Source organism: Grus americana, chromosome 15 (assembly GCF_028858705.1).
Source record: "Grus americana isolate bGruAme1 chromosome 15, bGruAme1.mat, whole genome shotgun sequence".
In the NCBI taxonomy this organism is placed as follows: Eukaryota; Metazoa; Chordata; class Aves; order Gruiformes; family Gruidae; genus Grus; species Grus americana.
In genome coordinates, this window is record NC_072866.1 from 13,417,649 (window position 1) to 13,554,180 (window position 136,532).

At 52.0% G+C, this 136,532-nt stretch overlaps 6 protein-coding genes and 1 long non-coding RNA gene across 24 annotated transcripts in view; 6 read left to right on the forward strand and 1 right to left on the reverse strand.

Annotated features, from left to right (window-relative positions):
* Nucleotides 1–4,017: 4,017 nt before the first annotated feature.
* PSMG3 (proteasome assembly chaperone 3) lies at nt 4,018–7,356 on the forward strand. 5 transcript variants are annotated; one of them, XM_054842360.1, is made up of 3 exons: nt 4,018–4,144; nt 4,761–4,978; nt 6,807–7,356. In XM_054842360.1, the coding sequence occupies exons 2-3, from the start codon at nt 4,763–4,765 to the stop codon at nt 6,957–6,959; spliced, it is 369 nt and encodes a 122-aa protein (XP_054698335.1). In that variant the 5' UTR covers nt 4,018–4,144; nt 4,761–4,762; the 3' UTR covers nt 6,960–7,356. The 5 variants fall into 5 exon arrangements, with proteins under 5 accessions (XP_054698335.1, XP_054698333.1, XP_054698331.1 ...); XM_054842358.1 differs by lacking the exon at nt 4,018–4,144 and adding an exon at nt 4,233–4,461; XM_054842356.1 differs by lacking the exon at nt 4,018–4,144 and adding an exon at nt 4,236–4,466.
* A 1,771-nt stretch (nt 7,357–9,127) lies between these two features.
* On the forward strand, nt 9,128–18,233 carry TMEM184A (transmembrane protein 184A). Of its 2 annotated transcripts, none has more exons than XM_054842349.1 (9): nt 9,128–9,316; nt 12,293–12,517; nt 13,205–13,370; nt 14,260–14,350; nt 14,442–14,517; nt 15,147–15,238; nt 15,645–15,814; nt 15,914–16,111; nt 16,545–18,226. In XM_054842349.1, the coding sequence occupies exons 2-9, from the start codon at nt 12,293–12,295 to the stop codon at nt 16,793–16,795; spliced, it is 1,269 nt and encodes a 422-aa protein (XP_054698324.1). In that variant the 5' UTR covers nt 9,128–9,316; the 3' UTR covers nt 16,796–18,226. The 2 variants fall into 2 exon arrangements, with proteins under 2 accessions (XP_054698324.1, XP_054698323.1); XM_054842348.1 differs by lacking the exon at nt 9,128–9,316 and adding an exon at nt 9,376–10,899 and having other exon boundaries at nt 16,545–18,233.
* A 3,059-nt stretch (nt 18,234–21,292) lies between these two features.
* MAFK (MAF bZIP transcription factor K) lies at nt 21,293–35,808 on the reverse strand. Of its 6 annotated transcripts, none has more exons than XR_008579344.1 (3): nt 27,351–27,430; nt 25,356–26,217; nt 21,293–24,908 (listed from the first exon to the last, which is right to left on the reverse strand). XR_008579344.1 is itself a non-coding variant. In XM_054842355.1 (3 exons), exons 2-3 carry the CDS (start codon nt 27,384–27,386, stop codon nt 25,783–25,785), a joined length of 471 nt encoding a protein of 156 aa, XP_054698330.1. In that variant the 5' UTR covers nt 27,387–27,430; nt 35,621–35,808; the 3' UTR covers nt 25,098–25,782. The 6 variants fall into 6 exon arrangements, 5 of the variants coding, with proteins under 5 accessions (XP_054698330.1, XP_054698328.1, XP_054698327.1 ...); XM_054842355.1 differs by lacking the exon at nt 21,293–24,908 and adding an exon at nt 35,621–35,808 and having other exon boundaries at nt 25,098–26,217; XM_054842353.1 differs by lacking the exon at nt 21,293–24,908 and adding an exon at nt 35,312–35,331 and having other exon boundaries at nt 25,098–26,217.
* On the forward strand, nt 33,141–49,102 carry LOC129213035 (lysosomal alpha-glucosidase-like). Of its 4 annotated transcripts, none has more exons than XM_054842344.1 (20): nt 33,141–33,877; nt 39,462–39,999; nt 40,183–40,328; nt 41,304–41,469; nt 41,981–42,077; nt 43,141–43,260; nt 43,525–43,643; nt 43,712–43,843; nt 44,596–44,706; nt 45,500–45,613; nt 45,780–45,864; nt 46,229–46,346; nt 46,699–46,832; nt 46,956–47,107; nt 47,334–47,482; nt 47,573–47,714; nt 47,914–48,012; nt 48,139–48,303; nt 48,376–48,522; nt 48,762–49,102. In XM_054842344.1, exons 2-20 carry the CDS (start codon nt 39,472–39,474, stop codon nt 48,822–48,824), a joined length of 2,787 nt encoding a protein of 928 aa, XP_054698319.1. In that variant the 5' UTR covers nt 33,141–33,877; nt 39,462–39,471; the 3' UTR covers nt 48,825–49,102. The 4 variants fall into 4 exon arrangements, with proteins under 4 accessions (XP_054698319.1, XP_054698318.1, XP_054698317.1 ...); XM_054842343.1 differs by lacking the exon at nt 33,141–33,877 and adding an exon at nt 38,144–38,261; XM_054842342.1 differs by lacking the exon at nt 33,141–33,877 and adding an exon at nt 38,153–38,265.
* Nucleotides 49,103–49,588: 486 nt separating this feature from the next.
* On the forward strand, nt 49,589–79,989 carry INTS1 (integrator complex subunit 1). 2 transcript variants are annotated; one of them, XM_054843094.1, is made up of 47 exons: nt 49,589–49,701; nt 49,809–50,099; nt 50,680–50,876; nt 51,116–51,253; nt 52,244–52,403; nt 52,752–52,857; nt 53,143–53,329; nt 53,458–53,603; nt 53,910–54,051; nt 54,407–54,583; nt 54,843–54,951; nt 55,517–55,637; nt 56,302–56,379; nt 56,911–57,068; nt 58,252–58,348; nt 58,773–58,864; nt 59,179–59,239; nt 59,613–59,810; nt 60,063–60,192; nt 60,375–60,554; nt 60,646–60,795; nt 61,378–61,557; nt 61,740–61,844; nt 62,779–62,946; nt 63,305–63,416; nt 63,872–64,033; nt 65,241–65,387; nt 65,797–65,895; nt 66,271–66,395; nt 67,041–67,295; nt 68,003–68,162; nt 68,743–68,883; nt 69,295–69,475; nt 69,559–69,682; nt 70,220–70,338; nt 71,406–71,493; nt 72,124–72,350; nt 73,235–73,358; nt 73,836–73,969; nt 74,370–74,562; nt 74,831–74,958; nt 75,455–75,567; nt 76,144–76,257; nt 77,142–77,212; nt 77,739–77,830; nt 77,947–78,056; nt 78,486–79,989. In XM_054843094.1, exons 1-47 carry the CDS (start codon nt 49,644–49,646, stop codon nt 78,599–78,601), a joined length of 6,564 nt encoding a protein of 2,187 aa, XP_054699069.1. In that variant the 5' UTR covers nt 49,589–49,643; the 3' UTR covers nt 78,602–79,989. The 2 variants fall into 2 exon arrangements, with proteins under 2 accessions (XP_054699069.1, XP_054699070.1); XM_054843095.1 differs by having other exon boundaries at nt 63,875–64,033.
* An 8,503-nt stretch (nt 79,990–88,492) lies between these two features.
* MICALL2 (MICAL like 2) lies at nt 88,493–124,687 on the forward strand. Of its 4 annotated transcripts, none has more exons than XR_008579384.1 (19): nt 88,493–88,763; nt 95,198–95,246; nt 98,804–98,945; nt 101,429–101,589; nt 102,237–102,358; nt 102,749–103,420; nt 103,632–103,807; nt 103,934–103,984; nt 104,645–104,720; nt 105,003–105,118; nt 105,641–105,790; nt 108,538–108,593; nt 109,101–109,224; nt 109,777–109,867; nt 110,246–110,319; nt 110,545–110,659; nt 111,655–111,701; nt 111,791–112,010; nt 124,270–124,687. XR_008579384.1 is itself a non-coding variant. In XM_054842774.1 (18 exons), the coding sequence occupies exons 1-18, from the start codon at nt 88,621–88,623 to the stop codon at nt 111,886–111,888; spliced, it is 2,463 nt and encodes an 820-aa protein (XP_054698749.1). In that variant the 5' UTR covers nt 88,493–88,620; the 3' UTR covers nt 111,889–113,307. The 4 variants fall into 4 exon arrangements, 2 of the variants coding, with proteins under 2 accessions (XP_054698749.1, XP_054698750.1); XR_008579383.1 differs by lacking the exon at nt 124,270–124,687 and adding an exon at nt 115,400–124,255; XM_054842774.1 differs by lacking the exon at nt 124,270–124,687 and having other exon boundaries at nt 111,791–113,307.
* A 9,686-nt stretch (nt 124,688–134,373) lies between these two features.
* Nucleotides 134,374–136,532, forward strand: part of LOC129213519 (uncharacterized) — a 9,703-nt gene continuing 7,544 nt past the window's right edge. The window contains exon 1 of the long non-coding RNA XR_008579459.1: nt 134,374–136,532. This exon is cut by the window's right edge and continues 906 nt beyond it. This is a non-coding gene — a long non-coding RNA (uncharacterized LOC129213519).

A 136,532-nucleotide genomic window follows, 5' to 3' on the forward strand; every position in this document is an offset into this window, starting at 1 on the left:
TCTGCAGGTGTGACTTGCCTCACTCCTGCCGGGCTCTGCAATCTCAGCAGCAGCCCGCTTCTGAAACCCTCCCCCAGCACCAGGGGACCTCCTTTCTCATCCCAGCCCCATGGATCCGCAGTCCTCCTTCCCCAGCCTGCACAGCAGCTCAGAAAACACAAATGACACAGCACAACAATGTCCTACAAGGGCTGGAGTACTCCTCTATTTATAGGTTGCTAAATCTGACTAAAAAAAAAAATTCCAAAGAGCTCCAGTCAAATTGCTACCTAGATGTTTCCAGGCCCAGCCAGAGTGTGCTGGCTTACTGCCATGTTTTTAAATCCTATCCTGCACGTTGAGCTTTCGCAGGAAAATATGCTAGTGCTCGTATGTGGGCAGTTACTATTTACACACACATTAATGAACATTCCCATATTGTTTCCTAAGTTGCAAATGCAAGAAAACAAACTAATAGCATGATCTGATAGTCTCAGGCATGCAAAAACATCCAGCATTTCCATTTCAGATGTGCAGTTGAGTGCAGCTCACACAGAAAGGGAACAATTTGGGTTTGAGCTTTATGTTTACTTTTTCCTTAAAAGCCTGTGTTTTTTTCCAGCTGAATTCTACACTGGGGGGGGGGGGGGGGGGGAAGAAGGTTTAATCAACAACTAAACAGCTTAGAGTGGTTCTGCAATGCCTGATTGATTGGCTTAGCCTTCCTCGTATTCATGCAACGAATGAAATAAGTGATGTCCCATATAATAAGAGCCGTGTGGACAGCTAAAGAACAAAGCAAACCTCTTAGACTTGTCTCTCAGAATAAGAAATGATACTGCTTGTTATCCTAGGAAGCACAGAAAAGGGAACAACGCACAGAAGAGCCATAATCCCCTTGCCTTCCTTCAAAATGTGAGCACCTAAAATGAGAGCGTTGGAGCTTTAACTCTGAGAACGCTGTTCAGCTATCACCTAACTCTGGACACGTCTGAACTCCTCAGCTGCTCACACTTTAACCTCAGGTTTCCCTGCAAACTCAATGTCCCATTTCTGTCTGTGTGCAGAAGCAGTGGGGTTTTGGTCATGTTTGGCAGGCCCATACCTATGTCAGGCTGAGATCTAGAAACCAGGAGATAAACCAGCCAACTTCAGCCACAGCAGGCCCAACTCCTGACTGTGGACAGCCAGGTTCAAAGCTGTGTTTCCACGTTGCACCAAGCAGTGACAAAACCTCTTGCCACCGACTGCAGAGTGAGCCAGCCAAGGGGACCCGACTTCTGGGGCCAGAGCATGTTTGAGAACAGCCCCAGATGTGCTCCTCTACCTGCTTCTACCAGGGACTCAACTCACAAGTATCTTCTGAACATCGCCTTGCCAGACTCGATTTAAATGCAGTGGGAACCGCTCCAGAGCACCAGGAGGTAGATTTCTGCCATCCCTCCTACCCCTTTGACACCACGGCCCCATGGAGAGAGTGCTCACCCAACCCCGCACCCCCACATCCCCCCGACCTTGCTGTGACAGTAGTGAGGGGAAGAGGCGCACTCTGGTATTGTCTGACCAGAGGAACGTACTTAAAGGCAGCTCTGCTTCACGTACCTGATTTATAACAAGGGTCAGAATAATTCCCAAGCAGCTCCCGCATCGGGGAGCAAACTAATTCCTTTCCTCTTTCCTTGGCTGCGCAGCCCAGAGCCCAGCTGCACCTGAGGTTCCAGCTCACAGTCTATATTCTGCATCATAAAAGATACAAGAGAGAAATCTAAACTAGGGAAGTAATAACCTGTAAACTAATAAACCAACCCAGCGCTTTGATAGCTAGGCGCTCCCAAGAGCAGGGATTATTAATGGATGTCCTGAAACATTGTGTGTCTAGTTTTTAAGTGGGAAACATTTCTGATGCTCTGTGGATCTTATGCATTTGCTCTATAAAATCAGTTCAGATAAATGCAAAGCTTATTATAAAAAGTAGTCTCCTTCCAGTCTACACACACACAGGCACTTAAGCAGTTTAAAAAGGAGAGTAGTAAGAAACTGCTCAAATAAATAATAATAAAGGTATAAAGCTGTGATATTATGGGTTGTTTTTCTTGTCAAATATGGGGCTGCACAGCCATTGATTTTCCCTGGTAATTGAGATAGTGGCATGCACGACTTATGTTTCTTCAGCAGCGAGCGCATGGGAGTGGAAGAAGGGATCCTGAAATCCTGCAGAATCTCCAGCTGAGGATTTGATGGCTCTGAACTGCTGTCTGTCTGTATTCTTTATTTCCCTCGGACCGTGAAATGGGGTATATTAATAATATCTTATGTCGAAAGAGAGTTTATGAAGCTAAATGTAATAATGTTTGCAATGTGATGAGGGATCTTTGGAGGCAAAGTGCTATAGATAACGGGAGTGTTAAGTACAGATACATGTCCTTCTCAGGCAGAAATGCTGGGAAGCAGGTGGCAGGCAGAGCCCTCAGGAAAGGTCCAATTATCTGCCACGGTGTGTATTCTCAAATCTCCATCCCCTGCCTCCGTCACACAGACGATACGAGCCTTCTCCTTACTTCCTTCTTTTAAAATTTATTTACTTTCAGTGATGAAGATTCAGTGCTCAGTTACCTCCTGCCATCTGCTTCTCAAGTTTGCTACATCCCACCTCAGCTCCATGCCAAAATGAGATATGCAATTGGTTGAAACTGTTAAAGGTAACTCTTTTGTCCCAAACTAACGGAAAACAGTAAAAAGTACAGTGTTTCCACGTAAATCTGAACTAGAGTGGACTCTCTTTGTCCTCCTGTCATGTAAAACATAAAATGGAGGCTGGCAAGGATGGCAGGAAGAATCCGGTCCTTTGTGTTTCCTGAAGTAAAATTATTCTCCGTAGAAGGCAGAGCAGGAATAAACTTTTTTATGAGTCAGGAGACTTTACTGACAAGAGCTGCTATTATCTCCGTCAAACAGGCAAAGCCTCGAGTGATTGTGGTAGGCAAAAAAGAGGAATGCTGTTTTTTCGCAGCGCTGGAAAACAGACTACTTGCCAGATTGCAAGGAGTGCCGAAAAGGTATCAAGCCTCACCATTTGAATTAACGACAAGAATAACCTGCTGAATTACAAGCTTTTTCGTGGACCTCTGCTGCTCTCTAACGGTGCCTTAAAGGATTCTCAGCATGGTTTTGCTGTAACTGTAGTCAACTTTTGTTAAAGTTTTTAATGCAAAACAAAACAAAATTGTGAAGTCCTTAAGAGATGTTACCTGAACAGATAAGCCACAACTCAGGTTGCTATTGCTGCATCCAGAGCTGGGACATTTTGTGTGCTGGAATGACAGGAAAGGAGAGCTGACACATAGAAATGAAGGTCTGGAGCTTATTTTAGACAGAACAATTGCAGAAGTTTGGAAAGTTGCAAACCTCTGGGAAATCCCCATTTTCAGAGCTTTGTATAACTTGGTATACAAATTTATTATTCATGAGTACTAGTATTTCAAAGAAAAAAATTATCACTGAATTAACTGTATGCAATTAACAGAAACTAACGTTTGCACGTATCACTCGCGGGACACAAACATTTCTTTTCGCACTCAAGCAGATGTCCATATCCCCCGTCACGTTACGGCAGCACGGCGCAGCTGCCATTGTTCCCGCGAGCCCCACACTGGGCTCGTGAGGCAGCTGGGCCACGCACGGAGGAGCGTGTCAGCTCCCAACACGCGGCCGCTCGTCCCATGGCAGCGAGGTGCGAGGCTGGGCGGCCTGCCTCTGGCAGGGGAGGGAGGGCAGAGGGCAAGGCCGCTGCGATGGCCCAAAACCAGACTTATTTTTATGGGAAAGCATGCGTGGGGGCTTAAAGTGTGGCTCAGCAACACACAGTGGGTGGCAGCGGTCGCGTCCCATGTGGAAACGGGGAAAACGACAAAAAGATCAGAATTAGCAGCCTCCCTACAGCCCCAGGTTCAGCGTGTCCCCTCACGGGCCCAAGGAGGGGCACACGCCACTCCCTCACGGCCACGGGTGGGCCTGCTGCCGTGACACACACACCCCCCGCCACGGTGACAGCCAGGACAACGGGCAGGAGGCCGGTCCGGAGCAAGGGGCCCAGCCCCGGGGTCGGCGAGGGGCAACGTCCCTGACGAGAGCGGGGCGTTTAGAGATGGCGCCTGCCCGGGCGCGGGTAATGGCAGCGCGGCGCGGAGGGAAGGGGAGGGCAGCGGCCGCCCTGCGCCATCTCCCCGCGCCGAGGGCCGGCGAAGGGAGGGGAAAGGAGCCGCTTCCGCCGCGGCGGGGCGGGCCTGGGCCGACAGCGGCGGCGCGGCGGGGGCTTTTCCTCAGCCTCGGCTCGGCTGTGGGGGCGGTCGCCTCCCTCAGGGAACGTCGGCGCCTGCGGGCGGACAGCGGTGCTCAGGGGTCGCCCCCTCGGTGCCAGCGACCGGAAGACTGCGAGGGAGGGGAGGGCACGGCACGGCGGGTCGGGCTCGGCCTGCTCCATCGGTGCGGTCAGTGTTAAACCGCGATTAACGAAGCGGTATAAACGGCAGCTGGTTCGTGCGGGGGGTGCAGGCCGTTGCTGCGGGCAGTCACATTTCCCCTGGCAGTCAGGGATGGGGGATGTTGGCCGTTGTTCCTGCACAAACACACAGCCCCCTCCGTGTGCTTCTGTGAGCTGAAATCTACTTAACCTGGGTATTTGAAGTGAAGGGAAGGATTCGGGCTTTTTATAGCCCGTGGTCCGTGTTTTTAATCTAATGTTATTTTATTGTTATTGTTGTTTTATTGTTCTTTTTCCGCAGCGATGGAAGCGAGTCCCATCGTGACGTCCAAGCAGCGAGAGGAGGTGGTACACGGGGTCCCGACGGAGGTGGTGTGCACGGCGTTCTCCAACTCCGTCCTCGTGGTAGTCACGCAGTACGGCAAGATGGGGACGATCGTCTACGTGGACCCCAACACAATCGGCGACAACGTGGGCAGGCCCTCGCTCACCACAAAGGTGCTACTGGGCAAGGATGAGGTGAGAATGGATACGCAGCGCACAGGCAGCGAGGATAAGGGGAAACGTGGTAGGTGGGACTGCGCGACTGGCCAGGGAGTTGATGAATCACAGCAGTTAAGCGGTGTTTGCACAGTGGTGAGATTAATTTAAAAGTCTGTTCTGAGGAAAGAGGGGTTCATCAGAAAAGTATGCATGCTCATCTGCTCTTTGACATAACGAAAGTTTAACTAACCATGAGCGGTGTGGGGATCTGTTGTTTTGTATCCTACAGGGTATGGATTGCTTAGCCATGTTTATGGAAGGTTTGATAAAGCTTCTGTTGATTTAAGGGTTGCAAGATCAAACATGCAGCCTTTGATAACCTTTTTTGGGTTTCTGTTTCAGTGAGTTTGTTTTCCTTTTCAAGTCCCTTTTCTCACCCCTTACCCTCCCCTCCAATCTATGCCAGCCCCATAATGGACTTTAGTTGCCCTCTCCCAAGTGTGCCTGCCAGCACCTTCCCTTGATAAAGTTTAATTTGTTTTGCTTCAACAAAATGAGTTTTTATCGACCATTTCACAAAGCTGGAGAGAAAGCAGAAGAAAATGTATTTTGCGAAGAGTCAACTAGTCAAGCATTAAAACAGAAAGTTACAGAGCTACAAGATTATGAGGCTTTCCATCAGGGTTGGAGCTATCAAATATTACTTGCTAACCTTAACTAGAAAAAACTCTAGCAACACAAGTTTCCCATTCTATCTGCAGCTTCCCCTCATGGAGTTCTCGTTCTTCTGCAATAGCCTTTCCTTTCTGGGTCGGAGATACTTTGCTTTCCCTGGTGTGATATCTGCTAATTCTGACCACCTCTACCCCCAAGTTGTTTTTGTGTTTTATTTGGAAATGGGAAGTGCCTTTGTTTACTTTGTTACATAGTATTTTTAAATAATTTTATCAACTTATTCGATCTAAGCTTTAGGAAAAGGCTTTCACTAGTTTGCTGCCTTCCTGCTTGTCGCCATTAATGTCCCCGTTTGGGATGGTGCACGCTTCCAAACCACACTGGTAGCTAAAATCAAGTAAACATCCTTCTGATAAATACGTAACTGTGGGTGTAAATAAAACCTAGGCAAGCTGGATGTTCTTCTTAAAGAAACCTCATTAAGAAGATTATATCCCTTTTCTTCTCTCCTTCAGCCTCACTACTTATTTCTGGTTTTCATTATTCTGTTAAAATCAAAACCAACGTGTCTTTTACGCATGGCATGCAAAGACTGTGTCTATAACACCGTTTTGGGGTCTCTAGGAATTGCAAAAATAACAGGGTTTTTTTCCAGAGCTTGTCAGCAGAACATACCCTCTTCAGCAACAAGTTTTTAGAGGAAAAAAAAGTATTTGGAGACTTCTTCAGAAATCTGGCTATGATGGAAATAGAGGCATTGATCCATGGCTTTTCATATAAATTGATATTTGGTGACGTAGTTTGGGTGGGAGGATTAGCAGAAGGAACGATTCTCCATACCGGCTTTCCAAACCGGTGCAAAACTTGATTCAAGTGCAGCTCCAGCTGAGGTGTTTCAGGGTGGTTTGGGTGGCTGTCACTCACAAGTCCAAACTCTTCCCTTTTAAGCTGTTTGAGAAAGTGCTTTCTAAAATTCCCCGTACCGGGGCTCGGCTTTGCCGACCAGCCAAACTGCGTGTCTGTTCCCAGTCATGTTGGAACTGCTCAGCAAACTGCATGCTCAGTCCGAGTGCAGTATCGACAGGTTCTCAACGTGCTCCATGTCATTGCAGGACTCTTTCCCTCCTAACTTGTGCGGGAGGGCCCTCCCAGCTGTAAGAGCGTACATCTGTATACCTTTGCTTTTCAGCCTCTTGTCCATGTTTGTGCCAAAAACCTGGTGGCGTTCGTGTCTCAGGAAGCTGGGAACAAACCTGTTGTTCTCGCCATGGCCTTAAAGGACAAGACCATGGAAGGAATACAAGCTCTACGGGAAGTGATCCGAAGTTGCCAAGTGTGGTGAAGTTGTGCCATCTGGATTCAAGGAAATGATCTTGAGTCCATGACTCATCACCACTTATTTAAAAGGACAAGAAATGAAAATGATGGAATGTCTTTGTGCTGGTTTTGGATGTACTGAGGAATTTCATGAATTTTTCTCTACTGTGTAGAACATTTGTGGGTTTTGTTACTGTGACAGGTTTGCAGTCCATATAGCCAGCGATGAGATGAGAACAATTGTCTCAACATGCGAGAGAAGTATTATTTTTATCACATTGGGTGGGATGTGTATTTGGGAAACGGTACAGCTCTGCGTTTGTGTCCTGAGGCGCGACAGATGCCAAGCTCTGTAGCTACACTGTACCGCAAAGGGGGAACACCCAGTGCAGAGTGAATAAAAGAAACATTGACGAATCTAATTTTACCTGTTTTCTTTTTTGCTCTGTGAAAATCACTTCAATTGAAATACAAGCCTCAGTTACAAATCAACAGCAATTGCATAATAGGAAAGATTTTCTTGCCTATTTTTAAGGAAATGAGTCCTATATGGCTCCTTTTGTCCTTATGTCAGTCCCTTTCCTGATGTATTTTCTGAATCCATTTTCCACTTTCACTCCGATTTTAAGGAGAGGCAGATAATTATGCTCTCCAAATTTCATGAAAGCTGACATCAGGGTAGAAGACGGGAACCCAAATTAGTGGTGAGAAAAAGACAAAACAACAGCTGTTTATGGATCGCATGGGACCAGCACATTGGAGAGGCAGTAGCATGTACACACTCAGACCACCTGCAGCAAGGTGTCCCTCTCCTAAAGCACCTGTCCTAGGAGACATGGGGACGGAAGGCTTTGGGGGGGTCACACAGGGCTGTTTCTCCCAAGTCTGTTGAAAAATAGCCTTAGATGAAGTCATATGAGTTGATGCAATGCTTAGTGGCCAAACTTTTGCCATTTGCTTGGAAAGCACATTTGTTTTTACCTCTGCTTGTAACAAATAACTCCAAGTAGTAAATTTTTAAGTAAGCTGTTAACACACTTTTGTCACTTATGAACTTGACAGAGCAGACAGAGGCCAGGTCTTGCATTTAGATTCTGGTCAGGGAAGACCTGTGCTGTGCAAAGACCTGTTGGTATCGGCAGAATCAGCACAGAGCCTGTGCCTGCCCCACGTAGATCCAGTTGCTGGGTCATTTCTGTTCCGCACAAAAAATCCCCTAAAAGTAGAAAAGCAGAAAATGCATTTGGAAAGGACTTTTTTCTCTGAAGTAAGGGTTATTTACAGTATGTAAGGCATTAAGAGAAATGAAACTTTTTTGAAAGTACATTTAAACACTGCAGGCTTGCAGCTGCCCTTGACAAGAAATTTCATCTAAAAATAATTTTCCAAACTGTGCTTCCAAGAATCAAAGATTTGCATCTGTTAGAACTCCAAATTTTCCCTCTTTTTTTTTTTGTCTAGGAGCGCTGAGAGAAGCATGCGGAATTTATTAATGTCAATCTTGGTTTGCTAGTAGGGATTTTTTTCCCCCAACATGAAATTCAATGTATTTCCCAAATCCTGGTGCTGTTGGAATCCATAACTCCAACAACTTGGGGACACCATACATTAATTAGCAAATTGAATGTAAATCACTTCTTCCACCATAGAGGGATGGTGGCATACCACTGCTATGCCCTGAAGACCTGAGTGTTAGTACCCAAAAGCTGACCACAACTTAACCACCTTAATTTCCCAGCTCTGTGTGCCACCAGGTCTGCACAGGGTGGTGGGTAAATAAAGGACATTGAGACCTCTCCCATTTGATGCTCAGAGCCCGGACAGACTTGTTGCCTTTCCACAGGCGATAAGTTAGACCACGAGCAATTGGTCCTTCGACTTTGCTTCTCTGTGCTCCGCAGTAAATGAGGGGAAAGCCTGCCCCAAAAAACATTCACAAGTCTGCTGGTACCACCAGCTGCCTGCCTTTTAGTCATCACCATCCTCCAGGTAAGCATTAATCCCCAATTACAAGAAAAGCTGCCTCTGCCACCCAGGCAGAGCTCTCACCCGCAGGACATGCGCCGGGCTGTGGGCAGCGACGTTGGGCTGTGCCGTGCCTTTCCATCCGTGTTTGCTTTCCGGGTGTGGGCGCAGAGCGCGGCAGACTGGAAAGGTAAGTTTGGCAGCTTTTCCGCAGGAGGCAAAGCCCGACCTGCTGCTCCAGCTGCCGCCGGGCCCGGGGTGCAGCAAGGGCGAGCGGGGCGCTGGCAGGGCCTGCTGCCAGCAGGCAGGGAGGGTGTCCGGAGGAGGAGTCTCCGGCGGGTGCGGGCAGAGGAGGGCACAGGGGATGCGGAGGCAGGTGCACGGCAGCCAGACCTGCTCCCGGAGGAGCCCCGCAGGGTGAGTGGGGCCCTGGGGGGGAGGGGGGGTACAGCAGCTGGGGTCACCCCTGCACAGAGCTGAGGTTGCCCCAGCCATCGGTCCTGAGCACCTGCAGGAGCTGCTGCAAGGGCAGAGTCTGCCCTAAGAGCCCTGTGCGGCACCCACTCCTCTGGATGGGCTTTGTGCTGCTCTGCATTAATTTATAGCTGTGTGCTATAGGTCCTTCCTCCTGGGTGGCGTGGGGGTGGTACGGAGAGGTTGATCAGGTGAGTAACCCCTGTGTCTCAGCTTTATCTGAAAGCAATCAGGAGGAAAGGCACATCTCCTGCGCCGGTGGGGCTGAGCTCCCCTCCCTGAGGTGGGGGTCAGGGATTTCTCCCCCTTTATGGGAGGGGGGCAGAGGCTCACCTTTCCTTTCTGAGCACCCCAGGGGGCTGCTGCCAAGGTGGGGATTTGGCTGGGTGCTTTGGGACACGGGGAGGGACGTGAGCTGGGAATCTAGGCTCTGGCAGCCTGTGGGTGAATGGGAATCCCCTGCAAAGTGAGCAGCCCGGTTTGCAGGTGTCCTGCCTGAACACAGGTGTCACTGCTCAGGTTATTTTCTGCTCAGTGCTCACTTAGCATCTCTAATATCCCAGGGACTGAATGTAACAGGTACACACCTGTGTGTGTCCAAAAACAGCCAGACTGGATGTGGCACTGATGCAGTCTTGTCGAGGAGCTGAGTTTTGCAGCTAAAATTATTCTCTGTGTCTTCTCGCCGCCTTTGTTTTGGAAGCAAATGGCTCTCTAGCTGCATTGAATTGCCTGGCTACCTTGCATAGCCGGGATCTAGTTACCTCTGGAGCTGGGAGTCCTGTCTCCAGGTGGCACGGAGGCTTTTGTTTTTAATGACTTGCTCCGCTGTGTTCAGAGTGTGACAATGTAGGGGAGCCTGCCAGGACCGGCTGCTGGTGCCACCGTGCTCGTACCGTGATGGCTGCGGCCGGGCTGGGAAAGCTAACAGGAGTCGGGATGTCTTGGGCCAAGCATCCGTGGCACAGCGCTGGGTCAAAAATGGAAGAAATGGGTCTAGTGAGGAACACAGCTCTGTGCTGTGTCCTGGGAAGCAAGCTGGATTGCATCCTTCCCTATCCTGATGCTTGGGTGGAAGGAAAGTGTGGCCAAATGCAGCTGTACGGCCCCAGCCTGCAGCAGGGCAGCCCCCAGAAAGACCAAGGAGCAGCAGGGAATGGTGCACAGCCGGGATCTCGCCTCCCTCCCCGTGCCACGAGCTATCTCTGGCCTCCTGTTAATGTTTACAAGGCAGGTCCGGTGTCGTTGCGGTCTGTCCAAAGACCAGATCTCTCCCAGCTCTCCCCGGGATCCTGCTTCCTGCTGGCCGGGGCAGGGCCGTGGGACGCTCGCAGGGAGGAAAAACCCGGCTCCCCGCTGCCTCCATAACACTATCGGCCCTGCTCTCCCTCCGGCCATCTCCAGCTCCGCTTCCCGGCTCGCGGGTGCAGGTACTCCAGGGTGAGCTCCTGGGACCTGGCCAGCACGCCATCGCCCTGGGCATCTCCGCTTACAGGCGGCTCCTGCCAGGCGGAGGCGGGAGAAAGGTATTTTTAGGGCTGTTGATCTGACACCAGCCGAGTTTCCCCTCCTGCGAGGTTGGGGTTCGGGGAGAGGGCAGGCGAGGAAGCCGACAGGCGAGCTCTTGCTTTGGTTTGTTTTCTGTGTTTAATTGGACTGAGGTCATTCCCTACCGCTCTTATCTGTGGCAGATATTTTCTTGCCTCTCACCAGTTCATGCTTACAGTTTTTCCCCCAGGCGATCCTTACCCGGCAGCTAAAATCTTTGTTTATTAACAATGCACCGAGAAGCATCTATATTGTTAGAGTTCTGCTCACAGGTTGTTGTTGGGTTTTTTTTAAAACCACTATTGTTATACTTGGCAAAAAGCAGCTTTCCATAGATTAGCAGAAAGAGAGGCCAAACATGGCAGTTTATGCTCTGTTGGCCTTGAGATATGAAGCTGCCCTATAAATAAGAGCGTATTATTAGGTTGGTCCTTGCTGTCTGGAGCCACAGGGTACACGGTGCCCGCGTGCCCCGGCCACCCCCTGCGCTGGGAATGCTCAGCACCATGGGGCAAACGGCTTCGAGGGGAACAGCCCTGCCAGGGAGGTGCTGGAGCCCTTCAGCATCCCCGAAGGGCAGCAGCTCTGCCCGCAGCACGGCCAGCTTGCTCCTTGTGCTTAAGTCGGGTGCGGGAGGGACCGCTGGTGGCCCTTCAGGTCTCGGGATTGGGGTTGCCGGCACGATGAGACCCCCGTGATCCCGAAATGGCTGAGGCTGGCCAAACGCCCTGGGTGATGCCAAGCCTCTGGATTCTCGGGCAGTCCCGGGGTTTGCCGCCAGCAGGTCACGCACAAGGAAAGGAACTAAATTTTGGAGGGAAGCACAGGGATCCCAGTGTTTTCTGGGCTCCCAGGGAGGACATCAGTGTCCTAACAGCTCGTTGGTAAGGTGCTTGTTATTGTCATGGGTGAGGGATGAGTTTAACCCTTAAGTCTCTGGTTCCTGATGGAAAAGGGCCCTGAGCCACAAGTGTGAACTCACAGGGGCACAAATGTAGGCAGGTCTTCCCCTTCGTAAGCAGGATAGTGACCCCTGAGAAAACAGAAGGAGCAAGGCTGCGAAGGAGAAGCGTGTGTTTTGGGGGACACAAGGACCGTTATCCAATGGATATTCAAACCTCCTCAGAGAAAAGAGGGTCTGCTCTTGAAGGCCATTTGCATTTTTCCCCTGGGAGAAGCAGACCCAGCCATGGTGAATGGGCTGGTTTGATTGAGGGACGTCCTGGAAAAACCCTGGGGAGGAGATAAACTTCACAGGAGGTTTGTCCACGCTGTGTGGGCTGGGAAATCTGCTGGGACCTTCCCCTTCACCAGCTTCTTACCCCGGTCCTGCCTTCCTGCACCACTCCCCTCGCCTCTCCCTCCCTGCAGATGAGTAATGCCACACGTGCCTTGCCCTCTCCCATGGCACCGGGCACCCCGGGGCCAAGCACAGCACCCAGGCTGGCCTCAGCTCCACCATCCCCGGCCGTCGCCCTGCTCCTGGCCACCCACAACGACTCCCAGGACAGCCAGCAGCTTTTCCTGACCACGACAGCAGCGCAGGTCATCTCCGGCATCTTCGTGTGGTCAGCGCTCATTGTCACCTTCCACCAGGTACAGGCTGGCGCGGAGACAGGGCTCAGTGCCAGGATTGATGCAAGGGCAAACTATTGATTTCCCCCAAGTTCACTGCAAATCACTCAGCTCCAGACGGATATTTCATCCTGTTGCTGCCTGGAGGGGATATCTCCACCATCGGGAACCTGGTGCTGGCAGCTTGGGAGGGTGGACTTTGCCCACACGCTCCCGGGGTGGCTGCCGGAGCCAGGAGAAGGCTGGAGGGCATTGACACTGCCCGGAGGCAACACCCAGCCGGGTTTCTCATCTGGCACTCTGGGGTCTGTGCCTCTGGGGTGTGCACCACCAGCTGCCTTGAAATGTACCGCCAGTGGGCATGTTTTTGGGTGCTGAAGGCAGCCCTGGGGCAAGCTGGTGCCTCCGAGCGCTGGGACGGGGCTGCACGGGGGCTGGCGTGGAGATGGCACACTCCTCACACAGCGCTGGGGAAAGGACCCAATTTCCACGTGTTTTTGTGGAAGGCGTTGCCCCGGGGGCCGGGATGGAGCCTGTGTCACGTGTCTGTTCACCAAGATGGGGCTGTGGTGGAAAGCCGGTGGTGCTCTCACCCCCGGAGGAGGGCTGACATGGCACGAGCCTCCTGCAGCCCTGCGGGCTGGGGGTACCTCTGGTTCCCCTCCTGACCTGTGGTAGCCACAGCTCTGCATGCTGGGCTCTTTGCAGATCTACACACACCTGAGGAATTACACCGTCCCCAAGGAGCAGCGCTACATCATCCGCATCCTCTTCATCGTGCCTATCTATGCCTTCGACTCCTGGCTCAGCCTCCTCCTCCTCGGCAGCCACCAGTACTATGTCTACTTCGACTCGGTGCGCGACTGCTATGAAGGTGAGCGAAGCCTGTCCTTGGCAGGGAGGCTGATGGCAAAGCAGGGCTCTCATCTCGCTGACCTTTGTCTCTGGAGTGTCCTGGATTGCACAAAGTGGCAAATCTCCATCTCTTTCACTTCCCGCTCTCCCTTCCTCCGTGTGGAGGTCTTCCCCTTCCTTCTCCATTGGCAGCAGGGAGGGGATGCCCCACAGGCAGACCTGGTGCCTTTCCACCACCTGCCTGCGGGCTCAGAGGGACCCCAGCGTCATGCTCCTGGCGAGCAGGTTTTCTGGCTGCCTTTGGGGTAGAAATGCTGCTTCTCTAAAGCAGAAGGTAGAAGAAATTGGGGAGTGGGGATGTTTTGAGGTGCAGGGTTGAGGTTGCTCTTCCCTGGAGAACAGAGGGGTGTGGGCATGAGTATTACTTCAATGGAGTATAAGGAAAATAAGTGATGGGAATGTCTAAGAAAACTGTTCAGGACCCGGTCCTTGTTGGCTACCAGCTGCTTGTGCTGCCCCTTGGCATTTTTTAGGTTCTTCCATGTAGATGGTCTCTGGCCATTGCACTCCTGCCTGGGCTTGTCTGTGTGTGCATGGAGGCTGGCTCCACGAGCACTGCTGGGACATCCGACCCCCGCCACACGCGCGCAGGGGCTGTGTGCGCACAGAGGAGCTGCTGCATCTGCAACACCCCCTGTGCACGTGGTGCGGTGTGTCTGACTCTGCTTGGAAGTCAGATGGATTTGACCTGGTGCTCCTCTTGCTCGGCTGTCACCCACCAGTGTCCCAAATCCTGATCCAGTGCCAGAGTGGATAACATACCTGAGCAGGAAGGAATGGGAACTGTAACAACCCCCGCCCCAGATCTCCATCAGCCCTGCTGATCGTATCTGCCCTTGCCTTGCCAGCTTTCGTGATTTACAGCTTCCTGAGCCTGTGCTTCGAGTACCTGGGAGGGGAGAGCACCATCATGACAGAGATCAGAGGGAAACCCATTACGTAAGTCCCAGCATCCCAGGAGTTCCTCAGCCCTCCACCCATTTTCCCCATCCAGCAGCCCCGATGGCATCTCCTTGGCTTCTGCTTCCAGGTCCAGCTGCTTTTACGGGACCTGCTGTCTTCAAGGCATGTCCTACTCCATCGGGTTCCTGCGCTTCTGCAAGCAGGTGGGTACCCACCGGGGCGCATCGGCTCCGCTCCCCTCTGATGAGGGCTCTCCTGGCGGCAGGTCCCTTCCCCACTGCCCTGCTGAGGGCTTTACTTCGCGGTTCTCCCGAGATGCTCTTTTTGGTTTTTTTTTCCCTCCGAGGGAGGCAGCTCACCCAGCTCGCCGGCACCTGGCCAGCAGCAGAGCGCCGCGCTCGCTGTCCTTGCCTCTGACTCACTGCTGAGTCAGGGTCTCCTCCCACTGCAGCGCTGAGGTTGCCATCTCCGGCCAGTCCCAGGTTAGCCAGGACGGCTCTCTAACTCTCCAGGGCTGTGCTGTGAGCCAAATCCCGGCCCCGGTTTGTCCCCAAGCCACCCGGTGTCGTCCCCCCCCAGAGTGGCTACGCTGCCTGTCAGGAGCTGCCTTTTGGGAGCCCTGCTCCCTCCCGTCTGCAGACCTTTAGCTGGTTCATACTTCAGCCCGCAGCGCTGGTCACTCCTGTGATGGAGAACTGCTCTCTCCTCTGTTTCTCTGTCCCAGGAGCAGAGGGGTTGGCTCGTGTGGAGGGGCCGGGGGGTGCAGGAGCTGCAGGGAAGGCGGTGGGATGTCCCTGCTGCCCAGGGTGCACCATGTCTCTCCCCTGTGCAGGCCACGCTGCAGTTCTGCATCGTGAAACCCCTCATGGCGATCGTCACCATCATCCTGCAGGCGTTCGGGAAGTACCATGACGGGGACTTCAAGTGAGGACGCTGGGTTGGGCCGGGGAGGTGAAGGGGACAGGATGGGTCCCTGCTCCATCACAAGGGACAAGGTGTCCTGCCAGCACCCCCCAGGGAGCTGCTCCACAGGTAGCGAGAGCAGAGGGAGCCCAAAGTGCCAGGGAACAGAGACTCACTGCCCCAAATAAGAAAGGGACAAAACTGTGAGCCGTAAGAGATCCCACCAACAGAGGAGAAGCTGAGAGTAGGCCCCTGCTCCCCCCTTTCTCCTGCCTCCCCCTCCCCTCCTGGGCTGTGCTCTCCCCGATGGCAAAGACACGCACTTCCCCCCCCCCCCCCATTTCTTCCCTCCTTGCCCCTGGCTGCTCTTCCTTTGCTTCCCACAGCCCAGGGCAGCAGCTCTCACTTTCTCTTGCTCTCCCCGCAGCGTCCGAAGCGGCTACCTCTACATCACCATCATCTACAACTTCTCCGTTAGCCTGGCACTTTATGCCCTCTTCCTCTTCTACTTTGCCACCATGGACCTGCTGCGCCCGTTTGAGCCAGTCCTCAAGTTCATCACCATCAAGGCAGTCATCTTCCTCTCCTTCTGGCAAGGTGGGTCCCACCACGGATGCCCAGCACTTCTCCTCCCATAGCCACACCTGACCCGGGGATGCAGGACCAGAGCTGATCCCTCTCCCTTCCCCCACACAGGGACGCTGCTTGCAATCCTGGAGAAATGTGGGGTGATCCCTGAAGTTCAGATCATCGATGGGAAGGAGGTGGGAGCTGGGACAGTGGCTGCCGGCTACCAGAACTTCATCATCTGCATCGAGATGTTCTTTGCTTCTATTGCCTTGCGCTACGCGTTCACCTGCCAGGTGTACAGAGAAAAGAAAGAAAACTCAACAGGTAACTCTTCCTCTCTTCTTCCTTCCTTCATTGGTGAATAAGGAAAGAGGAGACCTCCCCTTATAGCATTACCAAGGGGATGCTCAAAGCCACCAGAGGAGTTTCCTTCTCCTGTGCTCCATGAGTTTCTTCTCCCTCTTCCCTCACGATACCCACGAGCCACAGCGAGTGGATAGGAAAAGAGACCTTGGTGTGGATGGGCAGAGTTAGGGGATTACAGTATTATGGCACATGCTGCTGGAGAGGTTCCATCCTCTTTGAAAAATGGAGCTGGAGTTTGTTCTTCTCCTTGTCACTCGCCACTGCGAGCTGACGTGGCCCACGATGAGGTCCTGATCTTGAATTTGTAAGGAAAAGTACCACTCCAGTCCTGGAGCCCTTGGGTTCATTGACTGTCTGATGTCCCATCACCATCTCGCTCTCCGTTTTTCAGCAAACCTTGCCCCAATGCAGAGCATCTCGAGTGGGCTGAAGGAGACCATAAGCCCCCAGGACATCGTGCAGGATGCGATCCATAACTTCTCGCCCGCGTACCAGCAGTACACCCAGCAGTCGATGCAGGAGGCAGAGCACAAAGCACCGGGGGAGAACGGGCACGTGGCCTCCAAGGTGGAGGGACTGAGCAGCAGAAAGAGCAAAAACATTGAGAAGAGAGTGCTGATCCTGTCAGATGAGGAGCTGTAGGAGACATCCGAGGGGACAGCGACACTGGAGAGCTTTAAACCCATGCAAATGGGAGGTGTCTTGAGACTGAGACAACCTGATCTAATCGGAGTACTAAGAAGCCAGGAACTCTACCCAAAAAGCCAGTCTCTCGAAGGGAAGATGCAATAACCCAGGGAAAGGTTAAATCAAATAGTGCCAGCTTCTGCTGTCCCATCTCTACTGGTGTTAGGGACTGGGCTGACCTTGCTCCTGCGACTAAGCAGCGCTGCGTTGCTGCCTGGGCTTTGCAGCCCCACTGCCAGTGCTTTGACGCCAGCCCCGTGCCCGTGCCCGTGCTGGGGGATGCCAGGCGGGGCAGGGAGCCGGGCTGCAGGATGGACCGGCCGCCCTCGCCCTCCTCTTACCTCCAAGCAGCACAAAGGCCTGAGAGATGCTTTTCTCAGCACAGTTCTGCTCTAGTTTCTCCCAATTTGAGTAAAAAATGATCTCGAAGGGCCCCGTGGAGAAAACCAGCCCAGGAAGGTGACTTCACTTCACCTCAAAACCCCGTAACAGTTGAAAGACGTCATTCCTTATTTTTACATCCTTTCCCCTCTCCTTCTCCCGCAAAAGCCTACGGAGTTGTGCGTAAGACCTTTACCAGGGAGGAAGAGCAAGTCATCCTCTTCTCCCTCCAGATGGGGATGCAGCTGCCTGAGTAACTCCCCTGGGAGCGGCAGTGAGGTCCCACTCGGGGCTAATGCGTGGTCTGGCAGCTGCAGTTCTGAGAGCAGCCGGTGACAGAAGTGCTTGTTTATGTCTAAAGCGACTTATCGCTGAACGGATCAGAAGTTAAAAGGGATTCCAGCTTCCTTATCAGAGTCTTTATTAGGGAACCAGACTGTGACTGGTGGTGGTAGGAATGCGCTTATTGGGAACGGTCTGTTCCTCCTAACCCCTCGCTATTTACCATCCCTGGGCTCTGCCCAACCTGCGGGAAGGCAGGCGGGAGCTGAGCCCGGCTGGGTGACGGTGGTGGGGATGGAGAGGTGCTGGGGGCTGCCGCCGCTCGGGGCAGGACCGCGGGCGAGGGAAGATGCTGCTTGGAGGGACTTTACCCATATCAGTGATGGAGAGCGCGCATCCTTCTGTTAAACTTGCTCTGTTTTGGTTTGGTTTTTCTCCTAATTTTTAGTCCAATTTCTGTTCTCTTGTTAATCAGATGATCCCTTAGGTACTGGCCAGGCTGTTGTTTGGGGGTGGGAGCTGGGTGGTTGAAAGGACAAAGGCAAGCCTACAGCCTCAGATTTGCAGTCATGTGGCAAACAAACCGATGGGTAAGACTTAGAGCCATTTCACACAGTTCCTAGTGTCTGGGTTTTTTTTTTTTTCCCCTGCTCTTAAGCTGCAAAATGTAAATCACAACATGAAATTATTTTATTTATGAATTTTTTTCTAATAAACAGCAATTTCTGCCACAGAATGAGCAAGCGTTTTCACTTAGCTCAGCAGGCAAAGCTCACGATCTGCCTGGTTCCTGCTCTAATGCTGATGCTCTTAAGCTCAATGTCCTCCCTGCCCCTTGATGCTGGCCCAGCAGAAATACCTGCTCACGCAGCATCCTGCACATTTTGGCATTCCCGCAGGATTTGTACTCATCTTTTTTCCCTCCACAAAGAGCGTGTGTGTGTCCCTTGCTTCCTCTCCTTGCACTGCACCTCTTCCAACCCTCGCCTAAGCTGTGGATGCAGCACCTCAGAGCTGCTGGATCCGCTTTAGCCAAACTAAGCCCAGATTGCAGCACCAATGAGACAACCTCTATCTCTTATTATTGGAGAAATCTTAACGTGCTGGAAGCCTGGACTCCACACAAACAGCCTATGGCTAAGCCAGTCTTGCAAGTCCCTCTGCTCCAAAGCACCGTTGCTCGTACCTGCTCAGCCACAGACTGCTGCCACTTTTCCTGTGATGAGGTCCATAAGCAAAAGCCGTACGCTCTCACATCCAGGCACCCATCCAGGGTCCTGTGCATCTTGGGAGCAGGACCCTCCTGCCTGCAAAGCGCAGCCTCGGTGCTCAGGGATGAGGCCGCTCGGCTTTGTAACGCAGCCAGCACCGAGGCAGGGACATCTCTCTGCTGAGCATCTCGGTCTTCTCCACCCCTCTGAGAGAGAGCTGGACACAGCTGCGGGAACAGAGGCTGCTCCGGCTCCCGGGGCGAGGACAGACTGCAAAGGTGATGATGGTACATCTGTCGGCGTGCTCACGGCCGCTGAGATAAAGACTCGCACAAGAACACAGCAAGAAACGTAGTTGTACTTCATTGCACAAATGATTGACTCCGGTGCATAATGGGCTGCACTCATTGCTCTTGCCAGCAGGTGCAATTCCCACTGCAGACAATAACATTTGCCTATTTATGTCAAGCCCTGATTACTGTATTATATGTAAACCAGGTCTGTCTTGCAAGCAAAACAAGGTGGTGGTGGGGGAATCAGCTGTGAGTCATCCAAGTCAGCAGTGCGATACCAGCCTGAAGGAGCCGTGCTGGGCTGGACACCAGCTGGCTGCTGCGCTGTGCCACAGCAGGCAACGCTCCCCTCTCCAGCCGGCGCGAGCCTGGCCTCCCGGTTCTCCTTTTTCTTGGAGAAGGGAGAGAGACAAGAGCTCACAGCTCGGGCTGCGTGCTGTCACGGCCCTCAAACAGCTACGCTGTCAAAACGCATCCACGGGGAGCAGAAATACCAACGGCGGCGTAGGCTGAACACCTTCCCCAGCAGACATGGTCCTGTGCTCCTCTGCTAACGTGTCTCCTCTGCCCCTTCAACAAGGACGCAGGGAAAGCTGGCAGCTCGCACCGGGGTGACCTACACAGGAGCCCGGCTGTGCCTGGAGCCACGCCAGCAGGCAGCTTGGGAGGAACAGGCTCTTCTCGCTGCCAGCAGCAGGCTCCGGTGGTCGGCAGATTTGTTTTTCCAGTTGTTGCTCGTCCTCGGGCTCTCCCCAAGGATGAGGCTGGGCTGTGGGTACCGATTCTCCTGGTTCTTTTTGGGCTTGGGTCAGGCAGGTTTACAACCTGCTCGTGTCAGGGATACATCCTCGCAGGGGACGCCCAGCCATCGCACCCGCGAGAGCTGGGGCTGACCACGCTCCCTACGAGCGGAGGGGAAGGAAGGTGCCGCCAGCACCACGGCAGCGCTCTCATGCACAGCTCCTTGCTCGCAGCACCCAGCCAGAGGCAGAGACACTTCTTTTTTAGGGTGGTATCACCCACCAGCGAGTCCCGGGGCCAGCTGCTGCCAGACCTGTACCAGAGAGCAGGATTCGTGCTTTTGTAGCCCTGTTCAGAGACTCTTGTCCCTCCAGCTCTAGGGCTTTCTCCTCCCCTAAGCATGGTGAAGGTTGTTTCCTTTCAAACCTTCACGTGGTCCATTCCCGATGCCCTGTTCCTCCTGAACTAACGCTCCTCCACCCTTCTGACGGACACAACTGGCCCACCTCCCTCTCCTCTGCGTCATCACCGGCTCCTCGCTGCCATCTCCCCAGGCAGGAGCTGAAGCAGATGATGGTGATTTTCTTGCTCAGCACAACAGCAATCGCCCCCCAGGCTTCACCCGCGTCCCTGCTCAGCCAAGCCTGCCCAGCCCCACCTCTGGCACCTAATGACCATCCATTACCTGCTGACACACAAAGCCTTTTCAGCCCTGCTTCTATTTGTCCACACAGAACCCTACCTCTAATTCCAACTTTGGCCAACGCACCCATCTGCCTCCAACCTATTGCCTCAGCCCGGCACAGGCCAAGCCTTTTCCTCCTTCGGCTGTCCCCAAAAGAAAACCCACCACTTGGAATAGGGGATTAAATCTAACATGGCCCCAGGACCTCACTGGCACACGGTACCACCTCATTTAAGCTCAAACAGGGAAAAAGAGAAAGATGAAATATTGAGGCCATGGGTTAAAGCACTTTATTCACAAGCAGTCGCACAGGAAAGCGGTGAAGGGATATTTCACAACCCAAAGCAGAGGGGAGCATCTCTCCAGCACCATGACCCATCTGCAGCACAGCGTCTCCAAGCCAAGAGCTGCCTTGTGCAGCCAGCGCTCGGCATCATGACTGCAGGCAGCTGCCTGCTCAGCTACCGCAAACACCCACCGATTCACAGACAGAAGTGCAGCCTGGGGTGGGAGCACAGACAGAGGTGGGCTGAGCACGGGATCAACCGGACAAGCAGCTTGGACAAGAGCTATCCCTTGAGCATGGTCCAAACACACCAAGGAAGCACCAGAGCAAGGCTGGGAGAGGGGCAGGCTGGCTACGCCGGGCTGGGTCAGGTGTTTGCAAAAAAGCCCGAGCAGCCGTCACACATTCACTTTAGCCCAGCCTGCTCCCAAAAAAACATCGCTCACCAGCGGCGACACAGCCGACAGTCAGCTGTACGCTGCGCCGGGGATGGACAGGCAAAAAACCCACTCCACTGAAGATCAACTCAAGCTCCAAAACGCTGACCATAGACCAGGGCAAGTCTGAAACCAGAAAATGCTTTATTGGAAAGGTACAAAAAAAACCAGTCACTGCAGCTAAATTTACAGCAATAAATTACGTTGTGGCTGTCAAGAGAAAGTAATGGACACATACACAGGGCTATTCGCCTTACAAACAGGAATCCACATTGCTTGGTATATCAATAATTTATTTTATAATAAAAAAGCAGCACAAAAATAAATATTGAAATGAAATTACTGAGTAACCACAGAGGATAGAATGAGCTGGTGATAAAAAACAACTTAAAACAGAAGACTTCTATCATTAAAAAAATGAAAGCAAGTATCCACCATCTACGGAAACACCCCAGCAGACTGAAATACAGACGAAGGAAAACAAATCCACATTACAAAAGTTTTTCATTTTTGTTTTGTTTCTTTTTTTTTTTTTTAAATAAAAACAATCATGACAATGAAGTTTAAATGATTCGAGAGAGAAAAAAAAAAATGCCACCTTCTCCTCCTCCCCGGGTCTGAGCCGTCCCATGGCCTGACCGCTCCGTGCTCCCACGGCATCGCGCCCAGCCCTGCCACAGCTCTCCTCTGCACCAGCTCACCCGCCGGCGCCTCGTCCCCTCCCCGGAGCTGCGGTGTCACCCACGTCTCTAAACTGGCGCTTTTTGCGGTCTCCTCCGGCAGACGGTAGAGCTGGGCAAGAGCAGAGAACGCTGACTTGCTTCAAAGGGATCTGGAGCTGCCCTGGAGGGAAAGGTTCCCCACTCCCAGTAGAGAGCACAGCAAACACGTCTACAGAGATGTCCCTCCCGGTCCCTGCCCGACGCTTTCGTCTTCTCCTGCCTCCCGCCCAGCCCGCGGTTCCCACGTCACACTGCGGATGGGGAGCAACCAAAGAAAAGCCAGGTTCAGGGGACAGGATCCCAGCACTCAAATCCAGAGCCCCCTCGGCAGGGCGGGACACATGCACACACACATACAAATTAAGAGGGGCAGAGAAGGGAGCCCCGGCATCCAAACTACTGCAGCAGAGAGACAAGCGAGAGGTACGGCTGCGGGGGAGCGTTGCCGGAGCCGCCTGGGCGACTCTGCAGGCAGCAACCAGCTCCCCACGCGGTGCTCGCCCTGGGTGTCAGGCTTGCAAGTGCAGGATGGAGAGGGAAAAAAAAAAAAGAAAAAAGAAAAAACCAAACCAAAACAAACAAAAAAAAAACCACAACAGAAACAAACCAAACTCCAGAGGAATGCAATGCGACAACCCCAAGCTGGAGGGCCCTCCAGGGCGGAGGGTGGAGGAGTTGGGTCTCCAACGCGGTCAACAGCTTTCGGGTCATTCCTCCCTCCACGTTACCTTGCAATTCTGATCCCTCTGTGGAAGTTTAGCCAGGACATTTCATCCCCCTCCAGGTCACCACCCAAGGAGCCCTGGACTGGCAATTTCTTTTAATAAAGATTTACAGTATCAAACTTGGAAAAAAAATTATTTTTTTTTTTTTACGAAAAATCTGTACGATAAAATGTATATAATTATATATTTATATATATATTTCTCTCTCTTTAAATATTTCCACGTGGTCCTTATGGATATCCAATATGGATTACCTACCATGGCTATGGTATCAACAGCTTTAACAACACCCAGGCCTCTTGTTCTTTATCGAGTGACCAGAGATTTAAGTGCCTACCGGCACTAAACTAGCAATCACTTGGACAAGCCTTTGGCACCCTTCCAAGAACTGGAAAAAAAGAAATACTTGGCCGCGAAGGAACTGCCACGTAAAGACATGTTTCTCAACCCATTCCAACAGCAAGACGACCCCACAGAACAAAGTTCGACCTCCGTCCCCCTCAGTGCGACTGGTCTGATTTCCCTGCTGCGGGGGGGGGGTCAAGGGCAGCCAGAGGGTGTTCCTATCTAGCCAGGAATGTTATGGAGCTCTGGAGCTGTTTTAAAGACTGGAAGCATTTGGGCATTTTTCAAGTCAACTGGCCTTTTTCATTAAAGTTTTCATTTAAAGCCCCAACAGTGCCAGGAGTCTCCATTTTGCCTGTTTTCGGAGGCACCTGTAAGGTCTGGGAAAGTTTCCAATGTTTGCGAGCTGGAGAACATGAGAGGACCAGGAAATGACAGTAACATCTTTCTCTTCCTCAGCTTCTGCTGTGGGAGTCAATAACTGGTACTGATACACAGGACATCGATCTGCCTGTTCGGAGATAGGGAGGGAGTGGAGGAGAAATGAGGTAACGCTAAGTGTCATCCAAACTCTACGTGTTGGAAAATCACTTGAAGGAAACTCCCTGCTCCCCTCCATAACACGTGGATCTGGCAGGGGTAACGAGCCTTCAGGAAGCGTTTCACTTACACCCTTTCTGGCTCAGTAAGGTCACGGATGTTGATGTTGAGGACTGAACGAGAACCAAGTCTGAGGTTTCTCTTTTCATTAACCTATTTCACAAAGGACCCTCCTGGGAAATCCAGAGACTCCGATGACAAGGTGAAAAAAAAAAAAAAGAAAAAAAGCAAGCTAACAACTTCTTCCAAAGACAAGTAGGGCTTCAGTAAATTTCTATAAACTTACTGCCATTCAAGGCAAGACAAAGCCTCAAACAACAAATTATACCGGGTGTGGGATGCCAGTTCACTGTCCCCTTTGCAACAACGGTGGCACTTGATTATTCTCTTTCAGTCCAAAACACTCATGAATTCTCCGTGATCTTTGTTTTCTGTTCTGGAGCCCAAATCCTCTAAGCTCTTCTCCTCATCTTAAACTTCAGCCATCTCATTCTCTTCTCACCTGTGTGACAACAGGCATCGTCCATTCCACAAGTCTCTGACCTGCCCTGCAAAACTCACAATCCCTTTTCTTTCCTACTTCAAAAAGAAAAAAATAACAACAACAAAACACACAAACATCAACATAGCTATTTTTTTTTTTTTTTTTACAGTGACCTGGAAACATTTGTCTTTTCAGTGCTGCTGCGCAACAGCAGAATCTCTCCTTTCCACTTCCCGCCTCCTGCCCATTGCCGAGCCAGAAATCCTTCTCCCAAACCGCTGCTCAGAGCCATACAAACGACTTCTCAATCCCAATTTTTCCATCCCCTACACACACTGATTTTCATCCTGCCCTCCATGCACCTCTTGGAACAATTCACCTATTCCCAAGAGAAAGCGTCAAGTTTCAGGGTCACATTCACACAGGTTGTCTGAACACTGAGGGTTGTTCACTGTACTCCTTAGATCCCAACTTCAGCGCCTGACACGCTACGGAGAGGAAAAGACACTTCCAGCTCCCGTCCGACCTCCCCACAGCCCTTCTCTGGTCACCAAAGACAGGTGAGCCCAGCTCTCCAGCTGGGATGTTCACTGCTAACCTACCAATGCTTTTGTCAAAGAGGAGGCTCTATAGCTTCTCTCCTCCCGTCTGAACGCTATTGCCCTCTAGTTACACTTCAGTGCTTTAAAAACATCTTTCCAAAATACTCTGCACAAACTCCTCCTCATAGTGCTGATCCCAGCAGAACTGTCCCACCTTCTCGCAGCCAGTTCTGCCTCCACTCGGTAATACTTGCAGCGTTTTTCCTCCTCGTCTCCCCTTCTCCTCCCCATCACACAGCTCTTCACAGCATTCACTGTGCCTCCTTCCCTTAAGCTTCAGGGAATCCAAGAAAAAAAAAAAAAAGCCACTACTTCAAGACTGCGGATCATTTGGAAGAAATAAACTGCATAAATATACCCAATTCACTGGCATACCGTAGGGAAGGAGCTATTGGGAAACTTGGGCTTGGAATAAAGGAGGCTGCAATGTAGTTTTTATAGGCCACACAGGTAATGGGGCATATTAAAATATGTAAAATATATATTTTTCCATATTTTAACAGCATGGATTGAAAACAAAAGGTTATTCCTAACGGGTGTGGTCAGACCCAAGCATTAGTCTCCGTCGTCCTCCCGCTCCCATCCATTCATAGCAGGGTGAAATCTAATCCAAAAAGCCTACATCCCTGCCCTCGTAATACCAGATGGAAGTGGGGAAGGTAAGGGAGACCCCTCTTACAGGGAGTAGGATGCCACTAAAGGAAACTGTTTTTTTCCATACTTTCATCTCACATGATGATTTCTAGGGTCCATCTGTTTCCTGGCTCTTGAGCATCATTCACGAAGACTCCGGAGGCTCCTCAGGTATCTTCTCCCAGCTGGAAAGCTGCCCACGGCTGAGAGGGGTTTGGGGAGGCAGGGGGAAGGAGGAAGCAGATCTTGCAACTTGTACTGCATACAGAGCTCAAATCCTGGACACGAGAGGTTGATGGAGTCACCAAGTCCAGATAGAAGCAGCCAGTTAAGTTCCCTTTCTAGGTTTGGGTTTGTTTTTTTTTTTTTTTCTTTTTTTTTTTCTCTACTTTTTGCACTTTTGGAAGAGAATTGCTAAAATACCAATTCTTGACGTGACCAAGGACTCCGGAACAATGCATAAGAGCCTTTTCCCCTCCCCTCTGAAAGGCTGCTAGTTCCCCACACCGAGGGCACTAGGATGCTGCTGAAAACGGCACAGAACTGGATGAGATTTCGGCTGATTTCACAATGGTGATGACACTGGTGGTGGCAACTTTGGTCGGGGTAATAGGCCCTCGCGCCACAGTACGAGCAAAGGTCTGGAGTGCTTCGTACTTGGAACGCAAGGCGTCCAGCTCTAGCTTCATGCTGCTGTTTTCTCTGGCCAGCTTCTCCACCTCTTGCTGCAGCTCAACCCGCTGCCTCTCGAGCTCCTCTTTCTGAGTCACACGCTTGATGCGGCAGCTGGCAGCGTAGCCCCGGTTCTTCAGCGTGCGCCTCCGCTGCTTCAGACGGATGACCTCCTCTTTGGTGAGACCCCTCAGGTGCTGGTTCAGCTCCCGTACGGACATTGACACGAGTTCATCATCACTCAGCACTGGGGCATTCTCTCCCGACTCCTCCTTTACCTGCAAATACCAACAGCACAGGGGTAGCAGCAACCCTATGTGAACAGATGTTCTGGACAGCGAAGAGAGACAGGCCACCCCTCAGCAATGTGACACCCCTACCTGGAAAACACCCCTGAAGCACTGTAGAGAGCCTGTGCTCCACTAAAACACCTGGGTAAAACACGACAGGGATTTGAGCACTGCTGTCGTCCGGGTTTGGGTCCCCCTCTTAAGGCAGAGAAAGCAGTGAGCCTTACACACCCAGTGTGAACCAGACAGTAAGATTTTTTTAGGAGATAAATATAACGTAGAGTGAAGCCCTTTGTGTTCCTTTGTCAAGACCCGGAATTCATACTGAATGCTACAGATGACACCTTTGGCCAGCATTACGCTGGGACATCAGTGCAGCATCTCAAAAGGAGAACAGCCACTTGCATGCAGGGTTTAATTCAGCATTTTGTGGCTTTTCCTTGAAGAATGCTCATCCAAGTAGTGAACAAAACCAAGCCCGCCTGAATTCAAGGACCACAGCCTGATTTGGTTTTCCTGGTGCACAGGCCAGACTCTGAAGTTACACGAGAAAGACACCAATGACTTGTGCCTTTTTCTCAAGCAGGTTTGCTGCCACAGTTATTTTCAGAACCTTTAAGGCATCATCCTTTTGTCTCTTCAGAGACTGCAGGACATCTGGAACAGAGAGCTAAGATGCTGGAAAGAAACCCCGACAACACATGCACAACCCATGCGTAGATCGCCACCAAGCCGGTACATCCGAGGCATTTACTGTCTCACAGATCTGAGATACCAGCTGAACACATCCTTTCCCCAGTGCCTCCCAGTCCTGAGAGTAGAAGTACTTCATTGACAGGCCTGGGAGCACTGGTTTCAGGATGCTGCCGATACCTGCTATAGTCAAAAGTCTCTTGGATAGCAACTGGGATACTCTAGCCTACGTCTCAGAGACTTTAGACTTCTTTCTGGGTATCTACCCTATCCTTTCCTGTAGCTAGTGGGAAATCGTATTGGCACCCATTTGTAAGAGTCTCTCAGAATGAAAAAGAACAGTCATGTACAACCAACATCACACAGAGCACGGTCCTGCAACAGCCTCCCCTGCCACCCAGCAGTGCCCATGTGGACTCCTTCCCTACCTTTAATGCCTTGTTCGGTTTGGGATTAGTCGTCATAACCTGAGCACAGTCTTCTGGACAAAACCGCTCAGAAATTGCAACTGGAAAAACAAAACAAGATTTTCAGGTCAATCTCAGAGATGAAGGTAGGAAGAAGATACACAACACACGGTCCAAACCCCCAACTCAACCACCATTAAAAGAAATAACCACGCGGTTGTTTAACGCACTGGGATGGATTCAGAGATCAGTTTACCTCATTCAGACACAAGAAAGAGAAACTTGTGTTGACAAGTGCATTGCCTTTTAACACTAAACACCTCATGTTTTGCTATTCGTTATGCTAAGATTAAGCAATGAGGATGGGGTACCAGCTCCCGCCTGTAAACACCAGTTAGCTAACCACCTTACACCATGCCACCCCTTCTCAAGGGGAGCGCAGAGCGTGGCCTCCAAGGCCCAGCCACTGGCTCACCTCCCTCCAGAGGAATCCCAGACGCTCAGAATGGCCTATTAGAGACTGAATTAAGAGTTACCTCCGCTCATAAAAGGCACTGAAAAGCCACAAGACAACAACTCCCTTCATTCTTATTTTGATTATTATTAACCCAGCACAAAATTGAATCGGCAACCCAGTAAGAAGCTGCCTGGTTTGTAACCTGCTTTCAGTGCCGTCCCCACCCAAAGGAGACGCTACCAGAAAACCCAAACAACAGAAACAAAAGCCCACCGATAGCAAAGCAAGGCAGGAGTTCGCCTCTCCCAGTACACCGTTGCTTCCCCATCGTCTTGGCCTCGGGCTGCGAGAGCTGACCTGCCTGATATTTCTAGTGTCGTGGAGGCACGTCCACCGACAGAGAGACCATCCCCTGCCGAGACGCTGCCCTTCACTCTCACCTTAGCCGGCGACTACACCCCTTCGATCAGCGCCTTGCAGAAAATCCACCTGCCCGCACCTCCACCCAAAATCTTCACCCTGCGGTGACGGCAGCACGGCCAGCCATTGGGTACCTACCGCAAGAGAGGTGACCGCAGCCGTGCCACCATCACAGCCTCTGCCTATCGCTCCCCCAGCGGGGAGGGTGCGAGGTACCAGTACCCCCCCCGATGCACAGCGACGGGAGGCTTCGAGGGTTGCACACCCGGCGGCACCGCAGAGCACACAGCCTGTCTGGCGGGAGTCCTCCCTCTCTCTTTCCCCCCCTTCTCCAGCCCAGCCCAAACCCTCCCCATTTCCACGTCTGCATCGTGTCACACATCCTAATCATTCATGAAAAATCCAGCCAAAGCATCCCAAGCATGATTCCCTTCTGATAGTTGCCATGGTGACCTTGGGAAAGTAGCCAACCCGGAGACAGTCGCCATGGAAACAGAGAAGCCCAAAAGCAATAATGACTTCAGGTCATGTCTGTGCAAAGACATCACGAGGTCGTCGGAGAGTAAACAAACTCATTCATATCTGCAAACAGGGGGCGGTGGGATTGAGGGGGGCATAAAGGTGGGGTGCAGGGACCGGCGGGAGCCGTGTGGGTGAAGGTGCTGGCTCAGCCCACGCTGCTGTCACTTGAATTTTATCAGTCGAGACACCTCATCGTCACACGACTTACGTAAAAAAAAAAAATCAAGATGAAGAGCATGGGGGGGGGGGGGGAAATCCTGTAAATGCAAAGCCATGAGATACTATCCTCGATATTAGGGAGTGTATTTAGGCGCCTCCTCTATTTTTAAGCCCGAGACAGCACAGCTCTCCATGTCTGGAGGAGGGACAAGGACAGCCGCACAGCGCACAAGCCAAGATGCTCTGTGATGAATGGACCACTTACAGCAACTGGTGCGCGCTGCATTTTCTAGAGCATCACCGAGTCCTTCCCTGCTCTGCTCCGGCACTGAACCCCACCCTGAGCACACCTCCAGCAGCTCCTGCCTCCTCACTGGGGCTGCTGGAGCAGGCTGGGCACAGGACAGGGGAGCAGGTCCCAGTCCCTGGCAGTCACCTCCGAGGGACGGGGATGCACCTGACCTCTGGCTGCTGCCACGCTGCGTGTTTCGCACGAGGGCTGACTGCAGGCAGACAGACAGAATCTGTGCGCACAGGCACCTCTTCAGACCCCAGCGCTGCCCTTTCGCCATCCATCGCTTCCCCTCCACACCGGGCGTTCGCCGCCCGCCCCTACCTCCAGGCCAGAGGCGCGGACGCAGGCGCTAGCACGGAGGAGGAAGGAAAAAGCTCCTCGTCTCAGCCAAACGGTCCCGGCGAGTTCAGGAGAGCAGAGGCGCTGCCAGTGTGTAAAGGAAACGGCCGGCAGCCCCCTCCCTGCAGACGCAGAGCGCGGCGGCCGCGCAGGCAGTTGGTGCCATAGTTATGCAGTGAGTCACCAGCTGTTTACAGAGTTTGAGAGCTCACATTCCCACAGCATCAGAAACTCTTCCTTCCCTCGGCATCCCCCCTCCCTTGCCGCCCCCATCCCTACAAGGAAAGGGGCACGCTGCTGTCCCGCTGGCACACTCCGCGCTGCTAAAACCGGAAAAGGAAAGTCAAAAAGGAGGGGGAGGCCGACAACAGACCCGTCACACCCACCGATTACACAAAAAGCCTTTTGATCCTCACCCAGCTCGTCTTCAAAGCGCTTTCCACGCCAGCCGATGGAAAAACTGAACAGGGCCGCTTGGCTGCGCGGAGATGGAAAGAAACGTAAAATATCGTGGAAAACAAGAGGCGAGGGGTGAGGTTGCCTCCGGTGGGGGTCAGCACGTGGGCTCGCCTGCCACCCCGAGCAATGCTCCAGCTCCACGTGACGAAACCCCTTCTGGTCACCTGTTGCTCCGTGTCGCCAAAGCAACATCTCCTTACCCTGCACATTCCTCGGCAGATGGCGCAGACGCCCTCGTGCTCAGTACGGGGTCTTGTGCCACACGCTTGTCTCCCCCTGCACGCGGAAGCACCCTGGATGGACCGGCACCCCTCCGAGATGGGCTGGGATCCGTCCTGTTGCACCAGGGTGATGCGCCAGAGCTGCTGCTCGCACCAAGGTGAGCAAAGAGGCTGAGGGCATCGTCAGGAATCGCAACGCTGGGCCCTCTTCAAACAGGGGTGGGAGACGGGGATCTGCCCCAACCCTAAGGGCAGGATTTGGTAGGGCAAGTAGAAATATTCAAACTGGCTCAAGTCTCGCACTCAGACACAAGTGCCAGGGTGCGTCTTATCTCCGCACTGGGTGAACCCGCAGGTGTGGTCTGGGCTCTGCTTGAAACCCATACAACACCACTTGCAACCCTGACCAACAGTCCTCCAGGGCCTCGGGCTCTGTCTCCATCTCCCCACCTACAAAATCTTTCCCATCAGGACTATTTGGGACTAATTCAGCTACCAACAACAAGCAAACACAATTGACAAGGCATCTCCCACAGTTAGAAGGCAAAACCCCATGATAAAATCGTAAACCATCCTGCAAACGTGTCGTATCCAGCAGCATCCCCTAAACATGCCGCACAGGGGTCTTCTGGGACCCTGCCTGCGATTTGATTACTAGAACCCTTTTAGTCTTTACCCTATTCCTGCCCTTCTTTTCTTAATTGCATTTGCTGCATCATGTCTAAAATTAGGAGCTCAGCTTTTTGGAACAAGGACCGCATTACATCTCTATTCTGTAAGCTGTACGACACACTTTGAACGCTACATAAATAAAGAGGCGAGTAGTAATACACCAAGTGTAAGGGGCAAAGGCTTTTCCCGTGCAGCTCCACGCTTGTATTTAAAGCGAGTGTTTTGACTGTGGGTTACATAAAGAGCCCTTGTAATCCTGCAATAAAGTTACCCATTGACAGCCCTGCCAATGCCCTCTCCCTCTCTCAGACAACTCCTATGGCCCCTGCAACACCCTCCCAAAAACCTGGAGGTCTCTGGGTGACGTCCCAAGCCTGACCACCTCAGCTTGGACCATCTAGAGATCCCCAGCTCCTCTGCTCTGGAAGGGGAAGACAGCAGAAAGCCTGGCTCATGCGGAGGTAGGACAGAGCTTTCCACACAAGGCTTGCAATTAAGAAGGAAAACATGCCAGAATGAGATTTCAGACTTTCCACGCTACAGGGCTTTCAAAGCGCGTTACGCATTAAGGAATTACTATAAAGTCATTGCTGACACCCGACAACTGCGGATGAACTCGAATTTTAAAACTCTTTCTACACTGAAAGACAAACCCCGGCCAGAACACGAATGCCTGGCAGACAGCCCCGCGAGTGTTTAGCTTCCATCCTCAGACACATACAGCAAACTGAAAACATGCAACCCTCACCTTCAGCCAGGCCAGCGATGACTTCCAGAGGGCAGAAAAACAGCGTAAGGTTCAAGCAGCGATGGCGATCTCTGCCATCGCGTCTCAATTCAGCACCGACAGTTACGCAGGGTTACTCTACTCATTCCCAAATGCAGCGATTTAATTCCCAGGCGACCTTTTCAGTAAAGTTACCCAAATTTCTCGTTTATCCACAAGCTATTCCCAGCTACACAGCGCTGCCCAAATGGATGTGCCTACCAAGGATAACATCAGAGCTGACAGGTGAACGGAACTACAGATGCTTCAATCTTCATCGCCGTGCCTCTGCCGCTCGGAGGCACGACACGGATTTCCAGCACATTGCAGCATGGCAGGCAGAGCACCATCCCTCTCCCCATCATTCAAAAAGCCATTCTCCTGCTCTGACAATCTTCACACATCCTGTAAGGCAGACTGACGCTTGTCACTCATTTGTAACGAGAGCGGGGAGGGACGGGCTGATGGTGTGAATCAGAGAGTAGAAGCATATGCGAGGCAATATATTTGACGTGAAGAGAGAGAAGACACAAGGAGGGGGTGAGTCACTGTTTACTGTTCTAGAGGAGCTCCATGCAGCCCTCGCCCAGCTGGCCAGCTTTCCATTTCCCGTATGGATCGGAACCAGCATCCAGCAGCAAAGAGGAGATTCAGGAACCTTCAGAGCACATTTGAGAGCTGCCAGGACACGGCTCTCTGAGGCGCTCTCTGGGGAAGCCTGGACACGGATCAGACAGTCTTCAGTGGTTTGGTAAACAACCTAGTCAGATGCTGCAGAAAGCCCAAGGCTAGGGAGCAGAGGATATGGAGTACCAGGAGGGTACGCCCGTGTGTCACCTCAGAAACTTCATGGAGGAGGTGGCTGGAGGGGAAAGGTACGCGGCAGACAGCCGTGGTACCGACAAGCACACAGCACTTTTTCCATCACACGCTTGTAAAATGCAGTGACAGAGCTACACCAGAATTACGCCTCAGCATCACCAGCCCAGAGATGCATCTCCCTCAGACAGCCAAGCTGAGCCACCGAGCAACAAATAACTTGCTCGGACGCACAGACAGATCCTGGGGCAGAGCTGGGATTCCTAAACGTGCCTGCTCCTGACCCCACGTGCCAGCCACCGAGTTGGGCATCTTCACCAACCGCTAATAATGGAACATAACGGCATCACTACTCAGGGTCCCGCAACATTGCAAAGCAGCAGGATTTGCTACGCAACCTGTCCCTCCACTGGGGAGGCTAGCAGCAGGGTAATCGCTCTCATTCCTGCCTTTTGAACCCCAGTTCTTGTGTTGATGGTCACAGAGCGCTGCATCGCTTTGTGCTTGCTTCATGCCTGGAAGACTCTCTGCCCGAGTTTGAAGATAGCCTGAAACAATAGCTCAGACAGAAGAGGAAACTGCCTGTTCATCTCTACAGGGTGCTGAGCCTGAAACTTCCTGATAATTGAAAGTGCTAGCGCTGCTCAAGTATTTCACAGCTGGATGTTTACAAAAATGATCAGTGAGTGTGCTTATCCCACAAACCCCGACTGCCGCGGGGGCCAGCGCTCCCAGCTGTCCTTTCTTCACTTCCCAAACATCTCACACAGCTAGAGATTTTCAATACCAAGTTCTGCAGCACATTCCACGCCATTAATCATCTTCCAACGTTGATGGAAATAAAAGTGTATCAAGCTGATCTGTATTTTTCCCTTTCAGGAGGCACACAGCGGTACTGAACTCCTTGCCGCAACAGATTGCCGAGCCGGGCGACGGCGCAGAAATGAGATAAAACATGACAAAGCACACTGTCCTTGACAGGCAAGCAAAGGGAAAAAAAAAAGCTAACAAATTTCTGCCTCGGGTTCAGAAACACTTGTGAAGCAGGGCACGAGCCTGGTGTAGTACAGTAGTAGTATATAACATCTAACACGGCTCAGGTACAAAGCCCTGACAAGCTCGGAGCCCACAGAAGCAGGCAGGGTGTCCCGACGGTGGGAGTGACCGCGTGCCCCAATCTTGCGGCAATCGCCCCGCTGCTGCCGGATCGCAGTCCGGCTCCTCCGCCGGGTACGAGGAGAGTTAACTCCGGTGCCGCTCAGCCCTGCGCGCTGCCATTGGGCAACCACGGCGTCCATCAGCTCTAGGAAGTGACTGCACGAGGAAGGCTTCTCTGCAGGCAGCACCCCGTACACACGGAAGGAGAGAGGAAAAAGCGGAGGAGCGCGCACCCCTTTCATCAGTGAGAAAAATCACAAGGTAAATTTGCTGCTAAAACCCTGAGAGCACCATGGCGCAACGTGCAGGGCGAGGGCGTGGGGCTGCGCTTCTCCACGGACAGGGCTCATAAAGACCGAAAGTGCAAGAAAAAGGCATGCAGCTTTCCGGAGGAACACTTTCCTCTTACCGGCTCCCCCCACCTCCACAGTCCCAGCTCAGCTTCAGGACTATGCTGGTGAAGGAGGGGGTGGCCAGGTAAAAGTGAAAATGGAGGCCTTTCCCTTTTCTGTAACAACTTTGCCCAAAGGGGGCTCGTTCCTAATTTGAGACCTCATGGCCTGCTTTCAGCAGGATCTGTAAAATAAATCCTCCACGGAGCAGCCCACGAGGGAAGGGAGCGGGCTCTCAGCCCGAGGAAGAGGAGGAAGAAGGAGGTCTTTCTCAAACAGACCCTGACACGCTGTGTGAGTTCGGAGATCTCAGTTCCCCTCGCTCATGGCCTGGATGTTTCCCCAGCTCATGTCGCCGCCTTCACCGGGAGCTCAGAAGAGGGTTCCCCCCACCCACCCCATTTCTGACTAAAGCCCCAAACCGTCCCACACCCACCACACAGTCACACGGCAGCGCCCACTCCCAGAATGTCACCGTCCCCTTTCCTCCCACCGACATGTCCCCGGGCGGCTGCAGAACACCCCATTTCCAGGGCTTCCCCCCCATCCCGCCCCTGCACACGCATCCCTCCCGCGGGCTCTGGGACCGGCCCGAACACACCACGCTCCTCTCCCCCTCTCAACCTCAACAGAAGCCGTGCTCGGGGGAGATAACCCCCCCTCCTCCCCACCACAGCCCTGACTCCCCCCCCCCCAGCCCAATCTGACGGGGACCGAGGAGCCCGCCCGGCGTTTCCCACCGGCGGCTGCTCCCGCCCGATAACGCGGGACAGAGCGCGGCTCACCGGGGCCGCCACCACGCCCGGCCACGGCCGCTGCCACGCTGCCCGGCACCGGCTGCGCCCCGGTTCCCTCCGTAGTACAAAAGCAGCTATTTTTAGACGGCGGAGCGCGCGGCGTCACAACAGGTTTCCTCACATGTATTTTAAGAGCCATTCAAAGGCAGAGGCAGGCTGCGCGCTCACCCTTGGGGGGGGGGGGGGGGGAGAAATACAAACCACAAAAAGCGAGGGGAAAGCATCACCCAGGCGCGGACCCGCCGGCCCCTCCCGGGGAGTCCCCGAGCCCCACGACCCCAGAGGTGCGGGGGGAGCCGCCTGCCCCGTCCCACGGAAGACTGAGCGACGCCGGCCCCGCGCCGGGCTTGAGGCGGCGGGGAAGGGACGACCGCCGGTCCCCGCCGAGCCCCCGCCCCACCGCGGCTGCCCCGGGGTGGCCGAACCGAGGGGCCGCTCTGCGGGCAAGGGCAGCGCTCCCCCCGACACCACCCCCGCTCCCCTCACGCGGAACGGCCGCCCCTCACCGCCGCCGCCCCGCCGGGGCCCACGTGCGCGCCGCCCGGCTCGGCCCGACCCGGCCCGGTGCGAGGGGCGGCGGCACCACGTGCCCGGCGCGGTGGTGACTCAGCACTTTTACCTCAGCCGCCCCGCCCGCCCGCGCCCAACCGGACCCGACCGGACCGGACCGAGTCGCACCGCACCGAGCCGCGCTCCCCGCCCCCGCCCCCCCCCGCCTCAATCGGCGGCAGCGCGCGGCCGCCCCCCCCCTCCCCTCCTCAGCTCCAACCCCCCCCCCCCCGCCCCCGCCCCACCGCGCCCGGGCGGCTCCTCACCTGCGTGCCGGCGGGAGCGCGCGCGCGCGCCCGGGGCGGGGGCGGCGGCGGGGGGCGGCGGCGGCGGGCGGCGGCGGGGGCGGCGGCGGGGGCGCTGCGCGGCTCCCTCCCTCCCTGCCAGCGAGTCCCGCGGACAACAACAAGCGCGGGGCGGCCCCCTCCCCCCCGCCGCGCCGCCGACCAACCAGCGCCCCCGCCGCTTCCGGCATGGCGCGTCACGCCGCGCGTCACCCCTCCCGGCCCCGCCCCGACGGCGACGCGTCACCCCTCTTCGGCCACGCCCGCGCGGTTCATTCATGGGGAAGGGCGCGGGGAGAGGGGCGGGGCGTCACCGCCGCCGTCACGTAGCCGGCGCCCCCTCTGCTCCCCGCGGCGGGCAGCGCCGAGCGCCGCTCCCCGGGCCCCCCTCCCCACCGCCGGGCTGTCCCCGGCTCCGTGCGAGCCCCTCTCCGAAACCTCCCGCTGGCCCGGCCCGGCCTCGATGGAGGGGGGGGCGCGGCGTGGCCGTGGGGTTTTGCACCCCCGCGGGTGGGTTGGTTTGCAGCGGGTCGGGGCAGGTGGCAGCGGGGGAACGTGTCGTGCGCACCGTGAGGCTCTCGGCGGTCATCGGAGGCGGTTTCGGTCCCCGGGCTCCGTGAGGCGGCCACCGGCAGGGCTTGCCCTCCTCCACCGGGCACCGGACCGGCCTTCGCCCCGCCACTGCCGCATCCCGGAGCCCCCCGAGCGCTGCCGCAGGGCCGGACCCTGCCCCGGGGCCAGATCCCGCAGCCAACCCTTGCTCTTGGCTTGTGCGATTGCGAGAGCTGCTAACACAACACCCTGACCCCAATGGCGTGAGGCGGCGTTTTGGACCCTGGGAGCATCCAACAATGATGAAAATGACTCAAAAAAAATGTAATAACACGGGTGGTTGACCAAAACCAACTGCCTCCATCAAAACCAGTCTCCCTTTGATTTTTTTGTGTTCATAACTATATTAGAAAATCCACGTCAACTCCGTGCAATTTGTGCTTTCCAGCCTCGGGGCCAAATATCCTCACTGGAGCAGATCTAAGGGCCGTATTTGAGGCTCTGAGCGAGATCCCGTCTTTCGCTGCTCCCTTTGCACAACGTGAGCTGCAAAACATGGGGAGCCCCACGTCTGGCACAGCCCCACGGGTCTGTGCGGCCAGAGCGAGCCCTGACAGAAGCGGGGTTCGGGCAGACGCACCTCCCTGCTGTTAAGAAAGTCCAATTTTTTATTGGAATTGAGCTAATGAGATGGGTTAAAGCTGCCAGGCGATGGCACGAAGCTGCTGCCCGGTGTGACTGCAACAGCACTGGCCTTCACTTTTCCCAGATTTGCAGATTCTGGCTGAAAACCTGCCCCAGGTGCTGGGATGGGGTGAGCTCAGGGTTGGAGGGCAGATTTCAGCCATCCCTGTGGTCCTTGCTGATGCCTCTGAGGATTTTCTCCAGACCTCCTTTACATCCCGGGGGGGTCTGGTGGCTCAGAGAGCGAAGACAAGCAAGGAGAGGGGTGCTGGTGGTGGGAGCCTTGGGGCCACCGATGTCCCCAGCACGGCCACCTGCCCCTGTGCCCTCTCTGGGTGGTAATAACCAGGAGTGGCCTGAGTCATCCTGCATCATCCAAGGCAGACATGCATGAGATGGTGGTCCCCAAATGCAGGAGGGACGGGCTGGCTGTGTCCTGGGGGGGGGGTCTCACCCTCCATGGTGACAGCCCCATGCATGGGGCTCACCGGAATTAAGGTATTTTCCCTTGGTTTTGCAACAACATGGGTTTGACAGATCACATACGGCATGGGGGAAGTCGTATCTCCTGAAATTCTGTTTCTGAGGGAATTGCCCTGCTCACAACAGCTCTTACTTTTTGTTTTCATTCCCTGGGGAAAGCAACTGTGCTCCAAAGGTCTGTTGTCCTTTGCTGCTGATCTTTAGACTGCAGTGGCCTTCGATAGTAAACAACGAGCAACTCTCCGGTCCCCTGAGAATGGGAAAGCCTGGACAGGGAGCACACAATTATATACGCTCATTAACCAGATGAACAGGAGTGCATGGGAGACAGGACCTCTGGTGCAAACGTGGATGGAAAAGGGGCTTTGTTTTGGGAAGTGTGGGGTTTTTGTGGGTCTAGCCCACCCACTGTGTGCTCAAAACACGTCCGGCATCACGATTCCCTGAAGCCACGGTGCAGGATTCAGCACAGGCACCTCTTGCATGCTGCTCTGGGTACAGCACTCTCACCCTAAAAGCAGGGCAGATGCATTAAAACTCTGGGTTTTGAGACCCTGCATGCATCCAGGCTGGGGAAAATCTAAAAAATCGCTAATCTCCCATATTCTCCGCCTTGGGGCTTTTGAACAGCATTGAGTGTAGATACATATATTAAAAAACCCAACCAAACAAACAAAAAAAAAACCAGAAAAAACAAAGCACACAAACCAGAGGAGCGAGCTGCTGAGAAGTCGCCGGAGAGGCGGGTCTGGAGGCGCTGCTACTAGAGAGGGGCGGTAAGAACTGGGCGTCTTGTAGGGTTTTTACGGTGGAGCAGGCAGAGCTGCAGCGGCTGGGAGCCCTGCCTGCTGCCTGCCTGCTGCCTGCTGCCTGCCCGCAGCCACAATGTCAAGAGGAGACACGTGTATGTAAGCGCCTGGCATGACCGGAGCGGGGCCCAGGCAGGCCGGGCAGGGGGGGTCCCGGGGTGCGATGCCTCCCCGGGCCGGGCTGGGGACTCCCCCCGGCCGCAGGCGCTGGCTGTACCCCCCCCCCCCGACCCCCCACCCCCCCGGTGCCACCGCTGCGGGGTGTCATCGCGGGGCGGCCTGGCATGAGCATGGGTGCATGGGCTGATGGCATGCCGACGTCCCCGGGGTTCGCACGACGGGTGCGACGCTGCTTCGCCGGCCGCGGCGGGTGGGTGCTGCCGCCCCCGGTGCCACCCACGCGTGGGGAAGCGACCGGCGATTGCATAAGGCTGAGGCGCTGCGTGGGGCAGGCGCTGCCGCCCAGGGGTGGCTTTAGAGCCAGGCCCCGGCAGGTTGAGCCATTTTGGTGCCGGAGCTGTGGGGAGGGCTGACGGGGAATAAAATCTGTTTGTCGGGGAGAGCCGTTTTGCTGAGCTTTTGCAGATTGCAGGGTGGGGGAGAGCAGGGTCTGAGTGCGGGGACTTGGGCAGGAGATGGTGAGAAGAAAGTTGTATCTCTGATTTTAGGCGCTGGGATCTCCTAAGTGTGGTGGTCTCCTCCACTTTATGGTCTTGGAGATGTTTGCTTGAGAGGCTGTTAAAATCAGATTTTATCAGTGGGAGGCAAAAACTGACAGCATGTTCCGCGCCATCCTAAAACCTCTGACTCAGGGCTTGGGGTGCTGGCAGAGGATGCTCCTCAGAGCAGAGGATGCTCCGCACCTTGGAACCGCAGTTCCCAGCACCACGGCTCTGCTCTGACGGGCAGAGGGAGCTTGGTTTTGCTTGCAGCTTCCAGAAACGCTGCAGCCTATAAATTCAGTCCTGGAAAAAACTCCTTGAGGGGCTACTCTGCTACCCCGCGAGAGCAGGTGGGGTTCAGGCAGATGGCACTTTGTCCCTTGGGGCTGCAGGAGAGTCGCGAGGCATCGTCTCCCCACACCCCAGCAAGGTCAGGACCATCCTTTGCCGAGTTCACTGCATACATCTAAGCTGAGGGTGTAGACGTCACGGTGCAGGGTGCCAAGGCGGGCAGAGGTAGGCAGGCTCTGCCTGAACCACGGGCAGCAGGAGCGGGGAAACCTTCCCTGAGGCTTGGGCGAACTCTCCCCCTCCAACTCCTTCACACCTGCCTCCATCTCTCCCTTTCTCCAGCACCAGGACGATGAAGTCGTACCAGAAGCTGACGACAGCGGTGCCACAGCCGGCGGCATGCTGGGTGGAGGAGGAAGGGGCTGCCCCGACACCCGCCGGCCGTGGGAAGCTGGCCCCGTGGTGGGTGGGCAGTGGGCTGCTGGTGGCCGCCGTGCTGCTGAGTGCCATCACCGTCTGGGTGCTGCGGCAAGTATCGGGGGGCTGGCCCGGACCCATGCTGCCCCCCAAATGTCTCCTGGTACCCGAGAGCCACCGCTTTGACTGCTACCCGGAGCGGCGCGTGGTGGTGACCCAGGAGCTCTGTGAAAGCCGGGGGTGCTGCTTCATTGAGAGTCCCCCGCTGGCGGGGGGCAAGCGGGGGGTGCCCTGGTGCTTCTACCCCCCTGACTTCCCCAGCTACACCCTGGAGAGCCTCAACCAGACAGCGCTGGGCATGGTGGGGCTGCTGGTGCGGAGGGAGAAGGCCTATTACCCCCGGGACATCGAGATGCTGAGGCTGGATGTGGAGTTTGAGACCGACACACGACTGCACATCAAGGTGAGCGCCCCACTGACTGTCCTCCAGCGCTCCTCCTGCACCCCTGCACCCTCCATCCCACAGGTCCCCTGCTCAGACCGAGTCTGGAATCTACTTTCCTCCAGGCATGGCTTCAATGAGCATCTCCAACCCTTTGCCCTCTTGCTTTGCTGGTCTTTAAAGCACTTTTTCTCCCTTTTACAGATAACAGATGCGGCCAACCCGCGGTACGAGGTTCCCCTCGAGGTTCCCCGGGCGATGAAGAGAGCAGAAAACCCCATCTACAGCCTGGACCTCTCCCGGGACCCCTTTGGGGTGCTGCTGCGGCGCAGGGCGACAGGGACGGTGCTGTAAGAACCCACCTCCTCCGCATCCCGCAGCGGGTGGGGGAAAGCTCATCCCACCCTAGGCAGGCTCCAGCACATTTCCTGGAGGATTTTCCTTAGGGAAAACCACACTGCGGGATCTCCAGCCAATAATTACTCTTCGTCTTCATCTTTCCAGTGGTGCTCACGTGGGGATGTGGCAGCACGTGGCTTTCCAGCCCCACGGGCTGGCCATGTGCTTGCTGTGGCTGTGGCAGGGCTGGGTGGGATCAGCACCTCTCAAAAAAACCTCCCAATGCCCTAATTCCTCGCCAGGCCCTACAGCAGCCAAACATTGCGCGGGTCCCGAGCACGCCACCAATAAGGGACCTGGTGGCTCTGAAGGGAAAGGGCCACTGAAGGGTTGTGGCTTTGCCTGTTTCACCCTGCTTTTGGGTTTCCCTGGCTGTCTGAGCTGCAGGGACACCCCCAGCTCCAGGCTTTTTGTGGAAAAGGACTGCAGGTTGCTTTGCTGCGCTGCTCTCGGTCACCTCCATGGCTTTGCCCACACTAAGTCATTGGTGAGCACCAACGGCTGGTCGATGTATGGCCAGGGTGTTTTGAGATCCCATCCTTTCCTCCTCCTTCCCGTTTGCTGGCGCCTGTGGTCTGTACTTTACTTGGGAGCTGCTTATCAGTGACGCCAGGCTGAGAAACCTCACCGCCGCATCGCCTCGGTGGTTAATAATAACCTGGGTGGAAACTTCTGGTGTCAAAGGCAAGGCTGTGCTGCCCTGGCCGGGCTGGTTCACGCTCAGGCTGTGCCTCGCGTCCAGCCAGACCCAAATTTGCCGCCTGGGCCAAAGTGTTGGGGCTGGATGCAGGGTGGGCCATATGCTGCCGTGCTGGCCCTTGAGATGCTTCGAGAGGGAAGGGGTCAATTGTTGGTAGGCAAATGGATCCAGATGGACCCCAGCATCCCCTCTTGACTCTCTCTCTCCCTCGGTCTCACCCCGGCAGGCTCAACACCACCGTGGCCCCCTTGATCTTCGCTGACCAGTTTCTCCAGATAGCCACATCGCTCCCGTCCAAGTTCCTCTACGGGCTGGGGGAGCACCGTGGCACCCTTCTGCACAGCCTGGACTGGAACACCCTCACGCTGTGGGCACGCGACGTCCCCCCCACGGTACCATCTCCCCCATCCCCACAGGGGTGCAGGGGGCGAGGATGGGGGTACCGCTCCTCAATGCATTGGACAAACCCTGGGAAAACGTGGCGGGGGGTGGGCAGCAGCACTGGGACAGGCAGGGGGTGGTCGAAGCCGATGGGCAAATATGTGCTGGGGAGGATTTCAAAGCAATTGCAAAACGCTCTTGGCACTCCGAGGGCCCCGGGTGTTTTCCGCTCCACCCTGCCACTCGTGCAACAGGTTGCAGCGAGGCAGGATGTTCCCCCCTCGCCCAGCCCAGCTCAGTAGCAGCCCCCGAGCTGTGAGGGAGAAGCAGCCTCCCGTGGCCTTCAGCGCCAGCTCTGGAAACCATCCTCATCCCGCGCTTTGTCCTCCACGGAGGGTGACAGGTGCCTGGTTAGGTGGTGGCAGCAGATGCAACTCGGGGCCGTTTATTCGCCCCCAGTGATGCAGGGCTCTCCCGCTTTGCCTGGGAGCTGCTCTCTCACCCGGCACCTCCTCTTTGCAGGAATCGTTCAACCTCTACGGCGCTCACCCCTTCTACCTGCTGATGGAGGAGGGCGGAGATGCTCACGGGGTTTTCCTCCTCAACAGCAACGCGATGGGTAGGTGACCCAGGGGACCCTGGCTGGCTTGTGCCTGGAGGATGACCCGGCAGGTGGGGACAGATGGGAGCTGCTGGAGTGGCCGCTTTGGGAACTTGGGGCGAGAGGAAGCCGTAAAAGGGAAAGATGTGGTTTGATGGCTCCGTTATTGAGCGTAGCCATCTGTTTCCTGGCTACAGCGAGGCTCTTTAGCAACTGCCGAGCAGTTTAACCACACGCCCAGCTGCCGAGTTGCCGTCGGAAAAGCAAGTCCCTCGCGTGCAGGTCCATGCCCATTCCCATTCCCCCTCCGCCCAAAACGGCTTTGCCCCCAGGCCCAGCGGCATGGCACGGCTGGGGCGCAGCCGGGGATGCCATCTGCCGCCCACGCTCTTCCCAGCTGTGCTCTGCCAGCTGCGGCCGTGGGATCCACCCGCGTGTGCCAGCCGATAACGCAGCAGCTCCCGCGGGCTCCCGTCGTGGGGACGGCACCAGCGACCACCCGTCCCTCCCAGCAGCCGCCGCTTGCAGCCAGCTGGGACGATGCCGTGCACGCCAGGGCTCTCGTAGCTCCAGCTGCGCTGGGCTTTATTGCAGCGATGCTCCCGAGGAGGAGCTCACAGGAGAGCACGGGGGAGATGCAGCTACCCGAGCTGAGGTTCAAGGGCTCATTTGTGTGAAAAGCCCTTTCCAGGAAAGCCCTTGCTCCCTCATGCTCACTTGTACATGTAGCTCTTGGTTCACTTAGGAGGGGATTTTGGGGGAGGATGTGAAGGAAAGCCCTGCTTGTGCTTGGTCTTGAAGTGAAAGCTGGGAGAACGGCACGGCTTTGGGTTTAAAGACCAAATTTTTAACATAGCGAGCCCTCTCCCCACGTAAAGTAGTGATCTCCTTGGGCTGTGATGATTTAAGCCTCTAGACACCCATTTAGCATCCGCTGAGCGCAAGGGAAGGTTTTCTCCGTTCCCCTGCCAGAGCCTGAGTGTTGCCTGTGGCACTGCCTGGTTCCTGCCGTGGGGGTCGGGGTCTGGGGGTCGCTCCCCGGTTCTCACTGTCTCTTTCTCTTTCCCCCTCCCCTGCAAAGAGGTGGCCCTGCAGCCTGCTCCGGGCCTGACCTGGAGGACCATCGGGGGGGTGCTGGATTTTTACATCTTCCTGGGGCCCGATCCCAACATGGTTATCCAGCAGTACCAGCAGGTGATAGGTAAGAGTCTGACCCCCGACGTGGCCATCTGCGGGCACCTTCCCCACACCCCCATCCCTGTCTCACCCCAGCTTCACCACGGTCCCCAGTCCTCCCGGTTGGGGAGCAGTTAGCGGTCCCCAGCCATCCCATCCCCAGCCCTCCCAGCACATGGGGGGTCAGCAGTTACTTCCTTTCCTCCTTCTCCCCATCCCCTCCCATCCTTTTGAGATGCTGCTGTCATATTGGGACACTTCCATCTGTGCTGCCGCTCTCCCGCTGCAGGTTTCCCAGCCATGCCACCCCTCTGGGCGCTCGGCTTCCACCTCTGCCGTTGGGGCTACGGATCCAGCAACGAAACCTGGCAGACCGTGAGAGCCATGAGGAACTACCAGATCCCCCAGGTAATGCCCCAGACCTGTGGAGAGGGGGTCTGGACTCTGTCCCCCATCCCTGAGCCTCTGTCCCGCAGGATGCACAGTGGAATGACATCGATTACATGGATGGGTACCGGGACTTCACCTTTGATCCCCAGAAGTTTGTCTCCCTCCCCTCGCTGGTGGAAGACCTCCACAAACATGGGCAGCACTACGTTATGATCTTGGTACTCCCCTTCCTCTCCCCCGTCCTGTCTTTGCTGCAGAGCTGGGATGCAAGGCAGAGGTGTAAGGGATGCTCGTGGTCCCAGCTGATCACCCCCGGCCCTGGGGATTTTTAGCTGAGGTCGGTCTCGAGTGCTGGGCAGGCAGCTGTGAACTGCCACTGGAAATCCCCCCTAATGCAGGGACCGCGGAGCCACAGGCCGGGTTCTCGTGCTGTGCTGCTGTCTGTACAAGGATGCCCCTGTCCCCCATGGGCAAAAGAATGGAGGAACTGTGGGTCAGGCTGTTCAACTCGTGGGTGCTTGATTCGGGTGCCCCCACATCCCCACGAGTGCTGGGATCTCGTGACCCGGCTGTGATGTCCCTTCTCTCCGCGAGGAAAGGGGGTGCGGGTTCTGCTTGCTGGGGGCAGGGGGGACCAGGGGTCCTGGGGATGGAAAGGTCAGGTTCCCTCCCTGTTGTAGCGCGAGCCTGGCTGTGACCTGACGTTTCTTGCATAAGCGCAAGAATTCTTATATTTGTCCCCCCCTCCCCAAAACGCCCTAACGGGTCCTGGAGACTTGCAGAAGTGGCATTTTAGAAAATATGCCTGGAAGTGTTGAAGCAAGTTTCTGTTCCCCTTGGGGGAAACAGCCGCCGCATGTGGGCTCTGGTTGACCCCGTCCGGGTTGTGATCTCTGAATCACACCGACCTGGCAGGGGGAAGGGGCCACGGTCTGCCGGGAAAGGCGCTAACCCTCTGCTCCATCCCCAGGATCCCGGCATCAGCAGCACCAACCCTCACGGCTCCTACTGGCCTTTCGACGAAGGCTTGAAACGGGGCTTGTTCCTCAACACCACCCAAGGGCAGCCGCTCATCGGGCAGGTGAGGGGGGAAACCCCAGCCCTGCGGGGTTGTGCAATAGCAGGGTTGGGATTTCGTCCCTCATGCTGGAGGGAAAGCCAAGCGGCTAAGGAACCTCTCCGGGATGATTGCCAGAGCCTGGCTCAGCCCTCGGCCTCACGTGTCACCTCCCGGCGTCTCCACCGGCCCCGGGAGCCGGCCCCTGCGCCAGCAGAGGAGCCCGTGGAAGTCATATGAGCTTAACTGAGGCAGCGGTGCTACCCAAGGCTGGTCATCTGATTTCTCTCCCTTCCCGTTTTTGGGGTGAAGGAAGGTTGTCCGTGATGGACATGTGCCTCCGGATCCGCTCCGCAGTGGTTCCCCCCCGCCCCGGTTTGTCCCCTCCTTTCCCAGCCATTTGCTCCCACCGGCTCTCCCTCACCGTCTACAAGGAGAGGGCTTTTAATGCAGCCTGAAAACGGGGAAAAACAAATTGGCTAAAATTCCTGGAGTGAGGCAAAGTGCAGAGAAATCACAGCTCTTCCCTGGCGTGCCCCGGGTGCAAGCAGAGGCAGAGCAGCCGCCCCATCAGCTGCTGCTGCCCACCCGGCTGCGGGGGGGTCCGCAGCACCCTGAGGCTCCCGGGTACCACGGAGGCAGGAGGGATGCTGCGCATGCAGCATCCAGCACTCAAACCCCAATATTTTCTGGTTTATTGCCCATTTCTCCCCTGGGTCCTTCGGCATGCTCACAGCCCTGTGGCACCCTGTTCCCCACGGTGGCCCCCCACAAGCTGCCTGCCTGCTGAACCCGTGGTTTTGTGGTGTCCCCGCAGGTCTGGCCCGGCTTCACTGCCTTCGCAGACTTCTCCAACCCGGACACGCACCAGTGGTGGCTGGAGAACCTGCAGCGCTTCCATGCCCACGTGCCCTTCGATGGCCTCTGGATCGTGAGTCCCTCCTTGCCCCCCCGGGTCCCTCCCGGCCGTCAGCTTGGCTCGCACCCAGTGTGTGTCCTGGCAGGACCGTCTGTCCCTCAAATGCAGCTTTTCCAGGTTTCACTGCTAATCCCCAAAACCTCCCCCTTGAAAACGCTCTGCGATTTTCGTTGCTTAGGACATGAATGAGCCGTCCAACTTCATGGATGGGTCTGAAGACGGCTGCCCCCCGGGAGAGCTCGACAGCCCACCGTACACCCCGGGTAAGGAGCGAGATGAAATACAAGGCTGGGCTGGCAGGTACCGCGTGCTTGGAGATCGCTGGCAGCCGAGTCCTGTGGGAGGAAACCATTTTTAAGAGACATCATGTCTCTGTTTTACACCCTGAATGTCTCCATCCCTATTGTGTGTGCCAATATCTGTGCTCAAGCCTTGCACGCTTGTCAGGGCCATGTCAGGGTGCAGGATGGGACCATCTGCTTGAGCCATTGGCCCTGGGTTGGCCGCGATGGCTGGCTTCTGTGTGCGGGAGGGCTGGCCCAGAGGCAGCAAGCGTGGGGGGGCAGTGTCCGCGTCCCCTGCACCCCCCCACCGCCACGTCCCAATGGGGTCTCTCCCTCCTGGCAGCCGTGCTGGGCGATTCCCTCTCTGCAAAGACGGTGTGTGCCTCGGCGAAGCAGAAAGCCTCGGTGCACTACAACCTCCACAACCTCTACGGGCTGATGGAAGCCAGAGCCACGGCGAGGTACCCAGCATCCTGCTTCCTGCCGACCTGGGCATGGGATGGGACAAAATCCTGCTGCTCGGGGCTGTGTAGGAAGAGGACAAGGATTTGAGTGCCTGACCCAAAGGGGAGATGCTCTGGCTGCTCACAGCCTCCAGGATGGGAATAACCCAGCAGAGGAGGGGAGCCAGCGCTGCTCTGGGAGGGATGGGTGGATGAGGCCGGTCCTGGCGCTGAGCCTTCCCTGTACCGCTCGGGTGCTGCAGGGCTGTGGTGGGGCCGGACCTCTCCCTGCACTTCTGAGGGATGAGGAGTACTCCTGGTGCTGGGCTGCTCTCACCTCCTGCTCCTGGCTCTCACCGTTGTCTTCCAGCGCATTGATCCAGATCCGGGGGAAGCGCCCCTTCGTCATCTCCCGCTCCACCTTCCCCAGCCAGGGCCGGTACTCGGGGCACTGGCTGGGTGACAACCGGAGCCAGTGGAAGGACATGTATTATTCCATCCCAGGTGGGTGGCACGGGCTGCGTGCAGACTCCCCCCCGACCCGCACCCCCAGCTCCATCGAGCTTTCTGCTTGTTCGGAGACATCTCCAAAACTCCCTGCGCCCTGCTGACCGTCCCTGCCCTCAGGGCTGCTGAGTTTCAGCCTCTTCGGCATCCCGCTGGTCGGGGCGGACATCTGCGGCTTCTCCGGCAGCACCTCGGAGGAGCTGTGCACCCGCTGGATGCAGCTCGGTGCCTTCTACCCCTTTGCTCGCAACCACAACACCCAGAACGAGAAGGTCGAGGGCAGCGTGCCCGGTGGGAGGCATCCTAGGGGTGGGATGCGGGATATGGGATGCGGGATGCGGGATGCGGAATGGGGATGGGGGATGTGGGATGTGGGATGTGGGATGTGGGATGAGGGATGTGGAATACGGGATGCAGGATATGGGCAGGCAAGGAGTAGCGGGGATGCGTGGTGGGGATGGGGATGGGGCACCTGCTGACTCCTTGCATCTCCCCCAGGCCCAGGACCCGACGGTGTTCAGCCCCGCGGCGAGGACGGCCATGAAGGACGTGCTGCTGACCCGCTACTCCCTCCTGCCCTTCCTCTACACCCTGTTCCACCGTGCCCACCTGCAAGGGGACACCGTCGCCCGGCCCTTGTTCTTTGAGTAAGAGCATCCCTGCCGGGAGCTGGGGAGATGCTTTGGCTGGAGCGTAGAGAAGCAGCCGATCCGAGCGGCGTCTCCATCCCACCGCAGGTTCCCCTGGGATGTGGCCACCTTGGGGCTGGACAGGCAGTTCCTGTGGGGCCGGAGCCTGCTGGTGACACCGGTGCTGGAGCCTGGGGTGGACTCGGTCACGGGCTACGTCCCCCGAGGCGTGTGGTACGACTTCTACACGGTGAGGAGCACCGCGGTGTTCGGCTGGGGGCCATGTCGTCCTCGCTCAACCGTCTCGGGGCTGCGGGTGGGAAGCTGCGGCTGAGCCCTGCAAGCCCCATTGGAGGAAGGGGTGGGGATGGCTGCTCCCTGGCCCCATGCCCGAGCCCCCTGCCATGCCCCTGACCCCCTCACACCCGTGTCTCTCACCGTCTGCCCAGGGCTCCTCGGTGAACAGCAGCGGGGAGATGATGAAGATGTCAGCTCCCCTGGAGCACCTCAACCTGCATGTCCGGGAGGGTGCCATCCTGCCCACCCAGGTGAGCACCCACCCATCACCTCTCTGGGGGCTGTCCAGAGCCTGTGTCCCCCCACCAGCACCTCAGCTCCCAGACCCGTGTCCCAGGTGCTCGCAGCCCTACAGCACCCACGTCTTTGAACCTCAGAAACCGGCGACCACCAGCGAGGCGACCCAAGGGAACCCCCTGCGCCTCATCGTGGCTCTGTCTTCGAGTGCCACTGCCTGGGGGGACCTCTTCTGGGACGATGGCAAGAGCCTGGACACCTTCGAGCGGGGCAGCTACTCCTACCTGGTGTTCAACGTCACGCAGGTGGGACACAGCGGGGAGGGCAGGGGTGGGGGGTCCTGTGGCACCTTGAGCTCATGCCGTCCCCTCCCACAGAACATCTTCACCTCCACTGTCCTCCATGCCAGCACCGAGGCCACTGAGGTCACCATCAGCACACTGAGCATCTTTGGGGTGCGGGAGCCGCCCAGCAAGGTCCTCCTGAACGGCCAGGAGAAGCCCTTCTCCTACCTGAAAAACCAGGTACAGCCCATCTCGGGGTGCCCTGTCCTAGGAGTCCCCATCCTGGGGGTCTCCATCCCTCCTCCCCCAGCCCTTGTCACAGCGTTGGTGGCTGAGGAGGTGGGTGAGGGCTCCGGGGTGGCTCTTCCACCATGTCGGGGTTCAGGGGGAGCAGAGCTCAGCTGAGCTGGGTAGGGAAAAGGATGCTCTGCACCCCCCTGCCGAGACCGTACCCCAAAACGTCTCCTCTCCTCCTGCAGGTTCTCACCGTGAGCAACCTTGGCCTCAGCCTCAGCCAGGGCTTCTCCCTGCAGTGGCTGTGAGGGGGGGCCGCGGGGTCACCCCCACCTTGCCGAGACCACCCGTCCGGGAGCTGCTGGATGCTCCATCCCTCAGGGCCAGGGTGCTGCCGCGGAGGGGCGGTGGGCACCGTCACCCGCTGCTGTGCAGCCCCCCCGCCAGCACGGCTGGGGACGGGGGGCACGGGGAGGGGGGGGCTTGGCCGCCGGGTGTCCCGCGCGTGGTCCCGGGTGGGCGGCGTGGGTCGAGCTGTGGGTGCCCGTGGTCCCCTGCTGCAATAAAGGCACGTGGAGAGCTTGTCCCGGGAGCGTGACGTGTGTGTGTGGCGGGGGGGGGGGGGCGGCCGGCCGCCGTGGGGGTCCCCAGTTTCTGTCCCAGATCTCGGTCCTCCCGGTTCCATCCCCCAGTCGCAGCTGTCCAGTTTCAGCCCCGATTCCAGCCCCCCCAGCCCAGCCCAGCCCCCCCGATTCCAGCACCCCCCCAATTCCAGCCCCCCCATCCCAGCCCCTCTCTGATCCCAGAGCCCCCCAGGCCCCAGCCCAGCCCCTCCATTCCCTCTGTGGCCTCAGCCCCCCCGGCCCCCCCCCGCTCCCCCATGCCCCCGGGGTGCAGTGCCCACACCAGCCCGCTAGGGGGCGGCACTGCCTGCCGCGCCGCGCCCTCCCGCCACCAGGGGGCGCTGTCTCTGGGGCGGGCCGGGAGGTGCCGCTCTGGCTCCACAGCCCGGCGGCGGGAGAGCCCGCTCTTCGTTTCCGCCGCGGGGGCGGGGCGCGGCCGCGGACTTCCGCTTCCGGGTGGCGGCGGTGGCGGCTCGTCCGCGGGGGTCTGGGCGCAGCGGCACCATGAACCGGCCGAAGGCGGCCACCGTGCGGCGGCCCAGCGCCGTGCCCAAGCCCTCCGGTGAGTCCCGGGGAGCTTCCTGCGGCCGCCTGGCCCGGGGAGGGGGGCCGGGGGGTTCCGTTCGCCGCGGGCCGGTGCTGTCACGCCTGTCCCCTGTCCCCTTGCAGCGCACCCGCCGCCGGGAGATTTCATCGCGCTGGGCTCCAAGGGGCAGAGCGGCGAGGGCAAAGCCGCCGTCACCCTGCTGAAGCCGGCGCCCCCCGGGCTGCCCTCCGAGCGCAAGCGGGACGCGGCCGCCGCCTTAGCGGGCCCGGCGGGGCTGACCGGCCTGACCAAGCGGCCCAAGCTCTCCTCCACGCCTCCCCTCAGCGCCCTGGGACGCCTGGCTGAGGCGGCCGTGGCGGAGAAGCGAGCCATTTCACCCTCCATCAAGGAGCCGTCCGTCATCCCGATTGAAGGTGAGGCCTCGCAGCGCTCCCGCCTGACGGGCAGGCGGGGGTGCACACCTCAGCTTGCCTTTCCCGGGAGCTCCTGCCCAGGGCCTTTCTTGCAGTCCCCACGCTAATGTTTACGTGCTGTCCTTAAGGGTTTCCTGTGCCGGGTACAGGGCTGAAGTCACGGTTTTGTCTCCTCTCCTCCAGCACTGAGTTGTGTTCATCCTGAGAGCTGTTTAATAGCAGCATCTGAGAGACTCCCAGAGGAGATCTTTGAGTCTGGATTGTGGTATTTTATTCATATATTTCTGTAGTAGACTCTGGATCTGAACGTTGCTTGCTTTTTGAAGTGTCATTCCATTTTCTGGTGTTTGGTGCTTTTGTGGAGGAGTACTCTAGCACAGACCAACTGAAAAATAATCAAGGGGTGTTGTCAGGTGTGAAACAGAATTTTTAATAGCAGTTGGGTAGGGAAACGCCATGGCAGGGGCTAAAGGTGAGCTGGTCCATGCTTTGCTTTCCCAGTGACTGGCCCTGCCAGCATCTCGGGGCAGGTTATTTTGCGTGAGGGTAAATACTGATGCCTGTGTGTTGACGATTGCAGTTGTCCCCACGGTGCTGCTGGATGAAATTGAGGCAGCAGAGGCAGAAGGCAATGACGACCGTATTGAGGGGGTGCTGTGTGGAGCTGTGAAGCAGCTGAAGATGAACAGAGCCAAACCTGATACGACACTGTACCTGAGCCTAATGTACTTGGCAAAAATCAAACCAAACATATTTGCCACCGAAGGGGTTATCGAGGTGAGGGCTGTGTCACGTCGGGACTCTTGAGCTTACTGACATATCGTTGCTGCCAGCTTGCGAGCGTAGTTGCAGTTGCTCTCAAGCCAAAGCATAATCTGCGTGTTTTTGTAAATACCATAGCTCTGTGGCAAGCTGCTGCGATTTATATTTCTTTTTCTAAAGCTCTTCTGTACGGTTTCTTGTGAGATGACTTGATTATTTTCTTTTTAACTTATTTTTTGTGGATGATATTCCAGGCACTGTGCAGCCTACTCCGAAGAGATGCCTCCATCAATTTCAAAGCCAAAGGGAACAGCCTGGTGTCTGTCTTGGCCTGCAACCTTCTTATGGCCGCTTACGAAGAGGACGAGAACTGGCCGGAGATCTTTGTCAAGGTTGTTGAACCAGGGGTGCTTCTGCTGGATTGAGGCAGTGGTGGGCAGACTGGGTAGAACCGGCTGGGGTTGGGAAATGTGCGTATGTGGGGGTAGGATTGCAGCAGAGGATTTATTAGGAAGAAATCTTTTACGTAGGAAGAAATTCTTCCCTGTGAGGGTGGTGAGGCCCTGGCACAGGTTCCCCAGAGAACCTGTGGATGCCCCATTCCTGGCAGTGTTCAAGGCCAGGTTGGATGGGGCTTTGGGCAACCTGGGCTAGTGGAGGGTGTCCCTGCCCATGGCAGGGGGTGAAACTGGATGGGCTTTGAGGTCCCTTCCAGCCCAAACCATTCTGTGATTCCTGCTGCAGGGGAAGGGTGTATCCAGTGGCTGGTTGCCCAGTGTGGGGAATGCAGCTGGAGGAGGCAGAAATTGGAGACTGGGCTCATGCTGTATTGACGAGGGAGAAAACCAGAATCATTATCGATTATTTGTTTGTTTTTTTAAAGAAAAATCTTCACCGCTTCTTGAAATGCTGTGGCCTCCTTTGCCTTCTGTTGCCTTATCCCTGCGCTTTTCTGAGCTGCCTTTGACACTGTATTGATACATGTCACAGAGACTTCTTACTTTCTAGTTTGTCTGTAGGGATTAAACCAGCCCATTAATTTAAAAAGACTAAGCTTTTGAAAGACTAGCTTCTATATTCTGGTGGTAGAAGTTGTTGTCAAATCTTTGCTAAAGCTTAATCAGCTTTGTTGCTTGGGAGGGTCGGTGCCCAGTAGAGCTTGGGATGTGAGAGTTTGGTCTTTTGCTCTTATGTGACTGGCCTGCAGTAATCTGGTCTGGTTTTCATCCATGCAATCGTTATGCTGGTTTCCTACTTTGCAGCATCTTATTAAAAATAAATTAAAAGCAGGGAAGCTCACAAATACTTCTTTGAAATACTTCTTTGATTAACCAGTGGGGAAAAAAAAAAGGCTCGAGCATGGTTTGTGTTCTCTTCTGCAGGTTTACATTGAGGACTCCCTTGGGGAGCGCATCTGGGTGGACAGCCCTCACTGCAAGACATTTGTGGATAACATCCAAACAGCTTTTAACACAAAGATGCCTCCTAAGAGCATGCTCTTGCATGGGGAAGTTGGACGTAGTGGAGGGGACCTTAGTGCTGGTAAGCAGATGTTTGGGAAGCAGGAACAAAGGGGTAGGGAGAGGATGGAGCCTGTTGAGCTTATTGATGGGTGGATTGAGTCACTCAGTGCAGACTTTGAGTTCCAGGTATTGCTTTTCCTCTCCTTGGGGCTCTTTCACTGCCTGTCCTCAAACATCCCCTAGAAATGAAGGAGGCTTGGAGAACGTGGCTGTATGTGATACAGTGTGAGGAAGCGGCTAGTTGTGGCCTCCTTCAGTGTTGCTGAAGGGGATCCTTGAAAGACGCTGAACACTTAAGAGCATGAGTGAGTGACCTCTAGAAAGAGGACTTGTCTCATGAAGTGTGCTGCCTGCTGGTCTCTCTTAGGTAGTAGCCCACACCCTTCCATGACGGAGGAGGAAGACAGCCAGAGTGAGCTGCTGATTGCAGAGGAGAAAATGAGCCCGGAGCAGGAGGGCCAGCTCATGCCCAGGTACAGTGCCTCTTCCTCTCTTAACGCAGCCATGTGGCAGATCTGTCTGTGCTCGCCCATCCCTGCAGTGCTGCAGCAGGGAGCTCTCTCTCTGCACTAGCTGTCCCATGGTACTTGCTAGAGGATGCTGAGCATCAGATAAAACTGGTTCCAGGAGAAGCGAGTAGATTTTATGTCTTCGTAATGCATACCACAAACAAGAAAGGCTGCTGATCTCTGGGCAGAGCAAAGTGTGACCATGCTGGCTTGTGTGGAAGTGAATAAAATGCAGTTTGTGTGGCCCAGGTATGAGGACCTTGCAGAGAGCGTGGAGGAATATGTCCTAGACATGCTGCGGGACCAACTCAACCGGCGCCAGCCGATGGACAATGTCTCCAGGAACCTCCTTCGACTACTGACAGCAACCTGTGGCTACAAAGAGGTGCGGCAGATGGCTGTGCAGAGGCTGGAGATGTGGCTGCAGAATCCAAAGGTAAGGATGGAAGCTGTCGAAGCACAATTCTTCTGGACCTGGTCTGGAATCCCACCAGGAGGGCCACCAGTTAACATTCCTGATCTGTGACAGCAAGTGACTGTAGCCTTTCTGCTCTTCCTCTGCAGTTGACCAAGCCAGCTCAGGACTTGCTGATGTCAGTCTGTATGAACTGCAACACCCACAGCTCAGAGGACATGGAAGTTATCTCCAACCTGATCAAAATTCGTCTCAAGCCGAAAGTCCTTCTCAACCACTACATGCTGTGTGTCAGGTGAGTGAGTGGCTGGATCTGTGACAGGAGGAGAAAGCACTCTGGAAGATGTGCCCAGGGCTTTGACAGTCTCAGTCTCTCTGCATAGTGGTTTCAAATACCAGCTTGGACCGTGGGGTGTTCTGTGTAACATTTAAATGAGTTTCATTGGCCTGGAAGTCTTTCAGTAATCCTTTGATATTGCTGGACATATGTGCTGCTCCATTCTCTTTGCTTTTGTGTGTTGAATGCTTCAAAGAGAAATCGGAACAGTGGGTCTAGCTGCAATGAAACCTCAGCTCTGAAACCTCTGGTCCTCTCTTGCAGAGAGCTGCTCAATGCGCACAGGGATAACCTGGGCACTACAATTAAGTTTGTGATTTTCAACGAACTATCGAATGCAAGAAACCCCAACAACATGCAGATCCTGTATACTGTTCTTCAGCATAGCTCAGAGCAAGCTCCGAAGGTAGGCATGGTGTCTTGTGGGACTGACAGTGATCCCAGAACCCCACCTGAGAGATTTGGTTGAATTGAGGCTTGCATAAAATCTTTTCACAGACAACTGTGTGACCTGTATCATAATGTTTTGAAATTTTATGATTGCACTTGTTAGGAATAAATGTGCATGGATATTTTCTAACTCCCACATTCTGGGTGACCAACCTTGTGGTAATGAAGTTTCATGAAAGAAATGTTATTATGGGTCCCCAGGGTCTGAAGGACCAGGCATGCCACCAGCATTGTTGCCTTGTGTCGTCTTGTTTTGTGGATGCAGATATATTACAATGCACTGAAAGTTTTCTCTTTCTGTATGGCCTCAGTACCTAGCAATGGTGTTCCAGGATCTTTTGACTACTAAGGACGATTACTTGCGAGCTTCACGGGCTCTGCTGCGAGAGATCATCAAACAGACGAAACATGAGATCAACTTCCAGGCCTTCTGTCTGGGTCTTATGCAGGAACGGAAGGAGGCCCAGTATGCAGAAATGGAATTCAAGGTACCACTTTGACCCTTGTGCTGCTGGACGTGCCAGTGGTGTGCTGGGCTCTTCTATAGCTGTTTTTCTGGCTGTTCTTTCTTCTGCTCTTTGAGTGAGTCAGTGTTTGTGTGTCTCATCTCATAGCAACACTCCCATATCCCATTTCCAAACATATATGACTGTCTTTTTTGATGACGAACACTTTTCCAGAAGGCAGCTCTGGGTATTGCTTATTCAACTCCCTTTTTTTTAACTTATTTTATTTTTTTTTTTTAAGGAGCGGTTTGTCATCCACATAACTGATCTGCTAGCTGTCTCCATGATGCTTGGTATTACAGCCCAGGTGAAGGAGGCTGGAATTGCTTGGGACAAAGGAGAGAAAAAGAGTAAGCAGAACAGCCTAGGCTCCCTCTGAAGATGGGCAGCGTGTTAGATACCTCCCTCTGAGGTTGGGGGAACATTGCAGCTAGGGTTAGGAAGGGGTGTAAGCCTCCATTCTGAATAGAGGCATCGTGGGGGTGTTTGCTATCATCCTGAGACTGACAGAGTTGGGAGATGTGGCATTTGCGTGGCTGGGTGCTTCCTGTATCTACGGAAGCAGGGGTTGAGAGGCTGGGGAAAGGGAACTGTCTATGGAGGGGCCTCAAGCCGTAAGGATTACCTGAGAAGACAGGCCTTTGGGGTGGCACTGCAGTGACTGCCCAGATGTCATCTTCTCGCAATGCTAATTTGTCCATGCTACATCTCTGGGTTTTGTTGCAGCGTGCATCAGAAAGCAAAGTATGTGTGCTGTCAGTGCTGGGATGCTCAAGGCTATCCGATACACCTCTCCCCAGTTTACTGTTGATGCTTCAGAGCCCTGCTTACTCTCTGCTCTTGAAACAGCCACCCTCTCCTGCTTGGCCTCTGATGGGGGTCTTGATATGTGTTTGTAACTCAACTGTGTTTCAGACCTGGAAGTGCTGCGCTCTTTCCAGAACCAAATTGCTGCTATCCAACGAGATGCTGTCTGGTGGCTTCATACGGTCGTTCCATCTATCAGCAAGCTGGCTCCAAAGGACTATGTGCACTGGTAAGAGAGTCAGCCTGGTAATCTGCTGTGCATAACCAGTCCCTTTCCCAACAGTGTATGACACATCATGAAAAATCACACATATGCCAGGGTTTGGCTAGATTCTCTCCCCTTATCAGACAGGGAGCAGAAACTGTTTTAGCAGGGTTCAGGCTGGGACTGTCTCCCTCTCAGGAATACCTGCAGATGCATCCTTTTACCAGAAATATATGATAATTGAAAATATTTCTGATTTGTATTATTTAGGTCCACCCAATAGAGAATTTCCAGTTACCTGACTAAGCATGATCCCTGTGGACCCCTGTTGTTCTTTTGTCTGACATCCTTTTCCACACTGTACAGTTGAGGGCTCCATAGATAGCGCTGCCTTGTCTGCCTGCCTCTGGAGGACAGGTTGTGTCCTGGGGTCTGGTACAAGGCATTGCTGAGGCAGCTCAAGCCAGAATTAATAGTAAGCGAGATATATTACTGAAAGCCCAATGCCCATACTGTGTAGTCCTCTCTGTTATGATTCATGCTGTTACTTTTTCTAGACGAGCTTATCTAAGGAAGCTCCTTCATGTGTAGGATAGGAAGCATTAGCAGGAGTTTGGGGAGTCTGAACTGTTGAATGTGTTCTTGAGCCTCACACAGATGGTGTTTACTGTCCTCTTCATCCCTACAGCCTTCACAAGGTGCTCTTCACAGAACAGCCAGAAACCTACTACAAATGGGACAACTGGCCCCCTGAGAGTGACCGCAAGTGAGTGTGCGCCCCACTCATAGCTGGGTACAGGCACGGAGCTGCTGTAGCTGGTGGCAGAACTGATCTTTTCTGGTGTTCCTTATATAGCTCTGTGCTGGAAAGGCTTGGAACTGTGCTCAGGTTTTCTTCATCTGTTACATTGCCTTAAAATTGAGGGATGTTGCTCCATTCTCCATCTGTTCCTCTTCCTCCTTCATTCCTGTTCCTTGTGACAAGCTGTTCTGGATCCTGATGCTGTAATTGTAAGAAGGGCAGCCCTGCGCTGTTTGGTTTGTATTGGGGTAACCTTAGGGAACTCAGACTCCAGCAGGCAGTGCAGAAGTGCAGAGGAACAAGGCAACACGACCAGTATTCCACAAAACAATTTGTTTCGGGTAGTTTCATTTGGATCTGGAGACCAGGGAAGGGGTTGTAAACTAAGCTGTGATTTATCCTCTGCTCTGATGAGCTCTAGGGGCTGCGGAGGGTTTCAGGAACCCTCATGCTGCTGTCAAAAGAAGCATGATTGATGTCTCGTGTCTCATGCAGCTTCTTCCTTCGCCTCTGCTCTGAGGTGCCTATTCTTGAAGACACACTGATGCGGATCCTTGTGATCGGTTTGTCGCGGGACCTTCCTCTCGGCCCTGCGGATGCCATGGAGCTCGCAGACCACTTGGTGAAGCGGGCTGCGGCCGTGCAAGCAGATGGTAAGACCGCACAACGCTCCAGCCAGCAAGTGCTTACTTCTGTCTGCATGTCCTCTTACTGCCACCCGGGGCTGAGGTGGCTCCTACCATGTACCAAGGAGCCTTTGCATCACTTAAAGCACGTTTTAGTCATGATGGCTAAGCATTTGGCTCAAAGCCAGACACGTATTGCTGTTGCTTTCTCACTAGAGAAGCTTCTTATTTTCTCCTACTGTTTCTCCCTGTTACTGATGTTCTGTCATGGAGTGTTTGGGAAATTATTGGTTGTGTTGAGGATGAAGGACTGTGAATAACCACCCAAAGTTGTTAGTTAGCATTTTTAAATTCAGTTTAGTCCTTTATACATACTGTAAAATGAATAGGAATTTTTGGGCCATGCAAAAATGAAAGGGTTGGAAGTTAAAGTAATTAACCCGTGTGTTGTATGCTCCTCCCAATTCCATTACTCAAACACTGTTACAGAATAGCGGTTACAAAGCAGCCTTAACTCTTACTCCTTTTATGAATTCATTCAGCATTTGTCCAAATTCCTGCATCCTTGGAGAGTATGTCCATTCAGTTGAGCTGTGTGTGGTTTTGTCAGAGTTGAGGGGGTTGTCAGAGTTTGAGTCTAAAGGATCTTATGTGCTTTTAGTGCTGCCTGGTTAATAGTGAAGTCTAATCCAGATCTGGTCGGTGCAAGTGGCACGAGCTAGACTTTGCTGTTGAATATCCTGTGAAAATGTGTCCAGCCTCTCAGTATAGCATTTTAAATGCCACGCCATCTCAAATATTGGAAGACTCGGAGCGAGTGTGAAAACTTGCAACACAGTTAAAATGCATTTTTAGTTCCTCTGAGCCTCGGAAGTTCTGAGCAGATTCACTGCTAACCTGAAGGAGTGTATCTGAACTCTGAAAAAGATAGAGGTATGATATTGGATGCATTTAGAAAAAAGCTGCCCTTAAGAATTTAAACCAAATTGCAGCTGAAAAGCTCAATATCCTTATATATTGACTTGCGGCTTTTTTAAGTGTTGCTGCTTTTTAAGTGTTGTTGGTTTTTTGTTCCTGTAGTATCATGAGAACAAGCCCACAATAACATAGTTGCTTGAAGTAAAATTTTTGTTATACTATGATGCTTTTTTTGAAGGACTTCCAGCCAGATAGACAGGTCAATAACTTGCTTAGTCTTCTCTTCTTCCAGATGTCGAGGTCCTGAGGGTAGAAAGAATCCAGCTTATCGATGCGGTCTTAAATCTATGCACTTACCACCATCCAGAGAATATCCAGCTGCCCCCAGGGTAAGGCTTGTCACATAGACAATCTTGTTGTGATCTTTTCACCTTGTGACTAACAATACTAGTTCACAGATTTTAAGATGCTTTTCCCTATTACAATCTCTAATAATAAAATCATGAGGAAACTTTTTCAATGATGTGTTCAGGTGGAAATTTCTCTAGGGCAAGTAATACTTGAGTCATGGAGTGGACTTTCCTCTGCAAGCACTCTGACCTTCCTACTCTAGAAATTTCCAGCTGAATACTGCTGTCCCTCCTGAGAGAGGTGCTTTTTGGGTTTTGGGTTTTTTTTTTTTTTTTCTTTCTTTGAAGACCACTGAACTGGTGTGGCTGAATCTAAACAGTGTGTAATTAAGGAGAAAAGCAGTCTTGAGATAGGCTTAAATAACCAAATCCAACTGCTTGTATCTGTTGATGGCTTTTACAGGTACCAGCCTCCAAACCTAGCTATTTCTACCCTCTACTGGAAAGCCTGGCCTCTCCTGCTTGTAGTGGCTGCATTCAATCCTGAAAACATTGGTGAGTCTGGACACTTCTCAGGATACTAGTTCTGGTGCAAAAATTGGCCAAGGTGCTGTCTGCTGAAGTCTGGTTGCCTGTGTTCAAGGCATGTGCTGGGTTGGTGAGATAACTGCAGTTAACTAACTACATATTCCCTGTGTGTGCAAAAATATACAGTGTGGGGGTTTGGACCAGCTGGAATCACATTGTCTGTGCTCTAAGCGTGGCGAGCTGTTCCATTTTGAATTTGTTGTGTCTCCCCCCACCTTGGAGTGTGTTAGAATATGTATAAAGACCCTCACTTTCTCCCTGTTTTCCCTTCTCTGTTGCAGGTCTGGCTGCATGGGAGGAGTACCCCTCTCTAAAGATGCTTATGGAAATGGTCATGACCAAGTTAGTATGCTTAAATCCCTACACAAATCAAACAGACCACCGAAAACACATATTTCTGAATGAAGTTTGTGCCAGCTGGCTCCTTCCTTTCCAGTGGAACTGATGTAAAATAAGCTGGCTGGCAGCAGCACTGCAGTTTGAGTGGGAGAGGTGCCTTCCCCCAACAGAAATAGTATAAACAAGGGAATAAAGCTGAGAAAAAGGGAGGAATGACTGATGCACCTTGCTGAAAAGGTCTTGGTCTCCCTGGCCCCATTGGGAAGCTGCCTTGTTTTTCTATGATGGAGCCAAGGTCCTGGGGACTTTCTGACTGTGGTTCATGAGTTTCGAATAGGCCAAGATAACCATTTTCTTTTTTAACTTATTTTCTCAGTAATTATTCCTATCCTCAATGTACCTTGACGGATGAGGAGACACGCACAGAGATGATTAATCGTGAACTTCAAATCTCCCAGAGAGAAAAACAGGAAATTCTTGCATTTGAGGGTCATCTGGCTGCTGCATCCACAAAACAAACAATTACAGAGAGCAGCAGCCTCTTGCTGTCCCAGCTGACAAGTCTGGACCCTCAGTAAGTAGCCTTCTGCAGTCTGATGCCATAATAAAATCCTAGTTAATGCCAGTCAGGAATCCTTGCTGCTCATAGGGTGGTTGATGTGGGCAAGAAGAGCCCCGAGATCTGGTTGGATATGTGTCACATCTAGTCCTTGTCCTTCTGTTGCCACCTGTGTGTGGCCCTCATGCACTGCTGAACTGACTGATCCTCATCAACACCAGAGTGAATGTATGTCTGCCTGTGGATAACTTCTTGTTTCTCTGGCAGGGGCCCCCCACGCAGACCCCCACCACATGTCCTGGAACAGGTGAAAAGCCTGAACCAGTCACTTCGCTTAGGCCACCTCCTGTGTCGTAGTCGTCATCCTGACTTTCTTCTCAACATCATCCAAAGACAGGTGGGCTCCCTTGATGGCTTGGCTATGTTGGGATCTGATCCCTCATCTCTGAAACTTGAGCAGAGTGAGGGGCAAAAGGAAGCTAAGTAAGATGCAGGGGAAGGTGGTTTACAGGAATTAAATGATCGGTGTGCTGCATCTATGTCCTGCTGATCTTGTGTTGTCATTCTTCTGCTTCCTAGGCCTCATCGCAGTCAATGCCATGGCTAGCAGATCTGGTTCAGTCCAGCGAGGGCTCCTTGGACGTCCTACCCGTGCAGTGCCTTTGTGAGTTCCTGCTTCATGATGCTGCTGATGAATCAACCTCAGGTGAAGAAGAGGAGGAGGGCGAGAGTAAGGAGCAGCGTGCCAAGAAACGCCAGGTGAGTAGTCTTTTGGGGATCATTTCTGTTATCTACTTTCTGTGCATCCCACATTTGATTTTACTGGAAAGGCCAACTTCTTGCTCCATAGAGACAACAGAAGCAAAGGCAGTTGCTTGGACGATTGCAAGACTTGCTGTTGGGTCCCAAAGCAGATGAACAGACAACCTGCGAGGTGCTTGACTATTTCCTACGACGCCTGAGTTCCTCCCAGGTGGCCTCACGGGTCCTGGCCATGAAGGTGAGCAAAATGAAAATCTTCTTGACTAGGGTTTGTCAGAAGCTGAGGGCAGAGTCCTAGATTCTCATGAGTCCAGAGCCTGTGCAGTGAAATTATTTCATGTCATCCTTCTTCAGTAACTTGTCTCAATCTCCAAATCCCATCAAATGCTCTTCTACTCCCTGCTGCTCATAAACTTTCTTTGTTCAACAGCCAAGTAGTACTTTTCTTAAGATAGAGCTGGATTTTGCTATGTTTCCTGTGAAGTTCAGGTGTAGACTCAGCAGATCATGTGCTCCATGGAGTAATTGGCAGCAGCTGTTGTCTGTGGGGAATGTAAATGAGTGAGTGCCTGAGCTCTAGAGCACAGTCAAGGCAAGGATAATTGCAGAGATCTCAAAAAGATTGTGCTTAGAGAAGACTGAAACTTCAAGCAGGGTAGCTGTCAAGCAAACACATTACATGAGATATGAAACCTGTTGTGTGCTGCATTCGGATTGTTCCATGATGTTTGAAGCTTGTTTCTATTATATTCACTAGTATGAAACTAGTGTTCCAGCTGTGGCTTCAAACACAGCAGCTGTGTCTGTGTGACTTCTGCAGGGCCTGTCCTTGGTGCTGTCAGAAGGGGGACTGCGTGATGGAGAGGAGAAAGATCACCCCATGGAAGAAGACTCTGGCGATTCTGAACTGCTGCAGGGATATCAGTGGCTGCTGAGAGACCTCCCGAGGCTGCCGCTGTTTGACAGTGTTAGAGCAACAACAGCTCTTGCCTTGCAACAGGTAGGGTGTTAGCAGCTGGAAGGGATAAGTGACCACCTTAATCTTTGTCCTACTCATGCTACAACGAATCTGAGCAAACTGCATGTGGGTGTGATACTGACATGTTTGCAGGAGAATTTTTCTTATGCTGGTGTTTGTTTTCATTAAATCCTGATTTTTAATGAGAGGAATTCTCATTCTAGGCCATCCACATGGAGACAGATCCCCAGACCATCAGCGCTTACCTGGTGTACCTCTCCCAGCATGCGCCAGTGGAGGAACAGGGACAGCACAATGACCTCGCTCTGGTGAGAGGCCAGGTTGTCAGGGCAGAGGGATTGCACAGGGAGACCTGGTGCATCTCAGGACAGTGGTAGATACGTGACTTGCTGTACCAGCACCGTGAGGTTCTTGAGAGCATGTGAATCTGAGAACTGCGGATTTGTGTTTCTGCGTATGTGTTGGAAGGAAACCTGTGTCTTCGGTTTCATATCATGAAATGATATTAGAGCAATAACCTCCAGTCCAGCAGCCCATCTCAGGTGGTATGGGGAATGCAAGAGTGGATAGTGATTTGAAGGAAATCCCACCACCTGGCAGTGTTTCACAAGTAAGCAGGTGCTAAACCTGCAGTCATATATATCTGGGGAGAGAATGGGAAGTCAGGAACCTTAGTGGTGGGATATGCACTTTCTATAACCAAATTGGATTTCCGATACTTTTTTTAAAGGTTTTGGTGATTTATTTTTTTTATGTTTGGCTTTTATACAATGATTTTATTTTTTTCATTGTTCTATCTCTGGGTGCTTTTTTATTGCTTTTAAGTCCATTGAACTACATCCTTCATAACAGTCTTTTGGAGATTGATGCATGGATCTAGAGGCTCGTGTGTTCTTTCTGCCTACATAGATCTGTTTAGATATGTGGGGAATATTAAATGATAAGACTCAGTAGATCTGTTTCTTCAGAGAAATGCAGGTTTTTACTAGGCAAATGCTGACTTTGTAATGGGATGCATCAGAATGCAGCTGTGCTACAATTGGGGACACTAGGGTATCACAAGATGCATGCAAAGCACTGGTGTTTGCCCTGTTGTGATGGCTTTACTCTTGACTCTACCCGTTGATCTCCAGAGTGGTGTTAACTGGGCTGATGATGGAAGCTGGATAATGTGACACAGTGAAGCAGGAGAACCTGGCTGTGTTGTTCAGTAAAGACCTCATGGATCTTTTTCTCTTGCAGGACGTAGCCCGACTCATAGTGGAGCGCTCTACCATCATGTCTCACCTTTTCTCCAAGCTCTCATACTGTGCTGAATCAGATGCAGTGCTTGTTGCTCTTCTCTCCATCTTTTCTCGCTACATCAAACGCATGCGCCAGAGTAAGGAGGGCGAGGAGGTCTACAGCTGGGTGAGTGCCTCCCTGCCTTTGTTAAGCAGGTGGAAGAAACTGGACAGGTTAACGAAAGAGAAGCCCATTGTGGGTTACTGAGTATGTAGAAACCATGTCTGGTTCAAGAATTCCCTGATCTGAAAATAATTGGAGGTTGGCATAATGCCACAGCCAAGTGTATGTGTACATAAAAAGCTATTTTAACTCTTCCTTGAGTATCTTTTGTGGTTACTGTTGGAGATATTGGACTAGGTAGAACTTTGGTCTGACCAAATTTGTCCATTCTCATGTTCTCCTTTCATCTGCTTCTCGCAGATCTCATTCTCCTTTCTCTCCCCACCTTTGTTCATCCTGGTTTTTTTCTGCCTTTTTCCAGTCAGAGTCCCAGGATCAGGTGTTCCTTCGTTGGACTAGTGGAGAAACGGCCACCATGCACATCCTTGTGGTTCATGCCATGGTTATTCTCCTGACACTAGGGCCACCTCAAGGTTAGTGAAGTGTGCTCAAATTTGTTCAAGGGGTCATGGAAAATACAGAGAGACTTTCCTCTATCTGCCATCTCCAAACAGGTCAGGCTGGTGTTAATCCTTCTACTCACAGACTTGTCCCTTGCAGTATTTGTTTGTAGCTGTAAGATATATCAGAATATTGCTGCACAGAGTGAAGGATTTGCAGGCTTATTTTTTTGCCTTCTGCAGACAGCAGGAAATATTAAAATAATGGTGTGTCCCTCCCTGCTAAACAAGAAGGACTCAGAGACTTACTGTAGTGCAAGACGGGGCACTCAGATGTGTAGTTCACATTTCCACTTGATGATGTTTGTTCCCGAGTTGTTTCTGACCTTTGAACAAAAAATGGTTCTGGTGTATTGATTTGTATGGAGAAGGGTAGGGTGTTCTAGGTGCTTATGAACATGGGACATAATTTTGCATCCACTCTTAAGCAGGGGATGGTGATTTTTATACCTTACTGGATATATGGTTCCCGGAGAAGAAGCCCCTTCCTACTGCTTTTCTGGTTGACACCTCAGAGGAGGCTCTGCTGCTCCCCGACTGGCTAAAGCTGCGTATGATCCGCTCTGAGGTCCCGCGTCTTGTGGATGCAGGTGAGCCTGTGGGATGTTTCAACAAACACCAATGTGTTTCAGACCCTTCTGAAAGGAAAAGGAGAGGTTTCCCTGCTCAATCCTCTGTGTGCCCAAGCCATCCTACCTGGACGCCTTTGGGTGCGGCCATCGGTCACTGCAGACGCTGCAGCTGAGCAGGGAGCTTGGATTGAGAAAACAGCGTGTCCCTGGATTTTGTGACGGTTGCAGTCTAAACATACAACAGATTCTTTGCTATGTCCCTTAGGCTGTCAAACAGATGTACAGAATATGAGCTGGTTCCAGGCAGGGAATATTATGGGATGTTCCAGGGATATTCCCTACGCAGCCACGATGTGTGGGTCATGTAACAAGGGTTTGAGAAAGGATACAACCTCACTAACCATCAGACCCATAGGTTAATCCTCACAGCATTAAGAGCAGAACTCAGTGAAAGCTGAGACTGAAGAGGTGGTCAGTGCCTTTGGTAGGGCTGCTTACTGCATGTGGAAGGCAGTTCCTCCTACTCTGATCCAAGTGCTGAATCTTGCTGGCTTTTATATGCAGTCACTATTACTTTTAAAGCAGGGGAGTGAGTCTGTATGGATATTGTGCTTTCAGTGTCTCTTAAAGGAATGGGGGACTCTGAATTGGAGTCTCATCTTTGTTACAGCATTCAGATTGAACTAAGTTACGCAGTAACCAGACAACAGGCACAGCGCTGCTTCCATAGGGCATGCTGTGCTTGCAATGTAGAAAGCAGTGTCTGAAGGATGTAAGCTATACCTGCAGTGACTTTTGTCCTTGCATAGCTCATCAGTGCTCTTTTTCTTGGTATTCAGAGCTTTCGTCCCTTTCTTAGTAATTAAATGACAGCTCTCATAGCCAGTGATTGAATTATTCTATAATTCCTGCTTGCAGCCATCAACAGATAGGGTGGAAGTTATTTTTTAATACAAATGATTGGGTTCCTGAGGTTTTGATCAAATTAAACAGAAGATCAAATTAGCCAGTGAGTGAATTAACTGGAAGATGCAATAAGACGACAAAGATTTGCAGAGGAAAGAAAACATAGTAGGCAGCTGTCAGACTTCTGGCTTTAGGCTCTCTGCAGCCCTGTCATTAATGTGTCACTGTTGGTCCAGCCAAAAGCACCAAGGTCAGGTAATAAAGGTGACCCTCTGTGGACAGTTTGGAGGTCTGAGGACCCAGTGTTTGTGTATTTCAGCCCTGCAGGACCTGGAGCCGCAGCAGCTGCTTCTCTTTGTTCAGTCCTTTGGAATCCCAGTTTCCAGCATGAGCAAACTTCTGCAGTACCTGGATCAGGCAGTATCTCATGACCCGCAGACACTGGAGCAGAACATCATGGACAAGAGTAAGAGTTTCATAGGAGGCTGACTAGGCGTTTACTTTTTCTTGAATGGTTTTCACAAGTATCTCCTGTGACTTTCTTGGAAAAATGCAAGCTAGTTCAGCAAACTCTGTGCACAGGCTGCTTTGGCAGCCTGTTGTCACTGTAGACGCCTCCTGAGAGCTTGTCTGGATGGCCCTTGGCTGTATTTCCTGAAATAGAGAAGGGTTTTGTGGATTGCATTGGACAGAGTCTAAAAAGTAATTTGGAGGCTACCTTGTAAAAGAAACAAGGCTTTAAGCTTTGTGTTTACAAAGTCCACAAGAATAGCAAACTTTCTTCACTGTGGGAGCTGTACAAACAGCAACCAATTCTGTCCTGCTTTATTAAAGAGGACAGGATGATGATGTGTTCGTATTTTTTCCTTTTTCAGACTACATGGCTCACCTTGTGGAGGTTCAGCATGAGAGAGGAGCGACAGGAGGCCAGACTTTCCACTCCCTACTCACTGCCTCCTTACCAGCCCGCCGAGGTACTGCCTGCGCTAGCCTAAACTTCTGAATATCAAAGTTGTCTTCCAAACTTCCTTCCTCTCTTGCTGTTGAGGAGGACAGGAAGAGCTGCCTTCAAAAGGGGTTGTGTTGCAATATATCAGTAAGCTACAGTTAGACACTAGTCCTTGCTAGAGTTTTTCACTCTTGGCAAAGGGAGAAATTCCAATATTTTTGGAGTTTACTACAATGAGTTGTTCTGAGTGATATGGAAAAATAGGTCTTGCTCAGCCTCAGGAGAAAAGCTACTGAATTCCTTAGTAGTTAGAGACTGTAAAGCTGAAGGTGATCCAGTGTTGGGGCTCCAGATGCTAGCTACCATAATGACATTTTTCTTTCTTTTATTCCTCTTGCAGACAGCACTGAGGCTGCAAGGTCAAAATCTAGTCCTGAGAATTCTCAAGGCCAGAACCGGATCCGGGCCTTAAGCCAGGTCCGGGTTCTGGGCCCAGAAGATGATCTGGCAGGCATCTTTCTGCAGGTACTGGTATAACCTCTAGCTGATCAGCTGCTTCCCTGCAGCAGCTCTACAAAATCCATTTCTCTTATACTCGCGTTCTTCTGACCCATTCCTCCCGCAGTGTTTGTAGGCAATAAGTATGAATTTTTTTTCTTGTAGTTTGAACATGAGGTGGCTTTTGATCATGCCTAATACCGTCAGTGTCTACTAGCATGTTACTGTCTCTGCACCTTGTTTGTTCTGTGTATAGCGCCTTTCCTCTCTGCAGCGGATGGAGGATTTGTGAAATGCTCACAGGGCCTTGGCAGCAAAGCTGTGTGCAAACAGCCTTTGTACTCTGGCATGTCTGCTTGCAGAGCCTCCCTCTCTCCATTGACTCCAGAAGGAGCCTACAGGGAATTAATTGGCCAAGTTGGTTGTGCGTATTTGGGTAGTATGGTGATTCCCCCACAATGTCAGTGTTAATAGTCACGTTGGGGTTGTGTAGATGCTGTGTATGTTCCTGTACCAGGCACTAAAATATTGAAAAAGCTGTATCAGAAGGTTCCAGTTAGCCCACAGTCAGTATAATCATACAAGGTAAATCAGTCTTCTGCCTCAGGATGTTTACAGTACAGCAAGTCCTTTCATTTGCTCTCAAACTTACTCCCTTCTGTGTCCTACCAGCTTTTCCCACTAAATCCAGACCCACGATGGCAGAATTCAAACCTGCGCCCACTTGCCCTGGCGTTACAGCAGGCCCTGGGGCAGGAACTGGCTCACATCCGCCAAGGGAACACGCAGGTGACTGGGATCACAGCACGACTTCTCCAGGCAGTAGCTGCACTGATGAACTCTCCACATAGCGGCGCGTTGGTGATGGCAATGCATCGTAACCACTTCATCTCCTGCCCGCTGATGCGCCAGTTGTATCAGTATCAGGTGAGTGGCGTAGGACGAGAATCTTTGTAGCGTTTAACAAAGAGGGGTGAGGAGGAAACAAAGTCTGCAGTGCATCTGCTCTGCTGTGTGCAGACCCTCTACCTGTATAATGCTGGAAATGAAGCCTGGGGAGCATGACACAGAGGGAAGGCCTCAAGTTGCCTGGACGTAGGCATCTGGATGCAGGCTGGCTGCATTAGCCCAGCACTGCTGAGAATTGGGGTTTACGTGCAGGGTTAGGTGTACCCTACCTCATCTGGGAACTGCGCAGTAGTGAGGATTTGTGGCTGTGGATGTCTGTTAGTTTTAGGATCTCTAGTCTGCTGTTTTGTAGCAGGGACGTGTCTTGCAAGTCAGGGCATTTGCAGACAACTTGAGAGCTGAAGTCTGTAATTCCTTAAAGAAATCTTCAGAGTAGGCTTCAAGTTATTCAATGAAATATCTCATTCTTTTCATCATGGTGAAAGAAGGCACAACGTTACCGCTAGTTATGCTGGGAGAGGTATTTTGTGTGTGAGTGAGAGAGTGGGTCTTTTGTCTTGTATTGTACACCAGAAGCTGCTGCCTTGATTTGAGTGAGCTACAGTGTAACAGTAGGTGTGCTCTATGTATTTCTGGCAGTATGTGCCACTGTCTGCATCTTTCCTGCTATCTTTGTTGTATTCTGGAAGTGTGTATAAGCAAGCCTGTTCTGCTGTTCTTCCCAGCGCTGCATGCCGCAAGACACTGCCTTCTCCTCGCTCTTCTTCAAAGTCCTCATGCAGATGCTGCAGTGGTTGGAGAACCCTGCAGTAGAAGATGGTCCTCTACGTGCTCAGCTGAAGGCCTTTGCTGTGCAGTACTCCTCAAGGCACAGGATCAATGACGGTACTGGCATTGTGCAGCTTATGGGACTGAGTGGGACAAGAAGGGGACAGAAACCAAACTGCACCTGGAGCAGAAAGTGGGGTGGGCTGCCTGTTAAAGAGGTGTGCTTAGGAGTAGCAAAGAGAGGTTTTGTACAATGCTATATATGAGGATGCAGACATCCTGGGGCTTTAGCATAGCACCGAGCACAGCAGATCTTTCAGGGAAAACTTCAGTTGCTCAGACCAGGAGTTCTGGGCTAGCTGTAGTCCTGAAGGATGTGCATGCATGACTGCCTCTGGAACAAGGTCACATCATGACTTGTGGAGTTGTTTACCATCTGCCATCTGTTGGGAGGAGGAGTCTATAACCAAGAGCTTAGACATAGAATTGGGTTTGTAGTTATAGAGTATTCTCTGAGCCACATATTCCTGTAACATGCAGAAGAGCTGTCAAGGGTTTGGGTGGGAGTAAAATGGTAGTAGTGGGTTTGTATGCTTGAGTAGTTGTGCCCTGGAACAACATGGGGCATCTGTAGAAGAGAAGCCTAATGTGGGGGCTGGCTTGGCCCCGTGATGCCAACACTGTGATTTCTTTGCAGTTCGAGGTGGCTTCTTGCACCTCACAGAAGCTCTGACTTTCCGTCGTGACCCTGACTTGATCAGCTCCACGGTACGTGCCATCATTGCAACCCTGAAATCAGGAGAGAAGTGTAATGTGGAGCCGGAGCTTATCAGCAAAGGTATGGCTGTCGTCCTGCTCTCCTTCCCTGTTGCAGCAGCAGGTTGAACTGCCAGCCCAGCAAGGGAGTGCCTAGTGTGCAGGCTGTGGGAAGCTGCCTTCTGCCTGGATCAGAAAATGTGAACTGATCTAAACTTGGTCCTATCTTGTATCAACTCCTTCCCCTGCACTGGTATGTGGGTTTATAAACTGTGATGTGGGGCTGGGAATAAGTCTCTCGACAAACTCTTGGTTTCCACTAGCAAAATGAGAAATAGAAGCCTGCTATCCCAGGTGAAAATGGCTTCCCTCTTCCTTACTGAGCCAGGCTCTTGGGAATGCTGGACTGATTGCCTTCATGATACTCTTACAAGGTTCCATAGCTTTCACCACATCCTGAAGTTAACAAGTGACATCTTTCTCCCTCTGCTAGTTCTTCAAGGTCTGATTGAAACTCACTCTCCATACTTGGAGGAACTCCTGACTGTCCTCTTCTCAGCTACTGTTGAGACCACTGCCAGGTTTCCTGCCATGAAACCAATTGCTGTGGTGAGCTCCTTGTTGCTCCAGGACAAAGAAGAAACACCAGTGAAGAAGGAGCTGGACAGTTGCAGGTGAGCCTAGGCAATGATGGGAATTCACTGGGAGGTCTGGGTTCATGACATCACTGCTGATACTGGCTTTGTTTTCTCCTCAGTACTGAAGCAGCCTGGCTAGGGCCCTCCTCTGGTCTTCTGAATGACTGGCTGGAGATGTTGGACCCAGAAGTGATCAGCAGCTGCCCTGATCTCCAGCAGAAGCTGCTGTTCTCCTGGAACAAAGTAAGAGTTGTTGGGAAGAGGGTCTACTGTGCTGAAACCACCTTTCTGGGGTACTGACCTGCACATGGAGACAGGGCAAGGGGTAGTTTTACGTTTTTGCCACATGTTGCTCTACCAGTTCCACAGCAGTACAGGCTGCCTAGGAGGACCATTCTGGTGCATCCTTCTCAGTGAAGGGTTTATGTTTCATCTTATTATATTTCCTCAGCTGTGTTCTTTTCAGGACTTTGAAGTGCATTAGAGACACAACATAGTCCTGTAACAGCCCAGCCAGCTGTGTTTTCATTGGTATTTTTGCAGACAGATAAATAGCTTTCCCAGAACTGCTATGCTGAAGCTAAGACTAGAACTGAATTTCATGGCTGATGCCATGTTCTGTTAGAAAATACTGCAGTTCAAATCCTAAATCCACATGTTGTCTTCTGTGTTGTCTGCACGACTGGATCATCATGCTTCTGTAATGTACACAGTATGTCCTACATCCACCTCGCAGGAAGGATCTGTTTGTTGCATCTCTTCCTTGTTTGGTCCTTTCAGGCAGGGTCCCAGGTGCCCTCCTTCCGCCCCTATCTCTTGGCTCTTCTCACTCACCAGTCCAGCTGGACTACGCTGCACCAGTGCATCAGGCTTCTGCTTTGCAGAAACCGGGAGCAAAGGTGAGTCTTGTTTTTTGGACCTAGAAAGGAGTTTTGAGTTTGTGTCTCATTGCGTCTGAGAGAGAACAAACAGAAGCTGAGAACAAGAACTGCCACATTCCATGGTGCATCTGCCAGGAGATGTAACCCAGCCAAAAACAGGCTTTGTGCGAAGGTTGCTGATTTCAGTCATGCTGATTTGTGTACCTTGATATAAATATTACCTGCTGTTTGATGGAAGCAGCACATAAAGATTTGGCTGTGTTCTAAACAGGAAGTGCTAATCACTGGGTAATCCATCTAGCATTGCCCTGGTTGATAATCTTTATGAACATGGGGTTTGAAAGATGGCTTGGATAGTGAACTGACAGCAGTCTCTGTACCTGGGCAGGCTCTGCTGGATCTTTTGGTTGTACTAAATTCCATTACCAGTCTTTCTCTAACCCCTGCCCTGGCATCAGGCTCCCAGTTCTGATCTCTGGAGTAGCCCTGGCTCTCAGCTTCTATACATTGCTCTCAAATACTGAAGTGCCACTGTAGTAGTATCTTGCTTAAACTTGTTATGCTTATGGACCAGGAAATGCTCACACCTAATAGTAGTAATTCAGCACATTACTAAACTAGCAGTACTTCTAAAGCTGGCAGTATTTCAGTTTGCTTATTATTTTCTTATTCATCTCTTGCTCACTAACAATTTAATTAATTTCTGCAATTCAGGGTAACAGCCAGGATAGGGTGTTCTGTACACTGGGACAGTGGCGTCACTGGTCTGATTGTACCAGTTGTTTGTGTGGGTGACCAATGTCTGGCTCTGTGGTGCAAGACTCCGTGTAGCCGCCACACTCTTGCTGAATGCTGTTTGTTTGGCTCCATACCCAGTGTCGTGCTTATTGCAACAAATATTTAGTCATAATCTGGGAATAGAACCAAACCCCTTCTTGGGACTTAATGGATCCTATTTTTACATTTGCAGATGTTTCTTTCTTCACAGTACTCATGATGATTAGAGACACCACCATGTGTTTGTATGCTGCCCGAGGGCTGCGTTGACTCTAATTGCAAATCTGTCGTCTTTTGTCTTCTGGCAGGTTTGACCCAACTGCATCCTTGGATTTCTTGTGGGCCTGTATTCACATTCCTCGGATCTGGCAGGGAAGGGACCAAAGAACTCCTCAGGTAATGGTTCAGTTCCTCCAGGATCCCTCCCTGGATGGAGCAAGAGGCGATGCTTTCACAGTGCCTGATTTTTCCATGGCCCAAGAGGTGGCTGGAGCGATACAGGTGCAGCATGCCAAGTTTGCTGCCTGTACCTCAGCTGGTTATTTAGCCGCTCTGCTATGTTACATATTACAGTGGCAATTCTGAGTCCAAAAAGCTGATATGAACACACATAAGTTTGCCCACTTGGCATTTCCTCTGCATCTCCTGCAGCGGTTGCCACAAAATCCATTAAACATCTAGGCACAAGGCTACAGTGGTGAGCAAGCTAAAACCCAGTGTGGGCTAATTCCCATTTCACCAAGAAAAGGGAGTTGCATCTCTTCTCCATGGAGGAATTTCTTTGGTTTGGTGACTGAATTATAGTTTCTGTCCCATTGCACATGCTGAGTTGGAAGTAAATGAGTTCAGAAGTAGAAGAGGGGTAAAGAGACTTCATTTGGGGCTGTGATGCATGCTTTCTGAGCTCTAGATATGGGGCTGTTCTTAAGTCTAGTCTGAAGAGATGTTCTATTCCAGTTGGGGAAAGTGTGACTAGAAGGAACTAGGGATCTTGGGATTCATTTTGGGTGTTCTCTTGCATTACAGAAGCGCCGTGAGGAATTTGTGCTCCACCTAAAGGCATCAGAATTGATCAGCATGGTGGAGCTGATCCTGGCTGAAGCAGAAACCAGATACCAGAACACAGAAGAGGCCTCCTGCACACTCATCCAGTCCCGACTGCCTTTGTTGCTCAGTTGTTCTCATGGGGACCTTGAGAGCATCAAAAAAGTAACGGAGTATCTGACCAGCTGTATCCAGCAGTGGGGAAGCAGGTGAGGCTGAAATGGGGGAGCACTATCTACTCTACTTCTAATTACTTGTCATTTCAAGTGGTACTTGGACCAGGAAGGTGACTTTTAAAGTTACATTTCAAGGCTCTTTTGCTTTTAGGACTTCAGGACAAAATGCTTGCCATGTTTTTTGTGGGTGTTTTGGTGGGGTTTTTTTGGGTTTTTAAATCAATGGTTAATTTTAATTAGCAGTTCCTAACGTGGGATTTCTTGTCTACTCATCCCTTGAATCACTGGTCACAATACATCCTGCTTCTGACTGTTACGATTGCTCTCAAAGTTGAATGGAGACTAGATTGTGCCCTAACACTGAGGGAAGAACAGGAAGATGGTGTATTTGTGGCAGTGAAACAAACTGACCTAATCCAAACTTCGCTTATGGTGGTGTTAGAAAAAGATACTGAGTGATCTCAGTTGCCATTGCCTTGCACTGCCTCCCAGTGCAGACTGTGCCAGGGGTCTGCGGAGGCAGGTGTGTAGAGAACAGGCTGGCTAGTGTGAGTAGTTGTGCTTCTGGCTGCTCTTCCCATCGCGATGAGGATGACCATGAGTACCATGTGCAGGAACTCTTCACTGGAGATGTAAACAGAGCTTTCTTGTCCTGTGCTCCTTTTGTAACTGCAGTTTTCTAACTCCAAATGGTCTAATGCTGGATCCCCACAGGCTGTGGATGGATCCCTGTAGACTGTGAATGATCAAAAGAAGGAAAAACAAAAAAACCCACTGATTCACATTAGCAGTAGCTGCTCTTTTACATGGTCTGTTTGCCATATGCAGGAAGGCTGTTACTAATCTGATGGGTCTGGGATGTTTGCTAGTTGAACTAACATAGTAACCAGTGGCTGACCTCTCCCTTTTTCCTTCAGCTCTGTGGGAAAATGCTGCCAGGACCTTCTGCTTCAGATATACCTGCAACTGCCTGAGCTCCTTGTGCCTATGCCCGAGACGCTTCTCACCAGTGAAGGAGCCAGAGACAGCAGCACTTGCAAGGTAAAGTTAGAGGCATAGAAAAGCCCCTTTCCAGTTGTGTACCCAGAGTGGATGCTACCTCGATGCCCAGTCTAAAAGGAGAGGACTGGCAAAAGCTTCCTGGGTCACTTTGGTTTCTTTACCTTACTCTTCTGTTGCCCCTTCCCTGCCTGCACTCTCAGGAGCAGAGAGTTCAGGTGTAGTTTATTTTGCAGCATCCTTCTATAAAATAGTATAAGCTCCACAAGCTTCTGTGTGCCAAAAGCTTCTGTAAAGCGCAAGTGTGCAGGCGTCTGATCCTGCTTTGATGTCTGTAGGGACTGTGGACTTCAGATCCTGTGCCAGCTGGAACGTTGTATCTGCTCGCAGATTCTACCTGAAAATAATTTCTGTTAACCCCCTCCGTAGTTGGAAAGGAATTGGGAAACACTGCTGCAGAGCCAGGGGCTTGATTGCGCTTTAAACTTCTTAACTGTTTACTCATTACTTTTCTTCTAGCTTGATGCCCTGGTTCACAGATTCATTAACCTCCTCGCAGACACCAGTGACTCCAAGTCATCAGAAAGCCGCGTGTGGGATGCCAATATGGCCTGCAGGAAGCTAGCTGTGGCTCATCCCATCCTGCTTCTTAGGTACTGCTCTCCCCTTTCGCCCTCCGTGTGGCTGGCATTCATTGAAAAGCATCCATCCTTGTCCTAGAGGGGGAACAAACTTGCAGCAATCATGATGATTGTGACAGAATCCGCTTTTGTGTACAGAAGTCAAGAGAAAGGGCAGCAAAATCATATCTCTTATAATGAGGCAGTACCTCTTTCGGCTCTGTGTCTGTCCGGAAACAGTCCTCTTGGAATTGGAGACCAGAGAACAGAACATGGGTGGAAATGGGGTTTGCTGATTCTGTGGATACAGGGATCAAATCCAGAACCCTGGGAGAGGATAAGGGATGCTTCCTTCCAGGAACTGAGGTGTAACAACATGGAACTGTTTACAGGAAGAGGCTAGATCTGAATTTTCTTTTGTTTGGCATTTCAGGCACTTGCCAATGATTGCAGCACTGCTGCATGGCCGTGTTCACCTCAACTTCCAGGAGTTCAGGCAGCAGAACCACTTGACCTTCTTCATCCACGTCCTAGGGATCCTGGAGCTGCTCCAGCCGCAGGTCTTCCAGAACGAGCACCAGGCGGCACTATGGGACTGTCTCCTGTCCTTCATCCGTCTGCTGCTGGTAGGAAAGTCCCTGCTCCCCTTCCGTGTGCAGGCTGCAAGCCACTAGATGGAGAAGCTCATGTAACACAGGGCCAGCCTAGCTCTCTCCCGTTTGAAGGGAAAACCTTCATATACCCAAGGATTAAAAAAAGTGTATCAAGTACCTTGGAGAGCTTAAAGAGGAGGCAGGAGATCAAGAAACTACTCCCTGGTACCCAGAGGTGCAGGATGGGGCAGTGCATCACTGCTTTTTTTTGTTAACTCTCATCTTCTCGATCCTTTCTCAGAACTACAGAAAATCCTCGCGGCACCTGGCTGCCTTCATCAGCAAGTTTGTCCAGTTTATCCACAAGTACATCACATGCAATGCCCAGGCAGCTGTCTCCTTCTTGCAGAAGCACTCGGATCCACTCCAGTAAGCTTCCTTACTCCAGTTAGCCCATGGTTAGCTCATAGAGAGCTTGTGCAGTCAGGCTGCCATGAGCTAATCAGACAGAAGACAGCAAGAGGATGTGACAAAATAGCTATTAATATGGCACTTTTTTCACCCTTACCTCCTTCAAGTCTCTATTGAGATGAGCAGCATATCCCTTTTCATAGGTGAAAACTGAGGCCAAGGAAGTCAGATAATGACTTCAACTCACATAATGGCCTAAACGTCCTCTTGAGGCATTGTAGTGCCCTGCAGTCATTTCCAGAGGGCCAGCAGGAGGGTCTTTTCCCTCAGCGGTGGCTGCAGGGTCCCACCTTCAGATATGGAGAAAAATGCCTTTGAGTTCCAGTTACGATGAAAGGAAAAATCTTGTTTCTGCTTCTGAGAAACTATTCACTTTAGTGTACGTATATGTGCTGTTCCTTGTCCTCATGTCCTTATTGCTACTGAAAGTTAAATGTGCCATCTCTTCCCCCAGTGACCTATCATCAGACAACAGTGACCTAGCAATGTTGAAGTCCCTCTTGGCTGGGCTGAGTCTGCCTAGTAAGAGTGGAGTCTTGGACAGGGGCTCTGATGAAGAGAAGGATGGTGAGTCTGAGTGGGAGAAAGAGTTATTCCAGCTGGTGAACCTGAAGTATATTTGTAGCACAGATGCTTTTATGGGCTGTTTGCTGTGCTTGTTCTTCTCCTAACAGCCCAACAAAAGAGTATTTAGAGTGGAGAATGGCACTTGTGTACTCAGTAATTTGGAACCGGTATTTGGGATGGGTTAATTTGTTTTCCTGCCACTGGTATCACTACTGAAGCAGCACAACAGCCCTTAACAAGGGCGAGTTTCACTGTTGTGGATTTTGCTTTCCTCAGCCACAGTTAATGATTGACCTGTCAGGAGACACTAAGGGTACATCCACTTCTCCACTGTTTACAACTTGCATGGGAAAATAATTCAGTATTAAAACAGCTCGGGAAGGTTCCTTCTCTTTGCATCCACTGAGGGGTACCAGAAGGTGCAGTGAGGCTTGGGACAGTGAGAGAGCCAGGAATTGTATTACAGTATTGCTCATGATATACCACTGTACTGGTAGGGAATACCGGACCTGTCTCCCCGTTAAAACTACATAGACTGTCAGGAGTGACCTGTTCTCTCTCTCTCCCCCACACCAGATGAAGCAGCAGCTGGCTCTCTCCCACTCGTCAGCGTGTCTCTCTTCACTCCTCTCACACCAGCTGAAATGGCCCCATATATGAAGAGGCTCTCAAGAGGCCAAACGGTTGAGGGTAAGCGAGGACCTGCAGAGCTGTACAAAGACACAGGACAAATGCAGACATATACCAACCCTGTTACATATCTGTCAGCTACAGGGTAGTTTCCTGTTTCAGTCTTGTGTTTGAAAGTCTCCAGCAGTTAGGATGTAGTTTTGTTTTGGATGAACTTGTCCATAACCTTCTGTGATTCTGTGACAGAGGCTTTCTATGACGCTGTTATCACTTAGCTGGGCAGTGTGGCAACTGCCTCCACTCCAGGGACCTTCAAGGATCTTGTAAGTGCTCTGGGAGATAGTATGAGTAATTCAAGAAGCATTGCAGTTCATGTTTAGCCAGGTCTGGAGTGCTGATAGGAGTGCCATTTTTTTAATGATATAAAAATACCAAACTGATGAGAAATCCCCAAATGGCCTTCGTAGCAGAAAATAATGTTAACCTGGCATATGGCAACAACATGCTGCTTCTCCAAAGGTCTTCTGAAATCACAGATGTCCAGTGTTCAGACCTAAGTTTTGGTATTGGGGTGACAGTTTTCCTTCCACGCTAGAAACAGAGGGAAGAAATCCTGCCTGGACACTGTTTTTAAAAGAGGCTTTGTGTGAAGATCTTTCAGGTACAGAAGAAGGTGTGCTGGCATTGAAACCTCACACCCCACTCCATTCCTTCCCCTGTCTGAGACATGATAGTGCTGGTGGCCTCTGCCTGGGCAGGTTGGGACGTGCTGATCTAGAACGTGACCTACCTGTTCTCATCCTTTTTGAAGAATGCCTTTATTATTCTAGCTCTTTGTGGTGGTGGAAAACCTGACTGCTTGGGAGATTGGATTTGTAGGGAAAAAGATCCTTTCCTGGATCAGTGAATTTCAGTCACCCCTTTAAATCTGTGTCTTCCACCAGACATCCTGGAGGTGCTGACAGACATCGATGAGATGTCCAGACGGAGGCCAGAAATTCTCTCCTTTTTTGCTGTGAGTATTAGTGCCTTACACTGCCACTGGAAGGAAGATACTCTTTTCACTAGAGTCTGTGTTGCACAGCCAACTTAAGTACTACCCTTCCTCTGCTGTTTGGGTGGTTGTTGCGGCATCTTAGGAGAAATTTACCTTCAGTCAGGCCTTCTGACAGCAGGCGGTATTTACTTCTCTCCATTGCATACTGGGTCTGTCATCATTCACTTTAACTTCTCTTTATGCTAGATGAAGAATTAACCCTCTGTCCCCTTCCCAGTATTGGAGCAAGGAGAGAGCTCTGTCAAAAACACTGGAGCCCAGGGAAAACTCAGCTGTCCCACGTGGAATAAGATTACAGGAGGGTGCTTTAAAGTATTCAAAACCAAGATAATCCTTCTTACAGAGAGGGATTTCCTGGCTCAGCTAGTACCTGCTGGATGTGTGTTGGGCTGGATTGGTGCTGGAAGGGTAGTAGTGCAAGTCTGAGGAGTTTGGGCTTCCTGGATGGCCCTGTGATCCTCCTAACTTGTGCATCTTCTTCCAGACAAACCTACAGAAGCTGATGAGTTCATCAGAGGAGTCCTGCCGAAATCTGGCCTTTAGCCTGGCTTTGCGCTCCATTCAGAACAACCCCAGGTGAGGACCGCCAGAACTTAGGCTATCCGGAGTCACTGAGGGCCGCTGGCTGCCCATCTTGCACACCTGTTGATGGTGATCTGGGCTGTACTGACACTGTCATGTTTTACTCCCAGCATTGCTGCAGACTTCCTTCCCACCTTCATGTACTGCCTTGGCAGCCGAGACTTTGAGGTGGTGCAGACAGCACTGAGGAACCTGCCTGAATACACCCTCCTTTGCCAAGGTGAGTTGATATCTGCCGCATTCAATGCATGCTTGGCCTCGCAAGGGTCAAAGCTGGGCTCCTGTGCTGGGAACAGCCTCCCTGGGAAGTTGCTGAGGGTCGGTGTTGCCTAGACCAGGCCATCGAACACGCAGGTGATCTGTATCAATAGCAGCTTTCGTCTGAGCGTCACGGGAGAGATTTGCCATGGGGACAAGGGAGGCTTCCTTCAATTAGATTTGCTCCCTTAGGATTTTGCTCTGAGTTATGATCCCTGACAGGATTGCATGCCCACGGGGCTACTAGAGGGTGGATTGTACCATGTTCTTACAGAAGGAGAGAATTTCTTGCACAGCTGCAAGTGTTCACCCCAGTGTTTCCTGGTGGATTGCTTTTGCTTGCATGTTGGAGCTCTCGGGTCAGCCCTCATGCTGTCTTTCCCTTTCATAGAGCACGCAGCAGTGTTACTGCACAGGGCCTTCCTGGTGGGGATGTACGGCCAGATCGACACCAGCTCTCAGATTTCAGAGGCCTTGAAGGTTCTGCACATGGAGGCCATGATATGAACGTGTGGTTCTGGGAGCTCCACTTCCAGAGGAATTAACTGGACTCATTGGCTGCATTGAAGCCCTGTAAGGAGACAGTGTATTTCAACCCGCATGCTGGAGGATCAAAGAGATGATGTAGCAGGCCAGACTGTGCTGGAAGAGGAGAGTGTGCTGACTGAAGATCAGGAAGAGGCAAGGATCAGTCTGCCTGGCTAAGGTGCCATTATTGTGGGAGAAAGATCTCCTGAACGTTGTGCCAAACAGGGACCACTTCCTCCATGGGGTCTTAGGGCAGTGCCTGTTGGTTTGTTGTTGTATTTTTTTGTCTCTCTACGAAGGCAGAGCTGCTGGGAGAGCAGAAGGGAGTGTTGGCCCTTGCAATTGAAGTCTCTGCACTTTCTGTGCTGGAGGGAACATGCAGATCTGTGCAGGGCGAGAGACCACTTTGTTTTCTGGGAGTGGGTGTTTTGGGGTGGGTTTTTTGGTTTTTTTGTTTTTAAATTAAAATTCTCTTTGTTTCCAGTGTGCCTTTCTGTGCTCCATGCTGCCTTGGGTGTAGCTTGACATCCTCTCTCCCTGTTCTTCAGCCTCTTGTTATTCTAGCCCCAGCATCTCTGGAAGGTCTGGCTCTGTGGCAAATGCTCACAGAGCTATCTTGGCCTTTTACAGTATATGCAGGAAATGGAGGAGGTTTAGAAGGGTCAGTGGGGTATAATAGATGAGTTTGGTCAGCACCAACTGCTGACTGGACAGCTTTTAAGAGCTTTATTGGAAAACTTTTCTTTAGAAACAACTAAAACAAACTTCTTGGTTCATCTGCAAACATCCCAGCAGCTGGGCACTGTCACAGTGGAGTCTTCAAACAAGCAGCTGGGTTTCCTCTTTGTGGTCCGCCAGTTCCTCCCTGTGACTTTTCTGGCCACTGCTCTCTGGTCCTTGTCTGCAGATAGGGGTGATGGTGCATTTGCCAGAGGACAGAAGAGGAGCTGTCTGTCTTCCCTCTGCTCCGGAGAAATAACAGCCGCCTATGCTCATTCTCCAGTCTCAAATCTAGTCACCGGTTTGCTTTCACATCGTCTGTCTCTATTCCTCTGGCACTGCGCTCGTTGGTAGAGAATCTTTGTAGTATTCTAAAGACAAAAATCCTGGAGGAATTGTATAGATAGCTGTAAATAAGTCTGTATCTCCTGGCCGGTGGCAAGGACAGTTGTGACCTCATGGGTGGCCGGGTGGAGAAACATTGTCCATCCTTGCAACTGAGAAGTGCCACAGCTGAGTACTTTTGCTAGTGTGTCAAAATATGAATGAATGGCTGGCCTTGCAGAGAGGTGGAGAAAAGGGAGAGATCTGAACCTCCCAGCAACTCTAAGTAGCCTTGCCTTTAAATAAAGAGATTGGAGCCATCACTTAAGGATGCAACATGCTCTTTTCCTCAGCAGCATCTGCTTCACATCCGGAGCCACTACTGTGGCAATTAGCTACATATAAATTATGTGGAGGAACAGCTGAAGAAGATCAAGTCAGTGAAATGGTTTTCCTGAGGGGCTCGGTGACAGCAGGATTAACGCCTGTCTAAAGAGTTCCCAGTGAGATTACTGGCTCCTCTTACCCTAGTCCCTTATCAGACATCATTAAGGTACTGCTCAGTTTGTCAGAGCAGGGAGGTTGTTCTTCTGGTGCTGCTGTGGGCCTGGAGCAGCTGGGAATATGTGGGATGGGCTGGAAAAGGGCTTTTCACAGGACTTTGAATCAAGGAAAATGTCTCAAGACTGCTACCACGCAAAGACAGCGAGTCAAAGTAGTGGTGCTTTGGTGAAGATCCTCCCTGCAGCCAGGGCTTTCCCGAAATCACGCTCCAGGGCTGCAACTAGAAACACGGGCAAAACCAAATTGCGTGGTTGGCCCCAAATTCTACTCTGTGTGGCGATGCCTGCTGTGAGCAGGCCAGCTGCAGGAGGCCTGGTTTGGAGGAGCAGGGGATGCTTGGATCCTGGCAGCACTACATGAGCCCTCAGACCACGCCGGCCAGGCTTAGCAGAGCAGCGTGAAGGGATGTGTCTGAGAAGGTGGAAGGAGCATCTCTAGCAGCAGCAGCAGCAGAAATCAACTTTTGGGAGATCAGGAGACAAATTCAAAGGGAGGGAGAATGGGTGGAAGTTACTCTGCAGAGCTGGGCCTTCCCACATATCTCCCAATACAAAAAGCATCATCTATGATTTGTTGGTGTCTCTCCTTTTTGCTGTAGTGAAGGTTCCCAGGATGTGTGTGCTCTGCTGCCGCCCTCTGTTTGGACCCAGCGGAGCTACGCAGGTTGCCCTGGCTTGGAGCACATCGCTGAAACCAGATCGGGGCTGTCAAGGGGCGCCCGGCTGTACAGAGACAGCTCAGGGCAGGAGCCCGTCCCCCCTGTCTGCGAAGGCAGCTGTGACAGCTCTGAGCAGTTACCAACAGCGTTACTGATGCCCTGACACTCGCCCGCCTTTTAATCAGCGCTCTAACTTTCATCTCCGCCTGGCTGAGCACCTTCTCTCCTCCCATCCCTGCTGAGCTGACAGTGTTATCCTTCACAGGTCTGCCGGGTTCCTCCTGGGGGCTGGGGCCATCTCCTCCGTCTTCAAGGAGAGCTGGTGCCTCGCTTAGCAGAGGAGCGGGGAGGAGGTTTGCAGGGTTGTTCCTGGCCAAGCCTGTGGGCTCCCTGTGATTCACCCAGTGGAAATCACTGCTCCCGTCTGTGTTGCAGACCACACGTCCCAAAGTGGTGCAAAATCCCTCCCTAGACACTTCTCTACCGCGATCTGCTGTAGTCGAGAGCTTCCCAGGAGAGCCATGGGCTGCCCAGGCTGGTGTCTGAGACAGAGTCCACGTGGGGCTGGGGAACATGCTCAACGCTGGCTCGTGGGGAGACTTTTGGTCTCCTTGGACACACTGGGAATCCCGTCCCAGCTCTAGGGGAGGCACGATGGGGAAGGGAAGGCTGGCCGCAGGCTTGTTCAGCACCCCGTGGCTGCACCCAGCTCAGGGCAGGGCTGGCACAACCCCTGTGCATCAGCTGGCCCTGAACGGTGCCTGCAGGGCTGGGGCTGAGCAGAGGTGGTAGAGGGCCAGGCAGTGAAGGGAGCTGAGGGGGAGCCGGGCAGTCCTGGAGCAGCCGGTGGGGCTGCAGGGCCCCTCCACTAAGCACCGGCTGGCAAGGAGAGGGCAGGAGTGCAGGAACAGCTGAACCCAGGCTGGGAACAGGCCCCAGGGTGCTGAGGTGGAGGGAGTGGCGTGGTGCAGGCGGGCTGCAGCAGGAGAGCCAAGGTTTGGGAGGAGGGGGGGACTGGACACATCCTCACCCATGTTGCGATGGCATTCACAGCGGGTCTTCTCAACACCCAGCTGCTTCCCCACAGGGGTGACCAGGTCCCACCTCCATACCCTGCAAGCATCAGGGATCACAAGTCCCCTGCAAACACCAGGCGCGTCTTGTGGCGATTGCCTACTGCAAATCATTTCTCTCTGCTACAAAGATCAAATGTTTTTATGACCCAGATGCGGCAGCCTCGAGAGGGAGATGGACATTGGACCAGCATGCACAGGATGGACCTTCACTGCCTTGGCTGGGCACAAGTGGGCATCTCTAACCGGACCGTACGCTGTTCCTGCCAGGCCTGGTGTGGCTGGGAGCGTGCCCCCGGCATGTGCCGATGCCCTGAGCAGGGGTGTGGCTGTTTGACGCAGCTCTGGGGTTGGTTGTGCATCCCAGGAACCGTGAGGGATGTCCTGGAGCACCACATGAGTTTGGCCATGAGCAGGGCATGACTAACCGGGGAGGTGCCTGCATGCTCTTGACTCAGTGGCAGCTGCGTGTGGGGCTTGACGTTGGGGAACTGGAAGAGTCCCAGCGCTGAGCTCAGAGGCAAATCTGCCTGACCCACTACGTCAACAGCAGAAATGCAGGGAGAGGTATGCAGGTAACAGTCCAAAAAGTAGAATTTCATGGTTAAAGGCACCAATGTTTTGCCAGCCAGAGAAGAGGAAGGTAGAGAAAGAGAAGCTTCGCTCTGCAAGGAGCAGCATGCAAGAAATCTTGTGCAAAAACAGGAGAGGAAAACTCCATCTCCATTACTGATCGTCTGTGTGTAAATGCGAGCCATGGAGTCTATTTCCAGCAACTGCTCCCCGGGGCCCCACCATCCTCTTCCTCCAGCCAACCTCATCTGTGACCTCGGCCAGTGACAAACACAATCCTGGCCCTGCTTGCCCTCAATCAACTTCCTTCTGGCCATACCCCAGTTCAGGATGGTATGATTCACGCTTAACTCGAGGAGTTGTTCACTAAAAGCTAAAAATGGTAAGACTTTTGTTAGCTTTGGGTATGTTAAATCTGGCCCCACACCAGGCAAGTAGCCTGGCTTCTACAGGGGTAGCATTTGCCTAAGGTGGACTGATTTTTAAATCTCTGCACTGCCTCTCCGTGTATTTAGATAATTTGGCCCTGAAGCAGCAAAATACAGAGCTTGCATTTTCCCTTTCTTTTAAATTCAAGAGACCTTCCTAAAAATATATCTGCCTGTCCTGTGTAGCTGGTGGTGTCTTGCCTTTGGTGTTATCCTGTTTGCATGAACAGCATCTCAAACGCAAAAAGATATTGGGCAAAAAATGTCAAGACCCCCAGCAACAATTTAAAAAAATCATTGAGCTACACTAGGCCAGTCATTGCTGGGTAATTATTGAGCTGTAAGAATTGCTAATTGTCTTATTAGCATTAAGCAATTATGCAAATAATGGAAAACATACCATAAAAGCGATAAAATTACTTTCCTTTTTTTTTAAATCAATAATGAGATCTAAAATCTAAAGTGATGCTTATGGTTTTGCTCTCTAGGGTTTATTGGGAACATCTCTGGAGAGGAGCCAGACCTCTAAGGGCACTCAGCACAGGGCGAGTAGGACATCTTGAACCACATCTACTACGAGTTGTCTTGCAGGGCTTGTAGAGCCCCCGTACCAGGCTGTCTCCCCGTTCTGCACCCACCCAGCCAGCAGCATAGGGACACACAGGTGCCGATGGCTTTGGAGGACCACGCAGCGGTCACACTGCTAGGCCAGAGCTGGAGAGAGAGTTTGAATTTTATGTGATCGTAGACTTCCTATGGGAGACCCCATTCTCCCCCAAATAAAGCATGTGGTGCTTCAGGTTTGGTCTGGGTGAAAACAAGGCAATTTGTAATTTTTCACCTCAATTCAGTGCAAAAGTGGAAAGTTCTGGACTGTAAAGTTATGCTATCTCAAGGATTTTATTACTATCAAGTTAGTACCCTGAGGTAAAAGCCAGCCTCTCTTCCTGGTGAGGATCAAGCTGGATTTTGGAGGTCAGCAATAAGGCAAATGCTGAGCAAGTGCCTCTGTGTTCCTGTGAAATGAGAACAAGACCTCGGTTAACCCACTGCCAGGAAAAGGAGACTTCACTTATTCACATCCACAACGAGCTTGGAAGAGGCAAAGCACTTCCCCTCAGCACGTTAACATAGTTAATCACTAACAAATATTATTGGTTTTCTAGGCTTTAAACTCTGCTGTGCTGTTAAGACACAGCATTTGAAAGCAGCCGAGCCAACTCCTGCTCCAGGGTGGGTCCTGCTCCCATGGCAATCCTGTGATAGATACGGGTCACTTCACCCAATCTCATGATCCAAACAGGTTTTGATCAGCAAAATGCGCCTTCACTTTCACTTTCTGATAAAAGCAGTGAAGTTTGTGGCTCCTGGCAGAGTGTTCTGCCACGGCAGTGCAAAGATTGGAGATGACAACTGCCTGTTTCAGCTTCCTCAGGAGAAGAGGGGAGGTCGCCTTCTGAAACAAACACTATCCCCAACCCCCTTGGAGAGCCGCCCTTAGCTCCCTGAGACGCTCTGGTGACCCACCAAGCAGCTGTTTACGGCCTCTTTGTTTCTTCCGTCTCACCTGGTGTGTGGGATGCAGCGTGCGAGCAGTTCCTCATCCTTGTCACCTGGAAATACCACTGACGTTAGCCTCTAGCCTGTCCCTCGCCTCGCTGTTTTGGGGGACGGGGAAGGAGAGACACTGGTTTCTTTTTTGATGTGACATTGTGTTGTACCTGGGTGACAGGACACACTTTGCTCTGATGCTCACTGGTTTTGGTTCTTTGAGGTTTTAGGATAACATATTTACCGTTTCTGAGCTTCTCTGAGGCATGTGTCATGGAGAGATTTACCAAAGTGCCTCTTTCTGTAACTTCACTTTTCACTTTCAGCTTCTTTCAGTGGAAATTCGTGTTCAGACTTGAATTTTGTAATAACTTTTTTTCTGCTATTTTGCAGGTCAGACTAGCCAGACTCTGAGGAGAGGTGGGCATCGTGCGAAAGCATTTCTGTGTGAGTAGCTGTGAAATTGTTGGGGCTTTCTTTTCCCTGGCTTGGGCCTTTCCGTCTCTGTGGAGTCAGCCTGGCTGCCTTCTGGGAGGAGAGAGCTGATGAGGCATGTTACTGATGAGACGCATACTTTTTCCTTCTCGTTTTGAATCCCTTAGTTTAATACATGCCATTGGCACAGGAACGTATGAGAGCTCTTGGCTACGACACACACTTCCTATTGTTGGGAGCGAACAGCCCTGCGTACAGCCTGCAGCAAAATTATGAAGTAGTTCAATTTGATCAGCTGATTTCCCACAATACTTAAAAGATGTGATTTTTCTATGATGTTACACTCATGAAAAATAGTGCAGTACTTGATTCACAGCATCATGAGGCCCCACACTGTCTGACAGAAGGAACTGACCCTTTCCCCCTCCCTCAAGTCCTCAAGCTAACAGACATTGGTTGTTTTTCCTTGGGCTTTAGAGTGGTCCTAGTCATATATTTAAGGTTTTTTCCTCTACTAACGGTACAGTCCAGGCAGCTGCATATGAGAACCAGGATAAATTTAAGCAGTAATGGCAGAGTGTGATCCCCACTAGTCATAGTCATAGCAACCATCAGGAAGCACTCAGCATTTCTCCGTTGCAGTTCAGTATCTAGGAAGAGAACTGAAAAGGACTGCGGAAGAGAAAGAAAAGGAGAAGTGTCTGTAAGTAGAGAAGAATAAATCAATCCATGCCTGCGGGCTGCTGCTCTCCAGCAAGCTTCCAAACATGCCTGGGGAAGGGATCTAGGGGAGCAGGCACTGCGCTCGCAGGACGCGCTCTGCTCCGTGAGCCGGCAGTGCATCACAGGTGGGAAATTTCACCCAGCAGCACCGGGAAAAGCTCAATGAATGCGGGCAAGGCCACCAAACGCACTGAGGACATATAAGGCTCCTCCAAGGAAAAGATGTAAAGGGGAAAAATACAGTCCAGAGTAAGGATTTGTGAGCATCATTCCACGAGGAATGTCCTGGGAGAACAGTGGTTGTGGGTAATGGTGAGGCAGCTGCACCGGCAGCTCTGCTCCCTTCCTGCCCCGTTCCTCCCTCTAGTGCTTGTTAGTTTACCTGTTGGTGCATTAAAGACTCATTATAGCTATAAACTCCTGCAGAGCTCTCCTTAATCACCAACTAAGAACACTGCACAAGTCGCTGATGCTTGTATTTTGAAAAGCCATTATTGGGCCAGTAGTAATACTATTACTGCATTAGCTAACTCCTTCAGCGATGTCATTTTAATCACCTTAGTGTGTAATGTGGACCCAATTCTTCTGGTGTACGTAGGGCTGTACCTCCAACCCAGCCCTCTCTTGGGATGCGCAGCTTGGAGCCAGCAACTAATAGTTTCTTCTTCTGGTGTCTGCAAGCCTGGATGCCTTTCTGATACGACCGTCTCGGTCAAACAGAGATCACCGGGCTCAGTGCAGGGAGAGACGAGGTGAAATGTAGTGGCCTGTGATACATAGAAAATCGCAGCTGCTCTCAGCGTCCAGCCTGGCTTTCCGCTCCGTGGGTCTGTGTCCCCTGCCACCCAGCCCCAGCTGCCCCTTCCCAAAGCACAAGGTAATGAGAAGGGACTAACCGCATCGACTCATTAAGCTGGGTTTGTTAGAAGACAGATTGTCATGTTAAACAAATATATTTTTAAAAAACTAAATATAATTTCCCGAGCTGTGCCCCATCTGGGCCATTAAATCTGAACAGGGTAACTACAGCTGTGTCAAAGCTGAGCTCCGAAGCTGATTTTCACTATTTGTCCTACTAGCAATTGGCAACAATTCCATTTTCAAACATCGTTTTCTTCCCCTCGTTTCCCAGTGCTGCATTATGTAGATTGCAAGCACGGCAGGGGGATGCACGCTGCTAAACAAAACAGTCTTTGGGACTTACAGAAAGAAACCTCACAAATGCATTTCCTAAACCCATCGCATCCTCTTTATTTCTCACCAAGCCCTAAGCTACCTGATGACAGAGGATGGGAAGGTCTGCCCATCATTAGCCAGCTGGCTTTTTGGAAATTATGCAGATTTTATCAATCTAATGAAAAGGTGGTGTGGAAATGAAGTGGGACAGCTCAGCTTTCAGGGCTGCAAGTTTCCAACTTGCAAGAAAGCAAGCGTGTTTTGCGAGGGAGAGGGGGGAAAAAAAAACAACTTTGACTTAATCCAGCATTTCTTTTGATTGGTCCCTCGGTAGTCTGATTAATTTTGAGTGCAGATGTTTATGCTTTCCTTCACAGAATACACCCGGTACGCTGGAGCAGGCTCGCCGTGCCGTATTTCCTCCTTGCCACACCATTCTTGTTACGGTTGTGTGGCAACATATGCTAAGGCCTTATTACAAGGGATTCCTATAAATGGCATAGAGGATTAATAATGTATTTATAACACAACTTTGTTTTAGTATAAAGTGATCTATAAATTTGTAATAAATGTTTTATAATGTTTTTGTAGCCTGTTATAAATGATAAATGGGAGACTATAGATGCCACATCAAATATTCATGCTGCATTGTGTGCATTATTATGCCGTTACTGTTCAGGAAACCATTAATAATAAAGTGAATGGAGATGTAAAAGTTGCTGACATGCCCAGCAAGCCATTTATAATGAAATGTATAATCCTTACCATAAAGTAAATACATTGGCCAGTGATTGTTGATGAAATGGAAACACACTGAATTATTTGTGAGGTATTTATATATTAATGTATATTATCCATATCATGTCATAGAAATGCCATTAATATATTATATTATATGTATTATTAATTATTTTTACCTAATTTATAGGCAGCTCTTAAAGTGTTACCTTGTCTCTTTGGCAGTTTTGTCAGCCGCACAAGATCTGGTGAGTTATTTTATGCGCTGTGCGTGCCGTGGGGCGGCCGTATGCCTTGGCAGGCGCGGTGCCGGCCCTGGCCGTGGCTATCCCCACCGGGGCAGCACCGCAGCGGGCGGCCGCCTTCCTGGCTCCCTTGTCCAGCTGCCCCGCTCTTCCTCCTCTGAGGGAGAGGGAGCGGAGGCGGCTGCAGGCGATGGTGGATGCCCACTGGGCTGCCCCAGGCCCTGTGCCCATGGCGGCCTCCCTCCTTCCCTAGCCAGGGTGAGGCCTCTGGACAGTCATGCTTCGTCCTCCTCCCTCCTCCTCCTCACGCCTCCCGTGTCCTGCCCCTTCACGACAGAAACTCGATTTTTTTGTGTGTGGGTGCGAAGGAAATTTCCTTTGTCCCCGTGGCAGCAGCCCACCGTGTGGGATCCCATGTCGTGACAGGGCCGGGCCGGGGGTGCTGCTGCCCCGGCCGCTGTGGAGAAGCAGCCGCCCCCCCTCCGGCCACACACGAGGCCCCGCGGCAGCTGCCCACGCAGGACCGCCCGTCACGTCCAAAACACGTTTTGTGTCATTTCTCCCCGTCTCCGCCAAGCTCGGCCCCGGGGCGAGGCGGAGGGAGGCCCTGAGGGCCCGCTGCCCGCCCCGCGCCCGCCCCTTTCCCCGCCTCCTCCCCGCCGCGGCCGGTCGCCACACGCCGGCAGCCTCCGGCTGGGCTCGGCACGGCGCGGCGAGGGGCTCCCTCCTGCCCCGCCGAGCCACCCCGGGGCGCGGGGCCTGCCGCCGCCTCCCCCGGGCCGTCGAGGCCATGGCGGCCATCCAGAACCTGCAGCTGTGGTGCAAGCAGCAGTGTGAGGGCTACCGCGATGTCAGCATCACCAACATGACCACCTCCTTCCGCGACGGCCTCGCCTTCTGCGCCATCCTCCACCGCCACCGGCCCGACCTCATGTGAGTACCCTCGCCAGACGTCGAGGCCAGCGCATGGGCTGCCAGCTCGGCGGGGCTGGGACTCTCCACTCATGGCCGAGGGCCCTCGCTGGGCTGCGGTCAGCCCGCCGTTGAGCCGCCAACCCCGGGCCCGCTGTCCGCCCTGGGCCCTCGCCTTCCCTGCGGATGCAGCTCTAGAGAAGTCGCAGCTCCTCGTCGGGAGATGCTGCGGGCGGGCAGGAGCTCAGCTAGCACCCACGCTGAAAATCTCCAAGCCGAGAGCTCCGCTCTCGCTGCCTGTCTGCTTTTCTCCTCCCTATATTTTTTTCTTTTTTCACCTTTCTTCTCTCAGTAGCTGAAGTATAAATATTTTAAACGCGTCCTTTTCCATTGCAAGACAAGTTCAGGCACTGATTTTTGGGAAGCGTTTCCTTCTTTGCCGTTTGTGTTTGCTTAGGCTGGGCTTTCCTCGCTCAGCCCGACGGCATCTCTGCTGCTCGTGAGTCGGGAGGCGAGGACTATTTAAACAGAATACAATAGAAAGGCAGGGCCTGGCAGCCGCTGGATTCCTGCACATCACTCATTTTTCCCATCCAGAGCTCTGTTTGTGGGAGGCAAAGTGTTTGCCAGCCCTTGCTGGTGCCATTGCTGGAACCCTGTGGGTTTTGACTTGTCCCTGCCCAAATATTAACATCTGGAAAGGTGAATTGCCGAAGGGACGTGTAGATCCTGCTTCATAGTTTGTTGTGTTTTTTTTTATTTCTGGGCTCTTTGGACTTTGAGGTGGAGGGGTTGAGGTGGGAGGTCAAGGCAAGAGAGCAGCGCAAAGATTGCCCAAGAATATTGATTTAAGTGTTGGGTCTCTCTCAGTCAGACCTGTCCAGCTGGTGGAGGACCAGGTTGGGTTTTCTGTACTGTGGTTTTCCTCCTGAATTCTGCCTTTTACCTCGTGCTCCCAGGACAGCCTGCCGCTTTGGTTTGTGTGCAGAGATCTCTCTTATAGGTGTCTTGCTTCTGGTGGAAACCCAAGGAGAAGACCTCCTCTTGCTCTCTCTCCTCTGTTGTTTTGAAACTTGGAAGAGGCAGGAGCAGGCTTGGGCAGTGGGGGGGGTTAGTGCAGGAGCTTCAGGCATACTTTCTCTGTAGTCCCCAGCACTTGGGCAGTCACCATGGTGTTGCTGTGCATGGTTTCCTGACATGCTGTCATGTCCACATGACTCCAGATATTTCCTTTCCTTCCTTTGGTTCACAGTCCCAAAGATACAAAATACCAGGGCAGAAAGGCTGATGTGACCAGGAGGTGCTCGTAGAGGGACCATGACTGCTTTCTGGCCGACTCTGCAGCTGGCTATCCGGAGCATGGGTGTAAACAGGGGCTCAGCAACTCGAGAGCTGGAATAATCCTGTTGACCAGTCTAGTGGGTTGTTTATAATCCTTGAACTCTGCATCAAGGGTTGTGGATAGACATACCTTGAATAAATGCTCCTGTGCTGAAGAGGGAAGGCGTTCCTTGTGGTATCTGTCTGTTCCCATTCATTTTCTTTTACAATGGAAATTCTGCCTGACTTTATTCAGGACCTTACAGAAGCTCCTTCTGACTTGGACCAGCTCAGCAACAACTGCCTGAAGGTTAAAGTAAGAGGAGCTTTTATCAGTGACCTCCCTCAGCAGTGTCAGTGGTGCAATGCAGGAAAGCACCAGATGTATCCTTGGCTGGGCAAAGTCCTGCTGGAAGGAAGTTATGCTTTCAAGTGGTTGGTGGCCAGGGCTGCCGGGAGTCATGTGTCAGATCCTGGGGCTGAATACGTGTGCAAATTCTCCGTGAATCTGTAAATGCTTCTCTGAGCATTGGCAGTGCAGGAGCCACCGGCAGAGAAGTGCGGCTGGGTGCATGTGTGGCTGTGACTCCTTCTTCCCAGGGACTTGAAGTGGTTTATCCTGAGCTCCCCTTTCTTCGAGCAAAGAGCCTAGTTGAAGATTAAAAGCATTATACTGAAAATAAAACTAGAAAAGGATAACTCGTATTTGGCGCACTCAGTGTGTTTGCAGCAGCTCTTCTATGTAAATCACTTGCAGAACATGATTCAGTCACAGCACCAGAGTTTTGCAACTGTATGTTTTCCGACTTGGTTTACACAAATGACGTTCTTGGGCTGAGGAGTGCAGGGGATTTCTCCTTGCAGGAGCCTGAGAAATTCCTGGGAAAACTTCAAGCAATTACAAAACATGGTTATAATCACAGGCTTGTCTTGTGGGGTACGTGGGTCAGAGGACAGGCTGGTGTGGGTCTCTCCCTCTTTCCTGTTTCCTTGCTGGAAAACATAGGGAAATACAACTTCTCTCAATCTTAGTTGATGTCAGTTTGTATGTTATCAGTGAACAGGGTAGGCTGTGTAAAATTAGAAATGCATTTCCCACTCACTTCCCACTCACTTCCCACTCACCAAGGATGCTCTGGGCGAGTGGAGACGTACACTGAATTACCATGGAAATTCATTTCTCTCTTGTCCCAGCTGAAGAGTGCTTCATAGCCAGCCCCAGCCAGGCACATACGCTGCGTCAGGCAGGTCCCTGCCCATTTTCTGGGGTGACTGCGGAGCCCTGAGGCTCCTCTCATCAGAGGGACGTGAAGCTGCACGGCGGCATGGTGGGTGGCTGAGGTCTGCGGCTGCTGCATGTGATGGCGATGGCTGTGCAAGCTCTGGTCACAGTTTTAGTGGCCTTGGCCTGATAAGTGAGTTAGAAGAAGCAGGGGGGCTGCACACGCTTGCTTGGATATTAATGCCAGATGTCGAGGAAAGGTTTTGATTAAGCGCCTTCTCTTCGTCCGGGATCTTGTTCTTTCCCAGACTGTGAGCTGCTGTTTAGCTCAGTGTTCTGGGAACTGACTGGTTGTGAAACCTCCTTGGCGGCTGAGCAGCAGCAGGCACCCATTCCTCCGGCGCTGTTTCCTGGGCCGCTGTCAGCTCAGCGGGGCAGGATGAGGCTGAGAGTTGCTGGTACGGACAGGGAGGGCCCTGGCCGTGCTGAGGACGGGTTTCCCGCAGTCTCTGTCTCCTTAGCAGAAGGCTGGGGTGAAGCAGAGCTGCCGCCTGCTTGGCTGCTGCGGGACTGTGGTTTGTGTGGCAGGCGTAGGCGATGGGAGGATGGTTCTGGGAGGATGGTTCTGGGGTCAGGGGGTCTCATTTGTTGTTAGTCACCCCCACAGCACACTGCAGCTCACCAGAGTCGTGTGGAGCAGGCATTGCTGAGAGGAGAACGAATGCATGGGGGACATCTTCCACCTGGGATTCCCAGCCCTGTCGCCTCTCCCCAGGTTGTTTGCACCTCCAGAAGGAGCACAGCTGAAAGGTGCTGTTTTCAGCACAGCACACTGGATTTGAACCCTCTGTTCAAGGACTGCGAGCAGGCAAATGGTGCTTCACTTTTTCACTGATCTTTTTGACTGCACATATCTTATTGTCTCTAGAGAAAATAGTGCGATAGTGCTGAGAGGCAGAAGCTTTTTGAGGCCACCACAACTCTGGGACTTTTTTTGCTCAGTCTGCTCTGAGGTAAAGTTTCCAACCGAGTTAGTGCTTCCAGCAGCAGCAACAGATATTCCTCCTAGGGAGGCACATGTGCTTGCAAAGGACTGTTGCGTGCTTTGCGAGCGCTGGGTCTGTGCAGCTGGAGCAGTGGGTGGTCATGGCGATTTGTGGGCATGAGAAATGCTCGGCCACTTTTTGCTAAGAGAAGGATTTTTTGGGGGGAGCTAAAAACTTGCCTCCTGTTCCTGTGCTTGTGAACTCTGATTTGTTTCCAACACTGGATGCCCTTTCTTGGGTCAGATCTATATTTCTCACCTCTTCCAATTAATTCAGTTGCCTGTGTTTTCTCAGCGGAGAACTCTTACTTCTCCATTTGTATTAGCTTTGCTTTCTTAGGATTACATTGGTCTGGAGAGCTTTGATATTCTAAGATAGGAGATGCACCAGCAAGATCAATTTCCAAAAGAAATATTATATGTAAGCAGTTCACCTGACTGGCCAGGGAAGGAGTGATGCTGAGAGGGCAGGAAGCTCATGAAATCACCAAGTAACCTGTTTGTTTGCACTCTCCTTCAGGGAACAGAAGGAGATTTCAGACATTTACCATCAGAGATTCAGATTTTTAGGTCTCTGTTACATGCCACGCGATGTGAAGCTGCACACACACTACCACAGCAAACAGCATTCAGCGTGGGAGCAAAAGGCACTGACCGACAGTAAATAGGTAGCTCCAGTACGTTATGCCTTACGTGTCAGAATGACAAGGAAGCTGGAGCTCCCCTTTGCTCTTGCGGGTGTTTTCCTGCATTCAGGACGTTACTGCTACAGAGACTTTATTTGAGAGCAGAACCAGGAGTGAGGCAGAGAGCTGCAATCATCTGCATCAGCTGGCTCTTAAAAAAGCTGATTTTCTTGCCTGACACAAAACAGGATGATTGTAGCTATTGTTTCACTGAAACTATTTTTGCTTGTGATTATTTTTGTTGCTCTTTTTAATCTATTGTCTCAGGGAAGGGAAATCTCTGGGCAGGAGCACTGCTTGAAGAAAAACCTCTGCAAGTCCCTTTGGTGTTGCACAGGAAAAAGTATATGATTTAGAGGTGGGATGTGCCTTGTCTTTACGTGCTTCTTGGGGGAGTTTGACCTTTGGGTCTTATCTGTTGTTCGTTCTTTCTCTCCTTATCCCACATAGCAACACCAGATGCAGGAAGCGAGGAGGAGGCATAGGCTGCGGCATGGTGGACAAACCTGTTTGAAGGCACCTCTCTTATTTATAATGTAATGCTCCACTTTCTGTACTAAGTAGATAAAGGACCTGGCTTGCTCCTTGCTGTTACAAGTCATGGAAAAAGTTCCCCTGCTGCGATACGGATCATGTGTTTGTCTCATGAATAGGTTGCTGCGAGTCAGCTTTGCCCTGGCTTTCACACAGTTATCCTGGCTCCTTTCAGAGGTGAGGGACTGGCTAACCTAACAAGGGTAGGTCCATATTGGTTATAAAGGTGCTACGTACAAAAATACAAAGTTGGCGTGTAGCCTTTTCTGTTTATCAGTGAGAATTTGCTCTCTGATATCAGCCTTTTGCTTAGCTCTGTGCCGGCAGGTACAAGGATTGTAAAATGAAACTGAGTTATCAGAAAGGAATTGACCCTGCCCGCTTGCCTGGCAGAAGGAAGCAATGGCAGCAGGGCTGCCAGCCAACAGTTGGGTTTGTATTCCCAGTTTAGCTGGTGACAATGAGTTTAAAACAAAGCTGAAGGCGAATGTTTCCTAAGCAAGGGACATGCTCTGCTATGGGTGAGAAGGCACACTGTGTTGCGGCTCTACTTCCAATAGCACAAACCCACTCTCCCCCGTGAGTGTCCTGCCTGTCCTGCCAGGTCCTGGTTTCTGAGTTCCCAGCACAGTGCAGAGAAAGGTGGCATCTGGGTTGGACCAGAGAGGGGGAGAGCAAATCTGGGGAGAGGGAGGTGATGTCCAGGGACAGCAGAACGGAAGAAGGATTGTTGACTTGGCTTGTAACTGCAAACAGTAATTGTCTCTTCCTTTTCAGTTATTGGTTATGATGACAAATCAAAGGTGACAGCCCTAGGGAAAGGAGAATAACATTTCTATAGACAACTTTGGTATTATCAGCCGCAGTATTGTGTTGTGGGCAGAGGTGTTTCCAAGGCAGATTCCTGGTGCTGGTTTTGTGGAGCTCTGCCAGAGAAGAGAAGAGGATTTGTAACCAGAACTTGTGCGCTGGTGGAACCAACAGCTTCTGAGATCAGAGGATACGGGCACGTCAGAGAAGCGTGTGATACATGCAGCAAGTGTGCAATAAATCTGTGCAGCATCTGAGGTATCCACACCTCCTTGGAGCTGAGGTCTCACTGTGTGGAGACAACTTGCAAGATGGGAGAAAGGCATGGATGTGGCTGTTGGAAAGCACTTTCGGGAATGGAGTGTCACAAATCTGGCTGGCAGGCATTGGTGTGTCTTTTTGAGGTGGGAGAGGAGCAAGGCTTTTTTTGAGGAAAAAAAAAATACCCCATGAGTTAGAGGTTGCTCCTGGCTGTCTCAGCAAAACTCGTGAATCTGCATGGGATGTTTTGGCATCAGCACATCCTGTCCATGGGAGGCTACGGGAGTCAGCCCTGCAAGGGTAGATGTGCCAAAATTGTGTTGTGCTGCCTGTGGGCAGATGGCTGTGCCTGCTGGGTATCCTGCGTGTCTCTGTTCCGGGAGGTACAACACTTCTGTGGCTGTCTCGGATGGGATCTGCCACGCTGCTCCCTGTGGAGTGTCTCTGAGAAGGCAGAGTGGGAGGAGATGCTCTGTCCCCTGAACCAGTGAGGCTCAGAGAGGTTTGAGAAGATGGAAGTGTAGCAGCTTGCTCTACATCATTAAACTGAGATATTTCTCTTCTTTCTATATTTCAGAAACTTCAACTCCCTCAGTAAAGAAAATGTGTATGAGAATAACAAGTTGGTAAGTGACTTTTAATGTTTTACTTTTGGCCTAGTCTATGATCTTGTGCTTTGCTTCTGTAGTTTAACAACAGGAACAACACAGATGCAGTGTGCTAATGTGCTGTATTAAAATCCTTTGCCTTATTCTGCATACGTCCAACCTTCCAATTTGAGTGGCAATGTCCATGCTTGCTGGCTGCTTGAAGGCACCCTCAAACTGCTCGCACTCCTTCACTGGCTGCACAGCGACGCCTGTGTCCCATGTGTTCTGTGGCAGCAGAAACTTGAACAGAGATGCTGGACATCAAGACACGGGCATGGACGTGTTGAGTACTTGATGCTTCTGAGGATGGAGCAAGAGCTGGGAGGTAGCTGGTGTGAGAGGGGAAGCATAGGGAGTGTTCCCCCACTTCTGCTCATTGCCAGTGCAGGGGATGAAGGCTGCTAGAAGGTGGAGACCTTAAACCTCATCCTGCCTCAACACTTCGCTCCAGGATGGGATTTGAGTTTCTCTTGTTCTCTCCACAAAGAAGGCAGAAGTTGGGCAAGCCAATCCCCTCCTGCACTAGATTCAACCATGGGCTTAGTGCTCCAAGGAAGGATTTTTTCCCTCCCTCTCTCCCGTGCAAAGAGAGAGGCAGTGGATTAAAATGCTTCTCTTCCCTTGGCATTGCTCCACACAGCTTCGTGGCTGCTTGTCAGGAACTTGGGATGTGAACGAACCACGGCAGCTTACTCTTGTCTGGACTGAAGGAATGACATCCTCTGACGCAGTGAGCCGTCTGAGGTGGTCCTTGCCTCCGGGAGAGCTAAACTCACCTCCCCACGCTCCTTAGCTTCTGCTCCCCTTCGGCCCCGGCCGTGTTCACAGTGCCTATGATGGACCCCCCTCTCCCCAAGCTGGGGCTGCAGTACGTGAGCAGTTATTCACTCTCTGGGGTTCAGCCCTATGTGTTCCTCTCCTCTAGGTGAGATTCAGACCGAGTGGTTTTGCCCTTCAGGTTTGGTATTTGGCAGGCATGAGGGCTTCTTTGCCATGGACGGTCATCCCGGCCAGAGCGCTGTGAAGCCCTGAGTGTTGCTCCTTCCCCAGCCAGGCTGATGGGGTCTGCTCTGCTGGCGGCTTTGTTTTTCTCTGGGAAATGAGTTGTATGAGCCGCCTCCGCTGCTTTTAATAATGAAAAGCTTCTTTGTGCCTCTCATAAATAGACTTGCTCCCCTCCTTTGTCGCAGCCTGTGTTCCCTCCGCCCCCCCTCCGTTTCTTAGTTTCTTTTATGTCCTTTATTTTGCTTTCTCTCCCTTGTTCCACCTGCTGTAGGACGACTTGTCTGTGTTGTGCTTTCACTGCTGGTATCCTGCTGCCTTGGCTCTGCCATCAGTGGGGTTGACCCCTCCATCTCCCTCTAGACTCCTGGGCTGGCCTCCCCCCTCAGACTGCTCTCCATCCTAGCTCCCACCTTCTTCCTCTGGCTGCCCTTGGGTCTGATTTCAAGCACTATTCTTCAGCTATTCTTTAAACCCTCCTTGATGCCTCACTATTCAATAACTTATTTTCAGGGGCTGTATTATTCAGCTAAAAAATCTTGTCCGGACTGCAATTTGCCATATAAGGTCTTCTGCTGAGGAAGAATGTGTCACCTCTCAAGTGCCAAAAAAACCAACCCCAAACCCTAGGAAAATTTCAATTGGTGGCGGTTTTTTGCTAAAGATTTCAAAAATATATAAAGAGGATAAAGGTTTCTAGAGGCCTTGGATCCAGTTCTTTCAGTGCTAAGGGACGGTGGCGTGGTGTCACAGATACAGTGGTAGCCTGTGTGAGAGCTGTGCCTGGCCAGCTCAGATGGCTTCGAGCGTATCACTTTGCCTCCTCTATGCAAAATGGGAGCAGTGGCACTTACCTCCTTCATAAAGCGCTTGGAGCTGCACTGATGAAAAATGTTATGCAGAAATAACGTGTTTCTTCTTTAAAAGCCAGCCTGGGCAGGCAGGTAGAGAAGGGCAACTGAGCCATGTTAGGTGGTGATCTTGTAGGATCTCCAGGCAAGAGCAGTTCCCAGGAACATGAGGATGCTGTAGACACAGGGGACTCTACATCCTAATGCTGCGCTCTGCTTTTGGCCAAACCAGTTGTGCACATAGAGCATCCTCCTCTTTGTGGTCCAGGGAGCCCCTCAAACTTGTTTTATGCCTGTTGCGCTGGTCTCACCTATGGCACCGTCTGGCAGGAGGTGGCATGGCCTGCGTTCCTGCTAGACTGCACACTGGGAATGTCCAGTAAAACCCCACTGGTCAGACCAGTTGTGCAGCCAGTGCAATGGGGAACACTCCAAAGAATATATTAAGTACCAGGTTATGAGACAAGGGAGTGCCAGGCTGGGCCGGTAGCCGGGATGACGCACCGGAGGTAACTGACTGAAAGCGTGCTTAATGTCAGCTCAGTTACATTTTTACTGGGATACCCAATGGAAAAAAATGGTAATTATCTTGCTAAAAAATAATGGCTGTTTGTTTCTTCTAAGCAGGAATAGTTGGCTTGTACACCAACACTGTTGTGTGTCTGTGCCAGAGGTCAGATGCGGAGGGTTTTAATTTGTTCAAGTATTTCTTTAACCCTTTCACTGTGGGCTTCAGCAATAGCCTTCCTCGTGCCTCCGGTCCTGCAAGTGCTGTTTTCCTTTACTGTGGTGACATTTCAAAGGGGATGCTCCAAAGGGGGAGGGAAAGGATTTTTTCCTATAAGCCAGGAAGGAAGAGGGCTGGAGAAAGTCCCTAGAAAAAGCTCTACACTGAATTGAGCAAAGGCTTTATGGATGTTGCTTTTTTTTTTTTGTCCTCTAGTAAGGGCTCACGTTCAGAGGCAAAATAAAATAGCTTTTACCTTCTTTGATCCTGAAGTTTCAAAGCAGAGGGCACCACAAAGAGGAATATTTGCCCCAAATACATGTTAGCATGGAAATGCTGGAAGGGAGCTAGGTGTCAGGCAGTCTTCTGCATTATTCTTCTCTTCCTCCTTTCTAGTCTGGGAGAGTGAGCTCCCTCCTGCAGCCTGAGATTTCCCCTTTTTCAAACGGGGAAGAGCAGGCAGTAGGCAGGAAGCGTTAACATTTGCACAGCTCTCAGAGATAGAAAGCTGCCTGCAAACACCTACCAGCGCACCGTTAATTGGGGAGCACTCCAGGTTGGGCTGGAAGCCTGGAAGCGAGTCTGCCAGCCTGGACTGACACATCCCCTTCTGCCAGGCCTCGTTCTCTGCAGCTGTGCATATCCTGATAGAGGCAGACTGAGGAAGAGCAGGGGAAGCCCAGGTGAGTTCCTGTGCAGTGAGCTACGGCCAGCTTGCCAGGCCAGATTTTTGGCTCCCTGCCTGAATTTCTCAACGTGGTGGCTGGAAGCCATGACTCCGTTGGTTCCTGTAACGGCCGCGCGATGTAGGAGTTAAACTGGTGCATCTGTTCCCCAGTAGAGTTATTATTTGAGTGAGGCTGTTTGCAGTGGAGTTTCTTGCTTGTGATGAGGAGCAGCTCTGTTGCCTGGGCTGGACAAGACACCTTTTCTTTTTTTCCTTCCTTCTCTAGGCATTTCGAGTGGCAGAGGAGGAGCTGGGGATCCCAGCCTTGCTGGATGCAGAGGATATGGTTGCTCTGAGAGTACCAGACAGACTGAGCATCCTCACCTATGTTTCTCAGTATTATAACTACTTCCATGGACGGTCTCCTAGTAAGTACTGTATTCCCTGGAGGGGTGGGAAGGATCAAGGCTTAATTTTGTGCTTTCCCTTGCCTCCTAACAGGCTTCGAAAAGCAAAACAAACTGCACAGAGGCCTTTTGATACCAGAACTATTTCAGTGGGGGATCTGAATTCTTTACACACCAGCCTACAGCAGCACGAGTGCTTTTGGAAGCGCACAAGGCCGTGCCTTGTCTTTAAAATGAGTGCCTTAAAATTTAATATACAATCTAAAATTTCTTACGGTTCAGCCAGACAGGAGCAGTGAAGATCCCCCCTCCGTGGTCCCCACCTCAGCTTTCCTTTCTCAAGCACCTCCATCCCTGCTCCTGTCCTTGCCACACCGGAGGGCTGGTGAGAACATGGAGCCTAACAAGGCTGAGCTTGTCTGTGAGGCTGTGCCAATGTAACAGCATCCATGGTAGGGCTTGTACAGCACGGCAGTACTGATATAGGGAAGTAGAAGAAAATGACCCCCTTAACTGACATAATTGTGATAGCAATTCTTTCAAACATAAAACAGGCCACAGAGCTGCCAAGGCATTATATTCACGTACTGTAGAGTTTATCTGGGCTCACAGGAGCATTATTGTAGACTTGGTTTATATTTGGCTTTAAGCTCATACAAAATGAAATAATACGATAAACCAATTTCACAGGTTCCTCCAGAGGAAACTTTAGAAAGTGGGACATGAATGACTTAACTGGTTAAGGTGAATCTAGATGGAGAAGACAGATATGTATTGAAAATGTCCTACATATTAGAAATAAAGTACAATTCATTCTGAGAGCTGCCTTTAATGTCTCTTCCCCCTTCTCCACCCCTTTACACATTTAAGCATGCTTTTTCTCTCCCTCTACAACCTCTTCCCTCCCCTCTCTCCCTTTTTTTTTAATTTCTTGTTTTAAAACCATTCTGATTGAATTCAAACAAATTCCATCGTGTTTGTGCCAAGTGGTGGGAATCTGGGTCAGTTTGGGGTCTCCACCCCCTCCCCCCCCAGCATCTTGCCTCCCACATCATCAAGCACAGCACATTTTTATACTCTCTAGTGTCCCACAAAACGCTCTGGTTGCATTCCTGTTGCTGGGGTGAATGTGCGTGTCTGAAAATGAGCCCAGCCAGGAATGTGCCCTCTGACACCAAGCAAACTCCTAATACCATCGTCATGCCCTTCGAATGGGCTCCAGCAGGACCATGAAATAAGCAGGACGCAGGAGGCCAGAGAGGGCCAGCGGCTGATATTTTATTGAGGTCAGGCGTTTACAGAAGAGCAGAGCAGAAGCCACCCATCTTTGTGCTGGCCTTTGGGAACTCGATAAATGGCCCAAGTGGGAAGTGAGGGGGCAGCCTGACCCTAAACCGTTTGCTGAGTTGGCTGTCACCAGGCCACTGGTCGCTGTGGTAAAAGAGCTCTGGCTGTTTATTTGGATAACTAGCTTTCTTGAGAGAAGACTGCTGGGAACTGGGCTCCTTCTCTGCTCCCTACACCCTGCCCAGACTCCCTCTGTATTTACTGAAAGGGTATAATCTCTTTTCAGACAGGAGGTCATTTAATTGGTCGCTCTTAAAGTGAATCTGTGGCTCAAATATCCCACAAAAAACACCGTGACATCTCATTCAGAATAGGAAGTGGCACAAAAATGACATCCCTGTGAGACAGATGAGGGGTCTTGTCTGTAAAAATTGTGCATGAAGCTTTATTTCCCAGGAAAGTCTCCCTGTACTTCCCAGGGCATGGGGCATCATTCTTTGCTTGCTTGAAGTGTGTTGGGGATTCTCTTTTCTCCACTGGTAAATTTAGAGGGTTTCTCTTTCATCTGAAAGAAAAGAGGACTGGGCATTTGCGGGCTTCCTGTGGCAAGTCCTGTTGGTTTCTGCATCAGCACCACCGTGGCATCTCCAAGTGCCTGTCGTAGAATTATCCATTTTTAGTGGTTGTTTCTGCATTCAACAAGCCTGTCTGCTCCATGAGAGTCCCAGCCGGGATGTGGGGTGGACACCCACAGTAGTGAAGGTTCAGAGGGTATAGGAATTCTGGAGCAAAGCAACTTGAATGAAGCAAACCCTCCATGCTTCCGTTCCTTAGCTGTAATACCTAACTGCACTGCCTGTTTCAGTGGTGATCACTTCCAGCCAAACTGTGGGCCAGGTACAAACCCAAGGTCTTGTTGACACCATTGACTGATGGGGTTTGTATTTTTCCACTTTTTCATTCCCCTCCATGGAATTCCCCGAGAAGAAAAAAAGAGTCAGCAGTTTCAGCTGCCAGATGATACTAGTGTATGTTGGTAAAATTCACTTGTGAACTCTTGCCTCTCACTCCACTACAGAACTGCTTGCAAAGGAAGCCTGTGTCCCCTTGTATGCTTTGCGTGTTATCCATCAGGCACCTTTGGATCTTCTTATATTGTAAATGACTCCTGAGTTCATGGGATACCCTTAAAATCTCCCCTTCTTTCTTTCTTCCAGTTGGAGGCATGGCTGGAATCAAGCGTCCTTCCTCTGAACCTCAGGAGCAGCCTCTTGGGAAGAAAGCTGTTTCAGAGCCTCCTAAGCCAGTGCCGCCAAAACTGCCTCCTGCCCACCCGCCAGCCAGAGCTAAGCCAAAAGAAACCTCCCCAGTCACCATGGTAAGAAATGTGTTTTGGGGTGTTCTTTAACCCTTAAATCTGTTCAGTGAGCTGGAGAGTATTATGCTAGTTCAAGGTTGCTAGTAGTAAGGACTCAGTCTCTACATTTTCTGCTCACTGTGGGGGATTTAATCCAGAGGTCCGGTTACTGAACAGATTCAGGTGGGAGTCGTTAGAAAGCCATCAGTCAGTGGTGAATAGGACGTGGGTGTCTTAGGACATGGCTGTGCTGTTCCTAGACCTTGTGGATGGATATTTTTAACAGAACGCATTCTTTTTGCTAGAAAACATTGATTAAATTCTTGGAAACAGTTTCAAAGCAGAGTAGGGACAAAAAGGGTGGAAGAAGGGAAGCTTCTCTCTCACCAGGGTAAGGACTGTTCCCAGCTAATTCAAATCATACACCTTTGCACTTCAGTTTCCCACAGGCAGACAAAACAGATGGTCCTTTGGCTTTGTGGGAACAAGTTCCCCTTACTCCATCCTCCTGAGGGCTGTTCCACTTCGTACGAACAAGGAGTTAGCAGGAGCAAGAATTTTCTGGTATCACTTCTCTGTGCTAACCAAGCGGCTGTGCCCACCTGGGAGACTTGTAGCTGTATGCAGGGCCATGGCGCTGCCTGCTCACCCACTGCTTCTCCCCACAGAAAGGAGTCCTGGCGGAGAGTGGGAATATCCCTAGCAGCAGCTGTGGGATCTGCGGGAACCATGTGCACCTGGTGCAGCGGTACTTGGTTGATGGGAAGCTCTATCACAGGAACTGCTTCAGGTACAGCTCTTCAAAGTGGGGGCACAGGCTTGTGGGTCACAAAGGGGCAGCCTGGTTCCCTTGGGACTGGAGGGAGAGTGGTGTGAGGCACTCAAGGTGATGGAGGACATTTTTGTCAGAGTGAAGGCAGCCTGGGCCTGCTCTTGACCTGTGCGTGGGGGAAACTCTTTGCATGGGTCTGTTTTCATCCACGCCTTTCCTACTTCAAGCTGTGCTATCAGCAGCTCCTGTTTTGGTGCCTGAGGAATGTGCACACGGGGTCTGCTCACTGCCAGTGTGGTTACTTCACCCTCCCTGTGCTGATGGTGGAATTGTGCCTGTGCTCTCAGCTGTGTGTCAATGGCCTCCCAGTGCTCTGGAGGATGTTTTCTGAGACTTTTGTATCCACAGGTGCAGGCAGTGTTGGAACGTGCTTCTTCCTGGAAGCTACAAAGCTGGGCCTGAGCCCGGTACGTTCATCTGTACCAGCCACCAGCAATCAGACGGTGTCCAGATCTCTGGTCTCCGCAGCACCGGGAACAAACCTGAGAGTACCCCAGCCCCTACTGCTGCCAGGGCATTCCAGAAAGCAGCAGAACCCAAGAAACTGGAACAGGTGTTGAAGAAACCCAGCCAGGAAGGCCTTGCTAATTCAACCAAGCCATCTGTTTCATCTTCTGGAAGCTCTGGCTTCAAAAGTGTAAATACTCCATGGTCCTCTTCAGCTGTAAATAAATCAGATGACTGCAAAGGTACCCCATTGGGAAATAAAGCAGATCACCGTGAAGGTACTCCATCAGGGCTTCTTTGGACAACCTCCACAACAAAAACACAGCAAGCCCGAGAAAATTTTTTTCGGTCATTAGAGTCCTCCAACAATAAAACCTCTGACACTAAAAAACAAGTCCCTTCTTCTCATGGCCTGGGTAAGACTGCCTCTGCCAGAACCACTACTGAGGTCAGTCCAGTGAATGCTGAGAAGGATCAGGCACGTAACCATATTATACAGGCTCTGGCTGGATCAAACACCTCTCCAAACAGGCTAGGAGGACTCAATTCCACTGGCTCCTCAGTGTCCAGCAGGTAAGTACTATTTCTCTTTCCTTCTTTACTCTCAAGATGATCCTTGGGATAACTTGGAGAAGTCCCTGCATCTTTCTTCCCTTTTCCCTGACTGCTTTTGTGACTGAGATTTAAAGACATGTAGAAGGACTCATCCAAGTCTTTGGAACAGAGGCCAATGAAAAGGTCCATCCTTTCAAAAAGAGATTCACTAGGTTGTTCTTTTTTGCAGTGGCAAGTTTTCTCCCACCAGTTCTCAGTGGCAGAGTCCAGCTGCAAAAGCACAGTCCAGCAAAACAGGGTACACGGCACTAAAACAGGAAAAGATTACAGACCCTCTGCCCAAGAGCCAGGCTGCCAGCAAACCTGTTGACTCTGTGCGCAAGCCAGAGTCGAAAGGCATCAAAGGTGAGGATGACTGATTCACATACAGCTCTGCCTGGACACAGCATGCCAGCTTTATGCCTTTCTCTTGGACCAGTACAATGAATGTGTCAGTGACTCGTATACTTTCTGTCTGTACCACCACATAAGGGTTTTCTGAGTTGCGGGGCTCCACACACCTCCATTTGTTCATGTGCAATGGTGAGTTTTTCGTCTCTGAGAATCTCCAGGTATTTGAAGTTGTACTAGCTGTCATCAAATGTTGGAGTCATGGTGGAGTTCAGAGGCTTGGGTTGACCTTCCCAAATGGGAGACCTTACCAGAACTTCAGGATGATTTTGTGATTGCAGTTGGGGCTCACCCAGCCTTCTTGTCTGTTTTAAACCAAGCTTCCATGGTGACCAAGCAGCGGGCTGAGGGATGATGTTCTGGGGGTACCCGGTGCCTCAACCACTTCCAGATGGCTTGTCTTTTTTTTGAGCCAGAAATAGTATGTGTCTGCAGTTTACTGTGAGCTTCTGGGTATTTTGTCTCCTCTCCCTTTCTCCCCCATCCTTTGGTCTCTGAGATCTGAGCTGTTTGGGTTATATTGCTGTCAGACGTGCCTGTTCATTTACACTGTGACTGTGTTTCTGTAGCTGCGTAAGGTTTAAAGCATTTGAGCCAAAAGGTGCAAATTTACTACCTATTGTATGTGAATCTGTCCATGTTAAACTTGTTGAACTAGTGCTGGTTTGCTGCAATAACATCATAGTATCTACCCCAGTGCATGGCTTATCTCCCAAGATCCTCCTGAGACACAAATCTGGCCTGTTTCTTTTTATTGGATCTGATATTATCTTGCTGTGTCCCTTCCTTCAGGAAGCACGAGTGTTGGTGAAGACAAGTCTGAGAGCCCAGCAGAGTGGAGATCTCGGTTGAAGCCTGTAGCCAGCAAGTGAGTGTCTTGGAGCTGATGGGTCCCTGTGACAAGTGAATGGGGATGTCCATGTCTGCAGCTGTGTTTGTTGCTGCAGATCTGTGTGCACGTAGGAGGGAAGCCCTCCTGTTTTAATGCTTCTGTTTTCAACAATTTGATGGAATAGGCAAAGGCTTTCATTTCTGGGGAGGGAAAGCATATTTCAAATTGCTGGACTCTGATTAGAAAAGTGTCCAGAACACTTCCGTGAACCATTCTGGAAGAGAGATGGTTTCCTACCTTTGTCTTTCTTCTTTGCAGAGACCAAGGTGGCTCTAAGAAATCTACTGATAACTCCCAGGTGGGAACAGGGAGCCCAGCACACAAGGAGACAAAGCCAAGTCCATTAGTTGTCCCATCAGCAAAGCAGGACTCTGGTATGAAGGATATAAGCTTTGCCTTCATTTTGCTAGTCAGGCAGGGGACAGGCATTAGTGCTGCAAGGCACGTGAAAGGAACACGTTGATGGAGATCGTGCCTTGCTGCCAGGGATTTTTGCTCTCTGCTTCTGCTTCGGCCCTGTGGTGCCTTTATCTGGAGAGCCATCCTTCCCCAAGGAGAGGCACTTGGTCTCCACAGGGTGCCCTTGTGCAAGACAGCTGGCAAGATTTCACTTACTCTCTCTTGCGTAAATGTGTAATGGTGAGAAATCTTGGTGGTGGTTCACAACCATTTTTATTCTTCATCTCCACCCTTCTCTCATACTCTGGCTTTGTAATTGGTGGTTTCTCTCTGTTTTCTTTGGGCTTGCGCCCCTCGCTATCATCAAGAGAGAAGAACTAGGACTAGAAATGAAGGTGGCTAGTGGTGAGTGCCAGAGGTGCTGGGCAATAAAGAGATTTTTAAGAGATGAGTGTTGAAATTTCTTACCCAAAACCTGTCTGTGCTTCTTAATCCAGCTTCATCTGGTGGATTCATGAAGAAGTTGTTGATCCCCAGCTCAGATCTTATCAGGAGCTGTCAGAATTCAAAGCAAGGCTGGGAAGACCCTAGGGGCTCTGCCAAGAAGGAGGAGGAGGGCAACCAGTTGAAGAAAAGCACTACCACATGTAAGGTCTCTTCTGCGTATGTAAAGGAACTCTGTCCTCTGCACTGTCAGGGGTCAGTGTGGGAGATGTGTCCCCGAGTTTTCTGTGGCTAAGCCTGTGGGTGGTGTCATGGGGGAAAAATCTGTGTTGTTAATTTTTATTAGCCAGCTTGGCCTAAGCAGAAACCAGCCAGGCCAGAGAATTCAGTGGGAGGGGAAGAAGTGAAATAGGGATTTGCCAAGGTCACTGCCCTGTCATTCTTTAGTCTCAAAGATATGAAGAGGGCCATCTCCTAATTCGGGGAACTGGGATCTAGTTGATGTCTTGGTTCCACTCCAGTTGAGTGACTTTGGGAAATGAAAGGAATGCAGAGGACTGTCAGCCAGAGACTCCAGCTGGCGGGACCCACAGTAGCAGCAGCCAAGGCTGCTGCTTCTTGGACTTTCAAAGATGTCCTGACCAGTTCTGACCAGTTTGTCCCTACCCTTAATCCAGTTTCTTACTCCTGTCTGCTCAACCGCAGCTTTACTGTGTACCTCTCCTCCTTTGCCCAGTAGTCCCTGCTCCTACATATCCCACCACAATGCAAATAAAATTTCCTGGAACTAACCTGATGTTTGCTACTGTCCTGTTTGCTTGGCTTGTTTGTTCTCCCCTTTCCTTACCCCGTCTGTTTCTGTCTTATCTGTTTGGACTAAAAAGTCCTCACAGCAGGGCCCAACCCTGACTCTGATGTTTGTCTTGGAGCAAGCAGGATGGCTCTCCATGGCTCGGTGGCCTCATGCTTTAGTATTTGTTAGTTGGTTCCAGCGTTGTCCTTAGCCTGCACCTCTGACAGCTACAAAGCATTTAGACTCCAGTTGTGTTGTCTATTTTAAGTTTAGCATGCCTCCACTACCATCATTTTCCTAAAACTTTCCATTTCCTTTTTTCTCAGACTCAGCCACAAGGTTCAGCATTACATCTTTCCCAGGAAACGAGATGTTAAGATAAGGAAGGCTGGTTTTATATCTGTCTTTCTAAAGCTTAATGATTGTGGTTGGGGAGTGCCCGCTACAGGCAACTTTCCCGGTAGTCTCCCCCCATTTTTCACGTGTGTGCAAGTCTGCCATCTGAGAGGCTGTTTTCCTGCTGCTGTCACTTGGCAGCCTGTGGATTAAGGACAGACTTGTTGCTCCTCTGGACAGGTCTTTACCTCAGCACTCGGAGAGATGCTGTGAACAGTCAGCTACCATTCCTGCCCTTAATCCTGTGTGTGTTGCGTGGGGCTGTGGATGGTGAGCATTTCTGTACATCATTTTTTTTCTTTGGCATAGGTAGTGTTTTCTGTTGAGAAAGGAGGCTACAGGGTTTTCTTGCCAACTGTCCTAATTTGCAGGCAAGCAGCCAACCCATCCTATGTCTGACAAGACAGAACTTGAGGATATCAGGGGATATCAGACCCTGCGCTGGTCAGGAGAGTGTCATTTTACTAGCTGTCCCCCTCCAGTGACCTTGGTCTTCTCATGAGCAGTGGTGCAGCTTTCTGCATTGGTTGGAGGTGCTGCAGAGGTCACCCAGGAGGAGACTGGAGATGCAAGGCTGAGCGGGGAGAGGGAGGGGTTGCTCAGGCAGTAGCAGCAGACTGCTTGTGGCAGGCCAGGTCCCTCTTGGAGGAACCTTTAAGAGAAGTGTGAGTCGCAGGTAGTGTACAGGGCAGCAAACCAGCAGCATCCAGAGGAAAGAGTACCCTGACAGGCCAGGCCAGCACAGCTGATGGCCACATCCAGCATCTTCTCCTTTTGCGCTCTTCCTAGAAAACGCAATAGAGCAAGGGCCGTCCTTGAGCTCTTCCTCAAGTCAGCACCAATTGCCAGAGACTCTCATGAGGCTTCCCTAGTCTGTCTGTCCTGTCTTTCTCCTTGTGTGTGTTGAGCCTGCGCTGCTGCTGCCTTTCTTACAGCCCTGTTCTTTTGATGCTAGAGTTTTCCTTCCTTATCACATCATCCACGTACACCTCTGTTCTCTCTCTCTGGTAATTATCCAGCCCGGCCCCTCGGGTATCCGAATACCTCACACTCTTCTGTAGTTATCCTTGCAGCACAGTTGGGCAGAGGAAGCTGAGGCACAGTGGAACAAATACACATTGCTTAAGGATTGATTTTAATAGGTGTCCAGGGCCTAAATAATGCTGTGTAGCAGGGCCTAAGGGACTTCTCACCTAGAAAGTGTTTTGTGGAAGGAATTGAACCTTACTTTCCTGAGACCTATGCTAAGGTCCCCTAGACCATCTTTGTTTCATCTGTATTTACTGATACTTCTTTGTACAAGAGCACTAGAGGGACATTTTTAAGTATATCTTGGTATTTCCTGTGGTCGTAACCTATTATTTCTGTTCTGTCCTTTGGAAGCTTAATAAGGGGTGGCTTTTGCCACAGTAAATATGTTTGAGTTTTAACAAGATAACGAATGAAAATGGAAATCAGTATTCTCAGGTGCAAGCTCCCAAGTCACACCTGAGTTAGGTGACTGTCTGTGCCCTGGGGATGCGGGGGGCACCCTGTGACCGGGGTATGGAGTGTCCAGCCAGGAGGAGTAAATCAGGCTGTGCCGTTTCCTGCAGACACAGCTCTCGCCTTAGCCTAGCGTGCCGATGCACGCGTCGTCAGTGCCCTCTGTTGGGTGGCAGGGACCTGTTGTGCTCACCGGTGGTGTAGGCACTGTCCCACACCACAAAATTATTTAACATCTGTTGTAGTGGGTTTTGTGGGTTTTTTTCTCCCTTCTAGTTAAACCCTCTGTTCCGGAAAGCACCCAGAGCCCTGCAGTGGTGTCCCCAACCAAGGTATGGCTGGAAACCAAGTGTAAGGGGAACAGGCTGGGGTTGTTGGGTGTCCTGCTGGAATGCTTACCCAGATATATCTCAGTTTGTCTTACTGGGAGGGTTTATTTGAATTCTTAGGGAGAGGGTGAAAGGCTCTGGGGCAGAGACAAGATGGAGAGACTGCCGGTTATCTCCCATGCAGGGGGACAACAGAGGCTGGAATAAGACAGAGCCAAACAAAATTCTGGTAGACGTAGCCTTCCCCAACAAAGGAGGGGGAATGTCTGTGCATTAATGAGTGTGGGTAGATGTTATCACTCACAGCGAACGTATCACAGCGCTGTAACGTTGCAGTGGCCACTGCTCTGTTGTGAGCAGCCAGCTCTGCATCTCTGCTGACTTGGCCCTTCCAGGACATGGCTCTACAGTTGGGCTCCTTATGTCATTTCCCATCTCTGTTGGGGCTGTGACCTCAGCAGGCAGTCTGAGGGTACTAAGCTGTATTTATTCCTACATTTGTTCTCCTAGCTGCACCCAGACTACCTCCCGGAGGAGGAAATCCAGGAGAAGGTGCGTGACATCGAGAAGCAGCTGGATGAGCTGGAATTGAAAGGAGTGGATCTGGAGAAGCAGCTGCGTGGCTGCGAGGGAGGTAAAGACAACCAGGGGCCAGCTCTGTTATGGTGGGAAGGTGTAAGGCTCATGTCCTACCCCTGGGTGTTCTTGGCTCCATTTCCAGGAGCTCATGCTACATGTGAGACACCAGATTGTCAAAGGTACCTAAAGCCCTGGGAATTTTGAACCATCTCTGGCTGTATCCTAACCTATTGAGCAAGGTCTTGTGTTCATTTGGCTGAAGATCAGGGAATTTTGAGAGTGGAAGGCTGCTATTGATCTGGCTTTTGGATCCTAAACCAGACTGGTCATCATGGCTGGCTCTAATTTCACAGGGCTTAGTGAGTTCGTTCAGGATGGCAGAGTTGGGCCAACCGCATGGAAGATGAGCTGGGTGCCCTGTGGCAGAGTATCTGTGAGCAGCTTCATTGAGTCTGCAGGGAGCAATCTGCACCCTTTCCCTTGTACCCAGGAGTACCAAAGATGAGCTGTTTTCCTAGGCTCTCCCTCAGGTGATTGTGTGTTTAAAGCCAGGGAGACTGAACTGGTGCAGCTTCTGGAGGAGTCTTGCCCTTTGTCTTCTTTGCAGATGAATCTGAGGATGCCCTCATGGTGGATTGGTTCAAACTGATCCATGAGAAACAGCTGCTGCTCAGACAGGAATCGGAGCTGATGTACAAGTAAGTACAACCAGAAATTCACCCGTCTGCTTGTGCACTTCGCCTGTGAGCAGTAAGCAGGGAAAGATAGGGAACATGGCAACCCAAAAAATAATGTGCCAGTTGGTAGGATGAGGGGTGGGCTTGAAGACATCTCTGGGAGAACTGCCAGCATCCTGAGGTATTAGCTGATGGGCCTTTGAGCACTGATGAGCACCCAAGGTCTGTGATGAGTTTGTGGGGAGGGAAACCTCACAAATGTAATGGAGGACGATTTCCCCCAATCCACCAGCCCCTACCCAGATGGTTCGCAGTGCAGGGATGAGGCTTTAGCATGATATGAAAAGGGTCCAGCCCCGGGGCATGGCAGTAACTCATCGCTTCTGTGGTTCCTTCCAGGATGAAACAGCAGAAGCTGGAGGAGCAGCAGTGGAACATTGAGACAGAGCTGCGACACCTCATGAGCAAGCCAGGTAAGGACCAGCTGCACTGAGTCCTGCTGGCCGCTGGCTGTGCGGAGCCATTGTAACATCCAACCCACCTGCACTTTCTGAGGGGATGTAAGATGTGCCCCTGAGCGTGAGAATAATAAAATCTGGGCCTGTGAGAGGGACCCACTGGAGCAGGGTGGAGGCAGGAGCCACAGCGGCGAGGTACTCGCCTGTAGCTTTGAGATGGGCTTCCCTTGTCTTCTGCAGAGGAACTGAAGACACCCAGGGAGAAGGAACGAGAGAAGGAGCTGCTGGAGTCGTACCTGAACACAGTCAATGATCGGAATAATATTGTGGAGTGCCTGGATGAGGACAGACTCAGGTGAGGGCCCTCAGATGGCGGGAGAAGAGCCAACACCAGGGGTGATTTCTATTGTACTTCCTCTGCTGCCCAGGCTGTAGGGGTGGGTGAATGGCTGTAATCCAGACTTCTGCTCCATGAGAGGTGGGTGGTGACCTGTCACCAGTCATCTTGTCCTAAACACTGCTGCCGTTGCTTCCTTGGCAGCTGTTAGAAGCTGAGATCAGGACTGCAGCCACGTTCAGGGCTCTCTCAAGCTAATGCTGCTGTGAGGACAAGGGCTGTGAAAATGTAGAAGGTGGGGGGGAAGGGAAAGAGAGGCTGGAGATGGGGAGGATGGAGGCAGCACAGGAGCTGCGGGAGTACTCTGGGAACATGAAACCAGGAACGTGTTCATCTGCTGCAGCAAGTGAAAGAACAACTGTAGCCAAGAGTTGGATCCTCCCCAAGTTCAAAGGAAGACTGTTGTGTCAAGTAGCTGGATTTGTGCCTCCTGTTGCTGAGAGCAGCCTCCATTTCTTGATCTTGGGGCACTGACTCCAGCTCAAGGATTCTAGTAATGCCCAGGCTTTTGGCTCTGGCCTTGCCCAGGGCCAAGGAGATAGCAGCAGTGTTTGTCCCTGATTGCGATGAGCACCTCTGTAGCACCCCAAGCTTCTGGTCTCTCAACCTTTATTCATCTCCTGGGGTGTGGTGGTTTCTCACGACTATGTGAACTCGGATGATTCATAGGCCAGCTGAGAGAAGGGCCTCCCTGCAGTGCTGGACTGCCATGATTTGGAAATCCCCACACAGGCCCTTGCTTTCAAGGGAACCAGACGCAATTTGCTAATGTCTAGCACTCCTCCAACTGGTTTTTTCTTTTCTTTTCTTTCCTGCACACTTCTCAGGGTGTGCCGTGGAGGCTGGTCATTTCTGACTGGGGGAATAACAGTAGTATTTGCATGGTTTTTGGTGTCTATCACCTTGTCATGAAACATGGCAAAGTTTTCTAATGCTATGCTGTTCCATGACAGAGAGCAAGAGGAGGACCAGATGTTGGCAGACATGATCCAGAGGTTGGGTAAGGGCCCTTCTACTCTTACGGAGCAGCACTGGTGGCACTGGGGCTGTGGGTCTCAACCTGCTCTGTGTCTGCTCCCTCTCCTGCAGATGGATCTCTCGAGAGCCAGGAGCCAGAGAAGAAGAAGAACAAGTTCCGCTTGTCCAAAATATGGAAGCAGAAAAATAAGAGTAAAGCTCAGGAGTGATGTTCCCCTGCCCAGCAGCCCAGAGAGGGGTGTCAAAGGGATGTTCCTTCCTCACTGCTGCTTTCCTGGAGTTGTGCAGAACTGTGATGAGACTCTACTGCTCCCTCACATGGAGACTGCAGGTTTGTGGACCAGAGGGACAGTATGAATCCCCTCTGGCCTTGTCATGGGACCCAAGGACACCTTTCCTAGAGGACTGACTTTTAAGTCTGTTTTCCTTCTTTGGATCTAGCTCAGAGCTGGCTTCAGCCTTGTTGGCAGCTCAGGAAGGCAGAGCTCAGTTTGCCCACCCACTCCTCCTTGGGTCATTATAGTCCTGAATGCAGGAGCATGGCACTGCATGTCACCCCACAGTGCCCCACTCGTGTCAGCCAGGGCTGTGCCACGGACACTGTGCTGGTCTGCGAAAGGGCAGCTCTTCCTCCCTCCCTGTGTTTGCTGCGGCTCTCTGAGACACAGAGAGGGAGTTGCTATGGGGCAGGGGAAATCCAGGGCCTCCTCCTTACTGTGCCAGTGCAAACTGGAGCTGTAGGCTCTACAGCCAGTGAGCAGAACCACCCCTGTATCTAATGGAGTGGGGTGTCCTACACCCAAAGTGGTTTCAGCAATAGTGCTCTGTTTCCAGACCTCCTTTTGGGAGTTGCTGTAGGCTGTTTTCTCAAAGCCATGAGGGGTTGCTCACTGCTTCATTCCCTCTATGGGGGAGATTTGTACCTTCCTTATGTCTCTGACTGCACAGTGAAGCAGAGTTTTCGTTGTGGCCCATTCTGCTGAAAATGAGCAGAAGTCTTCTTTTAACAACCTGGTACTAACTGGGAGCAGAGGGAGTTAATGGGTTTGCCTCACCCATGAGGCTTCTGCATGGAACCAGCATTTCAGTTCCTGAGGCTCTGTCCCTGGACAGCCAGCACCCTCAAGGGTGCTGTTGGCAGTGAGTCTTTCTGCTCTTCCCTCAGACCTGTGACCGCAGCCAGACACCTGCCCTGTGTGGCAGCATACTCTCTTCCCCGTCAACCTGGGGAGCAGGGATGGAGATAGGCAAGGAAAGATCAGATTAATTCCTGATGCCTCCAGCTCTGGTATGTGTGGACTTCCCTGCTCCCTCCAAGCCAGGTCCTTCGAGGTTTCTCTGGGTTCTGTTCTCCTGCAGGGCCTGGGATTTTGCAGGGAGGTTTGCTGCCCGCTGTGCCCGGTGGCAAAGCAGAGGCAATGCGTCCCTTACCCACGAGGTGGCAGTGGGACTCTCTGTCCCGGGCAGCCTGCCCTGGGCATCGCAGGGGTGTGCTCAGGGAGGTACCCAGTGCCCGAGGGGCTTCTGGTGCCCACGATGTGTGCCATGTGTGTACATGTGGCGGGTCACCCTGTACCTGCATATGCTTTTGTCCAATAAAGAATTGCTGGAGCAAATCCCAGAGTCCCAGCAGGAGTTTGGATGTAGGTTACTGGGTGTGGGCTGCCCTGGTTGCTGTGAGCCGTGACAGTTCCTCTGGAGTTGAGAGTGCCCAGAGCCATGGGTGCTAGCAGGAGTTTGGCATACCTGTGATGGAGAGGCTCCTCTGCCCAGAGCTTGCAGACCAACTGCGGGTCCTGGGAGAGCCGCAGAGCCCGGGGAGCGGTGCTGATCATGGGTGCTGGTGTGCTGTGCCTTGCATCCCCAGTCTCCTTGTTGGGAAGCAATTCTTTTCCTGGGGCTGTGTGTAAGGATGAGGGGAGGGAGGAGGGCCCCACTTCCAGACCTGGGCATTAGCAGCAAATCCCTAGAATGAAACCTGCCTGCATGGGCTGCCAGCTGAGAGGGAGGGAGCTGAAACCACCTCTGCTGAAGGAGAGAAATACCCTTCCTAATGAGTGAGACCCCCTCCTACAGCTGTCCCAGGCTGTTGTTGCTGCTGGGCTTTTACCTTCTCAGGCTTAGATTCTCCAGCCTTGAGTTTAGTCTGTAGGCATTTGGGGGTGGCAGCATCGTCCAAACTCATCCAATCCTTCCCTCTGCGGGAGACACAGGGCAGTTTCACCTTCGCCCAACTTGAACTACAGCCCCTGGGGCCCTGCCTTGGCAATGAGTGCATGGTTTGACCTGCTGTAGGGAGTGCTTCATGAGAAGGCCAGGTGCTGCCATGCCTGCTCACTATGTGCTTACCTGCCTCCAAGAGGAGGTTTTGAAGGGAAAACTCTGCTGCTTCTGCCATCTGGAGTCTGTTGGAGATGGTAACAGTAGTCTAGGGGATATGAGGCTCACCTGGAAATACCTTGTGAATTTAGAAGGTTTAAGTGGTCTCTAGGTAGAGAAATACTGAGAACAGGAGTGGACACAGGGCCCCAGCCTTCCTCGCCATGACAGCGGGAGCGGGAGGTTATGGGCTGGTGTGAGGCTGACTTCAAGCTGACCTCAATTATTTGTACACCAAAGATGAGCAGATAAGTAGTGTAGTAGTGATCGAAACAGATACTGCCCAGAGACCCAAACTCTTCTCTGTACTGATGGAGCACTGTCTGGTCGTGGCCAGGGGTCTACCGGCACCAAGCGCCATACAGCCTGCCCAGCCCCACAGCTCCTGCACACCCAGACAGCCGCTGGTTGTGAACATGAGGACAGCTCAGCTTGTTCCTCCTTCCTCTACCTTGAATTTGGGACTCAAAGGATTTGCATTTCCACCACTCTCCTAATCCAAGGCTTGAAACGAGCCCTAGACGAACTAAGCTGTTGGATAAGGTGGAGAAAGGGAACGGCTTTTTTCCAGCTGGCTGCTTTCAGCTGAGCCGATTCCCCTGCCTGACCCCCGTTTGCTCTCCCGGCGCAAGCAGCTTTGCTCGCCCCGTGGAAGTGGTCCAGGAGGCAAAGCAGGAGGATTTGGCCTTGGGACTGAGCAGGGAGGGAGGCGTTGGGAAATCAGCTCTCGGCTGCTTCTCCGTAACAGTCACCCCCTGAGTAATTAGGCAATCCAGGCACCCTCCTGTAACTGAACAGGAATTAAATTCCTCTCTGTTCTCTGCGGGAAGGGACTGTTCATGCTCTGCTCCAGCCCCATCGGACACCGAGCCCCGAGGTCAAGGCTTGCAGGGTGTTGACTGATACGTTGCTGTGCGCATGTGGGTGTCTGCATTTCGGTGATGACTGAAAGCTTAATAGCTCTTATAGGTCAGCTGCTCCGCTTCCAAAATGGTTTTAAGGGGGGTGAGCTTCCTGCTCACTTCCTGATGGCCTCTGGTCAGGTTTGTGGCCTCACCAGCTCCTGGATACCCAGAGTGGTGCTGCTGCTTTCTTTGTAGCTGAAGAGGAGCACAGGGGACTGTACAGAGTCTGGGGGCTGCACCCCTCAGCCTCTGCCGTTTGGGAGGCTCTTGGGGGTCCTTCTGCAGGCTTGGGGTGATGGGCAGGCTGCTGTCTGCTCCAGCACTTCCAGACTTGCAGATGAAGCTGTGATTAGGCCGTGTGTGTCTATGTCTCTCTCTCTTCTGCCGTTTTCTTTAATTACAATCTCGGAGGTAATTTCTGATGCATCATTAACAGTTCTGAGTAAACAAGGGGAATTCTCCAAATTATTCGCCATGAGCACAAAGGGAAATTGGCTTTCATCGTCTCGCTCTTCATCCAAGGAAGAAACTGATCCACAGTAGGCACAGGGAGGAAGCGAGCATCGTGGCTGCCCTCGGATGCCTCGAGTCGACTTGAGACGGAGCAGCAACCCATCCATTTTATCCAGCTGACTGAGAGGCCAGCACTGCCTGCAGCTTTTTGTCCCTACTGCTGAGCCACATGGCCAGGGCTCATTGCAGTTGGGACTGTAAATGCAAAGTGCCTATTGCCTATGAGAGCATTGGGTGCCGCTTTTGACTGTTCACCTCCCGTTTCCAGCTGGATGAATCTGTACCCAAGCTGCTCAGGAGATAGGACAGATCAAGAGCATCCTCAAGGCTTTGTCTCAGCATGAAGGTGACACCCTGGTCCTTGGCTGTTGGGCTGAAGGGTAATGCCCAAGGCCAGTGTGGGGTTGGGAAGGGAAGGATGGAGCACTGATATGGAGGGACGTGGGGCCTGGGGAGCTAGGTTTGGTCCAAAGCAAGAACTCAGAGGGATGCTGGTGTGCTCTGTGAGAGCAGCAAATGTGCCTGGCAGCTGGGGTGGGAGGAGGTGGCTGGAGAGGACCTCTTTGCTGGGAGTCCATGGGAGGTCATTTCAGCCTAGTGCAGAGCTTGAGGGAAAGGGGCTTCATTAGAGGGGTGGCCCGTGGAGCTCAGACGAGGCAGCTGTGCCCGTTGGGGCACCCACACCCCTCCCCACCGCATGCACCATGCTGAGAGCCCCCTCACCCATGCTCCGGCACAGTGGCAAAGCGTCTGTGGCAGCAACCAAGGGAGCGAAGGTTATTTATATTCATGTTGCAGCTCTGCCAGCCGTGACTCTGTTATCTGCCATGCATGAATATTATTTGAATACAGAGTTTGTCGTGACTATTCTTCCGCGTGAAACGAGGGATTTGCTGTGGGATGGGAACCCTCCCTCTGGCTGTCAGTCAGGAAGGGTTTCCTTTTCCTGTCTCGTTGGAAGCCACGTCCCCAGCAAGGTGAGACAGTGGACACTTTTTCTCTTGTTAATATCCATGTCTAATCTCCTCTCAGAGGGGCCCTTTGTCCTAGACTGTAGCCAAGATGAGTAATTCAGGGATAGATGAGACGCTATAATTGGTTTGTGACAAATTAAAACATTTTTCCTTCGGAGCTGAGAGCAGGACTGTGGTCTGGAGCTGTCAAGCGTCACAGGGGAGGGCGATTTTCAGAATAAGCGCATTGCAAATTGGCTCCAGATACGCCTTGGAGTCTGAAATTAAACTCCAGCTGGTGACTCTTCTTGGTTGGGGTTTTATTTTAGGAGGGCACAAAGGGAACATGTGTGGGGAGGAAGAACCTGATCGATAAAGAGAACGTGACTTTTTTTTGCATCGTGCAATGAGCTGGGGACTGGAGCGAGCCATGGTGGAGATGCTGGGGAGCACCCAGAGGTGTGATGGGAGTGAGAGGCCCAAGAGCTGGAGCCCACCATTGCCTGTCTTTCCTCCATGCTGCTCTCAGTGGTTCCTCCATCACATCCCAGCAAGGAAGGACCATGATAGGAAGTTGTAGCTCACACCATTTCTTCCCCTTGGTCATGAGTGGGTGCCAGGTACAGAACCTCCTCAGGAGCTGCAGGCTGGTCCTTGCCCTGTAATATTTCTTTTCCTGGGCTAAGGAGATTCCCTCACCTCCACTTGGAGAGCAGGGGACCAGCTAAAAGGAACACAGAGATGATCAGGACAGACAGTTTGATGAAGTACTTGGTTCGACCCCAAGGCGTTTATGAGGGGGTTTTGGGCAAAGGGATGGAGGTGGGAGGAAAACGACTTCCTGATGCAACTGCTCAGCGTTGTTTAACGGGGAGTGCTACAGCAGCAGCATCTCCACCTTGCGATGGAGATGGATGGAGAATGAAGGAGTGCATGAACAGCAGGCCTGGGAAGGACATGGGTCTGTAAAGGGAATTTAAAAGAGGCAAGAGGAGTCGCCATGTGGGCTGGTTTGTGTGTAAAAGGCGGTGGGGAAGGAAGCTCTGACATGAGAAGAGTGGACAAAGTCCAGAGGACAGGGGTGTTGGGGCTGGACCTCGCCACAGACAGGTTCAATATGGGAATGGGTCAGATGAGTGGAAACGAGGCCTTGAATTGTTTACCTCAAGATTTTGTATCTGATACTGAAGAAAAAGAGGCCCAACGAAGGGGTGCCATGAGTTTTCTGGGAGGGCTGTATCTCAAAGTGAAGGAGGTGATCTGGAAGGGAAACTTGTAGGTATCCAAACAGGGAAGGCACAAAGGCTGTCAGGGAGTTGGAAGAGTTCAGACCCTGGAGGTGTTGGGTGAGGAAAGGAGGAGGAGATCTGGGCATCTCCTCGATATGAAGAGTATAACTAGCAGCCCAGGGTGGCAGGGTGATGGTGATGGGGAGATGAAGGCCTTGGAAGGAAAGATCACAGGATCTGGTTTAGCAATGGAAAAGTGCATAGATGCAGCAAATCCTGAAAGGCAGGATCAGATGGTGAGCTGTGACTGGTGTCACTGGCATTAAGACGTTAGCTAATCCGGTTTAAGGGGATAAGCCCAAGGAAAACTGTGGAGACCTAAATTGGAGCTTGTCACTCTCCTGTGGAAAGCAGAAGTGTGGAGGAGGAGGATTTGCTGAACGAGCCCCTGGATGGTTGGTCAGAAACAGAGGAGGGCTGGAGGAGGGCTGTGAAGATGAAGGGTCAGGAGGTATCGGAGGGGAAGGAATGACAGGGGCCACCGAAAGCTGCACGGGGTAGAGAAACCATTCACTGTGGCAAGGAGAGGCCATGGGACAGCCTTTGTGAGGGGTGGCCAGGGCAGGAGATGATCTAGGGGGCGTGGGAGGGGAATGGGTGGGAGAAATCAGGAAAAACCTGCTGAGAGGGTGATGCCTGTGACAGTGCGGTGAAGGATGTGCCATATTTTGGAATTCACGCACAATTTTACCGTCTTTTCTTACTGTAAGTGTGATGCTGTTGTTGTGATAGAATAGCAAAAGGATAGATCAAGTTCACTTGTCTTGCTGATAAGGATAAAAGCAATACTTAGCTGCCCACTTTTTATCAATATTGCTGGACATATTTCAAAAAAGGAGACAGGGGAGACACTGAGAGTTTGTAACTGGAATTACAAGTTCTGGAAGAAATCAGTGGTCTAGTTTTAGGCCATGTATGAACTTCACTTGTTACAGTTTGTCCGGGAGCCTTCTGGGCTGCACAATCTCTCCTTTGATAGCTGACCTATAGCCCATCCTACTGGTGGAACTGGTAAGGTAGCAGCGAATCTATAGAAACGCGGTGATCATGGTCTGGGAAGCTTATATGATGCATATCAAAGCCAGTATGTGAATTGCGTAAGTGTGATGTAGGTCTGACACTAAAGTGATAAGAGTCATATCAAGGGAATAACTTAATTAACTGGTCTTGATCAAAGAACTATATAAATTCAATAGCCCAGTTTTCAGCGCTAAATGACGAAGTTTAGAAAAACTGTACTTGACGCAATTATCAATTTTGCTGTCCGAGGAGCTTTGAAGTGGCATTAAGAAGGGACAGTCTGTTGTTCCATTTAGGACAATTTTCTCCCTTCCTCAAGTGATCAGGAGGCAGAGGGGCTCCCTCTCCTTTTCAAGTGCTCATTTGAAATGTCTGAAGCGTAATAAACACTGGATGCCGACGGGAACGGTATCTCAGCTTTCACAAGTTAATTTTTTCAGACAGTGTAAATCAGGAACAAAGAACTGTCCTCTCCCTGCCAGACAGAAAAAAATGTCTTAATTTCCTTCTAGCTTTCATTTTGCCCAGGATTTTGGAGGGGAAGTGGTCCCGTTTAACTTCTGACAGTCCTGGACCTTTTGGTCCCTCTGGCACGTCTGCCTGGCTGCGTGCTGTTCAAACAAGATGCTGGGAATGAGAGCAAGGAAGGCGTTAGGCCATAGAAAGGCTTCTAGAAATCTTTAAAATACCAAGTGCCATGTGTGTTTATCCAATTTGGATGTGTCTATGTGTACCACAGTGTTTGGTGTCTGTCCCACAAGTTGGATTTCTGTGCTGAATGACTCTTTGGGCCAAAGGGACTGGGGAGTTTCTGGTCAGCCTGATCCACGGTGGACCAGACTTGGACATTTTGTCCACCTGAGCTTTTTCTTCTTGATGGGTCCCTCAGCTGCCAACTCAAACGGAGTTGGGTTTGCACCTTGATTAACCTGATAAAGCATTGATATAGTCTCAGGAGGATACACACAGAGGCAGCCCACCACAACTCACTCAAACTGAAGGAGGAGGATTTGCCCCTGCTACAGGACTGATGCACCCGAATCTGGCTGCAAGGAGGGAGGATGTGCAGGTGCTCTGCAGAATGAGAACATCCCGATCCCTCACTTTGAATTCACTCATACCCAGTGATAAAGTCAGTGCAGAACCGCTGAGTCAGACAAAAAAAGATGTCCTCTGCCAAAGGGGCATCAACCAATGCCACGGGTCAAGTGACAAACAATCCTGGAACGCAGAGTTATATTGAGTCCGACGTTTCTTTATTTTGTCAATGTTTGTAAAACAAAAAAACAAACTGATTTTTAAAAATGAGAAATCAAATGCTGAAAGATCATGAGGAATAATAGTGAAAGACCTGTTCAGCAGAGGGGTAGGGTTTTAATGGATTTCTGAGCAAAATCTGGCCTGTGTATTTGGTCCAGGACTACAAATGGTGTCCTGGTTAGTCGGTGAGATGTTTGGCTGATGAAATCCATCTCATTATGGAAGCTGAGGTTTAACCTTCTGCACAGCTTTGCAGCTATTTTAAGGGAGATGGGGATGCGGGCAGCCCTGAACTGCACCCTGCATCATTGCCTGTGCCCTCCTCCATTTGCTGATGCCTTCTCTACCCTCCATGTCCAGCTGGTGTCCTGGAGACTCACCCTTCTGCTTAGGTAGAGTCAGTGCAGGAGATGGTTCCTTTCTCCACTGTTACCTGGGCAGACTTCAACCAGGTCTTCCAGAGAGGCAGGCCAATGCGTTTGGATACACCTCCTGGAAAAGGATACCTCAACCTTGTTCATCCATCAGTGACAGTGATGGGAGAGAAGTCCTACTGCTTCCAGCTGCTGCTACCTATGGACAAGCTTCCCTACTCTTCTCCATCCCCTGGGAACTGTGTCCTTTCCACTGGTGAGTACCTCATTCCCAAGGCAGGGAGAACTGGGGATGTGTTGCGTCTGCCAGGTAAGGTGTGAGGCTGCTGCAAAAAGCTGAGAAGCCTGAGAAAGGCCCTTGGGAAGTCGAGGATTAATTCAATTTCCTTACGGCTCCAGGACTTCCCGCCGCAGAACACAGATGGACTTTGGTTTGGTCCCTGAAATGAGGTGGTTCCTCCTCCTGGGCAGAAAGAGGGAATGATTTCCAAAGGCAGCAAGCCAAGGGTCCACTTGCTTGGGTCTTCCCTAGAATAGGACTGAGCGATGGAGGTGGGACAATTGGCTCTGGAGCCACAGCGCTGTTTTTTCTCCAGGAGATGGAAGGAAGCTGGGTGCTGGTAGCCGGGAGGCAAAGCTGCAGCTGGCCACACCGGCTCTGAACAGCGAGGGCAATTAGAGATCAGAAGAGCTGGGGTGGCTTCGTCACATTTCCCTGCTGCCGTTCTGGAGGTGATAATATAATTCATATCAGAAGAGTTAGTGGGCTGAAAATGAATTGGAGAAATCAATCCAGAGGGTATAAATGAATTAGCATGTAAATGAGGACACTTGCTCTACATAGTTTAATATTGCCTGCAGCTGTAAATAATTCCAGGGATGGAATCAAAAGCCGCAAACAACTTCATTTTTGTGCTCCTCCCCCGTCCGGGAGCACCTTGCAGCTACGACCAACCCACCCTTGCAGAATCATCGCGTTGCAAGGGAATTAAAAGAGATGAGATGTATACACCTTTTTTTTTTTTCCCCCCTTGATTGGCCATTATTTACAAGGCTGCTGCTCCTGGTTTCGTGCAGCAAGTCGCTGTTTGTGCATGCACATGGCAGCCAGAGCGGCAGGGAAGGGGGGGGTGGGTACCAGCTTGCGTATCACGAGCTATCCCGGTCACCCCGTGGTGGGTCGACGTGTGTGTGAAATAGCAATTTCTCACCAAGACCTGCAGCATAAAAGGCCTTGGTTGGGGTGGCGGAGTTACCTCTCCTGGGGTGTCTAAGGGTGGGAGAGGTGGGTGCCTGGAGAGCAGGAGCCAGCCAGGGGGAGCGGCTGCTTGAATAAAAGGGTGCTTGGAGCTATCTGGAGAGACGGCATTGCCAGGCGAGATGGAAGAGTGTTTGCACTAGAAGCACGGTGGGACTTGGAGTGCTGTGCACAGTCTGGAAATCTGGAAGAGGTGCAGAGAGGGGTCATTAGAGCAGGGAAGGTATCGGAAAGCCCCTTTGAGAGGCAACTAAACAAGCACAGCTTATTTAGCCTGATGAAATGAAGGCTGAGAGGAGGTGTGATTGCACAGGCAGATAAACACAAGGGAGGGAGAGACCTAGTTAAGCTAAAGGCCCCTGCTGATACCAGAACATGCAGATACAACCTAGTCATGAATAAGTTTCAGAAGGAAATGGGATGGAGGTGTCTAAGCGCCAGAGCAGAGGCTATGGACGAGTGCTGGAGAGTCCACACAACTGGGCTGCTCTTGCACTGGCGTTTGACTGTAAAATAGGATTATAGGAGCCGGTCCCTCGAGATCAGGCAACTGCGTTTTGTGATCCGGGAAGTCCTGTCTGTTGCCAAAAGCCCCTTTAATATTCTGGCAGGGAAGGATGCAGATCTGAGGACAGCATATGTCTTGTTGAGTGACTCCAAGAGCGCTTGTTGAGAGCTTTTGGAGTGGTGCTGATGACAGGAGGTTAAAGATGATCCTCGACAGTCTTTTATCAGTGCTTCCCTCTTGTTTTTGACACTGACGGATCACTGAGTTCCCTCTTTCATCAGGTTGGAGTTTCAGGTTCTGCACTAACTAGATCTCCCAGGTGGACTGGAAACACTGATTAAGATGGATAGAGTGAAAGCAAGTCCATTAAATTGTTAATAAAGAATATTACACACATACCTTAATCTGCAGCTAGCCTGACACTTTATAAAAGTACATTAGGATATAATCCAATTGAAGCCACAATATCGAGAACATCTTATCTCATCACAAATTGAAATTATATCATATTCCTCATTTCTTAAATTAAAAAGCTAAAACCTTTTAGTTTGCTCTCATATGCTTGTGTAAAACTTAATCAGTGGTTTTAACAACATTATTTTTCAATATGGGCCATTTCTGCTCTCATTTATTTACAAGAGAGAACTTCCTGGTAGGAGAAGTGATTCAATTTGCAGGAGGATACATCAAGCACTTAAGGATTTTGTAGGGATTGATTGATTATTTATCATGTTATCTTGCCTGGAGACGTCTGATATGGCTGCGCTTTTGCTATCTCTCATTCCACCTAATGCTCTTCCTTTGCGTCTCGCTCCCCTCCAGTGCTAAGGGCACACTTCCCCCGCGTGCGTGTGCCTGCACGAGTGTGTCGAAGGAAAAGGGGGTCAGGAAAGGCAAGGCTGAGGCTGTCTCTGTTGGGACGAAGATGCTGGACTGGGCAGATACGAGAGATTCATTTCACTGGAAGATAGCACAGAAGTAAGAGAGGTTAAAGGGTGGTTTGAAATTCTGCTGGATTTTAACTGCAGGCTGCTGTGCTGCTCAGCTGTAGATCTCCAAGTGCATCAAATATGTCCTTCCCCACAGAGGAAGGAATCGGGGCACAGGGAGGCTGTATGGTTTGCTGGAAGCCCCACCAGGAGCAGAAAACAGCCCCAAGAGGCCATCAGCCTGGGTTGGTAGCTGGTCACCTCAAACCACACTTCCCAGGGCAGCTGCGGGCACCTCCGAGTTGCCCAGCGAAGCCGCGGGTGCTGACCAGGAGCCTCCATGGGACAGCGCTTCCTGCTCCGCCGAGCTGTCCCGGTGATGCACTGCCAGGGCTCTTTGCAAAACCGCCATTGTCCCTATGCTTGCGATGAATCTGGTGTCCTGACGAGGCCAGGGTTGCAATGCGAAGAGGAAGGCACCACCTCTTCATGCTTGAAGGAAACCACTCCGCTCTCCTAGCAGTAGCCTCGCAGGGTGGGGGATGCTAACTGCCTCCCATTGCCTCGCTGTGGCAGGAGGGTTCGTTAGCCATGGCATGTTCTCCACAGAGGTGCCAAGCCCGAGGCCAAGGAGGAGACACGCAAGGTCTCCATTTGAAGGGGGATGATGCCCAGGAGCCCTGCAAGAGGGCTGCGGCTCCAGCTTCGTCTTGAACTTTGGTGCTCTATGGCCTTGGGGCACGAGTGGGTGAAGGAGGGATGGTGCCCACGGGCACTCTTGGCCCAGCGTCCCTGGTAGGGCTTTGGGGCATTGGATATAGCAAGAAAGAAAACTTTTTTTATTTTAAGCAAGAAAACAATGACAGCAGAAGCTCCAACCAAACCCTCAACTGTTTGGACTGTGGTTGTCTCTCTGGCAGGGGGAGGCACTGGGAACAAGGACTTTTGAGGTTTATTCTTTTCACTGCTGCAGGTTTTGGCAAATTGCTCTCCCTGCCATAGTTTTCTCTGAGCAGTTTGAGATCAGCTGGGTTTATTCTTTTATGAGCATTGGAGTGCAGGAATTGCTCACTTGTGGTGAAAATAAATACAGAAATCCTGAAGCATGACTCCAAAGAGAGACAAGCCTGCAAAAAAGCACCATGCTGGAAAGAGAGTACGTTTGGTTTGTCTTATTTTTCTTTTGCTTTCTGGGCTTTTAGGGTTCCTGTTGTAGGGATTGCACCAAGATGACAAACTAGAGAGGTTTAAAAAATGGAAACACGATCCCCTGACTCCAGGAGCTCAGACTTGCATATCAATAAATACCTCAGGATGCAGTTGTGAGTGCTGATGGAGCAGCTGACTCGGCGAGCGGGGAGGTGAATGACTCCAGAGCCCCGCAGAGCCCCGCGATCCTGATTTGCTGAACCCAGCGGAATAAATTCCTGTATAGGATGATCCATGTGCATGGGCCCCCACAGGATCAGGGCCAGCCTTTGCAAAGTGCTGCGAGATGCTTGGATGAAAGGGGCTACAGAAGTGCAAAGTATTATTTTTTCATGATTACTGCAATTGCTATCCTTGGGGCTGTCCAAATGTTGTTGTTCCAAGTGAAAATATAAAACCATTTTGGCACGTTTCTTTTTTGCGTTGTGATAAATAGAAATGCAGGAGGGAAAAAAAAAAAATCTCCTCCTAACAGTGAGAGAAGGAAAGCAGTCCCTGTGCAATTTGTTACACATCTCATATGTCTCTGACTGCTAACTGTAGAGATATTTAGAGGGAGTATTTAGCCAAGCCAGTGCACAGCCTCTGGAGTACCGGCTTCTGCTTTGGTCCATGCTTGGTTGAACCTTTACAGCAGCTTTATGGTTTTTTGACACAGCATTTCAGGAGAGGCTTTGATTCTGGAGGATGCCAACTGCGCCGAGTGGGGCTAAGATGATTAATCAAATTATTTGAAGGGTGTTCGCCAGAACTGGGAAATGACCAGTCTCTGTCCTAATCTCTGGATTGAGATGTCAAGCCGGCCTCCAGCTCGGAGCACTGAGCTCGCCAGGAGGCAGAGAGTGGAAAGAAATCCTCTGGCAGTGAAGAGCCTGGCGGGGCTGCCCATGGTGGGGAGGGATGCTGGCCATCAGTGGCCGTGGTGCTGCTAGGTGGGCTCGGTGAGGTTGTGGGGGCTTTGCACATCAGGAAGACCAGACAAAACTTCTCCAGCTGCTACGGAGCAGGAATAAGATCATGGTTGTCCCTCAAGTTGCCTTCCTCCCACCAGGCTGTGGGGAGGGACGGGGAATGGCCGGGATGTGCTCTGCTCCTGCAGCACCCAACCGGCCACGGGGTATGGGCTCCTTTGCTCCCACCCTGATTTTAGATCTTTGCTGAGCAGGATGGAGGAACGAGTGGCCTGGCATGGAAGAGGCACAAGCACAAAGTGGTTTTGATCTTGGTGCCAGTGTCAGGTGCTTAGAGGATCTGGGGCTTTGGTTGAAGTCTTGGAGGAGGTGGCTTAGGGCGGACCGTGTGGGACCATGCTGACGGGGCTGGCAGAGGGCTCCACGAGATGAGAAACGCAGTGGGGAGTGGGGACTCTGCTCCAACGATGCACTTTTCAGGGACCAGATGGGTCCATTGCTTATCTGCTTTTGCTTTCAGTGTTTGGATTTATCCACAGCTAAAGATGAAGCCAGAGCACCCGAGAAGGAGAAGGCACATGCTGCAGCAGCACAGCACGGTGCAGCCGGGGCTGGGCTGAGCACTGCAGGGTTAAGAGAGAAGCCACCCGCACGAGGACGAGGGACGCCCTGCTGCCCTCCTTCCCCTGCCTGCCCTGCGACTTGCAGGCACATGGACTTTGCCCAGACCCAGGGTGAGCACTTGGCACTGCTGTGTGAGGAATTGCGGGTCTCAGCTCTGCTCTCCGGCTGGCTGGGTGGCCGGTGTCCCTGCTTCTACGTGAGCCCCAGAGCGTGCCGGGATCCCCTTTGCAGCACGAGCTGACAGCACCTGGGGTGTTTCATGGACTGATGACCTGAGCATCCTCACTATCTGCCCTCCCCGGCACGCTCGGTGCTGCTTTCCTGTCCGCCGCTCAGTTCCACCGCAGCAAACACCTCTCGCCGTCCCTCTTCTTCTCTTCCAGCACCAAACCAGGGGGGCACTTGCCCTTGGCTGGAGCAGCACCGGGGCCGTGCGTTCGCAGAGCCCCTGCTCGCCATCTGCGCGGTGCAGCGCCGGCGGACGCTGGCTCCTGGCCAGGCCACGGTGGGTCGAGCCGCCGGCAGCCCCCAGCCGCTTCGCCGGGCACCCCGAGCCCGGTGCCCACGGCAGCACGGTCACGTGCGGCCATCAGCTGATGGGGAGGATGACTCAGCCGGCAGCTGTCGGGCCCCTAAAATAATGACAAAAACAATTAGCAGTCCAAGCAGTAGCCTCTCCTTAATTATCTCCTCCGAGTTTAATTAACTAGCTAAATTATCAGCAGTAATGTAGGCATTAATTATGTCAAATTACAGTGTAAAAATCACAAAGTGTGGAAAATGTCAATTCAGCTGTGCTCACCTGCCGGGCTGAGACAGGGCCGGTGACAGAGGCTCAGTCCGGCGCAGGGGAAGGGGCTGCTCCCCCTCCCCGGGGGATCGGGACCCCGCCACGGCACCCTCGGCGGCACTGGGGGGGGACGCTGATGTCGATGCTGACAGGAGCCGGTGGCACGGTTTCGGTTGGGAGCTGTTGGGGGCCGCCTGGATGGGCGCGGGAGCGGGGAGGTGGGAGCGTTTTGGCTCTGGCAGAGGGAGGGGAAGGAGCGTGGCTCCCCAAACCAGATGGCTTGGATGCTGAATTATTAAATTATGAATATTAATACAAATCAGACACGGAAGAGGTAATAATTTTGCTGCCCTACAGAAATAATTAACATAATTTTGATAAATTACATGATAAGAGAATCTCAAAATTGAGGTAGATTTATCTTAATTAATATCTTGGACTTGCTCCGAAAGGTAAATTGTTCCACTGGGGACCAGGGGAGGGTGAAGAAGGGGCCCCCAGCTCCGTGAGCTGGACCCTTCCCAGGGTTAGTGTGTGCGGGGGAACGGGGCAGCCCCCCCCAGGCTGCACCCCAGCTCGGCCACACAGAGGGGACGGAGTCGGGGTTCTTCCCACCCCGCGGGGACACCAAGTGACTTATTTCAGGTTGCGTGGGTCGGCTGGAGAGTGGAGGTTTGAGCCGGCATCTCCGAACTCCGTGTACCCGGTGCCACCCTCCGCTGGGCTCTGGCCGGCGTTTCGCCGTGTTTCTCCGTGGAGGCAGCACCGGGCGTGCGCTGAGGTCCGAGCACACGCAGTGAATGGCTTCACCAGAAACTGCTGCCCAAGTGCCCTTTGACTTCGCTTCAGGTGCCTCTGCTTGGGCACACGTGCATCGCGACACGCGTGCCGGTTGTATTCAGCCATCTGTGCCGCTGCACGCACGCGAGGGCGGTTGGTGGCTTCTTGTTTTCACAGTTCATGCAATAAAGTGGGCATCTTCCCTTGTCCATGTCTAGCCAAGGGCTGGCCATGTGAGTAAAACCTCATACGCTTTCCGTGCTTGCACACCCATGGTTTTTATCCTTCCCGGTGTATCCTTAACACCTTCATCCACACACTGGACAGGAGCACGCCGCAGAAGTGGGCGAACACTCCCTCCCAGTGCCCGCGGAGCAGTGTCCGTGCCGCGCATCTCCAACAACACTGCTCCAAGGGACCGGGGCAGGGCTGCATCCCACGCAGACGGAGACAATCCAGGCAGGTACGGTGTGTTTGTTTTCTGCAGGTGAACCGAGAGCTGTACGTGGCTGAACCAAAGTCAGCGGGGACATTCCAGGGTGGAAGTTAGCCGGGAAGGGAACATTCAGGTATCAAGTGATTTGCTTCACCATCCATCATCGTGGTGTTGGGCTGCTTCGCCGCTGCCCCGCATTGTTTTCCTTCAGCTTGCGTGACTCCAGAGAAGCCCGTGTCCCTCTCCAGGCGCACGTGCAATGAACAGGCAGTGCCGTTGCCCTTTGCTGAGCCGTGGTTATTGCCAGGGTCTTTGTCTTGGTGCCGCTGCTGATCATCAGCTCAGCCAGCAAAGGTGCAAATCTGCCCGGAAAAGGTGTACAGATGGGGTGTGCAGGTTGCTTTATGGAGCATAAAATGTTGCACTCAAATCCCGGAGTCATCCAGGAGAGCATAGCGTCACACCTTCAGCAGAGGTGCAGCCCAGAACAGACTCGGAAGCAGTGACATCCCCCAGGCGTAGGCAATGCACGTGCCGGTATAGATATGCGTATGGATACCATCGATAGCTTGTAGCATCAAAGCTGCAACTCAAATTACAGGGCTAATTGCAAAATTAAAGGCAATTATGCTTTACTATGACATTTTTGCAATACCAGTTCAAGCAATCTAGGAGAAGACGTTATCTGCACGTTAATGGTGTCCATTTAAATGTCCAGAGCAGTAGCTCCACTGCAGTCATATCTGTAGCCTAGTTACATTTCAAGTATGCGTCTGCCGAAACAGCTTATAGCTCGGTTACTTGATATATTTCTGACACGGGTGAGCAGGAAGAGCACAAGGAGCAGCCAGGAGAGGCTGTTCTCAGGAGGCTTCGGTCTTGGTCTCGAGCTCAAGAGGTTTTTAGATTCACATCCATGCGTTTGCCAGCTTAATTGGCAAAAGCTTTAATTTTTCAAAAGGGTTAGAAATCTTGTTGATCTGTTCCCACTGGCAGTATTTAAAGCCTCAAACACTTTCCTTTTTCAAAGAGCTGTACAAATGTTAACTAATACAGCCCCAGTTAAGTGTCATCTCTAGTTGGGGAAACAGAGTCACACTCCATGTGAGTCCCTTAGCCTGGACGGAAGAGGTGCTGGGTACCTGTCCCCTTGCTGCAGTAAAACTGAGCTGTATTTCATGTTTTTCAGCTGGGCAGAACATAAGGGGAAGAAAAAAACCCCAAACCACTGGCTGCCACGAGGCCAAGGCGCAGGCTGGAAGCAGAGACTTTTCATGATGTGGCAGCATCGGTGCATCCAGGTAAGGTGGAGATGGTGCCCAGGAAAATAAGGGATGTTCCTGGGGCACAGGAGCAGTAAGAACCAGTATTTGGACTATCTTTCACAGGAAATACTCAACAGGAGAGCCTCTGCCTTACCGGGAGCTTTTAAATATGGGCTGAGTGCTGCAGCCACAGGTTAAGTTTTTTTAAGGAGAGTTAATGCTGTTATGGAGCATGTGGGCCAGCACCCACCGCGGTCACCCTGACACCCCTCCTGCTCCCCACCCGGTTCACGCGGCAGCAGAAGAGACGTTTACCTTGGGGTCCCCTCCTGCGTGGACCCCATCCGACGATCCCCATGGCCGGAGCTGTCAGCAGCCCCAGCAGCAGAGCGGGATGCGAAGCCACGTGTCTGAACAGTGCTGGAAATCCTGTTAAAACAAGGGCACCCCGCTGAGGGGCATCGAAGGTGGCTCCGTGCCACCCGCCTCCTCAGCTGGGTCCTGCCGGGGCTTGTCCAGGTTCACCAGCCGCCGGCCACCCGCTGCAGCCAGCTGAGCAGCCCTTCCTTGCACACATACTGATGGGTGCTCAGCTCCCCAGCACGGCGGGTGCACCTTTGGGCTTGTATATACAGATATCTATACATTTTCCTTGCAACAGCAAGTTAGAGCCTGAGCTCTGGCGTTGCAGGAATACCCCGCGTGCATTGTGCCGCACAGCCCCCCAAGCATTTTTCGGCCGGCGAGCCTCACACTGTGTGTAGATATATGCGTGCACACACACGCAGACGGATGGACGGGCACCAATGCCCGCTGCATCCAACAATTCGATTTGAGTCAATCCTTAACCCCTTCGCCGCTGCAGGAGGCACATCCTGGGGCTCGGTCCCATCGGGAGCCGGGACACGCTGCCGGTGGCACGTCGGCGGAGCCGTTGAGATGGGAAAGATGTGGCTGGCCCTGGGGGGACCAAATTGTTCAGCTGCGTCTGGAGGTAGGGGGTGGAGAAAGATGTAATGTAGGGCACTACGGAGGGATTTTAGGAGGTCTGGGTAGAAGGAGGGTTGGATGGAGAGTGGGGCTGGCAGGACCCCCCCCCCCTTCAGGCAGCAAACCCCAAGCTGCAGGAGGAGGGGGTGGAAGGTGGGGGAAACTGAGGCAGGGAACTAGGTGGGCTTTGTATGGAGGGGGGCAGTTGCTGGTGCGACCGCCCTGCTTCTGCAGAACAAGGACAGGCTGTGGGGGTGAAGGACACTTGCATGGGGTGAATGAGGCCAATTGAGCGCAGGAGCCACCCCTACGTGTGCACACGCACGGGTGCGAGCAAGGCGTTCCCGCCTGGGAGAACACACCCGTGGCTGTGGAGCTGCTGGAAGCCCCATCCTACCCTCCCTCTCGCAGCCTCCCCTCTGCTGCAGCTGAAGGTGGGGAGACTGGCTCTGCTCCTGCCTTTTGTGGTCGCTATTTCCACTTTGTTTCAGGTTTCTCCTCTGTTGGGACTTTGGGCCTTCTCGTTCCCCAGTAATTATATAATTACTTCACAACATGCTGCAGGAATAGTCAGAGAGGCAGCTACAGCTAGCACAACAATGGTGACAAGTAAAACATTAATTTCTGGAGTTCTTTTAATTAATTCATCAGGAATCGTGCTGTGCGGGATGATTACGTTAAAGTGTTTAATTACAAATTTATATGTAATGATGCACTTTAATTACTTTGGACTGGTACAATATTATTGGGCCCTTTTCCCAAGATTCCTGGCACTGGGTTTGGGATGCACATAAGCAGTGCCATGGTTGCTTGTGCCTCTAAATTATTTACATGGCATGGGAGAAATCTGGTCCTGATTGATGAGAGCAAATTCTCCCCTTAGCTGAAGGGGAGCGAGGGCCGTGGGGAATCCGGAGGAGGAAGGTCAGCGTGGCGTGTGTGTGTCAGGCAGAACATCGGGGCATTTTTGTTGGAAGAATCGAGGTTAATCTGGTGGAAAGTGAAGTGATAGAGAGCCAGGCGTGATAAATATTTATCAAAGGGACCGGTGTCAGGATTCTGGTTCACCAACGCAATACGTCCCGGATGGATTTCACGAAGCGGCACGAGATGCTGCAAACAGCCCTCGCCAAGCACGTAGGGTGGTTTTCTCCAGCTCCGCTCCTTTTGCTTGTCCCCCTTTCCTTTGTCTTGCCTGTCTTTGTGTGTGCGTGCATGTGTGTGTGTGTGCGTGCACGCTCATTTTCTTTCCCTTTAGGCTCCCATTCTCCCCTTGTCCCCGTCTCTGTTTGCCTCCGTGCGTGGGGAGCATCTGCCATTCTTCTTTCTCCTTTGTCAGCATCCTCCCAGGCTAGACGGAGCCCAGAGGGGCAGCCACGCTGTTAGAAAGGCCTGCGAGCTAAAGTGCTTCAAGTTAAGTTCGAGGTCGGCCTGTCTTGAAGCTGCTCTACATGCAAAATAACCATTAGGTAGTGCAGATCTGCGTGTGCGCGTGTATATATATATACACAGACACGCACGTATATATAGCTGTGCTGCACAGAGTAATCTGCAGGGCAGGCACTGCCTTGCTGTGGTGGGTTCGCAGCGTCTGGCACACAAGGGTCTGGCAAAACTTGTTTTGTTTTGCTTGAGTTTGGAAAGCAGGATCTGACAAGGAAGAAATCGGACAGTTTCCTCTTCAAGAGCAAGGGAAAGAGAAATCAGCTTTGGGTTTGTTACACTGATGGATCCTGGCGGATGCACCGGTGAGGTTTGGTGTGGTGTCACCGACACTTGTCTTGCAGTGGGTTTGTGTCAGTATAATTGCAACCAGAATTTGCTGGCAAATAGCAGCAAGTGGACCCTGTGAGACGCTCCGCTCCGCTGCAGCCAGGACTTTGCCTGCTTATTTCTTGTGCAGTTGCACAGATGATGCACTGCTTTGTCTAGGCCTGCAGGGTCCCGAGGTCCAAGCCACTTAGTTGTGTTACTTGGCTTTGAACACACACCAAAAAAAAGTCAGTAGCTGATGTCACACTGTGTCTTTGTGTGGGTGCAAGTTGCTTTTATTGGTGAGCTGATTTCTGGTGGACCTGGCTCAGAAGAAATGGGAGTTTTCTTAGGAGATGGCAGAAGAAGTGCTGGGGCAGAGGCAGGCAACAGTTGCCCTCATGGCCAGCACCCGTTGCCGACTCTCTGGAGCACCAGAGCTCAGTGGTCGCATCTCCTCCACACAGACAGACAGAGCAAGTTTCAGAGCTTCGCCTCACTGCTTGACCCTGGCAGGTTGGTCAGTGAGAGCAACTTCAGTGGTTTCATCTCCTGGGAGTGTCAGCAGTGGGAGACTGCGTTGACTTTGCCTTCATTGATTTTTCTCAGAGCTTTGCAAGCCTTTATTGAGTCATAGCTATTTTTTTTTTCATCTCCTCATCTAGGGTCCATCTCTCCTGCCTTTTCCCACCTTCCCTTGACCCCTCTTGAGCTGCTCCACCATCTCAAAGCCATATTTCATCACATCAGTCCTGTAAAGGGAGTTTGTTCTCCCTTGCTGTGTCGGCCTTAGGGGAGCCCAGATTTGGGTGGGTAACACTGGGGAGCAGCCACAGGAGGAAGAAGGTTGGGACATGGACCAGGAACAGCCAACAGCAGAACAGAAGGAGATTTAACAGAAGGGATGAAAACCCCCTGTCTGCTCAACTCTAGACCCAGAACACCTCCTCACTTGGAGAAACGGAGTAAAACCAGATCTTTTTGTAATGTCTGGGTGGCTGCTGCCTGGAGGCATGTAGCTCAGATGGTGCCCAGTGACAGCCCCAGGAATATTAATTGAAATTCAGTCTATGGCCATGAAGATCTTCATGAGGAAAGAATAACACAGCTCCTACAGTGCTTAGATGGGCAGGAGAGCTCATTGCCAGGGTGACTGGGCATGAAAATAACTGGAGAAGGGTACAGGCTCACCAGGTTTCATTTGCAGCGCTTGGTGTTCATCTGCTGGATGATCAGATCATTGATACATGCAAAAACGGTGGCAAAACAGGGTGCTGTAAGGAGCTGGTCCCTACAAGTTCCCCATACAAGAGCACACAGCCAACACCACCCATGCTCGTGCTGTCAGCTGGGTGCAGCTCCTGGGGATGTTCATTATCTTCCGGAAGGTCTCAGGGCTGTTACAAGAGGCGGTGTGGCTCTTTTGCCCTTAGCAGGGATGGCAGAGGGGTTCAGATGCCCTCCCGGCAGAGAAGGCAGGTCCAGCTGATGCAGACCTGCAGCACAGGAAGGCTGAGGCAGCTCATTTCCTAGTATTGGTTATGGATCCAGATTTGCAGTCCAAGCCTTCCTCTGAGCTCCTGGCAGTCACCTCTCACTGAAGATGGAAAGGAGCATGATGACCATAAGCTCCAAGGAGATGTAACGCAGGGCATGTGGGATAAACCACCCATGGTGCATGAGGTGCCCACCCTGGGGAAGCGGGAGGCTAACAACTGCTAAGCGAGAGAGGTCCAGGTGAAGCGGAGCTGTTCACGTGGACTTCACGTGGGTAAGCAAGTTGCAAAGGGTCCTGCCGGGAGCCAAAATATGCGTTGCCCTGCTGACTCACACCACCTGCCTTTCCTGATGGTGCTATAGCTGAGGCAAGGGGGGAAAACCCTCTTTTTGTTCCATGGGAAGAGGGGGTGTTTGCAAGCCCAGCTCATTCGAGAAAGTTTAGTCTCCTGCATGTCCCCTCCTGTGACGGTCAGGCTTTGCAGAGGCTGTCACAGGGATGGAAGTGGTCCCTCGCTGCACACGGAGGGGAGCGAAGCACTTCTCCCCCGCAGGCTTCCCATGCCCCTTTCCTTTGCAACTGTGTTCATAAGATGCAACTGCATTTTGGCAGGGAGCTGGGAGCACCGAACGTCTCAGCGAGTGCAGAAATCCTTCTCGCCGCAGCTCGGGTGTTTCCAAGCCAGAGCTGGTCCCAGCGTTCGGCTTTGCACGTGCTGGGTCATGCGAGTCTTTTTCCCGGCAGTCTTCAGAGGGAAGGGTTTTGCGAGCGATGGCAGGAGCAGGGCTTTCCTGGGGGGTGGGTGGGAGACGGGTGGCTGCGATCAAGGTACAGGCGAAATGTGTGAGCAATCACGAAGAGCAAAGCAAATGGATTCATGTTCGTCCTGAAATCCTAGAGTGAGACGTATCCTGCACGTGTTTGTAGCAGCTGTAAACTCTGCATGATGGAGTTTGTTAGAATGCCATGTGGGCTTCGGATGTCCCTTTTTTTTTTTTTTTTTTTTTTCCCCTTTTTTTATTCACTTTGACATTAGTCCAGACATCCAGAAACGGTTTTAGTGCTGGTACTTACTGCGGAAGGAGGAGACGGGATGCTGCACAAATACCCCCCTCTCCCAGGTGCTCTGTGCTGGTCAGAGGCACAGGGCAGCTTTCCAGGGCAGACCTCCCCGAGCAGAGAGATTCATTCTGCCATAAATAATTCCTGTTTGTGGCTTTTCTCCTGCCTGCACTGGGCTGGTTCAGGCGCTGGAAGCAGAGGCTGCTGCCTCGCCGGGATGTGTTGCAGCCCCGCGAGCCTCCCGGTGCCACCTCCCCGCCGCCTGACGCTGGAGGGGCTGGGGGGCTCCTGGGGGGCCGTGGAGACGATGCCTGAGCTGTTTTAACACAGCTGAGGGTTGCCAAAGGCTCCCCTTCGCATGGGGTCAGGCTCCCGGCAAGAAACTCCCCCCAGCCCCTTCTCCGAGCCCCGTTCCCAGCGGTGTTGCGGCACTTCGGCCGTGCCGAGCTTGGCTGGCTCCGTCCGTCCGGGCTGCCGGCGCGGGGAATGGCTCCTCGGGCGGCAGGCCTGCCAAGGCCAGATGGTGTTTGCGAGCGGCGCCAGGTCCCAGCTGAGCGCTGCCCGGCGAGACGCACGCAGAAGCTGCCACCGCAGCCGGCGCTGCCAAACCCGCGGCATATGCTGCGCTCTGCCCTACACCTGCCGATGGGCAGCCTCCGTGCACCGCTCGCGTGGCGCCGGCGTGAAGGAAGGAGGAAAAGCGGCAGCCCCATCTGGAAGGAATTTAGCGGATAAACAAGGGCGGCGAAACCCAAAAATGAAAAAAAATTTAAAAAAAAAAAAAAAAGAAAAGAAGATGGCACAGGGGGAGCCGCAACCACCCCGGTAAGGTCGTGGGGTGCAGCGGGTGAGGGCTGAGCGGCACCCAGGGGTGGCGGTGCGTGGGCATGGGGTGGCCGGGACACGTCCCCTTTGCGCGGGGACTCCCCTTTGCACCGGGACCCCCTTTCCCTGTGCACAGCCCGGGGCCGGCTGCCCTGCCACGTCCCCACCAGCCCCAGCAAAAGGTGCTGGGAAACTGCTGGGGGATATTTAACTTCTTCTCAGGAGAAAACCCCAAACGATCGCGAGCAAAATTGATGGGAGAATATACTTTCTGCCTACTTTGAATTTACTTTGGTAAACTGTACGCACTCGGGGCTCGGGTCTATAATTTATTGAAAGGAACCAGACTGGAAACCAGCTTCATACTGTGAGTAATTTCTAGCATCGCTGTAATCTATCACCGGGAGACAGGGCACTTTGTTTCTCTGAAAAATTATTTTTATAGTTGGCTTAGTAACAACAACAATTATTATTATTAATATTAATAACTACTTGTGTGAGGCCTTTCATGCACGCTTTAGAAAGTGTTTTGCACATGGGTCAGTGGGTGGTAGCTGCATCCCATGGGAAGGGAAACTGAGGCACAGATTTGGCTGCTGCCTTGCTTAGGCTCACCCTGGCATGCAGCATCCTCACTCCCAAAACACAGCTTGGCCCACTGGATGCTGCTGGCCTTTGTGTATTTCTAAAATATTTTAGGATTTAGTAGTGACGAAGGAGCAGATCAGGAAATTATTTTCTTTAAAATTTGGGTCTGCTTGCATTCAAAAAATTATTAAGAAAACTCGAGGAAGAAATCACCCTTTCCATGCCATGGTGGCTAGAGCTGATGTGCAGGTTGTGCCCTGCATGCTCCAGCTCATCCCCTGGGGAGAGCACGGAAACAAGCACAACATTTCCGCTCGGAAGTAGTGACTCAAACATTTCCTTCACTTAGTTTTAATGTGAGAGAAGTAGAAAAATTTAAAAGCCTTTGATTTCCCCCAGACTGGCTCCCCGGTGCCTGGCCTGTGCCCCCCAACAGCACCGTCTGGATGGTGAAAAGCAGGACCCACGCTCAGCTGCAGCAGTGCCGGGGCTGAGACCTGCGGGAGGGACACCCGTCCTTAACTCACCAGCTCGGCTCATTAAATAACACGGTGCCATTTCACAGGGATCTTCCCAATTCCACTTTCCAGAGTGGAAAAATGCTGTTTCTGGGTAAAGAGCAATAAAGACCTGCTGCTGAAAAACGCACCATGTGCTGGGGTTGGGGGGAGAGCCCCCAGCCCGGCTCCTGGGGCAGACGGATGTGGATGGGGGCACCTCAGCATCATCCTCTCT

Excerpts from the sequence above, each read along its gene's own strand:
- MICALL2 (XM_054842774.1), top strand. The coding sequence starts at position 88,621 with ATGGCGGCCATCCAGAACCTGCAGCTGTGGTGCAAGCAGCAGTGTGAG. Across the intron at positions 103,421-103,631 it reads GGCTCCTCAGTGTCCAGCAG|TGGCAAGTTTTCTCCCACCA; the intron begins GTAAGTACTATT and ends TCTTTTTTGCAG. Across the intron at positions 105,791-108,537 it reads GAAGAAAAGCACTACCACAT|TTAAACCCTCTGTTCCGGAA; the intron begins GTAAGGTCTCTT and ends TCTCCCTTCTAG.
- TMEM184A (XM_054842349.1), top strand. The coding sequence starts at position 12,293 with ATGAGTAATGCCACACGTGCCTTGCCCTCTCCCATGGCACCGGGCACC. Across the intron at positions 14,351-14,441 it reads ATCAGAGGGAAACCCATTAC|GTCCAGCTGCTTTTACGGGA; the intron begins GTAAGTCCCAGC and ends TTCTGCTTCCAG. Across the intron at positions 16,112-16,544 it reads AAAGAAAGAAAACTCAACAG|CAAACCTTGCCCCAATGCAG; the intron begins GTAACTCTTCCT and ends TCCGTTTTTCAG.
- MAFK (XM_054842350.1), bottom strand. The coding sequence starts at position 28,114 with ATGGGGAAGCAACGGTGTACTGGGAGAGGCGAACTCCTGCCTTGCTTT. Across the intron at positions 27,431-28,059 it reads CCTGCCTTGCTTTGCTATCG|TTGCAATTTCTGAGCGGTTT; the intron begins GTGGGCTTTTGT and ends TTGTTTTTCCAG. Across the intron at positions 26,218-27,350 it reads AACCGAACAAGGCATTAAAG|GTAAAGGAGGAGTCGGGAGA; the intron begins GTAGGGAAGGAG and ends TGGTATTTGCAG.
- INTS1 (XM_054843094.1), top strand. The coding sequence starts at position 49,644 with ATGAACCGGCCGAAGGCGGCCACCGTGCGGCGGCCCAGCGCCGTGCCC. Across the intron at positions 52,404-52,751 it reads TGGAGGGGACCTTAGTGCTG|GTAGTAGCCCACACCCTTCC; the intron begins GTAAGCAGATGT and ends GGTCTCTCTTAG. Across the intron at positions 77,831-77,946 it reads TCCATTCAGAACAACCCCAG|CATTGCTGCAGACTTCCTTC; the intron begins GTGAGGACCGCC and ends TTTTACTCCCAG.
- PSMG3 (XM_054842360.1), top strand. The coding sequence starts at position 4,763 with ATGGAAGCGAGTCCCATCGTGACGTCCAAGCAGCGAGAGGAGGTGGTA. Across the intron at positions 4,979-6,806 it reads TGCTACTGGGCAAGGATGAG|CCTCTTGTCCATGTTTGTGC; the intron begins GTGAGAATGGAT and ends TTTGCTTTTCAG.
- LOC129213035 (XM_054842342.1), top strand. The coding sequence starts at position 38,243 with ATGTCAAGAGGAGACACGTGTAT. Across the intron at positions 40,000-40,182 it reads ACACACGACTGCACATCAAG|ATAACAGATGCGGCCAACCC; the intron begins GTGAGCGCCCCA and ends TCCCTTTTACAG. Across the intron at positions 43,644-43,711 it reads GGAACTACCAGATCCCCCAG|GATGCACAGTGGAATGACAT; the intron begins GTAATGCCCCAG and ends TCTGTCCCGCAG.